At 49.6% G+C, this 141,763-nt stretch overlaps 2 protein-coding genes across 7 annotated transcripts; one reads left to right on the top strand and one right to left on the bottom strand.

The window, feature by feature from the left end:
- The first annotated feature begins 1,341 nt into the window (after positions 1-1,341).
- Slc6a12 (solute carrier family 6 member 12) lies at positions 1,342-19,398 on the top strand. 5 transcript variants are annotated; one of them, XM_050163990.1, is made up of 15 exons: positions 1,342-1,450; positions 1,870-2,099; positions 4,877-5,011; positions 6,309-6,449; positions 7,211-7,298; positions 8,446-8,578; positions 10,144-10,278; positions 11,767-11,870; positions 12,153-12,277; positions 13,769-13,881; positions 14,339-14,476; positions 15,151-15,253; positions 17,264-17,364; positions 17,739-17,909; positions 19,026-19,398. In XM_050163990.1, the coding sequence occupies exons 2-15, from the start codon at positions 1,886-1,888 to the stop codon at positions 19,167-19,169; spliced, it is 1,845 nt and encodes a 614-aa protein (XP_050019947.1). In that variant the 5' UTR covers positions 1,342-1,450; positions 1,870-1,885; the 3' UTR covers positions 19,170-19,398. The 5 variants fall into 5 exon arrangements, with proteins under 5 accessions (XP_050019947.1, XP_050019946.1, XP_050019945.1 ...); XM_050163989.1 differs by lacking the exon at positions 1,342-1,450 and adding an exon at positions 1,457-1,593; XM_050163988.1 differs by lacking the exon at positions 1,342-1,450 and adding an exon at positions 1,643-1,735.
- Positions 19,399-29,645: 10,247 nt separating this feature from the next.
- On the bottom strand, positions 29,646-129,648 carry Iqsec3 (IQ motif and Sec7 domain ArfGEF 3). Of its 2 annotated transcripts, XM_050164093.1 has the most exons (14): positions 129,049-129,648; positions 96,642-96,725; positions 80,817-81,078; positions 64,583-65,679; positions 62,755-62,916; positions 45,488-45,610; positions 44,958-45,124; positions 41,908-42,047; positions 40,694-40,819; positions 37,958-38,057; positions 37,690-37,851; positions 35,354-35,446; positions 33,597-33,646; positions 29,646-30,107 (listed from the first exon to the last, which is right to left on the bottom strand). In XM_050164093.1, the coding sequence occupies exons 1-14, from the start codon at positions 129,576-129,578 to the stop codon at positions 29,646-29,648; spliced, it is 3,558 nt and encodes a 1,185-aa protein (XP_050020050.1). In that variant the 5' UTR covers positions 129,579-129,648. The 2 variants fall into 2 exon arrangements, with proteins under 2 accessions (XP_050020050.1, XP_050020051.1); XM_050164094.1 differs by lacking the exons at positions 29,646-30,107; positions 80,817-81,078; positions 96,642-96,725; positions 129,049-129,648 and adding an exon at positions 33,436-33,510 and having other exon boundaries at positions 64,583-65,673.
- Positions 129,649-141,763: the final 12,115 nt, after the last annotated feature.

Below are 141,763 nucleotides of genomic sequence, written 5' to 3'. Positions count from 1 at the left end.
TTATCTTGGTCAATTGGGTCAGCCCTTGGGGATCCACCTAACTGAGCATGAGCTTCGTGTCAGGTGTCATTCTCCGCCTCAAGCCTCGCTTCCTCACCTGCAATGGGAGTCCAATAGTATTAGTAACTTAGAGCCCGTCAGGATGAGGTCTGATGGTGGATACTAAGAACGGTATGTCTTTAGACTCATCTTGACCCAAATGTTGACTGTCCTTGCTGTAATTAGCAAATCCGGGTGAACCTGGTTTCCTGTCTGGGGCTTCTGTGGAGGTGTTTCCAGCTCCTTTGTTAGCTCTTTGTCATTTATCATTTGGAAATGATTCAGGGGGCACTTGACAGGGTGTCACAGTTTCAGTTCTGTCTGGGTTCAGGCCTTACTGACTGCTCCCCTGGGACGGAACACCCATGGACTCTGGTTCTGCAGCCTGGAGCCCCTCCCTCCCTGCCTCCTCCTCCCTTGTGCCTGAGGCTGGTGCCTCCCCTTATCCTGTTCCTACATGGAGCTAGCTTGCAGTTAAGAAACTCTGAGTCTATCCCAATTCCAGAACCTCACCCTGCCTTGCTTTCTCATTCCTGGGATAGCCTGCACCCTCCAAATCACCTTCAAAATTTTCCACAACTCTAGGGCTTCTGCCCACGCCTTTCTAACGGACCTGGGCTTGGGCTGTTGCCTGGGTTAAAAGGACCAACAAATAAACAGAGTCTTCCTTCATAAAAAGACTCCCTTGTGCTTCCTCAGAGCCCTGGAGGAGTACAGAGTGCTCGGTAGACCTGGTCATTTGACTCTCCGAGTGGCCCTGGAGGGGAGGGCCAATAAACTGTGCCTTCCTGACAATCTAGGCTCCGCCTCTTTGGCATATCCCTGGGAGCAGGGCCAGTAGGGGCCTCAGCGTCATCAGCTGTATGGAAGGAGGGATGAGAAAACAACCATGGGTTCCAAATGCAATTTTACCTCCTGGCAATTGACAAACAGACAAGGGGGACAGAAAACAGACAGTGGCCTATGGAAGCTTGAGGAATGCTGGACTTTTCAGGGGGAAGGGAATGGCAACAGCCACAATGGGCAGCTCCTGCCAGACTGACTGTGCTCGTACGAGCCAGGCATTCAGTATCTTGCGGTCATCTTGAAATGACCACCATCCAAGCGACCCCTCCTGGCCCCAGAATCCCTAACCTTTCTCAGGACAGACATACAAAGAAACGGCTTTCCTTGAAGGCCTGCAGCTGGCCCTGATGCCAGCCCTATCCTCATCTGGCCTTGCCTAGAGGCCCCACCTCCTCCCTCCCTCCCAATCAGAACCCACAGCGAGCCAGCTCCCATGTTTACCAGGTCTCCATCGATCCTAACAGCTCAGGAAAGCCCCATGAGCCACCTCCATTGCACCTGCCCTTTAACCCCGACACCCTTTGAGCAGCCTTTGAGCCCTTCTGGTTTGGAGGACAGAGACAAGGTTGCTGTTATTCACAGTATACTGGCGATCTGGAGAGAGGGGCCAGCGGGGATGGTGGCAGGTTATAAAGCCCAAAAGGGATTTGAGCTATAAGGTTCTCAGGGATGGGGTTTTAATCACAGCTCTACCCTGGGTGGTGTCCGGTAAGTCTCTGACCCCTGAAAACCTGCTTCATCCATTGCTTTGCCGAAGACTTGGCAAGCTAGAATCTGTTTCCCAACCTCATAGCTCTGAGAGCAGAGTATCACTCTAGGTATAAATGCCATCAAGAGCTTGGGAAGAAAGGTAATATTCCAACGGAAAAGCTGGGCTGGAGAGATCAGGGTGAGGGGAGATGGGTGTGCAGTGTGTGTGTGTATACAGACCCTTTTCTCTCCTTCCCAGGTTACTGCCTCTCACAGTCCTGCCTTACCTTACAGGGACTCCCTATCCAGTATGGACAGGAAAGTTGCAGTCCATGAAGATGGGTATCCTGTGGTCTCTTGGGTCCCTGAGGAGGGAGAGATGATGGACCAGAACGGCGAGGACCAGGTGAAGGATCGAGGCCAATGGACCAACAAGATGGAGTTTGTGCTGTCAGTGGCTGGGGAGATCATTGGGCTAGGCAATGTCTGGAGGTTTCCCTATCTCTGCTACAAAAATGGAGGTGGTGAGTTTATGTTCAGGTGGTGTGGTGGGGAGCGTTGGGCCCGGTCAGCAGCGCCACTCCTTCTTTGGAAGCGTGGTCAATGGAAGGGGTCCTCCATGAATCTTGAAGGCTCCATCTCTAGCCTCAGTATCCCTCTTTCTGAACTGGGGGTGATATGTTATTCAGGACTCTGTGAGATTTAGGTGAGTCAACCAGCAGAACCATGGGGCCCGGGTTCTTAGTTTCGGCATTACCTCTGACAGATGAGAGTGGCTAACGGGATTCATTCATTCATTCAACTCCCGTGACTGCAGGCCTCTCATGAGCCAAGGCTCTGTTCTAGATGCAAGCCAGAACATGGTCTGTGTGCTACATTCTGGTGAAAGCTGCTGATGTCATTGTAACGAGCTGAGTGACAAGGAGGACGGTAGGGAGAAGACAGAGGGACCCTGGGCGACATCTGAGCAGACGTGAAGAAGGCGGAGGAGGGACCCTCTGTGACCAATGGGATTCATTCTTGGGTCTGGAAGGTAGTTCTTGCAGAAGTGGTGTATTCTTATTATAATATCAGAACTGTTCCAGGAAAAGGAAACGGACTAGAGATAATCACTGTTTAGAAAAGTGTTCTAAACCCCATTTATATTTTACCTGAAGAATATCTAGCAGGTGTGCCCAACACTTTGACACAGGTTAGGCATTGATGGAGGCACCCTCTTGTGGATCAGAAATGGTTTTAAAAAAGTTGCATCTGTACTAAGAGTACACAGTCTTTTCCTGTCATTCCCTTGATAGTACATCTTAAGGTGAGTGAGTTGGAAGTCGTGGATGGGTCCTGCATTTAGACCGTACTGTTTCATAGAAGAGTCTTGAGCATGGTGGGTCTGGCATCCAAATGTTTTTGGAAGCGTTCTTCCAAGGCTACCAGGGACTGACTACGACGGAGCAGACTGGCTCCCCACCTCACCTTTCTTCCTCTCATCTTTAATATGAGGGACCAAATGAGGCGCCTTGGCTTTCATCTTGGAGCCACTGGCTTTTGGGGGTTCTAGGAAAAATGATAAGGACCAGGAGTTAGTTCTTTCCTTATTCTAAACAAGCTGGGTATAGATTTATGTGGGAACATGATGTCACAGATTAACCCAAATGTCATTGTTTCGCTTTAGGCTAGGATTGTTCTTCTAACTCCCTGTGATAACAGGGCTCATGTCCCCCTGACCGCAGGCACTACTGGATGGAAATTCATCTTTTATTAAAATATGTAGAGAGATTCATTGATTATTGGTTAATAAACACAGTTCTGCAGAGAAAACGGCCTTTCAAAAGAGCAGAAAGATAATAATGTATTAGTATAAGCTCACATCTGGTTGTGAGAGAGGGGAGCCACTAAACTTAGCCACCCTTAAGAAATGCCCCATCCAGGAGAGAGCCCTCTGTAAGTCTTATTTCTGGCTCTGTGGTTCAGGGAAGAGTCAGTGGCCGGGCCATTGCCTAAGGTAGATCCGAGCAGAGGGAGAGAAAGTCTAAAATAACCTCCAACTGAATCCCTGTATTGGCTAAGGTCCCCGTGGACACTGTCAGGCTGCTTAGGTACACAGACGGGGGGGGGGGGACACACCAGGAGGCTGTGGCCAGGTGGTGTTCTCAGGCTAGGATTAGATCAGCCCATTGGAGGAGAAGACATTGGGGGTGCTGATGTGCCGGAAGCTCTGGAGAAAACCGTGAGCCGAGGGTTCCCCACAGTGTGGCCAGAGCCAGTTTCATACGGGCTCTCTCATCTGTAAAGGTGACAACAGTATCTCCCTGGTGGGAGGCTGGCTTGTGAGGGTTCTATGCTGCTGCAGTTTAGAAGAGGGTCCTTTACAGAAAGCACGAGTAAGGTGCTAATGCGCAGAGAAGCAAGAATCTTCATCCCAGGAGGGACCTCTGGGCTGAGATAATGCTTCAGCAGCAGCTCCACGGGTCCCTGTAGGGTTTGCTGCAGGGCAGGCAGACCAAACAGACCCTGGGATGGAGGAAAGTCCTCTGAAAACTGTTGGTGAGCAAAGAGAGCTTCCAAACAGGCTTTGTCTGTTTATTTCTGAAATGTAGCCATCTTGATAGTTTACTAAGCCTGTCAAATTAAACAGAACACATGCTTTTCTTTCAAAACTAATATGTGATTCGATTTGTAAAGCGCAGTAACTAGTTCATTTATTGGAGCATCCGTCTTAAGATTTACCTCTTTCTCGTTGACAGAAGTTTCTGTCCCACCAGGTCCCGCAGTTGTTCAGTCCCAGAGAAACACACAGAGGTCTACATTAACCATAAACTGGTTGGTCTAGTAGCGCAGGCTTCTTATTAACTCTTAAATCCTACATCTTATTCCATAATTCTTTTCTGTGTTAGCCAGGTGGCTTGGTACCTTTCTCAGCGAGGTGTTTCCATTTTGTTTCCTCCATGTCTGAGTGACAACTATAGACTGCACCTTTCCTCTTCCCAGAATTCTGTTCTGGCCACCCCTCCTATACTCCCTGCCTGGCTACTGGCCAATCAGTGTTTTATTAAATTAAATTATATTAAAACAATACAACTGATAAATCTTTTGAGGGTATAAGATCATTGTCCCACAGCACTTTGCCTGCCTTACCTGGGGCCCATGTCAGGATCATCTCTGGGCATCCCTGACAGCATGCAGCTAGGCAGGGGGAGACACCATGGGCCTTAGGTGTGAGGAAGGAGGCTGAGGGTAGAAATGCTGGAGGGGAGTCCGAGTTCCTGAGCAGCAAGTGGCTCAGACTCTGCCTTTGTTTCCCTTTCAGGGGCTTTCTTTGTCCCCTACTTCATCTTCTTCTTCAGCTGTGGAATCCCAGTGTTCTTCCTGGAGGTGGCTCTGGGCCAGTACAGCAGCCAGGGGAGCGTCACTGCTTGGAGGAAGATCTGCCCCCTCCTCCAAGGTGAGCGCCAACCTCCCCCCTTTTCAGTTTTTGGACCCACCATCCTCCCTGCCTCTACTGTTGTCGCTGCTCTTGCTTTCTTGTCCCCAGACCCACTCTCCACGCTATCCTCTCCTGTGCTGCGTGACTTAAGCTTCCTTGGGGCCCAAAGCTTAGATGACCAGGGAGAAGGATGTGTCAAGAGAAACAGTACAGACTTCTAGGTACCAAATGAGGTGTGGATATTGGAAGACGCAGTCAGGAACCTGAACCTTAACCTTCATCTGACCCAGAGAAAGTATGTCTCTGACTCTATGTCATGACCCTAACAGGCTTCAGAGGGCATAAGGACAGAAACCCTGCTGACGGCCACAGCCAACCTCTGTGCAGCCTGGCTGTGCCAGTGTTCACGTGAGCACTTGGTGTGCGTTCCATTACCCAGGCCGCTCATCCCTTCATTGACCTCATTCTCCAGATAAAGGAAGTGGCGCCATTAGCTGGGAGTTTGAACCAGGGCCTCCTGTGCTCTTTTCTTCACGCCTCGATTATGGGCAGCATGCTCGCTCTTCTCTGGAGATCTGTGGTGGCGGACACAGCAGCTGGGGGTGTTTCTCACCAGCCTCCTTTAGTGGCTTGGCCAGATCCCCGAGCTTCAATGGAGAGCCCTGAGCCCTTTTGCTTCTGAGACATCCCTTACACTTAAGATGCAGAGAGAGATCTTTCCTCATGCTAGTCCCCGAAGGACCAGGCTACCTGGGTTATTTGAACAGATGGAGTGTGTCTGATAAAAACTAGGTTCCCTGGCTCCTGAGAAGGCTGCTCGATCAAAGATGAGGCTGATTGCAAGCTGCACCTCCTGGGGCATAAGTTGGTCTCTTGCAGTATTTAGAAGACCCTTAATGGGTCTCCAGCCCAGTAAAGCATTGCAGCTAAGGGCGCAGTGAGAATTTCCACAGTGTGTTTCCACCGAGGAGACCAAGTTCCTCCAGGGTAGCTCTTCCCCCACTGGCTTCTGCTCCTCTTGCCAAGCTCGCCCTGCTTCTCCCTGCTTTGCCACTTTTCATTTTGAAGTAATACATGACAGTAATAGAAAAATAGAAAAGGCAGACAGAGAGAAATAGAGATGGAGGGGGAGGGAAAGGAATGGGGAGGAAGTGTTATCACTGAAATTGGAGGATATGTAAGATAACGAATTTAACCACTGTCCTTAAGATGCCGATATGTGAAGTTCGGTGTAGGAGCACATGTGACCGGCAGACCCCACGTGACTTGGTTTTTCTGTTTATGCTAATTTCTTTGACTCTCTTTGCTCCCGAAGGCATTGGCATGGCTTCTGTGGTCATTGAGTCTTACTTGAACATCTACTACATCATCATCCTTGCCTGGGCTCTCTTCTACCTGTTCAGCTCCTTCACCTGGGAGCTGCCCTGGACGACGTGCAGCAACTCTTGGAACACAGGTGTGTGTGTGTGTCTGCCCTGCCATGGGGCCTTGCCCATGAGGTTGGCCCATGGTGGCTTGTGACAGAGGGCATCATAAACCTTGCCCTACACTGAGCTGTGTGGGTTGTGCTGTCAGTTCTACTGGTTGGTCCTTCTGTGTAGCTGTAGACCTCTGACAGGATCCATGGGGCTGTCATGCAACCATGGCACGCCTCCATTTAGCGAAAGTTCTTGGGTACTCCTCATATCAAACACCCTGTCAAAGTTGAGTAAGGGGTGATAGGACCCCACATTGTCTGACCTGGCTATGATAGAGGTAGATTAATCCACAAAACAAGAATTCACCTTGATGGGTGAGAAAAGGGGTGTAGCAATTATAGAGAAACGAGAGAAGAAAGAGCCCACCTTGAGACCAGTACTGGAGAATTCCAGCCTAGGGACTAGGTTCTTCGTAGGGTGACAAGTCAGAGTGACAATGGGCAGGCCAAGGGCAGGTGGTTGACGGGAACTTCCCATGTGGGCTGTGCATGTCTGTGCTCTGTGTTGTTCTGGTGGATGCCAGGGCATTCATAGGAGTGGGCAGACTCACTGGGAGCAAAGGCAGCGGACACAGGCTCTACAGAAGAGGAGCTGGTACCACTGATATCCTGGCTCCCGAGGAACCTCTTGGGCCTAGAAATGGTGGGAAGCTCTGGTTGCAAGGTCAGGGGGTAAGTGCAAGGGCATCTGTACTCATCTGGTCCCTAACTGATGGTCATCCTAACCTTGTCCCCAACAGAGCACTGTGTGGACTTTCTGAACCACTCGGCAGCCACAGCAGCCAGCCACTCTGAGAACTTCACCTCACCTGTCATGGAATTCTGGGAGTAGGTCCTGGACCTGGCTGCGATATGCCAGGGGTCCTAAGCACAGGGAGCCTGGGTGTCTGGCCTGTGCAAACTTGAACATTGGTGGTGCATACTTAAGACTCTGTGCGGTCTTCCAGCGTCACCCACCCGTCACCCATCACCCATCCCAGACCTGTATCACTTAGAGATGAGAGAGCCTTCACATCCTGCCTTGATGGCCTATCTGCACCTTCATACTTACCATGAGGGTTTGAAAGCTGATGCCTGCTTTAGACTCTGTGCACGCTTTCTAGCATTACCCACCCTCTGCCCCTCGAGATCCATAGCGCTGAGGGATAAGGGAACCTTCACATTCAGTCTTGATTTTCTGCCTATACCTTCACACTTACCCCAAGCCCTCACATGTCTGTACAAACTTGAATTTTCTCGTTTGCCTCCGCTCATTCTCACGGCTGTCCTATGCCATCCCCGCACTCCAGCAGTACCCACACATCCCTGGACACCTGTCCACAGGGTGATGGACACCACCTTTATCATCTCCTGGCAGCCAGCTGTGTGTGTCTCTTCTGAGCTGGGCGCACTGGTATCCAGTGGACAGCTTGGCACTGACTGGTGTTTTCACCACAGACATGTGCTCCTCATTCTCCCTCCTGCAGGACGGTGGGCACCTCCATCTCTATAGGCAGTTTGCACGACCTGTTTCTCCACTGGTTCACCCTGCACGCACTCAGCACTCACCTGTCTACCCCTGTCCTCCCACCTGCCCTTTCTGGATTATCTGAACTTTCTCCCCTGTGTGCACACCCCCACCTTCATCTTTAGATGGCTGTGCACTTCCATCACCTCCCTCTGATCCTGCGGCATGGCCATGTCTGTTCTCCATCACCCACTCCCAATTTCAGCACCTTCACTCTCTCTATCTCGCTGTACAATGGAGAAGCCTGGATGAGTTAGAAAGACACAGATACCTGTGGGATTACAGTGATTTGGTCTTTTAACTAGACCACAGGTGGGGACATGGCATGGCCATGGAGAGGTTGGGGAGAGCAGGGGGATGGGAGCCCCAAGGAGTGTCATCCGTTGGGCCAACTCTGATTCAGGAGACTTGGTGACAGAGGCAGATTGTCCCCTTTGGTCTTTCAACTTATTTTTCCAAATCCCTTAGGAGACGGGTTCTGGGTATTACATCGGGCATCCATGACCTGGGGTCCCTGCGTTGGGAGTTGGCCTTGTGCCTCCTGCTTGCCTGGATCATCTGCTATTTCTGCATCTGGAAGGGGGTCAAGTCCACGGGCAAGGTAAGGTACCTTGGCTCCTTAGGAGTGCTTACAGTCACAGAGTCCTCAGGGACACTTGAGAAGGCCCCTCAGGAGAGCAGAACCAAAGAGCATTTGGAGAGAGATACATATAAGAACAGGTAAAGTTGCAGGAACAAGGGTTTAACTCAATACAAGGGGAGACATTTTCCCTGCAACAGGATTCTAAAGACCTGCTTATCTGAGCAATATTTAGAGCAGAATAAACCAGGAGAGTCCCATGCTTGGAGCTCATCAGTTTCCAAGCTGCCAGCAATTGCGAGGGTAGGGGGAGTTGCCCCCCATTCTTCTCCTTGTGTGTCCGTATATCTCTCCATTATGTGTGACAGGGCCACATATTCTTATGGCTTTCCTGTTGTATTTAAAGGATACACAAAGAACAGTTCCCATACCCATTAGCAAACAGAGTCATGTTGGGGGTCAGTGCCCATCAGTGAAGGGGCTTAAGTTAAGAATGGGCATTCAGTGGGCTTGTTCTGAAGCAAGATTTTAGACCTGGGCATCATTTCCAGTCCAGAGAACTTGGAGTGATGGCTCACGCTTTTCAAAATCAAGACTGGCAAATTCCGAATGTTCTGGTTGCCCTTGCGCCTGGACTGAGAAGCGCTGTAATGGAGGACAGGTTGATTTCAGCCTGGGGTTTGAGAGAGTGCAGTTGTGGTGGAGAGTGTCCCGTGGTGGTGGGAACTGGAGGCGGCTGGTTGTTACATGATGCTGACCAGGAAGCCAAGGGTTGGGATGGGAAGCAGAGCTGGGGTGTAACAATGCCCATCTCACAGTTAAGGCCCTTGTCCCACACACAGTCCTAGAACTTCCCAGTGTAGTACCGCTAGTTGGGAACCGAGTGTTCAAACGTGTGAGCCTCCCGGAGATATATTACCATTAATGGTGATAATGCTCCTTATTCCTTGGGCTGTGGTCAGAAAAGGCAATGACAGTGATGAAGATGATAACGGTGCTGGTGACAATGATGCCCAGACAGACACGAGATGGTCAGGGCAGCATGGAGTCCCTTTGGAGTCTCTAGGATGCTCAGGCCACTGCGCTGCCCCAGCCATGACCTGGAAAAGTACAGTATGAATTGGCCTCAGCTTGCCAGACAAGTGTGGTTACCTTCCTCCTGGAGGGGCACCCACATTCAAAGGTTTGGGGAGGGTACCCAGGATGGTGGATGGAGGGGGCCAGGTTCTGGACTTAAAGGTGTCTTTGAAAGGTTGCGGCCTGGGAGTGTCTTCCTCTCCCATCTTCCCTGCTTGCTCTCTCCCCTGTCCCCTCCCTGCTGGTGGTGTGTATCACGCTGCTGGGGAGTCAGAGCCACTGGAATGTGTAAGGGGAGGTGTGGAATGTAGCATGTGCTCGCCAGCGGCTGTGTGAAGTCTGAGGTCTGAGCTCCAGTGATGAATGTGTTGGCTATCTGCTCGGCCTGGGCACCGGTGGAGGTGGAGCAGGACGATCATGGTGACTCCCTGCCTCCCCTTTTGCCACCCCGCTCCTCCCCACCTTTGGGTATCCATGCCAGCAGTGATTTTAGTCTGCTTTCCCTTCAGGTTGTTTATTTCACAGCCACTTTTCCTTACCTGATGTTGATTATTCTTCTCATCCGGGGTGTCACCCTTCCTGGAGCCTACCAGGGCATTGTCTTCTACCTGAAGCCAGACTTGCTCCGCCTCAAGGACCCCCAGGTGCGAACCCCAAGGGGACTGTTACCTGAGATGTGTCCTCATCAGACTATACTGTGCTTCCAATGTCTTCTATTAATTTTCCTTTGGTTTAGAAGAAACAGTTGTATCCTGGAGAAGAACTAGATAGCGTAGAAAACTGTGAGAAACGAATGGAAGGCTCTAGAAATCCCATCACCACTATTAGTGTACTTCCTCTCACCTCCCTACCCCCATGGTGTGCACGTGTGAACGCAGTTGAGATAATTTCATTTAGAGAAATAGATCCTTTTGACTTAAATTATATTACGAGCCTTTTCCATGCCATTAAATTCACCTTTAAATGCATTCACCTTTAAATTCACCTCAGCATCTGTGTAATATCCCCTCCAAACATAATTTATTCAGCAAAAATATCCTGAGGGCCTCTTTTAATAGCTAAGTACCGTCTGTTGCTGAGGGTAGCCCAGTGGAGCAAATAGACCATCTCTCTGCCCTGCTGGACCCTGACCCCTGGCCTCAGACTCTGAGGTGACGCCTACTTTTAAATAGACACAGTCTATCAGTATCTGAGGGTGATTGTCCACAACACCAGAGCCACGGACTCTCAGATCTATCGTTAGAAATGGTGTGATATGTGTGTCTGGCCGAAGTTCACCCTACCACGCACGTTAAATTCTCTCTCGATTTCTCATAATATCAGCCTTTTAGAAATAGCCGTTCCATTGTGTCCACACAGGCAGCAGTGCTAAGAAAAAGCTGGTCCTTGTTAGGACACGTACAATTTGTTTTTCTGAATATTTTTCCATCTGAGGGCTGGTTACTCCCCACCCACTCCTGTGCCTGTCACCAGCCTAAAACTTAGGCTGCCTGGCCAGGGAGCTCCTGAATCTGCACTGGGCTTACAAGTGCTTTACCCTGTGCCTGACTTTTTAATCTGATTTTAGGGCTTGAACTCAGCACCTCCAGCCAGTACTACGACACCAGCCCCAGTTATAATTTATTTGACTCTTTGGTAGCGTTGTAGACCTAGTTGTATCACTTATCATGTTATGTTTATTTTATTGCTCACTGCGGGTGGGGCTGGGCATTTTCTCATGGACGTCTTGGCCTCCTCTAGGACTTGTCCGAGCACGTTCTTTGCTTCCGCCAAGAAGTCTTGGTGGATTTCTTTATATTTTGATGAGAAAGTGTGTGTGCCAGGTCACAGTTCAAAGGGTGCCGTGCAGTCAGACAGACTGAAGGAAGGCAGGGACTCCGCTGTGCCAGGTCCAGGTCCCTCTGGGTCTGTAGACGCTCCTAGGGAACAAGCAGCCCATGCGCCCTTGATGCTTTCTGAGTACTCAGAGCCAAACTGAAGATGGGTGCTGCCCGTGAGAAGGTGGCTGTGGGTTACGGGGGAGCAGGATGCAGGCACAATGCCGGGTGGGATGTGCTGTCATGGGGGCTGTGTCCTGCCGGCCACAGCTCTAAGTCCTCACTGCCTCTTCCACTTTCTTGGGCCTCACATAGGTATGGATGGATGCAGGCACCCAGATATTCTTCTCCTTTGCCATCTGCCAGGGGTGCCTAACAGCCCTGGGCAGCTACAACAAGTACCACAACAACTGCTACAGGTGAGAGCGGCCGGGATGGGCAGGCACGGGCAACTCTGCCTCTTGGGGAGCTGAGCAGTACCTGTGTGGACACCTTCCAATGCCCAGTTTCTTCCACACCTTTGCTGGTCCCCTCTTCCCCCGACATCTGGTGTGTTTGTCCTTGCTTCCCATTTTCCCTCTGGGTTTCTTCATCTCTCTTCCTTTCTTACCTTCTGCCTTTCCATCTCTCCTTCTTGGGTTGCCCTTTCTCTTCATTCTCTTTTCTTCCCCTTCTCTGTCTGACTTTCTTTGTCCCCACAGGGACTCCATAGCCCTCTGCTTCCTGAACAGTGCCACCAGCTTTGTGGCTGGGTTTGTCGTCTTCTCCGTCCTGGGCTTCATGTCTCAAGAGCAGGGAATACCCATTTCTGAAGTGGCTGAGTCAGGTAGGGGACACTCTCCATACCCACAGTTTTCTTGGGACTCTGGGAAGGAGAGTCAGTGAACACAGACCTGTATTACGGAGAGGGAGGAGTCCCAGAAACCAGGGCTAGGGGCCTTTTTAACTTCGGGTATGGGGGTTGTGTGACATAAATAGAGTGTCTAGATGTGTGGGATAGAAGAACGGAGGAGAGAGAGGGAGAAGGGGAGGGAGGGAGGGAGAGAGAATACAAGCATACATGAGGCTTTGCCCCAGGGAAAAACATAGAACGAACTTACTTTTTTTAAAAAAAGATTTATTTATTATGTATACATTTACGTATTTATTATATATATACAGTGTTTATGTATTTATTATGTATACAGTATTCTCAGTATTCTGTCTGCATGCAGGCCAGAAGAGGGCACCAGATCTCATCACAGATGGTTGTGAGCCACCATGTGGTTGCTGGGAATTGAACTCAGGACCTTTGGAAGAGCAGGCAGTGTTCTTAACCACTGAGCCATCTCTCCAGCCCCTAGAATGAGCTTACTTTCCTTAAACAGACATACCCACATGCCTGCACACAGAGCTCACAACTGCTCTAGATACCCAAAAGTGCTCATAGGGACACATAGGTGCTCACAAGCATGTACTAAAAATGTTCAAGACTCATACAGATGTTCACAGACACATACAGATCACAGCAGTACACACTCACTGACACACTCAGAGGCACACAGAGGTCGTGGACGTGCACACTCACAAATGCTCACAGACACACAGAGACACACGCAGATGACAGAAGCACACACTCACTGACACACTCAGAGGCACACAGAGGTCGTGGACGTGCACACTCACAAATGCTCACAGACACACAGAGACACACGCAGATGACAGAAGCACACACTCACTGACACACTCAGAGGCACACAGAGGTCGTGGATGTGCACACTCACAGATGCTCACAGAAGCACACAGGTCTATATAGGCATTCACAAAGAATTACATGTATAAATTCACATACACACGCGTGCAAACTCGGACATTCATAAATGAGCACAAAAGCACATAAAATCACCGAAGTCCGCACTCATGGATGCTCACAGATCCACATAGGTGCTCACAGAAAATCAAGGCATACACAGACAACTGATAGATGCACATAGATGCTTAGAGACGGGCATAGACTCTCACAGACCCTGTAAGGTTCATAGACACTTGTAGACGGACACTCATGGTGGCCCACAAACCTTCACAGAGGCCCACAAAGGCTCGCAGGTGATTCCCGTAGACACGAGTTTCCAGGCACTCATACATACAGAAATTTTCAGATACACCTAGATACTAACAGCACACAGACTCTCACAGACTCTCACTGACCCTCACAGGGATGGGAGACGTGTGCAGATGTTCCCAGGAACTCCTGGTGGCACACGCTGCTAAGGACAGGGCTCCTCTTTAGGTAGCAAGTGGATCTGAAGCCCAGCGAGCTGTGTTGTGTGCCTGGCAGGTCCTGGTCTGGCCTTCATTGCCTTCCCCAAAGCCGTGACGATGATGCCTTTGTCCCCACTGTGGTCCTGCCTCTTCTTCCTCATGCTCCTGTTTCTAGGGCTGGACAGCCAGGTATGGAACCCTTGTCTCGGGTCTCCATTTCAGCTTCTGCTATTCTTGGCAGTACTTTCCTTCATGTACTTCTCCCTGACCATGAATCAGAGGCCCCACTCTTTTCCTTGGGGTTCTGACGGGTAGTCCCAGGCCTCCAGAGTCCCTGCTGTGAAAGATCTTGCCACCTTGCTCTCAGGGTTGAGCCTGCCCCTGGACATGGGCACTCACCAAGTTGCTCTAGAGAAGCTCATTCCCAGCCACATGGTCCAGCCCCATCCGTCCTAGCCTTGAGGTGCAGAACCTCTCCCCAATTCCAACCTTCCCTATTGGGTCACTGATATGAAGTTGTAGCTGAGGGACTAACTGGTTTGCCCCTGCCCCTGCCCCCACACCAGTGTAGAAGCATGGTGGGGTCACGTGGGGGCAGTGCCATGGCTGCACCGCTGTCTCATTCTTCTACTCTCCTGGCCCACAGTTTGTCTGTATGGAGTGCCTGGTGACCTCCTCCATGGACATGTTTCCCCAGCAGCTCAGGAAGAGAGGGCGGCGCGAACTGCTGATCCTGGCTGTCGCAATCGTGTGCTACTTGATGGGGCTCCTTCTGGTCACTGAGGTGAGAGGGTAGCACGGGACTGCTGACTTTTCAGAATCATTCCTTCCCACTCCCTCTGTCCCCTCATGGTGAGGTTGAAGGTCCCACTCACTAGAATCTAAGTGCTGGTGATGGGCGCCACACCCCGAGTGCCCTAAGACAAAGGACACTGAACGGGGTCAGGTGACAGCAAAGTCTGCAGCTAGTTTGGTTTCCGTTAAATGTATGAATCTGGAGTGTTCCTTTTTATGTCCCACCTCCCTTTCCTCAGGTCGCTTGGCCTCCAGGCAGATTTCCCTCTGTGATCCCAATGAAGGCTGTTTCTGATCCTTGCACCTCTCCCCGTTCAGCCAATCAGGCTTTTTCTTGAGTTTGACAGATGCTCAGGCTAAGATCCTTCCCTAGGTTTTCAGTATGGAGAGGACTGCCACAACCCGAAAGGAACAGCCTGAGGGGTACCAGTTCCCCCAAGAGTGGGTGCTGGGCGGATAATACACCACAGGTCCTCCACCCCAGCACCTGTGGGTATCAGACATTATTGTCCCAAGGCAGATGGTAATTCCTGACCACAGAGTCAGGCAGAACAGACTCCCGCTAGCTGCCAAACGTTTCTTCTGAGCAGGACAGGCCAGCACACCTCACTGTGGGAGCAGGTGTTGGTCCTCCCTGGGCCTCAGCTCCCTCCTCCTCCGCAGGGTGGGATGTACATCTTCCAGCTCTTTGACTACTACGCCTCCAGCGGCATATGCCTGCTCTTCCTCTCCTTGTTTGAGGTGATCTGCATCGGCTGGGTATATGGTGAGTGGGGCAGGTGGCTATGCAGTAGGATCAAGGTGTTCTAGGGCTGATGAGGGTAGGCTCTGTCCAGAATGGGAGCCTGGTCTGGCTGCTCTGATTCCCTTTTCTAGGAATGTCACACACGACCTGAAGAGGCTGATGTCTCTCTTAGAGTCATGACAAGAACAAAAAAGATTTCCTTCATCTGCCCCAGTCAGAGGGGACATTTAAGGCCATTTGACTTGACACCTTCCCCCACACCCATTCCTTCATTCCCCTTCCAACAGCCAAGCCACTTCTGCAGGCTTTGTTAAACACTGAACACTGCGCGGAGAGACCCCCATCGTGGCTGTTACACATTGCCTTCCTACAGTGAGGTCACTGTCACACCTTGATTTCCATGGATGGCCTGGGCCCCACAGCACTGAGATCACTAAGTAGCAATCTCAGTGTCTCAATGTCTAAGTGACAGTTGGGGTTCTGGGCACTGCCCTGGGCAGGTCACAGGCCATTGCAAGGTTTGCAAATCGGCCTCGTGTGGTGGAAAGAAGGCTGGGGATACCTGCTATACTGCCTAAGCTTACACAGCTACCAAGTGGAGATACCATCTCCTCTCCAGGCCTGCAGGCTCTGCCACAGATCAGGGACACAGTGCAATGTCCAAAGGTTCATAGCAGAGAGAATAAGTAGCCACTTCATATTAGGGTCTTATTGTAGGAGGCTGCTTGTTTGTTCCTGGCTGCCCAGAACCAAAATAATTATACAGAAACCATATTATTTGCAATACTCTTTTGCCAATAGCTTAAGCGTATTTCTGGCTAACTCATATCTTAAATTAACCCATCTTCATTAATCTGTATACTGCCACAAGGCCGTGGCTTACTGGGCAAAGTTCTGGTGTCTGTCCCCAGCGGGGCTTCTCTTTAACCCTGCCTTCTATCTTTCAGCAGTCAGTTTAGTTTTCCCCCCTAGCTAAGTTCTGCCTTGCTATAGGCCAGAGCAGTTTCTTTATTCACTAACCAATAAGAGCAACACATAGACAGAAGGACCTCCCACACCAGGGTCTCCCCCCCCCTCCCAAGTCAGGGTTCTCTGTAGCTTTGGAACCTGTCCTGGAACTAGTTCTTGTAGACCAGGCTGGCCTCGAACTCACAGAGATCCGCCTACCTCTGCCTCCTGAGTGCTGGGATTAAAGGCATGTGCTACCACTGCCCGGTTTCATATTAGGGTCTTAGAGGAAGCCTGAATAAAAAGGTTACTCCGTCACCACCTGGCCTTCCCGTGGTGTCCTTTCCTGGCCTTGGAGCTGACTCCCACCTTCCCACACTGAGCATTAGATATCCGCCTATTTCTACTGCTACTCTCGTACTCAAAGGCTCTAACGAGCTCGGTCGAGGTGGCGGAGGAAGCTGATATATCACACTTTCTGGCAAGCTTTAGAAAAGCAACGCTGTGGTCCTTTAAAGGTTGGTGTTCATGTGTCAGTATCAGTGGGAAGGCAGGGAGCTGGGGTTAGAGGAGTCCCCCAGATGTGGCCACCAGTGAATGGTTCTTCACATCCAAGGAGACTGGTTCCACCTGAAATGAGGGCGGGTGTGCGAGTAGACATAAGCAAAGCCAGTCAGCGTCTTTAAGCACAAGTCAAGCTGGTAGTGGCAAGCGTGAGGAAAGCACAGGTCTGGAACCCAGCACACAGCTCTATTCCAGTACTCCTCTGGCTTTTCTCCCCTCTGCGGTGTGGGTCAGTGAGGATATTTGCTGGGATTGGCTCTTTAGGTTTGTATATTGCTGTGTGAGCAGGATAGACACTACTCATCCTTAGACAGGACAGCAGATTGTCCCAACAGCTTGTGAGTGGCAGCTTCTGCCACTGTCACTGCTCTGTGGCTGGGAGGCTGGGTCTGCCTCTCTACCCACTGTGCCACCATCTCTATCACAGGCAGGTTGGCGGAGGGGATGTGGGGAGTCCAAAGGCCAAGAAGTTGTCTTCACCTCTGGTTCTCACCCTTTCTACCAAATCTGCTGGCACAGGGGCAGACCGTTTCTATGACAACGTTGAGGACATGATTGGCTACCGGCCGTGGCCCTTGGTGAAGATCTCCTGGCTCTTTCTGACCCCCGGCCTTTGCCTGGTATGTACCTACCCATTGCCCCTTCTCCCTCTTGTCTGTGGAAGACTTGGGATCTGGGGGCTCTTTCCTGCCTGAGTAGGAGGGCTGGTCCCCTGCTCTCTGTTCTCTACAGGGCCCCTCATCCATCTGCCTTCATCTAGTTTTCCTTCTGCCTCAGCCCTCCCTCACAGCTCTACTTCTTCCCAATAGGCCTTCTCTGTCTGCCTTGAACTCCTTAGCCCCCGTACTCACCAACTGTGACTGATGGCCCAATGATGCTGTCCTACCTCAGATGCCCCTCAGTGTGGTTGGGTGGTCCTCTGTCCTCAGCTGTTGGTGTGGCCAGTGAGAGACTCTTAGTGGCCCCCGTCTCATCCTAGCCCTCTCCCTTTTAGGCCACTTTCATCTTCTCCTTGAGCAAGTACACACCTCTCAAATACAACAACGTCTACATGTACCCGTCTTGGGGCTACTTCATTGGATGGCTCTTGGCTTTCTCCTCCATGGCCTGTGTTCCACTCTTCATCATCATCACCCTCCTGCAGACCCAGGGCTCCTTCAAGAAGGTAGGTGGTTGTGGAGGTGACCCAGTGAAGGAGGCCCTTGAGGGAGGCTTAGGCCAGGAGCACACACCAGCTCCCTACGCAGGAAAGCCCAGGGGATATATGGAGACTTTAAAGGCCTTTGAAGAGCAGGACTCTGCAATCCTGGGTTCGCAGGTGTCAGACTGATCTCTAAGGCCAGCTAGTAAGGAACAAACAACTTAACGGTTAAGGGAAAACGAGGACCAAAAGCGCCAGATGTAGAAGTGTTAAAGGGCACACACACATCCTGGATCTAGGAAATCTGCCAAGCATACCTTGGCTCCTGGCCTCTTTGCTTATCGTAGCTCCCACTGGGGCACAGCCACCTCCTGTGCAGTTTGGGTTTATGCTTCCTTTGAAGAAACCATTGCTGATGACCCAAAAAGGCATTGATTATGTCTGTCAAAGTCAGACTGCCCAACAGTAATAGAGAGCTGATCTACAGTGGTTTACGTAAATGAGCTTCTTGAATTCTTGCATATCAAGAAGGTCAGAGATGGGGGCGGCTAGCATTTGATTTGGCTGCAGAGAGGCCTCTGGGTTCCAGCCTCTTCCTGTATCCTCATACCTGCAGCCTGAGTATATCTCTTCATTGACATGATTTCTGCTTCCTGGTCACAGTGAGGTTTTCAAGATTCTCAATCCCCATCATCACAACTGTATTTGTAGCCAAAAATGAGAACGAGGGGAGGGTTGACACACCAAAACCAGCAGATGACTGGGGACGTACTTCACGGGACATATACCAATAGTAATTAGGACAGTGATGACAATCGTGGCACTTATCACTTGCCCTGTGCCAGGAACTGTACCATAAGGTGTTGCTACCCCCATTTTATGGATGAGGAAAGTGAGGGGGCTAAAGGGATGGAAGAGTTTCGGCAGATTACCTGAGACTGCCTAGGTATTCTAGTCGGAACTGGAACCCAGGAGTTCACACTCTCAGTTACCGCTCATGTCCATTTTCATCTCAGAACCATCCTGCGTTTAGCCCGGAGTGCCTGGCTTTGTGCCTGGGGACACATCCACAAAGAGCATCCTCCCGCTCACCCCAGTGCTCGCTCATGCTCCTTCATGCCCCGCTTCTCTTCCCCACAGCGCATCCAAAGACTCATCACCCCGGACCCCAGTCTGCCGCAGCCAGGGCGGCGTCCACCTCAGGATGGCCCCTCTGCTCTCAACTGCTCGCCCTTGCCAGTCAAGCGAGAACTCATTGCCTGGGAGAAGGAGACACACTTGTAGGGCGCGCCAGAGGCCAGGTGACTGAAGAGCCAGGAACCTGGACAAGGCTACCTCCATTTACTGGGACCTTAGAGGTCTCTGGATCCCCTGCCGGGAGCCACTCTTCTGTTCAATTGGAACAGTTTGTCACTTCTCAGTCCTTCTTGTCTGGGCTCCAGGAAGCTGTGTTTGCCATGTGCTTTGAACTCAAAACCCTGACTTTTGGATTAAAAACTAAGAACCAAAGGAAGTGATGTTTTCAGGTTCACACAGTTCGCCAGAGCCCGAGACCCTCCACTGCCCTGGTGCCCAGAGCCCGAGACCCTCCACTGCCCTGGTGCCNACAAAAATGTGACTTCCTATTTCCTTCCCCTCCCCTCCTCTCTCTCTCTCTCTCTCTCTCTCTCTCTCTCTCTCTCTCTCTCTCCCTCCCTCCCTCCCTCCCTCCCTCCCTCTTTCCCCCTCCTCTGTTTTGTTTCAAGCTTAGCAAGGAGAAGGCTACCAAGCCAGATACCCTCTCCAGGTGTTTCCAAGGGATCACATCTCCCCAGAAAAGCCTTAAATGATGTAAGTGTGGAGGAGTCGGAACCCCAGGGATTAAATTTCTTCTGAAATGCACATGGTTTGGGAAGGGAGGGAAGGAAATGAGCTCTTGACCTTGGGGATGCAAAGCCTTCTGGGAAATATTTCTAGGTCTGAGATGGAGAGTATCAGATGCCACTGGCCATTCAGGGCTCTCGTCATATTGTAAGGTAGGAGATCACACCTGGCTGACAGGCATGGCTGGGGGGCTGGGGGGAGAAGAGAGACACCTGCCCCAGCCTGTCTTACATACACACACACACACACACACACACACACACACACACACAAACACATGCACGCACGCACACATGCACGCACACACGTGCACACATACACACGCACACGCATGTTTGCACGCGCGCATACATACACACACACACACACACACACACACACACACACACACACACCTCCTTTCCCCTACCCACGTTTCCTCTGGTCCTTTCCCATCCATTCCTTCCCACTTGTCAAATCATACAGTACATAGACTGTGGCTTCTGAGGCTTCCAGGAAGGCGGGCTGTGGATGAGTTCATGGTGGGCTCAGAAGAGCGGGAATAGGGCACCCAGGACATTGGGCCCAGGACCCCACCCCCAGGAAAGGCTGCATCGATAAACACAACTCAGAGACAATGCCCAGTGGTCAGAGTAACACTCCGTGGGCTGACCAGCATGGCTTCCATTCAGATAGCCTCCAAGCATCCCCACTTCACCCAGCTCTGTAAGCCTTCTCCTTTGGAGGAGGAACATTTGTGGATTCTGGGTACTTCAGCTGCCCTGGCTCCTGGCAACCCCTTCTGTCTCCTCCTAGGCTGCTATGCCTTGCTAATCCTCATAGGACCAGCTAGTGAGAAAATAGGAGCCCAAGAGAGGATTCTTAGAAACCCTGCCGCTACAGCTGGATGCTGGGATGCAGAGCCCAGTCTCCTGTTGTGAGGTCACTATGGAGCCTTTCCTGCCCCCTGGTGGCAGAGGAAAGCAGTACCTTTCTTTTTCAGTACAACCTAGAAATCAGCCTACCCAGCCTTAGAAATCAAGCAAGGTTTCTCATTGTCACTCTCATCTGTCACCTGGACCATGGGAGGTAAATTGTCTGTGTGGACACTCCCTCCTAAAACCTTGGAAGATGACTGGCTCATTCGAGTTCTTTCTGTCTGTGTCCTCGGCCTCCCCTTTGTCTTCACCGTCTTGGGCACCTCCAGGGCTCTCTGACCCTGGCTTGCTCCCTAGTCCTCACTCCCAGGAACTAGCTGTCTTTGTTTCTGCCGCTCTCTCTGCTGGCACCTGTCTAGCTCCCTGGTGACCAAATCCATGTGGCTTCCTTGTTGATTTAGCTGCTCAATGAAGTAACAAGGGCTGATTGGATCTGACAGGGATGAAAAGCTCGTTAACTACCCATGGAGAAAGGTCAGGAAGGACACGTGAGCTTGGGAAGCAGATACAATTGGCAGGAGCCCCACCTGGTAAGTCATGTCGGATTGAGGTGGGCTGATGCCCCTGGCCCAGCATCTCCCTTCCAGCTCTTGTGATAAGTGGGGTTGGCTCTCTCATCTGCATGGAGGTTAGCTAGGTAAGCACAGAATTGCCACAGACAGACAGGATGACAGAGCCCGAACCCTCCATGGCCAGGTCCATCTGTAGGATCAGTGTCCATTGCTGTGGCGAGAATCTGCCAGGACTGACACAGACATGGGACTGTCACAGGTTTGCTCTGTCCATCTCAGAAGCATGAGGACAGGAGCAGTATTAGAAGCCGAGGCCTGACCCCTGAGGCCAGACCCTGCAAACACGCCTGTCCACCAGGGCAAACCTGTTCTGACAGGATATCCATCGATGGGAGTAGACGAAGGGGCCCCGCTTTATCCCAGCTGTGTCCGGCCTCCACAGAAGAGGTGGCACTTGTTCTGCTGTGGAGAGAAGTTTCCCCGAGGACTCAAGAGATGCCAGGACAGGCTGGGTAGCCAGCCGATGGGAGATCTGAGTTCTCTGCCTTGTTGTAGCCTCAACGTGGCTCGTTCGGGTTCTCGTACAGAGAGTTGGGCTGTCTGGAACTAATCACCATGGTTTCCCAGCCGCTCCTGCTTATTCCTTTCCCTTGCTTCCCATCACTCGGGGACCAGAAGTGGTGCTAGGCAGAGTCCTCGCCTCCTTCCCAGCTTTGACAAAAATCTTATGCTTCAGCACTAAGCCAGCGTGTTGATGCAGCTGTTTGATGGATGGCATTTATTAAGTGATGAAGTTTCATTGGCTCCAAGTTTGTTTTATTTAAAATTAATGGTAAGAGCTGAGCTAGGTGTAGGGTACAACAATTATGTTGAGGCAGGAGGACCATGCGCTCAACACCCCAGTGGGGCACATGGTGAGAGCATGTCTCAAAAATCAAAACCTAAAACAAAACGGCAACAACGAAGAAGGATGTTGACTCTAACTTACCCCTTTCCCGCATCTCTTAGACTCTTGTTTTACTCTGTTGATGTGCTGAGGTACGCAAGCAGATTTTTCTTTTTTATTTATTTTACATCCCAACTGCAGTTTCCCTTCCCCCCTCTTCTCTTAGTCTCCCCCCACCACAGATAGATTTTTCTAATACTAAGCCACCTTCTTCTTCTTGGAACAAACCCAACTTGGTCATGACATGCTGTTTTTGGTCCCTCGATGCCACGTTCAGTCTGCTAATATTTTGGGTAAAACTTTTGTATGTAGCTCATAAGGTTGGATTGGCTTCTGCAGGCTCCTCTCCAAACTGTCCTCACAGAGGTGGGGAGAAGGGTTCTTTGTATTTAAGGTTGTGTTGAGCTTGTAAAGGAGGAAGCTGGGACTAGTTTTGTCTTTTCTAAAGGAGTTTATGTGATATCAACCTTCTCAGTTACTTGAGTGTACGTAGACGGTAGCCAATCACCTGACCCAGTGTCGTGTAGAGGTTTGGGGAGTGTGTGTACAGATTTAAAAAGAGATGATCTGTCACTGTCACATATCTCGAAATTACTTTTTCCTCCCTCTTTCCTTAGGTTTTATTAAGGAAAAGGCTCTCCTACTTTCCCTTCTGCACCCTGTAGTGGCATGCATCCAATAAGCTCGGAAGCCCCCAGATCAATGGTAGTCGGCACATACATGCTATGGTCTTTTCTGCATGCTGTGCCCAAGTCAATATTGTTGTCCCTGTGTCAATGGACGACAGCTTTGGCCAGCCTCATGTGGTGTTCTGTTTCAATTTTCTCAAAGCTGAGCTGCTGGAGAGGATGAACCCTTGTGCTTTGCCATCTCTGAACACCTTCAGAGTCAGCTTGGAGCCCAGCATGCATGGCTGCACTTTTCATAAGTTGGGGTCCAGAACTGATCATCTCCGGAGACGTTTGTTTTCTTTGTGGCCACCATCTTTCTGCCTTAGGTATAGAATGCCTCTCAACCAAGGTGGCTGGGGTGTGAGGAAAAAACCTGATTTTTGAAAAAAAAAATGTCTTTCTATGTAGGCTGAGCTGTCCTCAAACTCACAAATCTCATGTTTCAGCCTTCCAAGAGATGCTAGGATTGGGGGCATGCACTGCCACGCCTGGCTCTATGTGGTCTAACATTTTTGTGAGCCATCTCTCCAGCCTCGGCTTTACGGTTTCTTTGTAATGTTTGATTATAAGAAACCTTCAGGACTCTCTTGCTGGCTCAGTCATGATCTGCCTTAGAGGTCTGTCAGCGTTATTGATCGTTAAATGAGCTTTCGGTTCTGTTACTCTTTCTATTGTGTACATGTTTTCTATTTCATCTCTGCTTCTGTCTTTCTTACTTCTTTCCTTCTGTTTATTTTGGATGATTCTGTTGTTCTTTCTCTGACTCTTGAAGCTTGGTATCCCAGTGTCCATAAAAAATATAGCTAAGCTAGTTAGTTGGAGTAAGCAGCCCCAAGGGTCCTGTGCACTCCTGTGAAAGAGGACAAGGCTCTCCCGTGTCTTCTATGCCCCGAGGGCAAGTTCTGCACAGCCCAGATGTCGTGAAGAGAAAGGGGCCGAGGCTTTTAGGAAAGGGGAGCAAGGAGCTATGCCTAGGAGGTTTGAAACACAGGGTGAAGCCAGGTCTCCAGGCTTCTCTGCAGCTAGTCCCGGTTTTCCCAGAGTCTAGCTTTGGGTCTGAGGTCACTCAGTCCTGAGGTCATGGGAGCAGGAAGCCCTGGGTTGCTAGGGACTTGCTGTTTCTCTAGGGAGCAGAGCACACACACAGACCTGTTGGAGCGGGGGAGGGAAGAGTTTTCATCCTTCCTGCCCAACTCAGCCTGTATCCTATGGCCTAATCCAGGATGGAGTTTTCCTGCTGGGAACAGTTCTGAACCTGCCCCTCCTCCCATCCCAAATGATCTAACTTCCTTGCTTCCGGGGGCCTAGCTCTGGGCCTGGTTGCCTTCCTTGGAAGAACAGGGAGGCAGTAAAGGACATGGGCATGCTTTGACTTCTGGGCTCTGGGGGGGCCTCAGTCCTCCCAGAGGAGACACCTGTCCATCCTCCGAAGGGTCTGCTTGAAGGGATGTGGAGCGGACCTTCCTTCAGATCGTCACCTGTGTGTACCCTGGGATGGCTGCCCTCATAGTGTCCCCTCACAGCTCATCTGCAGCTGGAACCTCAACTGCGATGTGGACTGTGGGTCAGAGGGAGGAGCTGGCTGAAAGGACTGAATGGACGTGGTACTTGGCAGGCTGTCTCAGCTGGACGACTACCCAGGGAGAATGTCTGTGCTCATCTGAAGGCCAGAGCGCGGGGAAGACAGAGCAGAACCGCTTTCCTGGGAATCTCGGCATCGGGTGGGTGTGGGTGTCAGGCAAATGCATCCTGCTCTGGCTGGATCTCACCCCCAGTGTCCTCCTCCCAGGCCCGCAGAGGCAGCATGCTCATTCCCCAGCTTTGCCTCCCCGAGCTATCTCCTCCGCCCACCATCAGACCCTTCTTCTGTTGGCTTGGGTTTCTGGCAGTCATTTAACCTGGATATTCTAGAAGGCCATTTTTTTTTATGATTTTCTTAGTGTTTTTTTATTTGTTTGTTTGTTTCATATTTATACCTTTGTGGAATTTTTTTTTCAGTGTAGGTAAATTTATATATCAGGGAGCCATTGGCACTTTGTCTTGGCTTCTATCTGCCCTGTTGATGTGGCTTCAGACAGCTTCTCTGGCTTGACCAGGATGAACTGCGCTCTGTGGACATCCTCTGCTCAGATACTCACCTCACCCCGTCACCTCTTGCCTGTCACCACAGGGTGTGACACCCAGGAGATTTCCCTTGTGCGGCTTTGAGAGCAGAGTTTTGTGTGTAGTGATGAGCGCTCTTCCCACCCACTGCCTGTCAGCCATGTACGAGCTGATGGTTTAATTCACCGACTCTAGCACCAGCCTCTTATTTGGGCCCATTGCTCTCAGTCAGAAACTCAGAAATTCTGGGACCCCTGGAAGAGTCAGTCACCAATGTGTGACTCCTCCATCTGCGAAGTGCCATCACAGGCGCTGACCTATGACAGATGGACCCAGAGGCTCCATTTCTGGTGGTGAACTTTCTCCTGGACCACACTGCAGGGGCCAGAATGTTGGGAGAGCAGAGCTGCCTGCTGGCCTTCTTGCATCATTGGCCCTGGGGTCCTCTTGGCCTTAGACCCTCTCCCAGGCCTAGCCCCAGCTGAACCCTTTGTGGATGCTCTCAAGGGACCAGTCTTTAGCTTTCTGGGTCAGAGAATTCCCAGGATGGGACAAGTCCAAGCTGGTATCTGCTTCTTCTGGAATTTCCCACTTCCTGGGAAAGGGTGAACTTATGTTCCCAGAGGTTTTAATTGAGGACCATGAGGCCAGCCTGTGGAGCTGTTTAGATGTCTGGGTCTTCAGAATTCTGGTCACCTGGCAAGCTGGCATCCTCTTTGCAGGTACCAATCATTTTCCTCCTCAGAAGAGGTTCACTGATACCTGGCCGACGCTCTTTCCTTTGGCCCTGCCAGGAGAAAGCACCCCTAGTGATCTTATGCCTTGTCCACTGAGCTGAGCTGAGCTCGTTGGGTGTGAATATGTACTCAAGCCCTTCTTTCCTCAGCTCTCATTCCAGGCTCCTAGACACATCGTTTGTTTGTGTCCTTGGTACAGAATCTTGCTATATATTTTGGGCTTGCATGGAACCCATTATGTATCCCAGGTAGTTCTCAAACTCACGGTGACCCCCCCTGCCTCAGCCTCCCATGTGCCGGGGTTACAAGAGTGGGCTATCAAGTCGACACGTCTCTGTACCCATCTTCTAACCAATTGGCTGTTGTCTTGCTCTTTTCGCAGCCTTGGATTCCTTCTCTGCTCCCAGCAGGAGACCCAACACATGGGAGGGGTTTGGAAACACTCTCTTTCCACAATGGTGCCCCATAATTCCTTCACCCAAGTCTGTTATCCTGGCTTTGTTAAGCCATCCCCTGGACTGGGTGTCAGACTTAGGGTGTGAATGTTGGTGAAAATCAGACGTGGATGCCCAGGCCTTTGCTTTCCACTGAATGCACAAATGTACCAGTTGGGGTTGGAGGCAAGTTACTCTTGAAGAGCAATTTTCTGACCTTTTACGTCAGCTCTGCCCCGATACCCTCCATCCGATGTCTAGTCCTTACTATTCTAGCACCCAGACCTCAGTTTCTTAAGACAGAGCTTCCTTACGAAGTTATACCATAAGATACCATTTATCTTGGGGAAAAGAATGATTGTTGCAGCCAGAGAGAAGCTGGGTATCCCCAAGAGACGATGGTCAGTATATCTTCTTTCTGGACCCTAGCAAGGGAGACACTCTGATTTGAGGTGGCATGCATGCTGGTGTGTCATGTCGGCCCCCCACCCCATGAGAGCGAAAGAAACAACGGACCATGGGTTTGCTCATACCCCCCCCCCCACGAGAGCGAAAGAAACAACGGACCACGGGTTTGCTCAAGTGACACATTTCAATAGAATCTCTAAAACTCTATGAATTGAACAGATAAAATACCTCTGGGCTATTTTGTTACAAAATATTTGCCATTTGGATTAGTTGCTGAGTGCAGCCACCCTGCCTGTCCCCAGAGAGCTGTCACTCCTTCTGGTGGAGGGTGAGCAGGGGGGGAGAGGTACTGCAGGAAGATGGACAGCTGATGCAGAGAGAGAGACAGATGAGTGACATCAGGGACCTCTCTTGGGTAACGGAGACACCCTGGCAGGCTCTGGACAGGCGGGTGGGGGTGTCAAAGATCCAGGGCTGATACATATTTGTGGGAGCAAGACATCTTCGCAAACAAAAAGACAGACAGCCTGGTTTCCAGGAGAGGCTGTCAAGACAGGACCTACATCTGGAGGTGGGCTTGCCTACAAGTAGGTAGGAAGGCTGGTTCCACCTCCCACTTGATTTTGGAGTTGGGGCCAAGTAGATAAATTGGGAGAGGGGCCCAGGCTCCCCACAGTAAGGCCTAGAGAGTTGATGGAGGGGGGCATCTTGGGGTGACGGGATCTGGGAGATCAGCCAGTATTTTACTGTTCTTTTAACTTTGAGACAGCTGGGGTCTCAAGAGCCTCTTTCTGGGTCTCAGGCCATGACCTGGTCACTGCCATGGGCGGGGGCAGGAGGTTTCTCCCAGGTTCTCTGGTGACCGAGGTACAGATAAATTCTACCATTAGTAGGCTGGCTAAGCAGGGGAGAGACGCAAAATTTGTGGCGGCTCTAACTTCGCCTGACTGGTAAGGTGGGCCAGCCCCCTTTCTCGGCCCCCCCAGGCCCTGGGCTAGTGGGGCTCAAAGCCCTGCCAGGAGCTCAGGACCGGTCCATGTTGTGAGCCCCTGTTGTGGCTTTCTGGGCTGGACTTTGCTTCTGCCAGCAGCGTCTAGGTCAGCTAAGGGAAAACTCTCCCAGGGGAAAAGACCCGAGGTGCCTGGGAGTCAGGGTCCTCAGAGCTCGCACAGGTGGGCCGGCCCCCAAACCTCTACTGGAGCTCATCAGGAAAGTCAGACTTCGGCAGAGGCGGAGGGACAGGGGACGCTGTTAGCTGGAAGTCTGATGTGAGCAGCGGGCAGCGTTTGACAATGTGAACAGGGCTAATGTCCCTCTTCATCAGCCCTCGACACCATGACCCTGCTCCAGAAACACACTTAGACACATTCATAACTCACACTCCTTCATACCTCACATCCTCCCTACGAGTCATAAATTTCCTTCTATTTTGGGCCCTCTCATTCATCCAGTCCCATCGAAAGCTCTGCTTTCCCCAGGCCCTAACCCTTTCTGCCCCAGTGCAGACGGTGAGGCATCTAAGTAATGCACTCATCTGTCAGTTCTTCCACTCTGACAGAGTCTGATTGTTTTCTGAAATAGGGGTGCTCCCAAGGCAGCCAACTCAGAAAGACTGGAAGCCCTTGGGGGAGATAGCATATTGGCCAAAAGCTGCAGAAAAGGCCAGAAACTCCAATGGTGACCATCATAATGACCTCTGGGTGAAAACACGCACACACATGCGTGCACATGAAATGAGGTCATTTGGTCTTTTATAAGAGCCTGGATGCCTCTTCTCTGGTCCAGAGTACTGAATCTTGGAGGGTACAGCAGGGACCAGGAGAAGCTAATTCAATTCCAGCCATAACAGCATCCACTGTGCCTCTCACCTCTCGGGAAACTTTAAAAACAGGCCATGACTAGGAGGCATCTCGAGGAAGGTCAGAAATAGCTGCTGGCATAGGACATGGGAGGCTGGCCTGCCTTGTGACAGCCTATGACACACTCCTGTCGTCTACGGGGCCGCCTCATCTGGCCCTGATAGGCCTGGAAAGTTGATGAGCCCCGCTTGGCTCTGCCCTGCAGTCTGGAAGGTCCAGGAATTCTTCGCCATCCCTGCTGGAAGCCAGCCTGCATTTTCCAGGGAGGGACTGTTTGAAGGCTGGGCCGGCAGGGGTGACCCAGTGACCCTAGAACCTCACGGCTTCACCTTGTCTGCGTACACAGAGGCTGCAGAGTCAGACATGAGGAAGCCCCGACTCCAGGCCAAGTCATTCCTCTGCCGGACTGCCCAGCACCCCATCTCCCTGCTCTGGCTTCACAGGGAAGCAATCAACCGGGTGGGTTCTCACATGTGTTTATGGGTAACTGCCTGTGCACACTCGGTATTGACTGAGTGTTGTTTGAGGCCAGAGAACCAAGAAATGTTCTCGAAAGTGCACTTCGCAGACTTGATCTCACGGTTTTAGGGCCCTGTTGAAATGACCCAGACAGAACTGAAAAATCTGCCCCCTTCTCTTTCTCAGATCTTTCCTGGGTCCAGGAAGCTCAGAATTCTCTGGTGGTGGCAGGAGAGCTGACATGGTGAAGGGAGGCAAGGTCCCCGGGAGCTAAGAACCAGTCTCCTAACTACAGGCTTGAGCGACAGGAACCCCAGATAAAGCCCCACTCCTCTGCTACGCTTACGTCCCTCCAGGGAGCCAGGGCTACGGCTCTACGGCTTGGCTATAGATACACCTTATGCTGGGATAGTCTGCCTCTGTCCTGGGCTGTGCTGCTGGCCAGTCCAGCCTTTTGCTCTTGTCCATTGGCCCAAGGCATGAATACTAAGAGATCAAGAGTGCAAGCCCATCAGCCCACGGCCCCTCAGCTTCAGTTTTTCAATCTATAGTCTGGTTAGGGGAGCATGGTGAACACAGAGAAGGCATGGCCCATCTGGCTATGTGGGACCCCTGGAAGAATAAGAAGGTGTTTCCATATTTGTGGTGAGGTACTCAAATAAGTTAGTGAAGGATGGCTGGGTTAAGCAAACCATCTCGCCAGGGCATTCTCTTTCCACAACAGTGATCAGCGGCCAGGAAGGCATTATGCCAAGATGTGAGGAGTGGCAAGGGGCAGCCCGGGCTCCTGAAGGACAGCCCATTGGAATAGTGGGGTGCCCATTGGAATAGTGGGGTGCTAAGGGTAAAGCCTACACCAGGCTTCTGGAACCACTGGAACAGCGGCGCCGGAGCAGCAAAGAGCCTGGTGGGCAGAACTGATGAGGGTGGTTGTACGGGGGTGGGGGCGGGGGCAGCGGGGGCTGGTGGATGACCTTAACTGGGGAGCCTGGACCACGCAAGGGTGTGGAGCCACAGGACTCTGAGGAGGATGAGGCATAGCAGGACAGAGCCTGGCTCAGCAGGGGCTCCATGCGGGCCAAGCAGGGTTTGTCCAGGACAATGACCTTGACAATCTGCTGACACTGCACCAGGGTGCCTGGGGGTGTGGGTGGCGGCGGTGGCAGCTGTGGGGGCTGCTCCCTCAGGGGGCTAGGCTGTGGGTCTGGCAGCAACGGCGGTGGTGATGTTGGTGGTGGCGGTGGTGGCTCTCCCCTCTCGACCCCCAACCTGGGGCTGTGCTGGGACGTTTGAAGCCTGTTGTGAATTGACACCTAGTTTAGAAACAGCCAGAGAAGCATGAAATGTTACCACTAATTCCCAGCTGCTGGGGCAGGCCACCCAAGCCTCCCTGAGCCTCCCTTCAGACCTCTCCTGCCTACCATCTGTAGGATGCTCTCGGCCCTGGTATAGACCCCACGCTGGTCTCTCCGCCCACAGCAAAACTTGTTCTAAACCTACACTTCTGGGGTTGTATGGGGACTGCCTGTGACAGCCATGGGTCTCCAGACCCCAGGCTCGTCATCTGTGAGATGGTTCTGCAGGGAAAACACCTCCCTATGTACCCTCTACCCACTCATCTTCCAAGTGGCCCAGGTGTGATGAAGCAGAAAGCCTCATCATTTAAATTGCCATCAAGGTGCCTGAGCCCAGGATGCCAGGGGACCCTGAAGGGGTCCTGTGAACCTGACCTGTCCTCCTATTCTCCCTAAGGCCATGATCCCTGCATTTGAGAGCTGCTGAGACAGTCAAGGGCAGAGTTAAGTCCCCATTGCCTTCCTGTCCCACTTGGCCTTGGTTAGATCTGCATGTTACAGGGCAGAGAGATGACAGAGAGCCTCCATCTTGGTTCCGTGCATGGATCAGGAGCAGATGGCCTAGACAGACTCATGAATGTAATGTTAGAGTCAGACCGGAATGGCTGCTCAGGCTAAGTACCTGCAGCTGCTGCCTTTCACTTCCACGAACACTGAGAGGTGCCCACTGAGGGCATTGCCTCTGAGTCCTCAGCTAACAGACTTCCGGGTGTCGGGCTTTCTCGCCCAGAGAAGTACGTTAACGTCTAAGTGGGTATCGGTGGTCACACATCCTTAACTCCTGCCTGTGACTCTGAGAGCCTGGTGCCAGGCCCATGCTCCTTTAGATGGCTCTAAGAAGAGGCCCCCACTTCTGCCATGTGCGCCCTGATTCCTCTCTTCATTCTTATTCATGGTCTGTCACTGGCACTGGGCCTCTCCTTAGAGACCTGCCATGTTCTTGTCCATCTATCTCTGCCCCATGGTGTCCATAATTCTTCTAATAAACTCCTGACCCCGCAACAGTCTGTCCCTTAAACCTGCGCCTGAGATCTTTCACTCATGAGAGGCCTCCAGGGATAGGCCTAGGGGTAGAAACTCATCTAGCCCCCTCTTTCTAGCAGAAGAGGCCAAGGAAGTGGACACACGGGAAGGGGAAATATTTACTTCTTCACCCTCTTCTACCCCAGTCTCATCCCCCTAGCTGGTAGACATGACACCACCATCCTCTTTGTGGGCCTTCCAGGGGTGGCTGGGACCCTTCTCTCTGTAGATGCTTCCCACTGGGCCTGTCTGTTCCCAGGTACCACCTAGGGCCAGCTTCTCAGGGCACAGATGCTGAGGCCACAGGAGGCGGACCTTCTTCCAGGCCTGGGTCAAAACAGCTCACACCTGTCAGAGCCCCAGGGCAGCATTTTCCAGACCTGTTTATTGCCTAAAAATGTAATTTCAGGGGTCTCCTTCCTAGGCTTGTGCGGCCCCCATCAGATGTTGCCCCCCAAGGTCCTCAAGTTCTATCTAGCATCATCATCTGCCTGCCACAAGGCTTTTTTCCCTCTGCCCTCACTCTCCACCTGGGCAGCATTGCCCAGGCCTGAAATCACCCTAGATGGGTGTCCAGAGTTCTTTTCTGTCAAGACATAGTCTACAGAGGGCATGGCAGTGCCTCTGTCCTCTCAGGGGATGTCATAGGCAGAAGGGCCCATGTCACTGCTGCTAATGCAAGGCACAGGCTAACCTCATTTCTACTTGTATTCTGAATAATTCTCCAGAGATGGCCTGAGACAGCCTGATCAAGCTCACCCTCTCTGCCTCCTAATCCCCACTCACAGGCACCCTGTGTCTGGTGCACCAAAGCTGGGCCACCCAATTCAGGGCCAGTGAGCCTTTCTTGTCCTTCCTCCCCAGTTGCTCTGACGTACAGTCCTCAGTCTCAGCCTGCAAAGTCTATTCTTCCCTCCTTGTACATGCCAGCCCCCACCCCCAGACAGAGAGAGAGAGAGAGAGAGAGAGAGAGAGAGAGAGAGAGAGAGAATGAACATGGGTAGCAGTCAGAATAGCTCAGAGAAGATGGAGGAGTGCCTGCCATAGGGGCTTGGCTAAGCAATGCTGGAGGAAAGGGAGCTAGGGCCAAGCCAAGAGGCTATAGGATGACCAGATCTCCTCTGCTAAGGGAAGCAGAGGCTGGCAGAATCCCTGGAGCTAGCTGGAGGGGGCGGGGCAGCCTTGCAGATAGCCATGTGACTCCTTTGGGCAGGTAGGAGGGAAGAGGGGCATCATATGGCTGGTCCTCCCTGGGCAGCCCTGGGAGGATGCACTGGAAGGTTGCTGGTTAGGGTTATCTGCAAGGCTGAGAATGGGCAGCTGCGGGAAGATGCGGGCGCAGGGCAGGGGATGGAATACCCACCCTGGGGGCTGGTCAGCTGCTGGGGCGGGAAGCTCCTCCGGGTAAAGGTGCCTCCTCCAGAAACACGAGGGGGTGGGGGTGCAGGGACAGAGAGAAACTGAACTCCCAGGTATCCTGTGGTTCCCCAGGGCTTGGCAGGCAGCTGGGTGGGTTTCTCCCTCACACCTAGGGGAGCCCTCCTGCTAGTGGGTGTGGGAAAGGACTGTCTATGAGCTGGTGGCCCTCAGGATCCTGCAGCCATGGAGAGGGTCTAAATGGGAGGCAGTGGATGTTACCCCTAGGGGCTGCTTTGGGTCTGGCAGGAGCGAGCTATTATTTCTAGGTTCCTTTCCCTTGCGGTTAGGAGATGGCAGCCTCTCCTCCGGTGAGGAGGGTCGGTCTTCAGCTCTATCAGCTCACCCCCCTCTCCAGGAAAAACTGAGGCGTCTCAGCCCTGCGCTGCCTTCCTTTCTCCCGTGTTCACCCAACACCAGGGTCAGCTTTCCTGAGACTAGTGCTCCAGGGGAAAGTTCCTTCTCACTGTCTCAACCCTGTTCCTCCCGTTTTCCCAGGAGGTATCCAAATGTCCCTAGGAGTGATCACGGAGGACTTGACTTTAGGGAGGGCTTTGGGAAGGAGCACAGGCTCCCTGTTAAGGGAATGGAAGAACTTGGAAATGGACCATTGAGCCTCTGGTACAGCATGTACTGGGGGAGGGAGTGGGTGGGCAGTGAGCAGTGTGTTGGGGGAAGTGGTGTGCAGAGAGCATGGAAGGGAGGGCCACACAGTATTGTGGGTTCATCTCCCCGGGTTGATCTGGGAGCTTGGCCCTGGAGGACAGTGGGCTGGGCTGGCTGACTGGGGAGCGGTTTGGCAGTGCTTGCGGCTTAACTAGGCGCTGGAAGAGTGGCGTTACCCATGCTAGCAGTAACTTTTAATTGTATCTCTTGAAATTGGTAAAATGGTGAGTCGGGCTGGGGAGGCATTGATTAATACCTGAGAAGAGAAACAACAGAGACGGTGAGAAGAGGGACAAGGGGTCACAGGATCACTCACCTGGATGCCACCAGGCCTCCACTTACCTCCCCCGAGCTCTCCGCCGCTTTCTCTCCTGCCATGGCTTCCCTTTTGGCTTTGAATGCAAACAGCACAGAGCTCATTCTCCACCAGTCCTGCCTGGAGCCCTTGGCCCTCCTCCTCCCCATCGGCATCTCTACTCCTAGCGGTGTGGGTCGCAAGGTTGTATGTGCCCCCCACACTCTACTGGGGTGCTACCTGGTATAGGAGGCTGGATAGCGCTGGGCCACTGAGAAGCTGTCATTTGTGGGAGTATGCTGCACCTCTCTGGACCTCCACAGACTAGGAGGTCCCTGGAATTCTTTCTGACGTTTGCACTCTGGAGTCATTTTCTCCTAGTCGAACCCTTGCTAAGACAGTCTAGGGAAAGCTGACTTTTGAGTGGGCCCTGATTCGTGGGCACCATGTAAATCTGCCCCCTTCCACCGTAGCTCCCTTGAAGGAGGGGCTGTCATTGGCTATGGTCACTGTACCAGGGGAATTGTTGCGTTTTGAGGATCTTAAAGGCCCACAGCAACCGGCCACAGTGCTTGCCATCCGCGGAGCTGCTGGCTGCTGGTAATTAAGATTACAGTTTCTCGCCACCTGGTGTGCATCAAGGACCCCATGGCCCCCCAGGAGTGACTCGATGACTCTTCCTGGCTAGGGTCTTCTGAAGTCTGGCCTCTGAGTTTCTCACTCCCCATCCCCAGGGCAGCAGTTTCGAGCCCTCTGCTTCCCCGGGTGCAAAGGCGACTGCAGAGTGAAGGGCGCCGTAGGCAAAACCCTGGAGATGCCCGTCCAGATCTGACAGGGGCTCGCAGCTCCCACAAGAGAAGCTGGGAGGGTGGACAACCTCAACTGAGAACTGAGAGGAAAATCCAGGCGGCCCTGAAAACGTGCAGTGACCCACATCCTGAGCCCTCATAAAGTGAATGGGACGGGTGGGGGCAGCTGGTTTAGGCGGAAGGGGAGTTATGGGAGAGGGGCTTTCCACAACACAGAGCTCAAAACCTTGCTGGGAACGGGAATGGCACGTCTTGGCTGTGCCGTTAGTCTCTGGGCTGCTGTCTGTCCCTCACCTGCCATTAGGACTAGCTGTAGAGGTGGGTGTCGTGGCAGGGGCTGGCCTTGGGGCTGTAGGAATCCACTGTCTTCCTAGCTCAAGCAGCTGTCCTATGCCTGTGGATGCTCAGTGCCCATGTTCTAAGCTCTGACTGTGGGGTGGGGTGTGAGACTGAGTGGATAAGCGGATGCCTGAGCCATGGATGGGGTTTCTGGGTATCTCCTGTCTTTCTCTGAATTTCTCCTTAGGAGAGGGCTTTGGGGGAAGACCAAGCCCACATTCCATACTCCCTGCCAGTGGGTGAAACTGAGGTAGCTGACAGAAAGGATAGAATCAGGCTTTCAGGGCTGAGCAGAGGGAAAACTATGTCCTAAGTTCATTCTGACTCTACTAGGCTGGTGGAGAAATTTAATCTGAAGACACCACTTAAGAAACAGAGCTTGAGGCTCATCTGGATTGAAGCGAGGACATCAGGGCTCGTGGCCTGACCCCAGGAGCAAGTGGGGACATTTCACATTTGCAAACTGGATATATTTCTCTGTCACCTCTTCTCCACCCTGAGCTAAGGACTAAAGGTTAAAGACACGAGCCTGGGACGCCCCCATGGAAAGAAATAGCTACAGAAACAGTATGCGCCCCTCCCCAAAGCCTCCAGAGCCAAGTACAGGACGGTGGTTGCCTCTAAGTGGGCCAGGTAAGGGCAGAGCCCAGTCTCACCTGTGGGTGATCCTTGCTTCGACTGTGGGTCCCCCTGGGCGCCAGCCGACCTTCCAGAGAGAGCCTTTGTTCCCTGCTGCTTCTCGAGTTCCCCTGAGGAAGGGAGAATCCATGAACAGAGGCATCCCCTCACAACCACCCCCAGCCCCAGGGAGCAAGAGGATCTGGGGACAGCGGGAGGAGGTAGGAGAACCTGTTCCTGCCCACTCCGACAGGGACTTCAGGGTGGGCTTGAGCACTGAGAACCAGTTCAATCTCGGGGCGCTCTGAGGGGTGATGGCAAAATTTGCTTGACTGCCAGAGACTGGTGTGGGACAGGGAGGCAGATGGCTGGGGCTGACACCCTGGACTAACAGTTCTTAGGCACGTTACCTAGCCTACTCTGCCTTGCTTGAGATAGCTGGGCCCACTGCCCAACGTCATTAGGAAGATTACCTGAGGTAAAACACACAGAACAAGGACTGACTTGGGCAAGCGTGCCAAGTATTAGCATTAGGACAGTGTGCCAGAAAATGCAGCCTGCAGTCCCTAGGCATAGTTGGCGACATCCGGTCCATCCACGTGCACCTAGCAGGACTGCCCCCTTCCGCACCCCAGCCGCGGAGCTTCCTGAAGGGTGTTCAGTGCTCCCCCAAGGGGCAGATTCCACAGCCTGTGTAGCTGGGACACATGTCCCAGCTGATCCTTTGCTGGAGCCTTTCTGCATTACCAGCTACCCGGTTTATCCTCCCCGTGGCTCTAGGGACCCAATGGTTGCCATCCGTGTAGATTTGACAGGTATTATTAAAGCGTTCTCTCAGCTTCTTGGTTCCATGGGACATGACTCAAGTTTCCTTTATTAAAACTATCCACTTGGGCTCCATTTGCTGTTTCTCTGGCTGTCTAGAATTTAGGGATAGGGAGCAGGAAGTGTCCAGAGCAGCATTTTGTCCTTGTTGCCCACACTGGTGAGCCATCATTTGAGGGCATTCGTACTGAGTTAGTTACTTGCTGGCCCGAGAGGGTCCTCCTGGTTTTGGAGGAATTAGAGCCGTAATTACTTACACATGTGCCTGGAGCGCCTGGGCGTGATGCTCATGGTCACTCCCTGTGAGAACTCAGACTCCCTTCTAAAGCCCTGCTGGCCTCAGTTTTCTCGCTTGTAAGAGGAATGAGCATATATGGGAAGCGGGCATTAAGTGATGGGTCCTGTCACCTGCCCTGTGCCAGCTGTGTAGCAGGTATTTAAATGGTGACTACTTGTGGCTTCTGTTTGCTTCCTTACTCATTTCCTCTTCCGCCTGCCTCAACGGCCAGCCGGCTTCCGCCACCCCTGCTACCCCGCGAACCAGTCCTCCGTCCACCCTTCCTTCCCGCTTGGCTTCCCCTGCCTCCTGCCCCCCCCCCCGCCCCCGGTTGTCTGCCGAAGCGATTTTCTCTCCCACTTGACATAATGGATTCTGACCAGATCTGTGCCTCTGCTACTTTGAGAAAGGACTTCTGGGATGCCCTTGGGCTAGAAGGACAGTACTTCTCTCAGTACAGCTGAGTCCAGGTGCCCAGTGGCTCTCTAAGCAGCTTGGGGCCATTTGTGACATTCTGATCAGAAGAAAAGTAAATCCTTTTCAAGACACACTCTGAGAATGTTCCAGAAGAAATAGCCCCACTGGGCCCTCTACACAACTAGTCTGACCCTGAAAACCCCTGAGTCCAAATAAACCAATGCTGTACAAAACCAGCATGTCCTCAGTGACTACCACCCCCTTGCCAAGTAGCATCCTGTGCTCTGGGCTTCATTTTAGCTCGATTTTGGGGTTATTTTCTTAAGAGATTATACACAGAACCTCTTCTTCCAGTCCTCATAGCAGAAAGACTATGAGGCTAAGCCTAGGACTCATTTGCATAAGCCATCCCTGTCTGTGTTAGCACTGGTGACTTTCTCAAAGGGGACAAAACTGCCACCTTGCAGGCTACAGCAGAGATAAGCAGAATGTCGCCGTGCCGTCCTGCCTCTCGGTCTCATGGATCTGCTCGGCCTGGAGCAGCTCCCCTCGGCTGTTCTGGACAACGCAGCAGTGTTCTAGGTGAGAAAGGGCCTTGTGCACCCCACAAGGCTGGCAGATGTGCGCATACGTGTGTGAACCCTGGGAGGTAGGGCTCAGTGTAATTGTGAAGCAAACCCACATTGGGATGGGATGTTGCAGCAATGTTAGGAGTCCAAGGGGGTGGGAGTGGAGCTCAGGCCAGGGCAGAGCAGGTGTGGCAGTTCCCAGGAGGCAGAGGTAGGTGCGTGTGCTGGCTTCCTCTGCCTTTTCGGACTCCCTCTGTCTGTCTTAGAAACTGGGACTTGTTCTTACACTCTATCCGGATCTGCTCCAGCTCCGTCACCTCCGCAATAGACTCCTTCAGGTCTTCCACAAACTTCTGCATCTCGTCAGAGCCCAGGGCGCAAAAATGCAGCACCTGTTTCTTCTCAGAGCCCGCGAGTGGAGTTGCCAGTGTGATGCCGTGGGAATAATCTGGAATCCAGACACACCCCAGTGGTGAGCACACCACAGCAAGGAAGCTAGTGCAGGAAGCCTAGGGTTTGGGTGAAGCTCCCACCCTCCCAGCCCTGGGACTCACATTCGTTCTCAAAGAGCTGAAACCGCATGCCTAAGAGGCCGACTGCCTTGCAGAAGGTATACGTGAAGGAGCTCTTCTTCTTTGGGCACAGCTTGAGAATCTGCGCAGGGGAGGGACAGAAACAGGTGAGAGGGGCCGCGGCAAACAGGTGTGCACAGGGGCAGGCACTGATGCCCACAGACATTGTGAACACTGTCAAGACACAGAGGTGTACACCTATGCACATCAGATGCAGTCACGCCACACACACTGGCACAATACACATGCGCCATCCTGCTTAAAACCCACCAGGACCCACTACTTCTGCATTCGAAGCCCTGGCCTGTAAGCCCTCCCAGATCCAGCCTCTGCCCCATGTTGGCTTTGTGTCGGCATCACACTGTCCTCCTTTCTGTAGGCTGAAGCAGCCGAGCTCAGTCCTATGGCAGCCACTCCTTTCCCACAACTCCCACCCCGCCCCCCAGCTTTCTGCATGGCCAGATTACTCTCATTATTTAAGTTAACACAAAATGCTCCTTAGAGAAAACTTCCTTTCAAAACCACATTTAAACCCACAAACTAAAAAGCAAGCCCCCAAGTTTCCCCTGCCACCCAGTCACTCTGTCCCACTACCACTTTATATATAGATTTCAAAGCACTCCTCCTCCCATTGGCTATGGTCTCGTTCATTTCCTTCCTTCTTTCCTTCCTTCCTTCCTTCCTTCCTTCCTTCCTTCCTTCCTTCCTTCCTTCCTTCCTCCCTTCCTTCCTTTGATTTTTGTTTCTGCCTAATATGAAAGATTCATTCACCAGTTGCTCAAATATGTAAACTTATAAATATAAATATATATTTAGTAGCTCTTATGAGCAGGGTACGGAGGAGACAGAAGAACAGATGTGACAGAAAGCCCTGCCCTCGAGGGGTTTGTGTGATGGTAGAGGAAGACAGTTAAGGAAAAAAACCTCTCTACCCACCCAACAAAGGCAAAGCAAGGGACAAATGAGGCAATTTCAGAAACTTGAGAGTGTTTTTTAAGGAAGTCAAATAGGATTAGAAGTAGAAAGTGCTTGGGCAGACTGCCTTGCTTGGACAAGAGACCTCCAGGGAGACCACATTCAATTAGCGACCCACCTGAAGAGAGCCAAGTAACCACACCCAGAGGAGCTTTGGATGGGGAGGGGCGGCCAGAAAGGAGGCCTGGGCAGTGGGAGGCAGCTCCTGGCTCCAGAGTGTTAGAGCAGCTCAGGGTGCCCAGCCAATGAGCTTAGAGATCTTTGGGGTTGGGGGATGAAGGACTGAGCTGGAGCCGGGTAGATGGGAGGCCCTGATTTGCCCAGAAGGGTACCATGGTTCTGTGGAAGTGACAGGGGACATGAGGAACCTAGAGGAATATTTTAACATCTTGTAATATACAGACACATTTGTATTGCAAAAATGTATATTTACCACTGGCTGTCCACACATATACTATGAGTTAAGCTCCTCCTCCTAAACCCCATGCTCCTGCAGGAATCCAAGGTTAATGCAGACAGTCACCAACTAGACTCAGTGTTCCAACAAGTGTCTGAGCCTAAATTTCTACTGAAGAAGTGAAGAGGGCAAGGGGGAAGCCAGATCACAAATTCCCCCAGTGATTGCCTGATGGGGGGGAGGAGGGCTCATAGCCTTCATTGCCCCTGCCTGCTCCCTAAGTAACCTGCTGGAAGGAGATGAGACAGGCTTTTTAAAATGCTAATCCAGGCCGGGCGATGGTGGCACACACCTTTAATCCCAGCACTCGGGAGGCAGAGGCAGGCGGATCTCTGTGAGTTCGAGACCAGCCTGGTCTACAGAGCTAGTTCCAGGACAGGCTCCAAAGCTACAGAGAAACCCTGTCTTGAAAAACCAAAAAAAAAAAAAAAAAAAAAGCTAATCCACTGCCCTCTCAGATTATCCACTCTCTGAAGAAAGCAGTTTTAAGAGTTTTAAGATTCAGCTTCGGTCTCTTCTCATTGGCTCTGCCAGTGAGTGACAGGCACCAAGGCTCCGTCCAGTATTCTGGTTACAGAAAGAGGACCTGAGAGACTCACCGGACCAGAATGGCAGGGTGGAGAGAGAGAGCTAGAGGTGCTTCTGTGGGACCCTGTAGAGGTTTCTAGAGAGTACACATCTGTGGGAGGCGCTCACTCACCCCTGCCTGCCTCTCAGCACTTGGGACAACTCCAGGCATAGTGGGATGTAGTAAAGATTTATTGTGGGACACTTGTTTTCAGAGAGAAATACACCATCCATACACATGCTGTTCAGCCTCTCCCTGGGACCGGGGACAGCGGGCCTCTGCTGACCTTCCAGGCAGAACAGTGATGTCAAGGCCGAGTGCCTTGCCCAGGTTTTCTGTATCATGGAGAGGACAGTTGTCTGGACTCCAGCTCATTTCCACTTTGACCTGTCTCTGCTTCAGATCACGGCTTACCAAGTAGGAGCTGCCATATCCTCCACGGTCATAGTCTCAGTCCACCCTGCCCAGTGCCTCCATGTGTAGCCTCGCCCTGCCCAGCCCCAATAGGCAGGGCTAGCCCCAGCCCCAGCTCTCCCCTGCCCAGTCCCAAAAGGCAGGGCTAGCCCCAGCCCCAGCTCTCCCCTGCCCAGTCCCAAAAGTCAGGGCTAGCCCCAGCCTCAGCTCTCCCCTGCCCAGCCCCAGCTCTCCCCTGCCCAGCCCCAGCTCTCCCCTGCCCAGCCCCAGTTCTCCCCTGCGCAGCCCTGGCCGCACTGCTCACCACCAGGAGATCATTGAAGAGGAACACTTCTCTCTGGTGTGCGGCCTGCTTCTGGAGCTTGTTCACGTCAGTCACCTCGAAGAGCCGGCTACAGCAGACCAGGCGGCGGTGTGGCATGGACAGCACCTGAAACCCAGACAGGGCTCTATAGTGAAGCCTCAGAGACCCCAGGGCTCTCCTCCTAGCCCATGACACCCATTTTCCAGAAGAGGAGATAGAGGTTTAGGGAGTGGGCATGGGCTCTACTCCTATGCAGAGACCAATGCTTGACCCTCAACCTCTCATGGTGAGGAGGAGGGCAATGCTTGACCCTCAGCCTCTCATGGTGGGGGTGGGGGCGTGTCTCTGTTCCCATCATCACACCTCTAGGGCAGCAGATCCAGAGATTCATTGTGCTTGTGTAATGAGATCATGGGAGGAGGAACAGAAACTGAGATAAGTCTTCAGACTTTTCATGACCTAACATCAGCCTTTCCCCACAGTGACCATGTGCGTGCGAAATCCATGCCCTTTTTTTTTTTTTACTACACACTCAAACACAAGCGTGCAAGAAAAAGGGGATTATAGGGACCCCAGGATGTACCCTAATAACTCAAATATCAGCTGGCTTGCAGAGTGGACAAGCACTGAGTCCTGAGTCACAGAGGCTCTGACGTGAGGGTCCTCCCTGCACAGAGAGCTCAAAGGCCCCCTGCAGTGGAAGGACTATGCACCTGTCCCACCTTACCCACACCCGGTGTAAGGTGCCAGTAGCCTGGTGTGCCAGCTTTAAAACTCACTGCACATTAGAACACGCTGCCTGGACCCCGGTTGCCACCACCCACAGTCTAGACAGTTCATTTTTCTGCCTTCTACCCATTGGGCCCTTTCAGGAACACCTGCCATCCACCGCTCCCTGTGAGAAGCATCCTAAACGTCCTCAGCTGGCCATCCACATGCTGCTACCTTAGATCATTGGCCACTTCCTTTCGACAACGGCAGCTGGCGGCAAGAGGGATGAGGACATTATGAAAAGAAAGAAAGAGGAGCTAGTGCCTGGCGCACAGCACAAACTCAGTCCTTGACTCACAGGGAAGTGTCTTTGAAAAAGGTAAGGGAGAGACTGGGGAGATGTCGGGAAGAAAGGATAGGAAACAGGAGATGGCTGGCTGGGTGGCCCGCCATGGGGAGGAAGTCAAGAGCTGCAGGGAGTGCTGATCAGCACGGGCACTTACGGTCTTCATGCCCACGATGGACTTCTCCACCTTGGTGACGTACGTGACGTGGTCCTCATTGGACTTGAGCTCCTTCTGCTGGATTCTTTCATAGATGCCTACCACCAGCTCTCTGGGGATGTCAGCGCCATCATCCACACCTGCCAACGTGGAGGACAAGATTTCCCTCCACACCAGAGCACCAGGAAGTGGCCTTGGTTGTGTTTTGCTTTTGATCTAAGCTTTTGGCAGTTGGCTCCCTATCCCCACTAAAGGAAAGATAGACTTTTCAGCAATGTCTGCTAACGTCCTCTGTTCCCACCTCCTCGGCCGCTTTCCTGTGGTTCCCAGGCTCCGCCAAAGCATCGTTGCTTCTGCACTTCTATTGTCTTCTGTGCATTTGCCTTGACCTCACTCCGTGTCTCCCCATGAGCATGAAGATCATCTGTCTTGTCCTCTCTGGGTCTTCCCTTCCCCTTTAACAGGGGAGGGGACAGGGTACCAAGAATGGATATCATGGAGCAGTGGAATGAGTTATAGGTGTCTTCCCTCACTGGAGCAGAAGAGCTGAGCAGGAAGCTAAGAGGAGGCTCATGCCTTGAGGTAGCACAGGCAGTGAACCCCGCCTGTCTGCTCCCGTGTTATATACTGGCAATGTTTGGAGAGCAAAATAGTTATCAGATGGAAACAAAAAGCAGAGGGATTGTGGGAACATGAGTGAGGAAGAAGACTTGAGAGGTAATGGCTGCATAGAAAATTCCAGTAAATGCAAGTGGAATAGGACACTCGAGTTAAGAGTTCAAGAGAAAAGATAAGTGACCAGAACCACACTCTGAAGTCCTTCTCTATCCATAACTTTGCTTCAACCAACTGTCAATCAAAAGTATTCCAAGAACTGCATTTGTCCCAAAAAGGTACAGATGTTTTTTTTTTTCTTGTCTTTATCCCCTAAATAATACGATATAACAATGTTTACATAGCATTTAAATTGTATTGGGCCTTATAATTAATTCATCTAGAGATGACTCAGAGTATAAAGGAAGGTGAAATACATATGCCACCGTACACACACACACACACACACACATACACACACACACACAGAGAGAGAGAGAGAGAGAGAGAGAGAACTTGAACACCCAACAGGGTCCTGGAAACAATTCCTTAGGGACATGGAAGGATACTATGTATCAGAAAACATCACACAGCTGGACATGTGTTTTTAGACTGAAAAGATTGGCCCGAATAGATAGTGGATGAAGAGAAACACATCAGTGTGAAAATTCTCTACACAAAGGCAACCAGAAGAACCCATAGACTTTCAGACACCAAGGAAAAACAACCTTCCCAAGGCCAGGAACCAGATGGCAGAGCTGCACTTCACTAAGGCAGAGCAGGGCATGCCCACACCTAAGTACATCTTTCCAGGCTGGAATCCTATTCCAGTTAGCTCCCAGTCACATGTGAGGGCAGAAGGCGGCAGATTCAGAATGCAGGCTGCTGCTTTGTCTCCAATGTGCCCTTTCTTTGCAAACCAACTACAAATGAGGAAGCCGTGATGTCCAGGAACCCGACCGTGGCTCAGGAGATGTCATGATTGACAGCGACGAGGAGATAAAGCACCTAGGGACCATCCAGATCTGAAATATTGACGCTCAGGATGGGGCCAGGTATTTTAGTGGTATAAACAGAAGAAGCCAAATCTAAAACAAATCTAAAACCGACTCCAAGGAAGGTGGAAAAACTGTAGCTTTGGGCTGTGTTCACTTGGCTTTCTGATCCCTCTCTGGTTTTCGTGGTGGTGTTAGAAGAAAGTGGAAAAAACTCTATATAATAGGAGATTTAAACATTGCTTAAAAAAAACATTAAGTACCCCCTCCCCGCAATACCACAGTATTTGTACTGTGTGACTCCATTTTTATATCTTAGGAGGCAACAAGCCCTGGAAGACAAGATGATGCCAAGGTGTCTCAGGTGAGATGGGATGAGAGAGAAGGTTCTGGGTGATGGAAATGTCCAGTTTGTAGACTCAGGTGTGAGCACACGGGTGTCCGTAAATATAAACTCTTGTCGTATTTATTCATCTTAAACAGTCTGTGTTCATAACAGGGATAGAAAGAAAGAAGCAGCATGTCATTTATTGATATGGAAGGAACAGTAGACACACAGCCAACAGGTTGGGGATGTAGCTCAGTGGCAGGCGGCTTGCCTACCATTCAGAAGTCCCTGGCTTCTCTCTCAGCACCACAAGATGAATCAATAAACAACGGAAACCTACTCAACTCAAAGTGTGGCTTGAGGGAACAGCAGTGGTAGCAGGGGCAGCAGGGTCTATTCTCTTTTTTTTTCTGTAATGAACCTTGTAGAATTATTTTACTTTATTAAGTATACACATGCACATTATTTTTTGTTTTAATTTTTGGAGACAGCATCATTCGAAAGCCCAGGCTGACCTTGAACTCACTCTGTAGCCAGGTGACCTTGAGCCAGCTGCAATCCTCCTGCTTTATCCTCCCAAATGCTGAGATTACAGGTGTGGCAGTATCGCCTCTGGCACTTTGATTTTTCAATGCCCAAAGCTACCCATGTTACTACATATATTATATGCTGGTAGCTTTGATCTGGTCCTGGTGGGAGGTGCATGGTATCAATCAGAAAGGTTTCCCTGGCAGGTGCTACCAAGTGACCTGCAAGGCTGAATTCAAGGAACTCAGAGCTGGAAAGCCTTATTCCAAGTCTTTTTCCTCATAAGTCATGAGAGCAGAAGGGTTGGTCCTACCCAGATAGCAGTCTAAGTGCCAATGGCCTGGCGGTCACCCAGTGGGAATGGTCCACAGCACGCAGAAGGCAGAAGGCATTGCTGCAGGGCCCTGCTACTTTGAGTAGGGCTGTGGTACCTGGAGACTCCATATGCTGGAAAGTACGAAACTTCCCCAGCCTGCTAGGGGTGACTAGGTCCTCAGGAACAAATAACATCTACCGTTAGGGCTCGTAGTCACAGAGTTAACATGAACAGGACCAGGCAGCATTGTGCAGCATCCTTACCCCACCTCCCCAGTCCAGCTTCTTACCTCGAAGGTTTCGGATAAAGTCTTCTAGCATCATCTTCCGGTCAGGCTTGATGTTGGGGCTGTACATGTCGGTGTTGAGAAGGATGATGGCAAAGGCCAGGATGAAGATGGTGTCTGGGTTGTGGAACTGCTGCACCACCTCGGGGTTACACATGCAGTATCGCTGGCTGTGGGGGTGTGGGGCAGGACCGTGAGCTCCCCAGTCCCAGCCCTTGAAGGGTCTGGGGACCAGGGAAATCACTGGTTGTTCATCCTCCAGTACCCACCTCCCACATGTACTTAGTAAAATGGGCTGGCTCTGGTGAGTGACAAGCACCACTGGGAGGGTCACATGTGGCTGCCAGATCAGAGAACTCAGTAAAGGATCCTTTTTCTGTTTCTTCCAGCCCCACCTCCCCACCTACACCAAAAGGGCTTCACCCAGCTCAGCATCTCTTATCCCAGAATCATGGCAGCTTTTCTTCACCACTTGTTTCCCAGAAATCAGGGGATTTGGAGGATCAGGGAGAGGAGCTGGGAAGGCATCTCACCTGAAAGCCTCTATGAGCCGCTCTACCTTCTGGGCCTCCCCTTGCACGCGGATGTGAGCTTGAAACTTCCTCAGAGCCTCGTCCAGCTCCATGTTGGAAAAGTCCATTTCATCTACCACGCAGCTGAGGGCAAGCAGGAAGGGGTTGTGGGTAAAGTCAGCCCCCTTCAACTCCTCTAGAGCTGAGGGGTAAGGCGAAGTCACCCTGGAGAGGTGGTGGTGGGGGGCAACTTGACTTGCTTTTAGCCAGGAAGGATGGAGGAAGTCTTACAGCTCTTTCTCCCTGCTCTGGGGTCTCTGAATAACCTAGGAGGACAGCTTTCTCCTGCCACCTCTCACCTCGTGCAGCAGTCCTGGAAGGCAAGTTATTGCCTATTGTCTCTGTCCCACAGTCAAATACCTGAGGCCTAGGGTGATGGCTGTTGTGGAATATTTGTTTAACTATGCAAAGATGTGTTGTACTTGTTTAATTATGTAAAGATGCGTTGCTGTTTTACCTTGCCTCTCTGAGTCACCTGATTGGTCTAATAAAAAGCTGAATGGCCAATAACAAGGGAAGAGGTATAGGTGGAACTTCCCTGCAGGGAGAATAAGTAGGAAGAGGAATTTAGACTTAGGGAGAAAGAAAAGAAGAGGGAAGGGGAGGAGGAGGAGGAGGAGGAGGAGGAGGAGGAGGAGGAGGAGGAGGAGGAGGAGGAGGAGGAGGAGAAGGAGAAGGAGAAGGAGAAGGAGAAGAAGAAGAAGAAGAAGAAGAAGAAGAAGAAGAAGAAGAAGAAGAAGAAGAAGACAAGGAGAGAGGGAGAAAGGGAAAGAGGGAAAGAGGAAGATGTTAGGGAGATGCTAGGGGCCATCCAGAAAGACAGACACAGAGGAAGCAGAAAACCAGGACATACAAAGTGAAAGGTAAAAAGCCCCAAGGCAAAAAATAGATGAATAGAAACAGGTTAAATTAAGTTATAAGAGCTAGTGGGACAAGCATAAGCTAAGCCAAACTTTCATAATTAACAACAAGCCTTGGTGTCTTTATTTGGGAGGTCTTTGGCGACCTAAAGATAATGCCAACTACAATGAGCTGGTGCCCAGCAACACCAAGGGTAGTGGAAGGCTGAGCTCAGGTCTTTCTGCTCTGGACCCAAGTTCTCACTGAACCCCACAGGATCTGAGGGTCAAACAACATAAATGGGATGAGTCAGGCATGGTAGGTCCTAGCTACTTAGAAGATGGAAGCAGAAGGATGCTTTTCAAAAAAATTGGGGTGGAGGTAGATGTTATATAGCCTATATCCTATCAAGACTGATTAGGGGTTCCTTTCTCTCCACTGGAATCTCCAAGTGGGTGAGTCTTTCCTGAACCCCCTTTTCTCAAGCTGCTTGGAAAGGATGAAGCCTGTACAGTTTCTCTCTGTGGACCAACCCCTTCACTTTCTTTTTGGGTGCTCTATTCCCAGGGTCTCGTGTGGGGTGGCAGGAATCTGGGCGTGGTCATGATGCTGATCTGCTACTTCCAACATTAGGCCTTCTTTCCATAGGAAGAAAACTTATCATAATGTGGCTGGCACACGCCCACAGGCTCTGGAGCTGATGCCTGTCATCTCTGTCACATGCCCCCACCCTCGTTACCTCCCTATTGGCTCCTTCACAGCCTACCCTCTGCTGTCTCCTCAGCTCTCCTGGCAGGACATTGTCACAGCACACTGTGGGCATGAATCACTTTGCCCTTCAAGGGTGCTTTCCTATAGCTCAACCCCAGCACTCCCAGCAGGGTTATCAGACATCCACAGAGAGGCCAGGTGTCTCTGAGCAGGACCCACCTCTCCCATGATCTCAGAAAACCAAGAGGCACCCCCAACGTCTGCTGTCATTTGTCAGATGAAAGCAAAGAGAGGTGCCATGAAGCAGCGATCTGGGCATGGAGGGATGTGGATTCTGCTACCCCTTTGAGGGGGGAGTAGGAAGAGAGGTCAGCCCCCCCCCCCAAGAGCGCTAAGGAGGAAGAGTTGACGGGAAGCAGGATCCTTCCTCTTCCTTCACCCTGCCCTGGGTAAAGCCAGAGCCACCCTCAGCTGAGTTCACCGGGCTCCCTCAGGCTTGTCTCAAGTTTGTCAGGGTAGGATCGTGGATGGGACAGGAAAAGCATGGAGGCAAGAGGCTTGCCGCGCCTGAAAACCAGTCTGGGATGGAGAAGGATGCATGGGTACCAGATCCTCCAAGTCCACCCAGGTAGAGAGCACTCGGATCGCTGAATGGCTTCTGTTGCTTCTGCTTTGCCCTTTGTGAGGGAGTACCATGGGGACAGCATCTATGGTGCTCAGGGCTTAACTTAGGCAGGAACCAGGCATCAAGCCACGGAGTGCTGCTCTCCTGGAGAAGGAGACAGCCTGTACAGTAGGGGGCGCAAAGACAGAAACAGAGCCTATGCAATATGGGCGCAGAAGCCAAGCCAGAGCCAGAGATGGGAGGAGATAGCGCGTGTGTGGTCTGAGTCCTACAACCAGAGCCACAAGGAAGAAGAGGGGTGGGGAAGAGCACAGCAGATAGAGACGAAGAAGGAAAGAGATGACTGAAGAAGAGAGGAGAGAAAAGGAAAACAGACAAGAGAAGAAAGGGGTAGACAGAGGAGGGCAGAGAGAGAGACAGAAAAAGTCGGGGTTGGGGGGAGGGAGAGACTGATGTGTGGGAGAAAGACTCCATGTATTCAGTAACCGCCTGAGCACATGGGAGCAGACGGTGAATGAATACAATGTATCATCTCACCCCAGAGTGGAACCCTCATAAAACCACGGGAGAGGGCTGTGGGCTCAGCTGGGCCAACACTGACTAAAAGTCCTGGCTTCTCCGAGGCCCAGGCCTGACTCATTAGTCTATTTCTGCTTCTTCCTCCTTCTGTTGTGGGCTCCTGAACACTCCCTTCCCTGGTTTTGTGTCTCCGCGTCCCTCTGCCTCCGGAGCTCTGGGCCAGGTCTCTCTCCTAGACAGTGGAAGTAGGTGCTGGAAGCAAGGCTCTGTGGGGGAGGCAGGAAAGGAAGTGGCGGCTGGGGGGAAGGGCTCTGCCCAGTCAAGCACAATGGCCTAGTTTTCAATCCTCTACTCAGGTGACACACAGCCTGCCAGCTCACCGGTTCACTGGCTCGGGGACTGTGGCTAAGAGCTCCAGTAATGAGCCAAGAGTCTGAGACCTGGAGCAGTCCAGAAGAAGCAGTCGGGTGAAACGTGGTTCCAAACCCAAGACAGGAGTGGGAGGATGGCCACGGAGCCAGAGGGCCTCTCGTTCAGCATCTTCTAGCCTGTTCTGAGAGCCCTGAGCTGGGATGGAGAAGGTGTTAGCTAAATGCAGCTCTCTGGACCCCGTCCAGATCCAGTGAGTTAGAACATTTGGAAGCTGGCCTAGGAGCCTGCATTCTTTATCAACTCTCTGAGTGGTGTTTAAGATGTGGAAACCAGGGGCGGCGGAGCTGAAGCAAAGGGTAGGGGGAAGCTCAGCCCATTCATGGGAAGCTTTTGCAGTGGGAGTCTAGCCAGCACCAAACCCCAGGGGCTTTCCAGGGAGCGCTGCCTTTGTCCTCCCAGGCTTTCAGGGTACTCTGTATGGGGTAGTAAGGGGCAGAGAGGGGCTGGAACTATGGATAGACATAGCATCTCCCACTCCTCACCCCCCCCCCGGGATGCACCTCGGGGCATCAGAGGTTAATTTTTTTATTTTTATTTTATTTTTTATGTGCATGAGTATTTTGCCTGCATGTAAGGGCAATATATTTATGCAATTCCCTCAGAAGTCAGAAGAGGGCATCAGATCCCCCTGGAGCTGGAGTTACTGGCTGTTGTCAGCTGTCACGTGGGTGCTGGAACTAAATCTAGGTCTTCTGCAAGAACAGTCAGTGCTCTTAACTACAGTGTCAGTGTTTGATAGCAGGTGCAGTTCCAGGACATTGACATCCAGGAGAGAAATTTTAACATTTTCTGGCTATAAAGCCTTAGCTGGAAGGTAAAAGAAAGAGCTGAGACATGGGGAAGCCCTCACTCTCCCATAATAGAGAGTCACTTCTCATATAGCTGTGGGCAAGCCAAGGCCAACTCCTAGGACCTGCCCCACCCTCCTCTCAAGCCTGATACTCCCTAAGCTGGGCACAGAAGCAGGGTGAGCTCACAGCCCACTTGTGATATGTCCCCAACAGTGTCAGATAAGGATGTAGCTCTCTGGCTGGTTTGGAATCCATCTCCCTGTGACCGAGCCATTATTTGCTTTTCTGGTGAGGTCTATGTCCTCCCGGGGATCTGAACAGGGGGCAGACTGTGCTGTCTCCCTGCTTTGTGCTCCGGTAGACAGTCATTTCAGGATTGTCACCTGTGACCCTAACGACATGGGTTCTTCAGTATAGATTTCCGCTGGCATCTCTGCACCCTTAACCTTCCTCGTTTTCTTTCTCCATACTTCTATTCTGTAGCATCTGTATCCTACTTGGTCACCCGGAATCCCTAAAGGGAGCAGACTGTTGACTAGTTTACCAAATCTTCCTGCTGCTGGGACCCAGAGCAGGTACCCTCCCCTCTCAGCACTGTGCCCCGACAATCTTTTTGGGTCTTCTCATCTCCCAGTTTTACACACAGCATCTCTTGGGGCCCCCTGGCTGCTTGCCTTGTGCTGCCACAACTAGGAGAGCAGATTTTCCCAGTTCTGGGGATCCTCTTTCTTCTGGGGATCCCCTGTGTGCGTATACAGCCCCAGGACTCCCAGCATCAGGCAGGAGGCTCCCTCTGGACCCTGCGTACTGCGGATTACTTTAGGGCTTGTTACATGTCCAGTGTGAGACATTTCCCACAATCCCATGTGCCTGAGTACCTGGATCCCACCTGGGGGCGCTGTTTTAGAGCAGGCTTCTGGTTCCCTTGCTACTTCCCGACCTCCCAAGAAGTGAGGAGCTGTTATCTCACACTCCTGCTGCGCAGATGGACCTGCCCCCAGTCCCTGTGCTTTCCCAGCTTTGATGGGCTGCACCCCAGAAACCAGAAACTAAAGTAAACTTCTGTCCCTTAAGTTACTTCTGTCAAGTGAGGATAAGAGCAACTCATCATGTCTCACTTAGTATGTAACAAGCCTATGGTCTGGATTTTAGGAGCTATTAACTGCTATCTGCTACGTTTGTAACGTGTTCCTAGAAGAGACTGGCCCTGAGTGGGATTGCGCAGACCTCACTCCCGGAACACCTCCCAGACAGGCCTGGCCGCCTTCCCCACCTCCCATGTCCCCTGTTTCTCAGTGATTAGTGCTAAAGTAGTTCTCCCTGACGGATTTTACCTCCTCCAGATCCACAGTGGGGGTCTGGGAAGTCTTGGAGGAGATTTGGACACATTTTTATACAGGCAGTAACCATGGCTATGCAAGGAGCCTCTTGATTGTCAAAGGTGTCAGGGAAGATGGCTGATTTTTTTCTGGGTCAGAGTCCACCTGGTGTATACCCCACAGGAGGGTTTACATCCCCAGCTTCTTCTTTTCCCCATTATAGGCCTTCTCAGAGCTCCAGCAGTGACTGGCTGGTTGGTTTGCTTTCAACACATGTGCTAAATGGCTCCTGAGTTCAATGCTGGGCAAGGACCTGTTGCAAGTGGCTAGCAACACAAACAGCCTCTGTTTTGAAATGAGATGCTGGCTAGTTTTATGTCAACTTGATATAAGATGAGGGACAGTCATTTGGAAGGAGGGAACCTCAACTGAGAAAATGCCCCCACCAGATTAGCCTGTGGGCAAGTCTGGAATGCATATTTTTTGATTGATGCTTAATTTTGGAAAGACAAGCTCACCATGGGAGGTGTCATCTTTGGACTGGTGGCTATAAGGTAGCAGACTGAGCAAGCTACAAGGAGCAAAGTCAATAAGCATCACTCCTCCCTGGCCTCTGCATCAGCTCTTGCCTCCAGGCTCCTGCCCTGTTTGAGTTCCTGCCCTGGTTTTTCTCAGTGATGGACCGTAATGAGGAACTGGAAGCAGAAATAAACCCTTTCCTTCACACCGTTTCTTTTTTGGCTATGTTTTTTTATCACAGCAATAGAAATCCTAACAGCGACAGGGAGCCGTGCTCTGAAAGCAGAGTGAGACCTTTTCTTTATAGTGGGATGTTGTGGCAAACACTTATAATCCCAGGACTTGGGAGGCTGGGGCAGGAGGATCACATGGTCAGGGCAGCTTGGACCTTCCAGCCTCTGAAATTCTTTATATTCATTACAGGTTCTATGTGGAGAAAGCATACTCCACACAAAGGCAAAGAAGATGCATTTTATATTGCTGTGCCCATAAAGAACTCTTAGGGGACTTGCAATTTCAGCTGAGAGCTGAAAAATGAATTGCATCGTTGAGAAGTAGGTAGGCTAAGGAGGCTGATGTATATACCAAGGTCCGGGGATGGACAAGAATTCCAAGGATCTGGACAAGGTTGGTGAGTCTGCAATACAGACAGGAAGAGAGCCTGGAGAAAACAGAGGCCTGGGGCAGATAGGACCTTGACCTGCCAGAGATCAGAGATTTGCCAGTCTTGAGGATTCTAGAGTTTATCCTGAACTCAGCAAGAAACAACAGCAAGGTAGACGCAGTGGAGTGAGATGATCCAGTTTCCTTGAAGATTATTATGGTTTCTGGGGAGAAGAAATGAAAGGGAGGGAGCCCAGTCAAGATGCTATTGCAGGGGTCCAAGCCCGATGTGTTGGGGCTGCATCAGGGTCGAAGCAGAGGAGGGTGAATGCAGGGTGCAGGGTCTGGGATACAGTTCAGAGGAATCTGGAACAGAAGGACGGAGGGAGAATGGGAACTGTGGAGAGGAGTGGTCTATGATGAGTCCCATAGCTCATTGTGAACCTGGGCCAGTCCTTAAGTGAGCATGAGGCTAGATGAGGCCTCAGCTTGGCCCGCTAAGTGTGAAAGGTTGTGTCGAGTTGCTATTTCTCCTTTACTAACTTATACCTGCCCCCTAGAACCAGGAGCAGAACCCACAGCCTTACACACACTGGGTAACAACTCTAGCCCACAGACCCATAAACCATTATTAAGACCCAGTGTGCGTCTCTTTTAGTTTACAAATGAAAGCCTTGTCTTGATGCCTCCCTGCTCTTCGGTCTCTCCCTTTGTCTCTGCTTTTGTTTGGAGCCAAACTCCAAGAAGACGTCCCTGTTGTTGCCATCTTGCTTCCTCACGTCTCTCAGGCTCCAGTCCAGCGTATGTTCTCCGAACTCTCTCGTCAAGGCCACCACTGGTCACCGTGTCACCAAGTTCAATGGACTCTAGTTGTCATCCCAACAGGGATGGGGAGCACTGCTTCTCTCTGGGGTGACCCCCTTCTCTTTCTAGGTGCTCTTCTTCTACTTGACCTCTGACGTAGAGATGGCTCCCAGGCCTTCCTCCCTGGCTTAAAACCCTTCCTTAGGTGGCCTCACTGATTCCAGTGGCTCTAATTGCTACTGTAGCTGAGCGTTTGCCAAGGTTGTCTCTCTCCCCGAGTCCCCTTATTGTTGGGTCTCTGTGGCTTATTGCCAATGTTTATAAAAAGCCAATGATAGCTTTTTACAGTGGAGTGAGCAAGAGCATCTCCATTGCTTCCATGTTCCATGGGAGCAATGAGTGGCACACTTTTTTTTTTTTTTAATATAGTTGAGTCATTTGAGGTCTGAACATCCTTACTGGGTGACATTCATGAGAATGTAGGATGTGTTCACTTCTCTTGCATAGATACCGGGTTATGAGTCTTTTGTTTTACCTGACATTTAACAATTTGACTTGCTTAAGTGAATATTTGACAATGTCTAGTTCGATCAGTTCTGCGGATGAGACATCCTTAGGTGTAGCATATGTCTCCGTTTTAAACTGAAAATATATATATACATGTATCAGGAATTACCTACTCCAGTGCAATGAGCTCAGGACACAGCACAGTTAGTTATGTGCAAGGATGAGTGTCCTTAATCCTCACCCCCTCAGGAGGTCACTCACGGTGGGTGACACAGCTCTATGCTCCCCTCCCACACTTGCCACAGGCTCGGGGATCCACCTACTTACTTCCCTCCCTGATGCAGCCAGGATTTGGCTATAGGCTTGGTCCTTTCATATCCTCTGCCTTCAAATCATCTTTAAGAACCATCCTTCCAGGATGCTTGCCTGGTCTTCACTGGCTCTTCTGCTTGCTTTTCTTCGGAGCCTTTCACATCCCCATGTGAAGATCAAGTTCCCAGCAAAGCTAGCAGGCCCTTAGCACCCTCTGCTCCCCTGTTTCTTCTGGGCTTCCCTCCTGAAGTCTTCCCTTCATGCCATCTAATCCCAACTTTAAACATCTGCTGGTCTCCCCAGCTTCCATGGTTTTCTGGTTTCTGGGCCTGGCTTCTGTCTACTTTAAAAATTCTTTGCATGGTCAGAACGTGTTGTTTTTCCGGTCTGCTTTGGGATAGGTAAGCTGGTCTCACCTTTGCTTCCCTAGGGTGTGCATGAACCAAGTAACTGTTTCAGGAAGAGTGAAAGAATGAGAGATTGCTTGAATGAACCAGGACTCTGCTCTTGAAGGTCAGCTGGAAAAGAAGCTCAAGAGCCCTTGGACATTCTACCCAGGGACCTAGGATCACTTAGTTTCCTTTGCCAAGATGATCTGGAACTGACCCCAGACCTCTGCCAGGGAGATGTTTTGGAGGACCGCAGACACTGGGCTCGAAGCAGCATGGGTCACACAAACTTCTTGCTTCCCCCAGCCACAGAAGGAAGGGAGTGCATGATGAGAGCCAGGGTGTGCGGACATGTGTGGCTTTCAGGAGAGTCTGTCTGAACCTGCCTAATGAATCAGCCAGTGAATCAGGGGTGAGGGTGGGAAGAGAGGGTTTGCTTAGGCCATCTCCTTTCCTACAGGTCTCGAGGGGGTAGGGTGGGGTGGGCGTGAACCTCAGGAGGACCACATCTGTGTGAACAGGTACGCTCTTGCATCAGCCTGCTTCTTCACACTGATCTGCTCACCCAATCAATTTGTGTTGTGGGAAATGAAGCATCCTATACAACTCTGATCAAAATGAATTGCGTCATCTCGGGATCTTTTTTTTTTCTTCTTCTTCTTTTTTCTTTTTAAAGGAGAGCAAGACAGTGTCTGGCAGACAAAGAAACTGGTTGGGAGCTGAAAATAGGTAATAGCAACAGCAGGGATTTTTTAATTGGCCAGAAGAGATGGTAAAGATTGTCAGAGCAGCCCAGCTGCGGCCTGGGAAGAAGCAAGTAGCTGCGCTTCAGGGGACAGGGCCACGGGATGCAGGAACCCTGCTTTTATTCTGCAGCACTTGGCTTGCACAATTTAATTAAAAATATTCTCATCCGCTGCAGGGTTATTTTTTTTTCTACTCAGAACTCATAATTTGCTCTATAAAGGTTAAGGCCTTTTAGGAAAGTAAATGGGGTCAAGGAAACAGAGCGAGAGGATGCTGACTCAGTGGGACCTTCTGGTGTCCCTGAGATGGCACTGGGACACAAAGGTCTTCTCTGAGGCCACTCCAAAGGGATGCCTGCCAGACGCAGCCCGAGGACTCAGGAATCAAGTACTCAGTTGTAACTACCCAGACCAATGAGAAATCATCGCGGATGCCAGGACAGATTTCTCTCTTCCTGGACTTGATGGCCTCTTGGTGAGCAGGGGTTACAAAACCCAAAAAACATCTCAGAATCCACTGGTGCTCTTACTGACCCTGGATTACTGGGACCCACCCCTGAGGTTTCATTCAGTGGTCCTGGAGCAGTGACAGAGTCAGCATCAACCAGAGTGCTTCTGGGTGATGCTGATGTTGCCAGTCAGGGCACCACACTTTGAGAGGCAAGACTGTGTGCTGTAACAATGTCGGGCATGGGAAGGGAGCCTTGTTTCTGCTATGCAGCAGTCTGGCTCAAGTCACTAGGCCCCTGTATGCCTCTCTTCCCTCCTCTACAGAACAAACATATGTCTGTCATGTCTTCTGGGTAGAGCTGGTATGAGTCTTAAGAAGACGATGTAGGCAAAGGTCCTGGTGTAGCAGGACTTAGTAAGTAGTAGCTTTCAGTGTTTCTGGAGATCAAGCCCATGTTGACATGCCAGGAAAATGAGTGGATTCCAAGTCCCTCTTAGCGGAGGTGTTGAGAATACCGCTTCCTACAGCAGCAGCTGACTGCCCGAATGTCAGCTATCTGCAAGTGCTTTAACACGCACACCAAACAGAAACTGGATCTAGTGCAGACCTCTTGAGACTTTGGAATTGTATTTTCTGCCCTGCTCTTTCCCAGATGAGAGGATCAGAGCCCAGGAAATCAAGTGAGTAGAGGGGATGGAGTTGTACCTGATTCTGCTCAACTTCCCTGCCACCTGCCAGTGGACAAGCCATTTCTTGTCTCTGGATCCCTGTTCTACCTAGGCAAGGTGAGGACTGTGTTATAGCTGACTGCCCACAGGGCTTTCCAGGGCTGCAATTCAGAAGCAGAAACGGACGAGAACCCTGAATGCAGCAGACCACACTTCTTGCAGGGTTGGGCATAGACATTGGTGTGTTGTGGGATTATAGGCTCATTCTACCCCGCTGCAGGTCTCAACCATCTATGAGCTTTGTGGCTGAGGGGAAGTTCCCTAACCTCTCTGTTCCTTGGTTCCTGCATTATTAGAAATAAATACTCCCACAGCTGTTGCTGAGATGGAACAAGGCTTTGCATGGGAGATTCCTGGAGTCACGTCCACCCGCAGGCACACCCTGAATGCCAGAAAAAGTGGGTGATCTTTATCAGGCTTCATAGCCACTATTCTAGGGCTCCTCGGGCCATGATGATCCCTTGGAAGTCCCTCCTAGAAGTCTCCTGGTAGATAGGCTGGTTGGAGTTATGTAGGGCATGAGAATGACCCCTCCAATTTAGGGCCCTGAGAGATCGGGAGGGGGCGGGAGTTAGAAATATCCATTTGTGTAAATTCCCAATGTGTATAGCAGAGGGAGCCTCAAGCCCGAGATCTTCACCCTGTCTTTGGGGACCCCAAAGTCTCTAGTTCAGGGAGTAAGGGACTCCTCAGCTTTCATGACCATTTACTCTTTGAGAGCATTTGTATCCACATCAGGGATAGGGTGGGATGCCTAGAGAGGTGAAAGGTCAAATCTGAAAAGATACCACTGCTTTGTTTTTTTATCTCACGGTGCCAGGACTTGAAACTGGGACTTTATACACGTTAAGTGCCTTATCATTAGGTTATGTATTATCCCCAGACAACATCCCTTTGCGCCTCTGGTTGCTAGCAGAGGACTTTTCAAAGCTGTGGAAATAGCACTGAGTCTTCCTACATGGTTCTTTCTCTCCCTTCCTCTAGACCCTGGAAGGGTCTCCCAGGGCCCCAGCCTCACCTTCCTCTCCTCAAGGGAATTCCTCAGGCATGACGTCTGCTCTGAAATTACACACAGTGCAGCGGGCAAGATGTTCTCAAAAGATTTTTTGCTAGCCAGAAAGGAAGGCCACAGCCTTCCAAACTGTCACGTATGACAGACAATCTGTCTTCATTTCATAATATCCCGGGAAGAACAAGTCTGTTACACTCTGGCCAACACATGCTGGTGGGAATGGAGTCATGAAAACCTGACTCCAACATCAAATGCTAATTAACGTGTCCTGGAACTTCACAAAGGAACGAGAAAACTAGGAGAAGGAAGGAACATGCTGGAAAGTTCCTGCTGGCAGCTTACTCCTAAAGCTGCCCTTCAGATTGAAATGATAGACATGGGTGTCCTCCCTGTGCCTTTGATTCACGTAGGAAAGAATCATCCACGCTAGAAGAGAGACCGCTCACAGCCAGTGCAGAACGTTCTCTCATCCGCCGGCCTTCAAACCCGCTGGAGCGAACACTTTAGGAAGGAAATAGAGCAGAGCTGAATTCCCGGCCATGTGAAAACCGTGGGTGGGTGTGGGCAGGGGAGGCGTGCAGCTAGCCCTAAAAGATCTACACCCTGCCTGGCTCCTCTGTATACCTGAGCTTGCAAGGTGTCTCTTCTCTACATTCAGAAAGGATGTCTTCAGGATACAGGGTATTTCCCCCTAGAAGGAGCCACTCCCTCCCTGGCAAATCCTAGCAAGCAGACACCAAATCTGGTGAGCAGACATCAAACCAGAACAGGAACAGTCAAGCTTTCCTGCAGTGAAAAAGCAACAGAGAGGTTCTGTTGCCTCTCGGTTTTAGGTAGGAGACATAAAAATGGAAAGAGCCACCATTTACAGAAACTTCCTGAGTCTCAGGCAGTTCAACTTGTCAACTTTTGTTTCAAAAAGGTTATTTGTGTGTGTGTGTGGGGGGGGGGGGTGTCACAAGCCTTTAATCCCAGCATTCAGAAGGCAGAAGCAGGTGGATCTCTGTGAGTTCAAGGCCAGCCTGGTCTACAGAGTGAATTCCAGGACAATCAGGGTTACACAGGGAAACCCTGTTTCAAAAAATGTAATTCAGTAGATATTATGACTTTTACATAACAAGATGGACATCAGAAACAAATAGCAACATCCTAAAGTGGACTTGGCCCTTTGATACTTTTAATTTTTATTTGATTATAAGCCTAGTAGAAGTTATTCTATATATTGTTACTTTTTATAAAAGGTTACTTTTCTTGCACTGTTACCAAATACCTGATAACAATCAGTTTAAGGTAGGAAGAATTTAATTTGGCTTGCAGTTGGAGGGAACATAGTCCACTATGATAAGGAGTGGTAGTGGGCAGGCTGGTGGTAATGGGAGCACCAGGCATCTTATCCACACCTTACTGGATCAGGAAACAGAGATCTTGGGCTAGAATAAAGACCCGGTTATAACCAACTAGTTCTGCCCTTACGGCTCTGTGTCTTCCAGCTAGGCTCCATGCCCAAAAGATTTTACAAAATAGCACCATGAGATAGGAATCATGTGCTTAAACATGTAAGCCTGCAGAAGACATTTCACATCTAGACCATCACGCCTCACCTCTAGCCTCCATTAGGTGCCCCCCCCTTTTTTTTAAAATATTTATTTATTATGCCTGCAGGCCAGAAGAGGGCGCCAGACCTCATTACAGATGGTTGTGAGCCACCATGTGGTTGCTGGGAATTGAACTCAGGACTTTTGGAAGAGCAGCCAGTGCTCTTAACCACTGAGCCATCTCTGCAGCCCCTAGGTGCCCTTTTGAAATGCCAAATGTATTCAGTATAACCCTTACAGTCACCATAGTCTCACAGTTCCAACGAAATCCCAAATTCCACAATCTCTTCTGAGATTCAAGACAGTCTCTTATTTGTGGACCCCTGTAAAACCCAAAGACAAGCTTTATATTTCTGACATTAAATGGTACTGAGTAAACATGCCAGTTTCAAAAGGGAGCATAGGAGTACGACAAGGAAGGACTGGGGCAAAGCAAGACTGAAGCGCAACAAGGTAAATCCAAACCCTTGTACCTTCCCGCCTCACATCCAGGGCTCATGGTGACATCACGACAGTGTCTGTTGTGTTTGCAGTGACATCATAAGAATGTCATACTCTAATGCTATATGGCCTTGAATCAGAATCCATTATTTCTGAATCTAGTCTCACTCAAAACTTTAGAATCTGTGTAGAATGTTTTGACAGAATGTAACAAGAATGGCTTCTAGTCTGTTCCTAACAGAGTCCGTGGTCACTTCTACAGTCCTGGGGTCTGGACCTTTGTTGTCTGCAGGCTTACATGTTTTGTTTTTCCAAACTCTTGCCGTAACAGTTCACATGGCTCTCCTTATAGCCTTCTAAGACTTCTCTAGCCTACACTCCAAACTCATCCATAGTCTTTCTTTAACTAGGTCTTAAGGCCCAAGGTCTGTCTTATCAGAGCAATGGCCCCACTTCTCAATATTAATTTTCTGTATTAGCTATCTTCCTCATTGCTATAATCAAACACCCAATGGGAAACAACCTAAATGAGAATGGATTTGTTCTAGCTCATGGTTTGAGGGGATGCAGTTCAGCATGGCTGGGGAAGCTTGGTCAGGAAGATTGAAGGTGGTGGGAGTGCTGGGGAATCTGCTCACATTTCAGCAGATCAGAAGGCAGAGACTGGATCAGAACTAAGTGGGTTTTATAATCATCTACCCTACCCACTCTGGCCTTGTATCTGTCAACCGGACAGATAACAGAAGGTTCTACAGCCTTCTAAACCACCACCAGCTGGAGATCAGGCAGATGAGCATATGACACTTGACATCCAAACCACAACACATTCCTTTCTGCAATGTGTCTTCCGTGAAAATGAGACCAGTTCACAGAGACAGCTGTCAGCCACCAGGAACTCCAAGTGCCACACTTTGGAATCAGGACACTTGACAGTACAATCAGACCTGGGTAAGCATTAGAGGCAGCTTCTGCTCTGGTTCCCCAGCCTTTTGCTCTTTCCTCATAGGTCTGAATGTTGTCTCTAAAATAATTTCCCTCTGAGAGTCATTCCACCCCCGTCTTCCCTACTGCGGCTGCTTCTCGGGAACTCTCTGGCTTGGCTTGTCTCAGTCTCTGAGGGCATGGAGGGGGATTTATGTCCTTTTGTTTGGCAGACAGCTATAAACATGGATATGACTTGCTGAATGCACACAGGTGGGGGTAGGGGAGCCATAGAGTACCCCAATAGAGCCTTCCCAGCCCGCGTAAAGCAGCACTGGACAGCTGTTACTGCCTGTGCTCTGTCCAGTGGAAGTAAGGAGGAGGTGGCACTTTATTTAATGTTCCTGGGTGGGTGGCTGGGGTGGCAGGGAGAGAGAGACCAATGCTCCCAGAGTCCTGGCTCTCTTCTCCATGTGCTCCTGGCTTTTTTTGCAGGAAGGAACAACTCTGTCTCAGGCACAAACTAGGGGTTTATGAACTTGGTTCATAGGATTCTGTTCTGTGGGGCTGAGTCAGTCCAGGGGGGCTGAGTGTGTCTGAGTTCAGATCCTGAGGTTCTGGGCTGCAGAATAAAGTGTGGGACATAAGATATCTGTGGGGGTAGCATCACGCCTGTGCTCCATACTCCACTCTTCCCCCGACACCCAGGATGCCAGCGGGAAAGCCTCCGTCTTCCTATCACCTTTTTACATTCTTCTCTCATCCCTCCCCACCAACGTCCAGGTGTGTAAGTTCCCTGACAAATACAGAATCCCAGTCCAGGTCCACTCTTGACACAGAAGACTCACTCAGTGTTTGTTGAATGAATAACCGTGGTCATTTCATTCCTCCCTGAAGCCCCAGCACTGCCCTCAAGCCCAAAGGCAACTCTGAGACTCTCTGGCAGGATGACAAAGCATGCCCTCCCCCTTAAGGCAGATGATTCTCTGTCCTAAACCAGTCGCCAACCAGTAAGTGCACCAAGGAATGGGAAAGATGACAGAGGTCACAGAACTCAGAGGTGCTTGTGAGATCATGCAGCCCAGATCTCTCATCTTACAGATGAGAAAATAAGACTTAAACCCTCAACTTTCCCATACTACCAGCACCCAGGAGAAGAGCCAGTTAATTCTTAAAATCTACCCATCAGCCACCTCTCACCAGAAATGCTAGCTGATGTGGGTCCAGCTCAAGCCTGGGTTCTTCAGTTGCCAGATTAATCCCTGGCCCGGTCTTCCGCAGCACAGGCTGCAGCAGCAGGCCCAGGTCTGAAACTCTTATCTCCCAGTGACTCATCCACCCCTACCACACCAGGTCACCTGGGAAGAGTGACAGTCAGTGTGACCTGGATTGTTCAGCACAAAACCCGCGTCCTGGATGCTCCAGATCAAATGTGGGCTTGGTACTAGAATGCTGGCCCAGTCGCATGGGGATGGGGGTGGCAGAAGAAGACAGACAAAGCCCATAAGGGAAACAGGGTCACTTTTGTCTCCCCAGCGGAGAGAGACAAATCACCTGGGAGTGAGAGCCAGCTGGACAGAAGGAAGTTAGTGGAAAGGAATGAGAAAGTTAGTGGAAGGAGAGGAAAAGACAGAAGGCCAAAGATGGGACATGGCAGAACACGTGGTCTTTCCCCTCCCCCTCAGTTGCATGGCATGTTCTGGGTACCTGTATCATTTCCTGGGCATCATTTCAGGACACACCACCTAACAGGGCTGCCAGGACAGGGAAAGGGGAGCTGAAGGGAGGAGAAGGAAAGAGAGCGAATGGGAATTGCGGGAGCCGATTAGCTCTCACTATTCTTTTAGGTGTGCAAGCTCAGGCCTCAGCCCCACAGTCTCCAGAGAGGCAAGGGTAGGGCATTAGTTCTGCATAGCCAATGCTGCTCAGGGATGCCCGAGAGCCTTCGGACAGGGCTCAGTTCTTGCTGCCCTATCTGTGTTGAGATGACACTCCCCCATCCCCCATCAGTGACTTCAGAGTGTGCAAGGCTATAAGTTCTCCCAGACCACGAGGTGTGCCAGGATGCCCAGTCTCATTCTCAGGGAGCAACTGGTCCATCTGCCATAGCAAACCCTACCCTATCACAGGATGTGACACAGAGCTGTGCTATGTCAACTTTGCAAGAGTGCCAGGACTGCTCCGTGACCAGAGGTCAGCTCTTCAATTATCCATCCAGCACTGGTCACAAACAGTCACAGTGACCCTCCACTCCTCGGCCCCTTGTCCCTCTCTCTGTAGCTCTTTCCGGAGCAGGAACAAGGATGACAGGCTTTCCCAGGGGCCTAGAGTAGAATTTATGGACCCTCTTTACCTTTCCCAGGGGAGAGGAGGCCCCAAGTTTCTGTGGTTCTTAGCCAGAGAAGTGCCACCCCTGTCCTCTGGAGATGCAGTTTCTGAGTAGTGCAAAGCCCAGCATAGTTAAGGCGGTCCCTGGAGCCCTCACCCTAGCCGTTTACTGCAGTTATGGTATATTCGTTGGTATATGGTAATTTCGTTGGTTAATTCATGTTTATGGACTCAGTATTTCCGTGTTTAATAACACTCATTTCAGCCTTGTTTTCTCCATGTTTTGCCTCTACTAATATGAAAATGAGCCCTGGCACGGGAATGTTCTGGGCTTCTGGGACAGGTGCTGAGAGAAGGTCGGCTAAGGGGCCATTCCCCCAGAAGTGGGCCTGAGCAGCACAATTCATTAATTATTATTTATATCCCCTCCCCACTGTTTCTCATGCCCAAGGGTGTCCCTGGAGTGTCCAAAGGCTCCAGGCGCATCCTACCACCAAATGAAGGACTGGATCTATAGCCACTCGGTTGACTATAGGAAGCTGGAGCAAGGATTCCCACCTCGGAAGAAACCATGAGACTCCTTGGGTCCAGGGGTATGAAAGGAGGGAGAGTGGGGGTGTGTCGTGGGCACTCACTCCAGCACGTCGCGGTTGAACTGTCTCTTGCTATTGCCCAGGAACTCTCCTATCATCTGGCGGCTCAGGCCTTTCCGCTGGAGGAGGAAGTGGGCCACGCCGATGGGGGTGTCAGGGATGAAGCCACGTGAGATCAGGAACTGGATGCCCTTGTCCGGGTTTCTGTAGAGAAGTTGGAGTGGGGAGGAGAGAGGAAGCCAAGGCTTTTTAAGGCTGCTGTCCTGACTCCTTTCACCCTGGGGAATCTACTTCCCAGGGATCACTAGGGCTCCCCATGGGAGCAACAGTCACCTCAACATCACACGGGGGTGGGATGGGGAACGGGGACAGGAATAGGGCTTGAAGGGAGAAGAGGTCTGACTCAACAAGAATCCATAGCAAGTAGCGAGGCTCCCTTCTCTGTCCCTTCCCTAAGGCTCTGGACAGTCCCTAGAGCCCCTAGGGGGTGCAGGAGGTGCTTCCTCCAGTCTGCACCTCAGCTGCTCCTGGAGCTGGATCTCACTGGATCTGAGGAGATAAATGAGCCCTAGAAACCTTTTCTCAAATGCTTGACATTTTCAGGACATCAAGCCTGTGGCTGCTTTCCTAGCAATTCATTTGTATTGTGTTTTGCAAAGGTACCAGCCCATATACAGGAGGAGGGGATGGAACTGGCTCTTCACTAAGGATGGACTGGGAATCACTGTCTTGAAGGATGAGAGTTTCTGATTTCATGTGCATCAGGTGACAGCCTGACCTACAAAAGAATGGACGACTCTGGCTACGCCCAGGTTTACCTCTAGCTAGAGGTTGAGCAGTGTGCAACCTCCCTCCCTCTTGTGAGCCTGGTTGCTAGTCTGTAAAACCGGAGGATGTTCTCTGTCTCTAGATGCTGCTGGGAGGATTGCAGGTGAGCTAGGAATGGCTGGACATGAGCATCTTGAGGCCAGGGGCCGTTTTACTCATCTATCCAGTACAGGCCTGGCATGCAATCAATGATAGTTGTATGACTAAATGAGGGCAGGAAATGATTCCTGCCCCGGGGCAGAGCTAGGAGGGAATGGATGAGGAGGGTAAGTAGTGTCGCGTGGACTTTCTGTCTCACAGGGAGGGAGAGAGGGGTCTGTTTCCTCTGTGTCACCTGCAGCGTGTGTTCTTGTTGCATGGAGTCCTGTTTGGGTCTCTGAGTTACGGTAGTCATTAATTTCCCTCTTTCCATTCCTCAATCTCTTTCCTATCTCACTTGGTTCTCGTCCTTCCTGTCTTTCTTTCCTCTTAGCTACTCCTCTATCTCATTAAAAATATTTAAAAATAAAATTTTAGTGTGGGAGAGGGAATGCCTTCACAGGGGGTCAGAGGACGGCTCCCGGGAGACACCTTTCTCCTTCCACCTTTGTGGTTGTTCTGGGAGGCAGAGCTCAGGTTGCCAGGCTTGCACAGCAACCACCTTTACCTGAGCCTTCTCAGCAGGGACTCTACCTCATTTTCACACTGTCTCCCCCTCTCCGCCACTTCCTCATTTTGGGACCCCAGTGTAATAACACTGTTTTCCTAACTTCATTTTCATCTTCAACGATTCCTGCGTGTGCTCAACCTGTATTTTCCCATTTTCCAAACCATCTCTTCATCTTAAAAAACAATTGTGAAAAACCTATGCTTGATGTGTTTGTCCTCGGGAAAAATATAGTATGTACTTCGTAAACATTCCCTGGGAGCTCTGGCGAGGGGTTTCAGCCCAGGCACAAACTGCTCTGAAGGACCCAGAGAAGATGCTGTCAGGTCTTGGTACCCTGCAAGTTTCCCCTCGGTCCCTCCCTCCGGTCCTTCTGGGGACCCCAAGGTCACTCACATGTTGAAGAGGTTGAGGCCAATGCGGTAAAGTCGTTTGCGCAGGGTGTCGGTGGAGAGAGTGGGGGACCTGCAGCTGGCTGGGTTCTCGCAGTGGTAGCGCGGCAAGCTTAGGATCACCGCCTGCAGGGCCTCCTTCGAGGCAGCAGCAGAAACCTCTGAGCCAGATTTGGCGGATTTGGTGGATGCGCTGCTACTGCTCAGCTGCTCAGAGTTTTCGCCCGCATCGGCCCCTTTCCCTGACTGCCCGGCCTCTTCCTCTTCCCCCGCTGCTTCCTCGGCCACAGCCTCCTCAACCACGGCCTCCGCAACCACCTGTTCATGTGCGCCCTGGGCTGGGCTCTCCACCACTTCTGAGTTCTCACCCGGGGGTTCCTCCTGTTCCGAGGCTGGGGCTTCCGAGACCTCCTGAGCCGCGGCATCCCCCTGCTCAGTTTGATTGGTCGCTGGCTCAGCTGTGGCCTGGGTGGTCTGTGCGCCCAGACAGTTGGCCACAGACAGGGCAGTGGAGGAGGAAACAGAGATGTTCTGGTTAGCGATCTGCACCGTGACATCCCGGAAAGCCATCATGAGGGTACCGCTGTGACCCTGCGGCAGGCCGCTGGCCTCATCTCCAGACCCTGGGCTACTCTCGGGCTCCCGTGCCTCGGCTTCCAGGCTTGGCTGTCCCGCACTCGGGTTCAGGGCCTGGTGGAGCTGGTACGCGCCACTCTCTTGCAATGAGCACATGGTCTTGAGACTCCAGGTGCTGAGGGCGTCGTCGATAGACTTGGCCAAGGACTGCACCTGTTCGGTGAAGGAGTCCTCCAGCTCGGTGAGCGACCCTGCGAAGGTGGGTGGCAGGGAGGGCGAGCGCCCCAGCGGCAGCCCCAGTAGTCCACAGCCCTCCAGGAGCGCCTTCTCCGCCACCAGGCTCTCTGCTGTGGGCGCCCGCACTTTGCGCAGCGAGATCCGCCGGGGCAGGCGGCTTTCCAGGAGCGAGTTACGGATCTTCTCAAAGTTCTTGCTGAGCTGGTACTGGCGGAAAGCGGTTTGGATGGTGCACGCGGCGCGGCGGGATACCAAGTGGCCCCCGTATTTGTGTTCTAGCATTTCAATCTGAGCAGAGACAGAGAGAAAGGCTCAGTCAGGGAAGGTGGAAGTAGTATGGATTAGATCAGTACAGCCCACCACAGTCCCCGGTGCACAAGGTGGCTTTACTGGGAGAAGACTCCAGACCAGGCAAGCCTGATATGCCAAGTCCTTAGCAAGACTCCTAGAGGCAAGATGGAGGAATACACTCGGGTTTGGGGAGGTTCCTTGTGGCAGTGGACAGAGGTGCTGGGATGGAAGTCCCGTTTATCTAATCTCCTAATTATTAAAGAACATTTACATCAGAGATGCATGTAGAAGTATTTCCCGAATTGCAATTGAAATTACGTAAAATGCACTAGCTAGCATGATATTAATATTAAGAAAACATTAATAAAGACCGTTGGAGCTTGGTGATGGTTGTATGGGAGTTTATTATATTGTTGTTTTCTGCCTTAATGCATAATTAAAAATAATTAAAAATGAAAAATTAAACAATGATGTTAAGATCAGTCAATCAAACAAAAAACAAAACTCTGGGCGCTCACTTCAGTGCATTGGGGTGCTTCTGTTTTCCCGGGAGTACCAAAAGCATGGCATCTGGGTTTGATCGTCTTTGCGAGGCCAGTCCCCGGTCCACATTTGGGCACGTGGGAAGTGGTCAATAAATGTGAATGTTATGAGGACAATGGCCCAAGAGCAAGCTCCCCTCCAGGGAGCATGTTTCAAATCACAGTTGTATTGATAGGAGCTGTGTAGCAAGGGCCTCACCTGAGCATCGCTCACCGGAGCATCGCTCCTGGCATTCCCGTGTTCAGGGTTTTGCCTCCCTTCCTTCAGTTCTGCCCTCCATCTCTGCCCCCCGACCCCCAGCCCCACTTAGGTTGCTATGTTCTTGCTTTCTCTACTTTATCAAAACTTCTCAAGAAAGGACTAGGGGGGACATTCCGCCCCACCCCACCCCCGGAAATGACTGACCATTGAACCATGCTCCTTGAAGAGCTTTGACTTTAGCCAAAGGGCCAGGCTGAAACTAAGAAGATAGGCTTGATTAGTATCATAGGCTCCTCGGTAAGCTCCTTGAATCTGTAGGAGTGAAAATGTGTACCCTGTCTCTGAAATTATGCCCTTCACTTATCCTTACCCTCGGCTTGCACACTCTCCTTCTGGAGCTAAAAGTCTGGATGAATGGACAGAGAGTAGGAGAGTCTCTAGGGCACTGACATTCCCACGTTCTCTGGGGATCTGGATGGGGGTGAGGCTGGGGGGAGCACAGGGGGGAGCACAGGTGGATTTGCCGTCTATGAAGCGGATGGAAAGGCAAGTCTCTCCCTCAATGCAGCACTGTAACTGGCTTCCTGATCTACTCAGCCCACCAAAGTCTGTGTGTGAGAGGGTGCAGGCTCTAAGCATTAGGAGGAAGCACTACAGTGACATCGGATCCCTGGGTTACAGGGGAGTCTTCAAGGCCATTTTAAAAAGCATATCAGAATGGACTTGGGGATGTAGCTCAGTGTCAGAGGCCTTGTCTAATTTGTGTAAGGCCATGGGTGTCACCCCAACACAGTTTTAGAAAGACTCATACCAAGTATCTTGTCTCTCAAATTACCAAACACTCAGAATAGCACATGCTTATTTTCTCGGGTTCTTCACATCTGGACACAGTTCAACTGGGTTCTCTGGGAAGGGACCTGCCCACCTGGGGCAAGGCTGCATCCCTGTTCTAGGCTTCAGTAGGCATGCTAGAGTTCAGCCCTGAGAACCCACAAAGCCATGATCTTCTTTTCTGCCTAGTATGATTGATGCGTGCAAGAGCCGGAACAGATCCCCGGGGCAGAGAGCGAGGTTTCTTAGAGGTACCCGTGGAGCTACATAGAGAAACCAAGTAGCTACCTTCCAACTGTGTGGTAGGTGGAATTCCAAGATGTTCCCAATGAGTCTTCATCCTGTGGTATATAATTCCCCCCCTTTGAATTTGAGGTGGTCTTATTAATATGATAGACATTATCCCTGCGAGCTTCCAGTATATTAGAAACCTATTTCCAACCAAGTGACTGTCAGTTAACAAAAGGGAAATCATCCTTGTGGAACACTTAACTATGTAAAGATGCGTTATATTTGCTTATGATGTGGAATATGACTTTAACTGTGTAAGGATGTGTTACATTTGTGTTTGCTGCATATCTTTAATCATGTAAAGATGGGCTGTATTTGTTTCACTTTGCCAGCCTAAGGTACCTGAGAGGTTTAATAAAATGCTGACTGGCCAGTAGCTAGGCAGGAGAGGGATAGGCAGGGCTGATGGGAAGAAAGAATAAATAGAAGAGAAGAAAGAAGAGGGTGAAAAGAATGAGAAAGAAAGGAAGGAGAAGAGAATGGGGGAGAAAGAGAAGGACACCTCCAGGATCAGAAACCAGGCAGCTGCCAGCCAGCCAGACACTGGAGGAGGCAGGAAAATAAGATGTACAGAAAGAAAGGCAAAAGATAGACAAAGAGAAACAGGTTAATTTAAGTTAAAAGAAATAGCCAGAGGGGGCAAGAGAGATAGCTCAGAGGTTAAGAGCACTGATTGTTCTTCTAGAGGTCCTGAGTTCAATTCCCAGCAACCACATGGTGGCTCACAACCATCTGTAATGAAATATGGTGCCCTCTCTGGCCTGCAGGTATACATGCAGACAGAACACTGTATACAAAATAAATAAATAAATCCGAAAAACAAAAGAGCTACCCAGAAATGAGCTTAAGCTAGGCTGAGCATTCATAACTAATAAGAAGTCTTTGTGTCATGATCTGGAAGCTGGTTGGTGTCCCAAAAGAAAAAGCCTGGTACAGTCCTGGTGGGTCTGATGCAATTGGGTAAACCTTTTAAAATAAGGCACAACTTAGGGTATATGATTTCCTGTGTGCCCCAAAGGAAGAAATTGTCATGTTGTAGAGAATTAGATGAACAGTACCCCTTTATCCCCGTTTTTAAAATCCTTTCTCAATGACCATGACAAACTCACTGAAGGTCCAGACTTTGTATCTCTTTCCCACTGGTCCATTTCTACTTCCTGGAGAAACCAAGACCCAAGAGTGTCTTGGCAAGTGATAGGATTCCATAAACAACTGAAAGAAGATACCTAAAAAGAAACCCTTTACCTAAGATAGTTCCAAGACGGTAAAGAATCTATCTGCTTGGTATAGCATTGCACTGGGTAGATTTTCTTTTCTTTTTTTCAACTTGACACAATCTAGGGTCATCCAGGAAGAGAAAACCTTTACTGAGAAAATGTCTCCATCAGATTAGCCTGTAGGCAAGTCTTTGTGTGTGTGTGTGTGTGTGTGTGTGTACCATTGAGTTTTATTGGGGTTACTGACAAGGACAGAAATAACTTAAAGACAGGTGTATCATCAAAGCCCACCCCAGCATGGACGACAGCTCACAGAGCTGGAAACTTAAGTACTCTGCACAGCCTGCTGGCAGCACAACAAACTGGAGAGCATCCTCTCCAGCTGCCCCTGGTCTAAACCTCTTCCTGGTAGCCTGGTTGGTTTCTGCTTGGTACAGGCTAGCTGGTCTGGTCTCAAAAGTCTCCCTGGCAGCTTGTCTTGTCTGAGTGACTCCCAGCATTCTTGTGAGAGTGCACGGGAGCTAGAGGCGTAGTGAATCTGCTCAGTTTCAGGGACTTCCTGAAACTATCTTGAGTTGTTTACCTTCTGTTTTAGGGAACTTTCCTAAAGGATAGAATGTTTTAATCTTGGAGGAACCTTATACAGCAGGGTAGCAGTAAGTAGTGATTTGTGGTTTGAGACGGAATAATACCTTTGTATCCCTTTTGTATCCTGTGAAGGAAATGTGGCAGACAATTGAGGACATGTTGAACTTTTTAAAGATTGTTAAATTTCTGCCCTGTAGGTAAGTCTTTAGGGAATATTCTTGAATAATGATTAATTTGGGAGGGTCCAGTTTAGTGTGATTGTGCCACATCCCTTGGTAGATATCCCTGAACTTGCAAGAAAACAGGCTGAGCAAGCCATGAAGGAAAGCCAGTGAGCAGCATTCTTCCATGGTCTCTGCTTTGGTTCCTGCCTCTAGGCTCCTGCCTTGGCTTCTCGCAGTGATGGACCGAGATCTCTAAGTCAAATAAACCCCTTTTCCCAAGCTGCCTTTGGTCATGATGCTTATCACAGCAATAGAAAGCAAGGAGATAATTATCATCACCCTCTGAGGCAGAAGACTGGCCAAGATGACTCCAGGAGGGTACACCTTCAAGCTCAATGTCTATACTGTTTGAAGAAACCAAATTTAGATTCTTGTTCCTGTCCTACCAAGTCCTTCCTACACATTAAAGTTTAAGTACGGTTCAAATCTGAAGTGTCTCCTAGGGGCTCATACTTTGAATGCTTGTCCCCCAGCTTGTAGCACTGTGGTTTTCTTTGGGCGGGGGGTGGAGAGTATAGAGCCTTTTAAGGAGGTGAGCCTCTATCTGGTAGAAATAGTAAGTAAAGACAGGTTATAGCCAGCCCTTCCTCCTGTCATGCTCTGTTTTCTGATGATGTGAGCAGCCCCTACCTCTATGATGCTACGAAGCTTCGTCTGCAATTATGGACCAAAACCCTCACAAACTGTGAGCCAAACTATATCTTTTTAAATTGTTTCTCTTAGGTATTGCAGTTACAGCAACACAAAACCAACTGGTACAGAAAACGGGTGCCACAGAAGAGCCTGTTACTGTAATTAAATCTGGTCATGAGGTTCTTAGGCCTTTGGAACTGGCTTGTCGGAAGCATTTGGAAGATTTGGAGAAAGGAGTTTAAGAATCCCTAGAATGCTGTTTGCAGAGATTAATCGGTTGATGCTTGCAGGGCTGGAATGCTGATGATATTGTAGATAGTAAAAAGACTGTGCTCATAAGATTTCAGACGGGAACAAGGACTCTATCGGGAATTGGGCAACTGCCTTTTGGATACAGTGGGGAAACATTTTGTTTGCATCCTGCCTGTACCCTGAAATTTTAAGTGAGCCTGAATTAAAAAGTTTAATGGGAATTTCAAGACAGCATAGGATTCAAGTTGGATAGGGTTATTGTTGAGCACTTTTAGTCAGGCATATAGTCACAATTTGGAGCAAAAAGCAGTGCAGAAATATACAAAAAACCTTGTCCAGAATAGCAGCTGTGCTGGATGGCTTTATATCAATGCCACAAACTAAAGTCATCTGTAAGGAGGGAACCTCGATTAGGAAAATGTCTCCATAAGATCGGGCTATAAACAAGCCTGTAAAGCATATTTTTTTAATTTAGTGATTGATGGGGGAGGGACCAAACCATTGTGGGTGCTGCCATTGCAGTCCTGAATTCTATAAAAAAGGAGCTTGAGTAAGCCATGAGGAGCAAGCCAGTAAGTTGCACCCCTCTGCAGCCTCTGCATCAGCTCCTATTTTAGGGTTCCTGCCCTGTGTGAGTTCCTGCATGGATGTGGGATTCCCCTCTGTATGCTGTGAATATGTTTCATTACTATTGGTTAATAAGGAAGCTGCGTTGGGCCTATTGCTGTGCAGAATAGGGCAAGGTGGGAATCCAAGCAGATAGAAGAGGAAAGGAGGCAGAGTCAGAGAGTTGGAGCCTACCAGAACCTTGCAGAACCTTGCAGTAAGCCACAACCTCGTGGTGATGCACAGATTAATAGAAATGGGTTGATTTAAGATGTAAGAGTTAGCTAGAAATATGCACAAGCTAATAAGCAAAGAAGTGTTGTAATTAGTATAGTTTCTGTGTGATTATTTTGAGTCTGGGCTGCGGGGAAATGAATGAGCAGTCTCCTTCATGGCCCTTCCTGCTTTCCATGATGAACTGTTTGTAAATGGGACTGTGAGAGAAATAGACCCTTTCCTCCCCAAGTTCTTTTCATCATGGTGTTTTATCACAGCAATAGTGACCCCAACTAAGATACGTTTAAAGTGGCAAGACCACCTGCTGGAGGCTTCAGGGTGTAAATGTTGCTTTCATTAGTTGAATAAAGAGACTGCCTTGGCCTTTTGATAGGGCAGAAACTTAGGTAGGTGGGAAAGACAGAACTGGATGCTGGGAAGAAGAGCAGAGTCAGGCAGACGCCATGAAGCTCCTGCCCGAGACGGACATATGTTAGAATCTTTCCCGGTAAGCCATGACCTCGTGGTGCTACACAGATTATTAGAATGGGTTAGATCAAGATGTGAGAGTTAGCCAATAAGAGGCTAGAGCTAATAGGCCAGACAGTGTTTTAATTAATACAATTTCTGTGTGATTATTTTCGGGGCTTAGCTGGCCGGGCAGTGGGATGCAGCCCACTCCTTCTACTACAACTTACCTTTGAAGAGAGTGTCACGGGGGCCCTCAACTTGTAAAGGACCTGCCTAGAGAGCTATTCTCCCAGGTTTAACCATACAAACTCTTGGAGGCTGTTGTAGTCGTGGTCTAAAATGGCCTGGCTACTGTTGACGCTCTTGGCACAACTTGGCATCGTTTACCTAACTGACATTATTTTGTAGGCATCAAGACTACAAGAGTACCTGAAGTCATGGAGGCTTGGACTAGACTTTTAAGGAAGGGCTGGAAGGTCAGTGGGGTCATATCCCTACCTTTGGGAGCCCCCGACCAGGGAGACGTGTGAAACTTTGCAGGTGAAAACCCGAGATACAGTAAGACCTCAGAATCCTAGAGATGCCAGCAGCATGGAGTATCTGTTTGCCTAGGAAGGTGATAGGCACTGGTAGAATCAGTCCAAGGAAGAGGCCACATGGATTTTAAGTATCCAGGCTGCCCAGGGGTGGTGGAACTCAAATGATGCCGCCATCTCCAGCAAGCTAGAAAACTTGATATATTCCCTAATGAGTTTTAGTCTTGCTGTATTCTGCCTCTTGTTTCTGTAGTCTCATCTCAAACACCCCCCCCTCTTGTTTGGAATAAGAATATTTATTTTGTGTCATTACAGATCAGGAGTATATAACTCATGTTTTAAACAAGAGGTTCATAATTTAGAGATTGCTTTTGAGTCTTAATGTGACCCTGCAGTGTAGAGCTCCCCCAACTTTTGGGGGGATATATTCATTGCTCATAGTGTTCTGTTTAATAAATACAGTTATTTTTAAATATATCATGTACTTTTACAGTATTTGCTTCCCCTTCCTTACTCTCTTTTGCTCCTGCTCTTCCAGGACTTGGGCTTGTGAATGGTGTTGGAATTGTTAAGTCTTGGATAAGCTTATACGCAAATGCATTTTGTATTATGAGATGCAATAGATAGAGCATTTTGACTTGAATGTAAGGTGGCCCCCACAGGCTCATATTTTAAATGTTCCTTCTTGAGCCAGTGTTATCATTTTGGGACATTACAGATCTTTTTGGAGGTGGAGTAGGGGTGGACCTTTGAAGGTTACACCCAGCATCTGGTTCTCTTCATAATCTGATCTGCAATGTTGTTAAGAGTCCTACCATGTGACCCTACCCTTGTGGAGTAAGTTGCTTACTCCATGCCTTTGTTGCTGTGATGGAACTGAAACTATGACCCCCCCCCCCGCCCCCGGCCTCCTTCTTCCCTTGAGTTGTCTCTGAGAGCCCGGTGGTCACAGTCACACAAAGACATAATGGAAAGAGAGCAAATCCAAGCACTGTGAAGGCAGAGGCTTCACTTGCCATTTTCACTGCCTGGTCCCCACTCCTTGGACAGTCTCCAATACACAGTCAGCATCCTATGTAGTGAGTAAATGAGAGAACAGGTTGCTTTTGTGAGTCTTAAAGTCCCCGTCTGAGGCAGAGCAAATGATCCCACAGCATCTATCTCCTGTGGACATTCCCTCATCTTTCTGTTTCTTACCTGCATTTCCAACCTCCATTCATCTATCTGCTGCCTGTCTCCTGCCTTCAGACCCTCCCCCAGTTCTCTGTTAGACTCTTCTACCCACAAGGCACCAGCTGGCCTTCTATTTCCCGGTGAGCCTCTTGGAGGAGTAGTGTATTCTCAGCCCCTTTCCAAACAGTCAGACTCTGATCTACCCTCTTGCTCTGCCCCTGTGTTCTTTGGTTTCTATGCACCCTACAACTTTGGAGGTCCTCCAAAGTGATCCCCAAGAAGGCCAGCTATGTGGCTTCATCAGCACCGGACCTTTTACACCTCTTCTCCCCTCCTTTCTGAAGCTCTTGGTGCTCCTCCTTGAGACTCCTTGACACTCAGAACTCTTGTCCCCAGTCAATCAATCCCAGACTCTAGCTACAGAGTCCCTAAGCATGCCAATCACAAATTATGTGCATAGCATTTTCAAATCTCTAAGTACATTTCAGTGTTTTTCCCCTAGCAATTTCAGAGCCTTCTCCATGGTTTCCATGTTGGGAATCTAAGAGAGCAGCTTTATGTTGGCTGATAATTAGCAGCTAACGAAGAGGAGAAGCATCCCAGGGAAAGCCTTTGTCAGGACTCTAAATAGAATCCCGGCCACTATCAGAATGCCACTCTAATAATGTGATGAACAAACATCACACAGGGAAACAGCTCCTTGTAGGACTTCTGTGCTGGTGGACCTTGGGCATGTCTGGGCCACTGCTCAGCCTCTCTTCTCAAGGTACACATATTCCCCTCTCTTCAAGACCTGTCTTAAATGTGCCTCTTCCAGAAAACCGTCTTCCCCTGCCTGCTCTCCAATTACAGAACGCTGCTCAAACTGGCCTTTGACACTCGGTTTTTCCATAAATTTGGGGGGATATTTAGACTACCCACCCTCTCTTTGTTTACTCTTCGCACCCCAGGTTCTATGTGGCCATCATTTATTTGAGACATTTGCTATGCTTCAGCTACCCCGAATACTCGAGCAGTGCCTAGCTGCTCATGGAAAGCACAGAAATTCAGTTGTTACTTCATTACCCTCTGCTCCATTCATTTTGCCCAGCCATCCCCTACTGGCTCCAGCTGTTTCCAGTACGGCCTTCCATCCTTTAAAGCCGCCCATAATGCTTGGACCTCTGCATTGTTCTGAGCTCTCAGCACTCCCATGCTGCCCCTCAAAGACATCCCTTCTGCCTGGGGCTGGACCAGTAAATGCCCGTGGTCATGAGCTAAAGTGAACTCTTTCCTATGCTTGGGGGAAATAAAAACCCAGACTTTCTCCCTGATCTAGGCTGAGAGCCAAATTCTCCATCTTTCTTTTCCCTTCATATTGCCAGGCAAATTCTCCTAGGACTGAGGAGTTCTGCAGTGTTCCAGGTCAGGCCCGCCCAGTCACCCCAACCCTATTCTTAACAGGGTCAGGTAGAGAGCTGAGAAGTGAGGGGACAGACAGGCTGGAGCGCTGGGGCTGGAGTGGGCTGGAGTGCTGGGGGATTGGGGGGGTCAAGGAGCAAGTCTGTTCACTTCTCCCTATGATTCATGGGGGTTTAACTGTGGACTGACCGCTCCCAAGAGAAAGATCTCTTAGCTTCTGTCAGGAGTGAGGGGTTCTCACTGTCATTGGAACATGCTCCCTCTTTTCAGAAACCAGGCCAACCAAGCTTGATGAAGGTCCTGAGAGAGGGCAGCAAGTGAGGGTGGAGAAAGAGGTGTTGGGTGGGGGAGGAGTCTGGACTGGGTGAGGGCTTCTTAATCACCATAGAATCTTCGTCCTGTCCCGTGATGGATGGAGATAGAGACAGAGACCCACATCAGAGCACTGGACTGAGCTCCCAAGGTCCAGTTGAAGAGCAGAAGGAGGGAGAAGATGAGCAAGGAAGTCAGGACAAGGAGGGGTTGGTCCACCTACTGAGACAGTGTGCCTGATCTAATGGGAGCTCACCAAATCCAGCTGGACTGGGACTGAAGGAGCATGTGATCGAACCGGTCTCTCTGAATGTGGCTGACAATGGGGGCTGACTGAGAAGTCATTGGCAAAGGCACTGGGACCTGTTTCTACTGCATGTACTGGCTTTTTGGGACCCTAGTCTATTTGGATGCACACCTTCCTAGGCCTGGATAGGGGGGGCTTGGACTTCCCACAGGGTAGGGTACCCTGCCTTCTCTTAAGGCTGGAAGGGGAGGGAGGAGGGTGAGTGGGAGAGTGAGAAGGGAATGGGAGGAGGGAAGGAAGTGGAAATTTTTGAATAGAAAAATAAAAAAAAAATAAAATAAGAAAAGTGAAAAAAACTGAAGGAGGGTTTCTTCTGGTTTGATGTTTCTCAGCTGAGAGCATTAAAGCCAGTCATGTTATGCGTCTCTGGAACTTGGCAAAGCAAAGTCAGACATCAGCCCGAGAGCAAGAGACCCCATGTGCAGGGCTGCTCTATGACAGGTCAGGCTGTGTGCATTGACTGGTGGAATCTATACAGTGTACTGTGATGGGCAGAGATGGGAAGGTGCCTTGGTCTTCCCATCCGAGATATGGTACAGTGACAATGTGCCAGTCTGGGAAGCAGTGCATGGCAAAGGCTTTGCACTCTGCCTGACAGAGAGCCAGTGCTTAGATAGCCCTGGGTGGCACCTACATGCGCACCACAGAAAGACTCATTCTGTGACTGAAATGGTTGTGTGCTTTGTATCAGTGTCACCAGGACCAGCAGTGAGCAGAGGGCAGCAGTGTGACACCCTTCTCTGAGAATGAAGCCGAGTTGGACACCTCCTGCGTAGCCACGTCTTCGCTCCCATCCTGACAGCCTGGTCCTCTGGTTCCTTCTTACTCAGGGTAGAATCTCACCTCTGGAGCGAGAAGGAGCCTAGAGACACTTCAATACAGTACCCGAGTTCACTAGTGAGGAAACCGAGGCTCAGGGAAACCTCGTCAACCACTTCTTGGCCAGGTGCCCTGGGGTGAGGCTGAACTTTGTAGATTGGGGTCTAGAAGATACGCTAAGAAAGGGGACAGACTGTAACATCCGTGGAACATGGATTGGGGACAATCCCTGGATGCTTCTGACCATACCTCTATGGCCCTGAGGTTTGGCCAGATCAGGGAGCTCTACAATTTGGACAGCCAGACACGATGGCCTATTCTGCAGCCGAAACAGAGAGCAGCGTGCAAACTTCTTAGAGAGCTGGAGGATTTGGGAATCACACTGGAACCTCTATAGTATAAAGGGCATGGAGTCTGTACCCCTGCCACAGTGGCTTTACTAGAGTAGTGGTTTTCCTCATCCCTATGGATCATACATGCTTACACTTTCTGTCTCTCTAAACTGCAGCCCTAAGGATCATTACAAGAAGTGAGCAGACCAGGGAAGAAGGGGTATAGGGTAGTAGTGTCAGAGGGCCCCTTCCTGAGGTAGGGTCTTGGGGAAGGGGTCAGTGAGGTGCAGGGAAGCTTGGGGAAGATCTCTTTCATCCACTCATTCCCTGGCTGAGCTTTCCCTAGAATCCAGGGACTGTGCTGAGCGCAGGAGAACAGAGATGGCCAAGGGCAGAGCGGCAGCTAGTGTACCACTCTGGGACCACTAGCTCTCCATGTGGACTGTACTACGACGTACAATCCTTGCCCCCACCCGCACCCCGTGAGTGTTCAAAGCATAATCCGCTCAGCTCTGTCAGAGCCAGAGAACAACACAGTCCTTGTCTGTAGGAGTGGACAGCTACGGGACAGCAGCGTTCCTCATGGTGCTCTTGCACAAGGGCTCACCCAGCCTGGGGCTTCTGGATGAGACAAGTGTACGCTGAGACCACCCGAGGAGCACAGTGGAGCCCGCTTGGGTTCGGCGCTTCCAGTGGAGGAAGCATTGTGGATGGGGGGCCAGAGGCAAAGGCTGGCCAGGGGACTCAGGGGCTGTGAATAAGAGCAGCAGGGACCCTGGTGTGGGCTCGGGTCTGCGGCAGGCGAGCCAGGGAAGCTTTTGTACTGCACATAAAGGTGGCCATCAAGGGTTTCGAGCGGAGAGCTGCAGTGATTAGAAGTGCACTTTGCGGAGATGACTCAGCCAAGCTGTGGCAGTCAGGTGGGAGAGGCAGAGCTGACGCTGGAGCTGGCAGGAGGTGACCTGGGGGGGCGCAGGCGAGAGGGAGGCTGGCCTGGCTTCCAGTGCAGCGGTGGACAGGGTGGGGTTTGTGGGGACATTAGGGACAGGCTCAGTAAGGGTTGAGGATGGAGATGATAGGAGGTAACAAGGAGCCAGAAAAATGCTTCTGGGTCTGGGTTGGCTGACCGGGAAACCTCGGAGGTGGAGGAGAGGGGAGGCCATGGTTACCCACAACCTGAAGCCTGAAAACTGACAGATTCCATATGATTGTGGGTAACCACAGGGTCAGAATACCAAACCCTCTCTCTATAAGAGTTCTAGTTAGGACCTGGCTTAGGCTTCATGCTCATTCCTGTTCCTCTTCATCACGAAGTCTTCCTCCCACCTTTTCATTCTCTGAACATCTTTTAAATCGTTGTTCTTTTGAGCAACATCACTTGAATTTTCCTGATATCTGATATTTCCATACATTTAAATTAACTTTTCTTTTCCAAGACAGGGTTTCTCTGTGTAACCCTGGCTGTCCTGGAACTCCCTCTGTAGACCAGGCTGGCCTTGAACTCAGAAATCCACCTGCCTCTACTTCTCATCTGCTGGGATCAAAGGAGTGCACCTCCATTGCATGGCTTAAATTAACTTTTAAGTTGGCCCAAAAGTAATGAGCATTTTCATACTTCTTTTTCTTCTGTAGTAAACAGGACTTTTTACTAATTTTAAGACACCCCTTCCCATCGTTTAATTTCACCTCACTGTGGTGCTGGGGACTGAACCTAGAACCCTACAAGCTACATGAAGTTCTACCACAGAACACAGTCTTACTACCAGGTGCTGTGTTGGGTACGGGGTGGGGGGGGATGATGAGAGGCCAAAGAAGCTTCCAGAGAGGTGGAAAGTAAGAGGCCAAGGGAGGAGAGCTAGGAGGAGGGAGAACTGTGGAGACAGAAGCAAAGGGGAGTATGCAAAGCCCCAGAGATACATGTGGGGTTGTTGAGGCCCAGAGAAGTCAAACAGCTTGCCCAAAGTCACACAGCTCTTTAGTAGAGAAAAGAAAAGTTCAGTTTGCTGTAAACATGGGCCATGTTTCAGTAATCTTGCTCTGGCCTCAGTCTGCCTTAGCCCCCTGCTTCTCCAGCCTACTCTACCTATGGTTAGTCTAGAAAGATACAAAATCCAGGGGAGGGCACTCTCTCTAAGGCTGAGTGGCCTGAAATGCATGCCTAACTGTTAGAATTTGATGGAACACTACTAACAGGTCACCAGTCCCATCCGAGTCTGTCACAGCCCCCGTTTCTCATCAAGTCACCTAGCACTCAACTAACTTCCGCTCAAGCCAGGTTCCCCTGGATTGATGGGATATGACCCAATCCCTCTTCTGGCGGGGGGCGGGGGGGGACAAGAGACTTGACCTTTCTCCTTGGTGCTCTGCTGCTTGTTGCTTCACATATCATAGTTACTAAAAAATAATACACACTCTATACTACATCCAAGACACTTGGCTGGATGCTGGGGAAGGTACAAAGATGGTTCCTGCCTCAGAGGAGTGGAGAGACCCATGGAGTTTGGGGGGTGTTAGCAGATGGCCCTTCCCCCAGACCACACTGTCTTGATCCCCCTAGAGCTTCATCCAGTAATAAAGAGACCAGGATGGCATGGGCCAGGCATCTACACTCTTCTATAAGTCTAATCCTTAAGCTGAAATGTTCTCTATCAGTGTCTATATTTTTCTGGAATGATAGAAAATGCGGGTCATCAGTTTTCTGCACCTCATCCCTTCCGTATCTCAAACTCACATTCTAATCTATGGTTTCTTTACACGACCACAACCTGCTCTCTTTTCCTTCTTCAGGGACCTCTGGAGTTCTCATTTGCCATCCAGAATGCAGAAGATCCAAAGATCCTGAGGAGTGTGCGGTTCAGGACTGCCGGCTGGCCACCGCATTGTCCTGTGGTTTATGGGATCTGCTCGGAAGGGTCCCCGAAGGCTGGGTGCAGCTCCCTCACTAACAGCAGAAGTCTGTGAGATCACACTCAACCAGAGCCCCAAGCTCCTGCTCCAGGGCCATGTTCTCATCCAACACACAAAATATGGGCACTTTGGGCATCGTAATCTGGGAGCAGGATTTTAGAATCCTTCCTATTTTCTCTGACTTATTTTCATTTGAAGCATCTTTCTGTCCATTTTTAAAAAACAAATCTTGGCTTCAGTTGTTAAGGTTCTTGGCGACTGTGCTTCAGCCTTATCTCACGAGAAAGCTTGGTACCTGGAGCGTTCATGTTTTTATCCAGTGCCTTCTCAAAACAAGGAACTGGGCAGGACCAAGGACAGCACTGTCCCTGGCCATAGACCAGACAGAAAATGCTGGTGGTGTGGGGTTCTGCTTGCAAATTCCACTCGTGAAAACCCCACCTGTCTGTGCTGTCATCTAATCCACACAATCCTGTCTTGTCACATAGCTCTCACGAAGGATTTTGTCAAAAGCTTTACTAAAAGTCAGGCACATCACCCACCGCTGGTCCCAAACCAGGACGATAGCTTGGCATCAGCGTCCTTCAAAAGGAATGAAGTCAGGTTGGCTTTCCTCCATCCTACTGGCTTCCTGAGATTTGCCTTGTCCGCAGGCCAAGACTGGGTCTTTAGGGCCTACACATGATAGAGCTAGCAGGGCTACTGGCAGGAACTGAAGGTCTAGTTCCCAGTTTTGCTGGTGAGGAAAGCAAGGCTCAAAGTGTTTTGTGGGCATTCCTGAAGGAACAGTGAGGACTGGAATCCATATCTACCTCTCTGAGTTCAAATCTCTTTCTTGATAGATTCTAACAATTACACCTCCCTCTAAGCAGGTGTCCCTTTCTCAGTAGGGAGGCTCTGATGCCTTCAACTGTATCAGCCTTGGAAATCGTGCCCACATATACACTTGTGTGTGTCTTAGAATTAGGCTACTCTTGGGAGGCAGGGGAGTAAGGCTATTTCTTCTGGGTAAAGTGGAAGTTTACACCTGTAAAGGGCAGAGCCCCTGGATATACTAGCTATATGGTGCAGGGCATGAATCACTCCAGGTAAAGGCCTGATGGTGGTTAAACATGGCCTCCCGAGGAACTGGGGTCTAGGAAAGGACAGGTAGGTAGTTTAGCCGAGGAGAAACATTGACAAGAAGTGTGCCTGTGGGTCCCTGGCACCCTGGACAGCCCCCAAAGGCAGGGCCCTTCACCACCCTCCCCGCCCCCCTAGGAGGCCCTGGGTACCTGTTTATTCTTTAGGTCAAGGGAGAGTTCGTACTCGGAGGCAGCAGGGGTGTGGGAGCAGAGCGCCGTCGCCAGGGCAGGCTGCTGCTGGCCAGGGGAGGCCGCGCGGAGGGGGCCAGCCCGTGGGGAGCCCCCCGCCCCCGGTCGCTCCTCCTCCTGCTGTAGCTCCTGGGCTTGAGCCTTCGGGGCATGGGCACTGGGTCTGCCGGCTGCCACCGCGGAGTCCTCCATGCCCCCACCGGCCTGGGCACAGGAGCCATCACTGTGAACAGAAGGCAACGGTGCTCGGTTGGGGGAAGGGGGGAGGGTGCATGTTGCCTGACCTGCCTGTTTCTAGTCCTTTCCAATGAGAGGGACTAATGGATATCTCTTGCTGCCCCCCTTGGAAAGGGCTCTTATGGCTGGAAAAAGCCCACGGCAGGGGTAAACCTGAGTTTGGAGGGCACCCAGGTAGAGGGAGTACCTGGAGCTAGGACTCAGAACAGGAGCAGAATGGTGAAGAGTGACTGGGCTCACATCTGGGATCTGTCCTCTTAGCAGCTGGGCTACCCTAGCAGGTTACTTACTGACCCTAGTCTGGAAACGGGCATCTTAACTATCCAGGCCTGGCGGGAAGTGGAAAGGTGTAGTTACTGCCCACCTTAAAACCGTCCGGCTGTGGACACTGCTACACACGGTATTAACCACTGCAGTGGCCACTGGTGTGGCTCGAGTCATTGGTTGGGGGGCTTAGTGGGACTTGCTACATCTTTAGACTTCCTCGGTGAGTCCAGGAGAGGGAATGGCTATCGGCTCTTTCAGACCTTCATTTTGGGACTGGGCCTGTAGAGAGGAGGGAGCATGCACTGCTGGGTTTAGGGGGCCTCTGTTCTTTGCTGGCTCCCCTTTCCTCCCTTGGAGCCCTCAGCAGGTCGAGCCATTACTGCCTTCCTGTTGCCTACCCTAAGAACACGGGGGATTAGTAACCTGCGCTGCTTCTTTCTCTACTACCCTCCAAGCTCTGCCCTACTTCACGGCCCAGGGCTAAGCCCTTCCTCTAAGCTCCTCTGGATGGCTGTAGTTTCCCATTCTGTCTCAGAACACCGAGAACCATCCTCAGAGGGTCCTTGTGTACTGCACTGTAGAGAACAGCGGGTGTAACTAACAGCTGGGCGCCAGCTTCAGGCCCCACCACTGTGTGGCGCTGGTCACGTTGCTTTGCCTCTGAGCCTTGGGGTCCTCATTTACATAACCAGGGTCAATACCAACCTCAGTGAGCTACAGTGAGGAACACGAGAATCTAAATATAAGGTGTTTAGCACAGGATACACACTGAATAAAAACTCTTCTCTCTACACTGTCCCTTCTTAGAGGCCAAGGCATGAATTCTATTTGATTCTTTTTTCCCCACTGAGAGCTATGCAGATGACAAATGTACTATAAGTGTTACAGGTGTATAATATGAAGAGAACCAAGAGCCTGGGGAATGGCTTGTGCAGCAGACGGTATCAGAGGGTTAGGATTAGAAGAGGCCTGAGGGCCATACAGCGAAGCCCTCCCAACTTTACAGGCCAGTGAGGTAGGTGCTCCTGGCACTGGAGAGCTAGGAAGCCTCAGGATTTAATTCTTCCAAGACTAACCCTTTCCAAAGGTACCTCAAACAGTGTCAGAAGGCCCCTTCTGTGTTTTCCCTGACCTTAAGGAGCAGAGATACTCCTTAGAGCACCCCAAACCCCAGAGGTGGAATGGAGAACCCTCTTGGCCGTGTCTCTATCAGTTGTCCCAGCCTTCCCTGCTCCCCACAGATAAAGAAGAGCTCATGGGTGTGTCTCAGCTGCATGGAGCCTCCCTCGACAACACAGCACTCTGCTCTACCGCTGCCCTTGTCGCCACCAGACAAACTCCATGGATGGAGTACTCTAACTCTAGACATCTTGCATGTTTTCTCACTACAGTCAGCAGAAAGTCCTTTTGACCACCTGACCTCATCTCCTCTTGCCTTGGCATATATATCCCCCCCAAATGTATGGAAATGGCCCTTTCCCCATGTATGGAGGGCACCTTCCCTGCAGGGCTGGGCAGGAACACTCCCTCACCATCTTCTCTTCAGCTTGTCATTGTTTCGGTCTTGGCCCTGACATCCAAGACTCTAGGGAACTGAGGACCGCTCAGGGCTACAGAACCATTGTCTTTCTTTGGCTGTTGACATGCGCCTGACAGGAGGCTTCACGGAGTTGTTAACCTCTAACAGCCGTGCTCTGCCAATGGCAGTGTAGGTTGGTGGGTAGGTCCTGGCTTTGCCTTCTTTCCCGTGGGCTCACCCATGAGCAACATGATGCAAAGTGGCCACGAGCCCCCCCGAACTGCTCTCACCAGCACGGCCAAGATCAGAGAGTGGAGGGAGACAATCACGGCTTCACTGCCAGGAAGTATGAATCATAATTCGGCTCTGTTTCTTACTATATGACCTTGGTCCATTTAGCCACCTTGTTTGTAGTTCTATCCATTCACCTACAGAATGTAGAAGTACCTTGCAAGGTTGCCACAAGGAACAGAGAAAGCATATATTTCCTGCCTGGCATACACCGGGACCGTAATAGAGGGAATGGTTTGTTTCTGAGCCAAAACCGCACAACATGAGATATTCTGAACTAGAAGGTATTTTCCCCCATTTGGTCCTTTGTCGACCTTCACAAAACTGAGCAGCAAGGTTCTCCATGTAACATATGGCCTCTGTCAGCCCTCCAGGTGGACTGGCTTCCTTGAGGCTCATCTGACCCCTGTTCTGTGCATGGAGAAAGAGGCCCTGGTTTTGAGCATTGTCATCTATGGGATTATTGGCTTCCTGTGCTCACTGCCTCCAAGCAGGCTACTTGGATGTACCCATCACAATGTGAGCTTCCCTGGATAGGCATTGTCCAGAGTCCATTGTGTAAATTTGTGATTTGGACCCTTGGGTAGGGAACAGAAGTATCGTACATGCTCAGAGCCTTTATTTTGCGTCTAAGCATCAACAGAATGGGCTCTGACCCTGTTTAGACTAATTTTCTTTAAATGCTGGAATTTCTTCCTAGAATCATCCTGTTACATTATTGCAGATGGAGGACTGCCTATGCAACCAAGAGAATATGATCTTTGGTGCACAGCCCTTGTACTTGCACCCAGAGTAATGCTTCTTCCAGGACACAGGCTGTTTCTGCAGCTCAGGTCAGGTTCTAGGCAGCCTAGCCTTAACCAGGGTTTTAGAAATGAGTCATTCACTCATTCTGCAAACAAAATAGCTTCATTCTAGTCTTGCCCCTGAGTGTCTAGGAGGTGTCTAGGTGACCTCAGCTCCCTTGGGCCCAGAAACAATGCACTTGTCTGGGAAAATGTTAGAATGTAAGTGAAACTGTTCTCTAGGTTCTTCCTTGGCCATGGACACCCAGTTGAAAAGGCAAAAGAGTAGAATGTGGGTGGCAGCAAAGGAAACTCTGGGAAAGCTTTGATAATGCCCATGTGACATTTGGCCCTATGTATACAAGGGTCCAGGGCACCAATAATGACCAGCCCATACTTAATAGTGCATCATTTATAGATGCTCAGAGGAACATCACACATGATCAACAGAAGATGATCCACGTCTTGGAACTAGCCATCACACGTGAAGAAGGTCACTCAGGTGGGACACTGGCCTGTGGTTTGAGGGTCACTAGATACCTGCTGTGCATGCCTGATTCCGGCACATACCAGCATATGTAAGTCTTTCTGGCGTTTTTGTGACTTCTCCACCTGTCTGCCGTGTCTATTATTACAGCCCTTCCTGAAACGCAGTGTTTTACTGTCAGTCCTCTGCTCAGAAACTCCTCAGTGATTTCTGGGCTGGAGGAAGAAGTCCATTTACAAACACTCCCAATGGACAACCTTGCCACTCCATCCACGCTGCCACCAAGTCTGCTGAGCCCTCTCAGAGCAGCGTGCACCTCACAGGATCCTTCTCTTTCTGCACATCCCTTCCACCCACACCTTCCTCTTTCCTGTGAACTCCTTCGGTCCTCATTTAGTGACTGTGGGAAGAGCTGATCCTCCTTCTACATCCTGCATCTCACCTTCAGACAAGCAGGTTTTGACAATCGATTCTCTTTCAGCAATGACATTCGAGTTATTCACCAATGTGTCTCTATTCTCCCCTAGACTTCTGAGCACCACCCCCTGCTTAAATCAGGTACTTATTACACTGGGTTGGCTCCTAAGATGTGTGTAATAAATGTTAATGGGTAGATGAATGGACAGGTGGGTAGATATATATATTGCTTAATATTTACTATTTATCCAAGGGTGCAGATGCTAGAAATGCTTTAGTGTGTGCCACTCCAACTGTCCCCAAGGAAGTATTCTTGCCTGTCGGCTGAGAGTGCTGTGGCAGAGTCTCTTTGGTTATGAATGCTATCATCCCGACCATGAACTATCTGAGCAATAGAGAGCTATCTGTCCCCGAGTCACATCCTCCCCAGGAATGCCCACATGACCAACTAAAATGGGGCTCTGGAAGACCACTGGGACAGTTTTAGGACCTTTTAACCACCCCCATTTATTGTTTATGACAGAATTGGCCGAGACTGGTCATCTTTGTGCACTTGGCCTCTACTGTGTCCCTTATTGCTCCTCCATGGAGATCACCCAACTGCATGCAAGTCAGCAGCTGGCCTCTGGAGGTCAGAGGTCAGAGTGTGCTCACCTAACTCACAGTGGAGGCCCAGCTTGCTGCTGCTCCTCTTTTCTCAATGGATGATCGTTGTCTTCTGTTCTCAGACCTACAGATCATTTCCCAGATCCAAGAGCCTTTGCTAAAATCCCTGGGTTCTCTGTTACCTAGGAAAATGCCTACACTCTCACATCTGCCAGGTTTCTCCATCACATCAGTGCTGTAGTGAATTCATGCACGTGCCTAGGTAGAACACTGATTCAGAGCAATGGTCCTGGAGAAATGTCTGTGCCAAGGACTGCAGGTAGAAGTATCACACAGCTTTGCGGAGACTTGTCGCTGTCTCTGGTGCTGATGAAATGCTTTTGCAAAGGTCAGAGAGCTTGAGAGGGGTAAGAACCCTGCTGTGTACCTAAGGCTTCTGCACCTTGTTCCCTCATCTGAAAAGTGGGGCTGTGGTTCTTTTCCTTTCCAGAGAGCTGAAGATGGTTACCCCATAGGTAAACCTTCTATAGGGAGCAGGCGAGAAAAGAGAGAGTATGGCAGACTATGTCCACATAGCTCTGAGCTGACTCAGGAAGCTAGTGTCCCCTCTAGGCTCCTTAGTGGGCCCTGGCAGGTCATACTTTGCAGTGTCAGGAGCTGGAGGGGACAGAAACAGCTGAAATACAGGATAGGGAATGGGAGCTTTGATTGCAGAGGGGACCACCTCTCCCCAGGCAGAGGCTAGCTTGCACACAGTTGCAATAAAGTAATGAGCAAGCATGCAGACCTCAAGGGGTCGGAGGCAGCAGATGCTGGCCTCTGGAAAGACAAGATGCAAGATCTTTTCCTACCACTGCAGCATCTGTAACAGTAATTACAGAGACCTGGCTGGAAGGGTTTGGAAGGCTGGAGGACTCCTCCCTCAGACTGTGGCTCCTCCTGAGGACCTGGCCACCCACACTAGGTTACTCCCGACCCTGCCACTCATTCTCAAAGCTCTTCTGGGACAAAGAAACAAAGCATTCTCTAGACAAAAGCTAACAACGTGCCTTACATCCCCTCAAGATTTTTTATCCTTTACTAAAACACTTTTTTTTTCTCCTTTCTTCGAATCAATAGAATTGCTTTAGATGGTCAGAATGAGTATAGGAAGCCAAGTATTTTCTCTTGCCCCAGATGGGATCAGGGAAGGGCTGAGATTAAAGGGAAGTCCAGAGTTAGTGACAGACAAGAACCAAGTCGGGGGATAGCCTGTCAAAGTAACCCCTAAGGTAAATCAGGGAATAGACTGGGAAATCCTACTCAGGGTGGGCAGAACAAAGCCGGGGCTGATCTCATTCCTCCTTCTGAGTTCTCTGGTGTGGGGATACTACTCTACCTTAGTGAACTGTGTTTCCTTACCATGCAGCAGTGTTTTAGATAAGATGCCTCAGTATCTGGAAGGAGGGAGAGGCTGGCTTCCTGGTTCTGATGCCACGTGCACCACCAGAGGCCACACCCTTCCATCCCTGCTTATGCTCCTACCCTCAGCCCACCCCAGATCCCTGTGCAGAAGCCTCCTCTGTCTTCCCTAGAGCATTTAATACAAGCCAAGCCCACTTGGCTCATCCCCTAGCTCCTTGACCACCATGACCCAAGCTGGAAGCTAAGTCTGTGGTAGAAACCATGGGGAGGGCTTCTCTGTTTCAGGGACTGATGGTGGTAGCCTTTCTTCACCCTAGGGTCCCCAGAGAGAAGTTATTTTTTTTTCTCCATGTTGGCCTCATGGAAGCTTTGACCTTATAGATGCCCTACAAGTGGTTGGGGGAGTTTGCTTTGTCTCTGGGGATTTTCTGTCCAAGGGATAATAACTTCTTGTCTGGGCTCTAGCCTTCGCCCTACCCAGGCCTATCATGCCCAGGTCATTTATCAAGATGGCCACAGCTGGCTAGTCTTGGTGGTAGGCTGGAAGTTCCTGCTTTATCTGTGCAGTGACTGCCATGTCCTATGACACTCCAGGTAGCTTGTCTGGATGCCTCCTTTGGACATTTTCTCTCCTTGATCCCAAGCTGACCTTGTTTCTTACATTCATTGACACTGAAGTCTTCATGCATGTCATAAGCATGTCATAATCATGATGGGTTGTCTGAGACCCTCCTCTGCCCTTTGTCACCACACAGCACAACTTCACATGGTCCTATTTCTCAGTGCCTGCTGGACAGCTCAGATGCACTCCGCACCCCTGGCCTTGTCTTGCCTCCTCTGTCAGTTAGTTCTCTTATCCCAGGAGGAGGAATCTCCTACCTTCCAACACCCTTGTCTCCCTGAGCTTTACGACAAGCCTCCAGAGCCTTCCCGGAACATTTAGCCCAATGTTGTGTCTCAGCTGGTTCATGCGGCACTTAAGATTTCCAGCTGTGTACACACTGTGTGACAATCCCAGCATTTGATGCCGAGGACTTAATGGCCTCACCCACTAGAACCCTTCACAGAGCTTGTCAGGGTGACTACCCACACCTTGTGCACATGACTCACTCATGGGACAGGGCAAGGGGTTGTATCCTCTAACCTGTAGAGCCCCTTCATGGTGCTCTCTTCCTGTTCCAACCCGGGTCATCCACTTCACCCCTACTTCAATGTCCCTGAGCTATTTCCGAGGAAGGAAGCTGCTCTCAGCCTCAGTATGACCACCAGTCCCTAACAGGTCTCTTCCATGGAAAATGTGACCCAGGGACCTGTTGAAAACTGTAGCCTGGTACCTGCTTTGGTTTGAATTGCCAATGCCACCCCCAGACTCAGAGTTTGAGTGCTTAGCCCTCTGCCGGGGGTACTGTGGAGCTGTGACAGCCAGCGAATCTCGGTTGTCGATGTGGTGAGGTCTTGACTCAGATGGAGATGGACTTCTCTGCAGGCCCACGGGGGATTGTTTGATTAGAGCAATTGAGGGGAGAGTTCTCTCACCATTCTCTGGGCTGGGATCTTAGACTATGAGAAGGAGAAGGGGAGCTGGGCACACTTCATGTTTCTCTGGGTGCGATGAGGCCTGCTGCCTCAGCCTCCTGCTGCTGGGATTTCCCCACCACATGGACCCGAACCTCAAATTAGGAGCCAAATTTATTCTTTACATTGCATCTGTCAGGGTATTTTGACACAACGGCGGTCAAAGTAACCGAGACAGGAGACTCGAAGAGCCAGGGCCCAGCCTGCAGAGGGGAGACACTAGGAGCAGGCCTTTGGAGGATACACTCAGCCTCTTTTGCAGCTCCCCATCTCACCATAATTTTAACAACCCCCACAAAAGCTTCCAGTGCCATGAAATGTGTTGCTCCGCCATACTGTTCCCTCCATGATGAACTGAAAACCCTTGGAAACCACGAGCCAAAACAAATCTTTCCTCCCTGAAGTGTTTCTATCAGATGCTGTGGTTAAGACACCAAACTAATTACTGCTGGACTCTGCAGAGTTGGATGTTCAGGATCACCAGCAGGGTAGGACCTGGGTTCTAACACCGCCGTAACTATGGAGCAAGACTCTTCACTGTGTTCCTGGACTTCCGTTTAGTTTTCCTCCTGCGAGGCTTTTTGTCCCAGCCTGGTCTTTCTTGCTCCAGTGGGAAACACAAGCTACGATATCAGACAGGCTCCACTATTTCCCTCAGTCCCAGTGGGAAGGGATGCCAGGCGCTGTGGCATCTGAGACGATGGGCATTGTCCCAAACCTCTCCACTACATATTGACTTTGGGAGGAAGCCTTGGAGACCCCAGCTGGCTCAGCAGCTGTGGGGGCAGGACTGAACCATAAACCCTTGAGATCCAATTGATTTCTCATTTCCGAGGAGCAGACAGGCGAGCTCTGGGCTGGCAAGGAGACTTTTCTGATACAATGCCTAGCTCTCTAAATCATCCCAGCTTCCATGGTGACATCTCAGGCATGGTTTAACCTCTCCGTGTCCTGCCTGATGTTGAGAAAAATCCCCCAATCTGTTGCTCTAATTCCCTGGCGTTCATTTGGGACACCCCCTTTTATGATCTCTGCAGCATTTTGATCCCCTTATTTAGAGCCTGTCTTGAATGTTGGACTCTTTTCAGCCAGTACCCCATTAGTCATAGGTGAGAAATTTGGATGAGGTTTTCTGCCTGTGAGCCCATCACCTCCTAAGCCTACAAGAGGACCTCTCTCTGAGGGGTCCAGCACAGAGAATGTTATGCTTGGTACCTGAGATGTATCCCCCAAGCCATGTGTCCGCTGCTAATTTGTGGCTCTCTAGGACATAGAGAGCCACAGCAGCTAGCATTCATTGAGTTCTTAGGACATGTCTGGCATCTTTCCAACTCATCATCATATTTAATGCCCCCCCAAACACTCCAAAGATGAGAGCTCCCACTATCCCTGCCTCATACCAGTGAGGGTAAGAAACATCAAGTCACTTAACCAAGGCTAGAGTTTGTAAGCACCAGGCCTTGATTTGGACTTGTGTTTGAGTTGTCCTAGTCAGCACTGTCACCTGCTCCTCACCACAATGTCATGGAGTCTCCCAGCATCTGTCTCCTATAGCTCAGCACTTCACTACTTCCTGCCTTTGGGAGGCACCAAAACCCTCTGGGGATCATCTTTTACCCTGGAGAGAAGGGGGGACTCATTTTCAGTGGTTGGTGAACAGGATCCTGCTAAGTAAGATGACTTTGTAAATTAGCCAACTCATGCCAATATGATTCATGAATCTCTTATGAATACATTTGGTAAGATAGTTCCCCGAGGGACCCGAGGAGCTCTGACTGACTCTCTACACCTTCCAAGCTTTGATATGGACATAGAGCGTGATGGGAACATAGAGCTTCCCAGTCTGTGTGGGTGCTGGTACCTGTGGTCCAACCAAAGCAATATTTAAACACAAACAAGAAGAAACAGGGCTCATGGCTGCCACTGCCTGCTGCTGTCTTCGAACAACTCTGGTCTTCACCTCTGAAGCTTCTATGCTCCTGGCCTTCTTCTCTGAGGGGGACACAGAATTCTTTCCCACAGTCAGTAGGGAGGGTACTTAGGCTGCCACTTAAGTACTGAGAAGCATGTGGCTGAAGATGTATCCCGGGCACTTCTTGAGGGTGAAAGGTGAGGGGCAGCCTCCTCAGCCCTCTTCCAATCACGTGTGTCCTTGGATCAGGAGTGAAAGAGTGTCCTCGGACACTCCTCGGACAAAGGCTGGGGTTTGACAGCGCATCCTACATGTCATACTGGAGAAACTGAAGCACGGAGAAGGGATGTCAAAAGTTCTGGGTTTCTGGGGACCTCAATTGTACATCAGCTGGAACCTTCCTAGCTGGAAGGTACATGACAGGTCACAACTCCAGTAGAGTCCCCGAGCCCTCCTGTCCCTTTCCATCAGTGCGTGGATTCTCTTCACACCTTTGTCTCCCCTCCCTACATGTTGGCCTTCTTGGTCTCTTCAGCAAGAGTTGCCATTTTTAGTTTTCATTGGACATGATCTTCCTATGTATCCCAGGTTGGTCTTGAGCTATTGACGTCCTTGCCACAGCCTCTGGTATACTGGAATTACAGGCATGCACCACCTATGCACATCTACTATGTCCCTTTAAGTCACCTCAAAAGAAATCTCCAGAAGCCTCCTGTCGTAAAGCATTTTAAGCCTCTAATTTCAAGCCTTCAGAATGCCTGAGACAATTAATCAGTCTTGCTATAGATTATTCCTTCTTTTTATTTTCCTTCCCCCCATTCTTGGTTTGATTAAAAAAAAACAACAATTGAGTTGGGCAATGGTGGCGCACACCTTTAATCCCAGCACTCTGAAGGCAGAGGCAGGTGGATCTCTGTGAGTTCAAGGCCAGCCTGGTCTACTAGACCTAGTTCTAGGAGAGGCTCCAAAGCCACAGAGAAACCCTGTCTCAAAAAAAAATCATTTAAAAAAATTTTTGCTTTTATTTTTTCCATCCAGCATTAGGTGCCATTGTAGAAATTATAAATTATCTTTATGGGCGGGTGAAAGGTTAACTGATAAATGAATCAGTAAGAGAGTCTTTCAGAAGGGAAGCAAAACAGATCTCAAGAAATTGTGGGTTAGAAAATCTTCAAGCCCCCAAGGAAAGGCTGCTCCCAGGACCTTGAAAAGAGCACCCTGAGGACCCACACAAGTCAGTTTTAGTAAATGAAATTTAAACAGCTTCACCAGAAGGCCAGGAAGACTGTGTTGAGCACTGTGGAAACAGCAAGGCACCCCTGGGGCATTCATTCTGTTCTGGAAGATCACGAATGGGCTTTTGATGGGACCAGAAGGGAGGCCACACAGGTCCTTGGGCAGAACTTCTTCACCTTCAAGACCTGATGCTTCTGACCCTTTCACACGGCTCCTAGGCCCAGGTGAATGCTATCTCTGGGGTACTTAGAAGCCCCAGTGAGAAGGACTAGACCTCCCTGGTCAACTCCTTGCTCTGTCCCACACTTCCGTAGTGGGAGGTTTCAGTCCCTACCTGAGGCCCAGTGGGTCAGTTGTGCCATGTCAGGATAGGACACTGAAGGATTTTCACAGGTTCGGGGCTCCCAAAGTGTTCTTCCACGTAGCCACAGGACCCCTGAAGGAGATAAGCAATTTTCTTGGCCTCCTCTGCCATGCACTGCCATCTTGGTGTGAGAACACCGAGGCCCTAGTGCCAGCACCCAGCAGGCTGGGGGAGCTGCAGCATGCACCTCGAAGGATATCGTGGGAAGATGCCCCGGCAGTGTGACCTGGATGGTACTTCGGCTTGTCTAAATCTGTGAGTGGGGTGGGTTTCAGGAAGCCTCTGACAGGGCCCCAGTGACTAAAGGAACAGGCACGTGAGAACTGTAATTGCCTAGTAAACACAAGCTGGTCCATTGATCTGTTTCAGGCCCATTACGGCCAGCTGGGGGAAGGATGGAGGTGATGGATTAGGGGTTTCCCCAGGCAGGATCTCCCTGGCAGCTTTTCCAGAAAGATGCTGCCTGAAGGGTATCAAACCAGTTCAGCATCCTACAGATCTCCAGGACCTGCTGGAGGCATCACTGGTCAGCTGGTTCCCAGGTAAGGCATGTGAGTCACGACTCAAGTCATGTGTGGTGGGATGGGCAGCCTGGCTAGGACTGGAGGCCCTGGATATGCTAGCGGTGCAGACCAGGGGAGAATTCAGGCTGAAAGATTCTTTCTTCTTTTTTTAATGGTGGGAAAATGCACAACCCAAGGCATAGAGAAACAAAACCGTGGCAGGTTGTCCACTCATTATCAGTAGTTAATGCTGTGTGACTGTACAGCAGTTTCATTTTTCTCTCTCTATTTCTGAATCCACTAGACCTCTAAAAGGAGATATATGTTCTTTAAGATCAAATGAAATGGCTAAAAGGACTTTCTTGAGCTCTAGGAGAAAAAATCCCATGTCAGCATCCAGGGAGAAAGTTAGGACTTGGAGTTGCTAGTCCAAGGTAGCAGTTAGTTAGGAGTTAGGACCAGATTTTGCTAGTCATGATCTTTTTGCCAAGATACCTAGAGTCCTAGTCTGCACTTGGACCTCACATCTGTCTCACAGATACATGGGTATGCAGGGATGATTGCCTGGAATAAGGGGGGCGGCGATGGGGAAGGAGCAGGAACCAAGCGAGGACTCTCTCTTCAGGATGTTGGGGCTCCAGGCTCTCCCGCTGTGGGTCCCTCTTCCTTCTGCTGGGTTCCCTCTGCCATCTGCCTCTCCAGCAACCCACCTTCGGCTGCTCTAATAGAAGCCGATAGTCCCCATCTAGTCCCATTACCACCCACACAGAGAAGTGGGCTGCAATTCCAAGAGCTGTTGGGAGGCTGCTGGCCAGCTCTTGGGTCATCCATTGTTCTGAATGTCACTGGGCCTGTGGCTGCAATTACAAGCTTATTCAGCTCCCAGAGCACAACCCTGTCATCACAGTAGTGAGGAGGAGGAGGTAGGGAGGGGCCAGGACCAGGTTTGTGTCCATGCCCTCCCCCCACCAGCCAGGGGTGGGGGGGGAGAGGGAGAGCCTTGCACATAGCTGCTGTTTCCTGCCTGGCCACAGCAATGCTAAGTCAGGGCTCCTCTAGGTCTCCAAGCACCCACTTGACGGTTTACTTCCCTGGCTGGCAGGCACAGGTTGTATGCCTGAACAGTGTGGGAGTCAATCTCATTGGTGCCCACTATAATCCTGCCTCTTCTTCTCGTTCTGCACCCTCTGCCAGTCCACGAGTGCTCCTGTGCATCTGACTCCTCGGTGCCTGTCCCTGGCCTCCCCTCCACAGACAAGCTCACAGACGTACTCAGTTTCGGTTGTACCTCTCCAACAAGCAGCACTGGCAGGCTCCAGGCTCGAGGGTTGTCCCTGACACAGCTACCAGCTGCTTCTCTGGAGTCCCGGGGAAGCTTCTTCTTCCTTCCTTCCCTATGACTGGGATCCTCTGCTTCTTTGGGAGCCAGTGGGGATCCCTCCAGACCCCTGTGGCTTTCTGTCTAGTGTTGGCCTCAGGCTCACACAACTGGGCAGATAGGTAAACTGCTCTTGCATCTCCTAGGACAAGAGCCCAGGGACTAAGAAACAGATCGGTCCCCGACTCACCCCTGCAGTATGGAGTGGGGTATGGGGGGGGTGAGGGGGGAGAATGAGTTGCTACCAACTTGTGTTGACCTTGACCTCAGCTGGAAAGCAGAGGAAGAAGAGGAGGAGCTTCCAGAATCGACTAGAAGATCTTGTTTACTGGTTTTGGGTCCTCTGTTACACCAAGTCTTCTGTAGAGACCAGCTGGTTTATCTCCACAGGTCCTCTGGAGACGACAGAGCTGGTAGGAAACCAGTCTGGCTATGGATTTTAGGGGTTGGCCTGATCCCCCTGTGCTAGACTCTCTGCCTGGCCTTTGACTTTCACTCAGCCTTCTCTGGAAGTTCAGTATGTTGTCTGTGAGGTGTGTTGCCTGGTCCTGGAAAAGGGATAAAGGCTATGCGGGGATCAGTGACAGGGTCAGGAACAGATGCTGGGAGTCTAACAGAGAAAACTTGTGGTAGTTTGGAGTGTCCCCAGAAACCAGCAACAGACAGACAAGTTGACACATTAATCGTTGAGTAGTCCTCCCAAAGGATCCAAGAAGCTGTTATCTTATCAGATCGATAGATAAAGCAGACTATAGGAAACTATAAACCAGACAGACAGGGGTAGAGCTGAAATCAGGAGATAGTCCACTGACCTGGGATGACTGCTGGTCCGCGCAGAAAGGGCAGGACCTGAGAGTGCTCCTGGGACATTCCTGAGAGCTTCCCACCTTCTTCCTCTGGGATATCCAGTCTCTAAGTCTATTGTCTGAGCTTCCAGAAAAGACCCAGCAAACTTTCTGGGAAATAAGAGATGGGTTTTCCTAGTATCTACTCCAAGCCTTGAAAACAACCTTCAGTTTTTGCAGGGGTACTGAACCCCTTCCTGCTGCTGCTGCTGGACATGGTGCCCCAGGGGAGCCATGTAGCAGAACACGGAAGAGCATGAGGGTGGAAGGGAGGCAGGGAAGAGTCTGCCACACCTGGGCCTCAATGTCCCTTTTCAACCTCACCAAGGAAGCCCTGTCCTTAGACGGTACCAGCACAGTGTTCACGGAAAACCCAGATGACTGCCGGGGTGGGAGGCACCCTCCTCCTCTGCTGACCCAACAGGGACAGTCCACAGGAAGAAGTCAGAGCCCTCTGTCTTGTGCCACCCGTGTGCCCCCCGAACTCTGCTCTGTTTTCTCTTTGGTGTTATCCCTAATGCTCTGCTGGATGGGGCAAAGGGTTCTCAAGGATCCAAATGAGCCTTGTGGGTCTTATACCCCTGGACTTGGCCCCAAATGTGGCAGAGACCTTGCAAACCCAGGTATACTTGGCCCTACCCCTTATCTCCCCTACTCCAGCCTGGCTAGCTTCAGGGAACCCCTCCTCTAAGCCTTGGATTTAAGGACCCTGACTAAGTAGCCCTCTGTTGGTCCCACCTCCCCTCGTCTCTGCCTTTTTCCCAGTGGCCTCCTCTTGAGTAGCAATGCCTTTCCGTGTGTGTGTGTGTGTGTGTGTGTGCATGAGCACGTGCACATGTGCATGTGTGTACCTTTTTATATTCCTCATTGTTTCCCAACGAAAGAAAGGGGACACAATCATAGAATCATCCAATCTCAAATGTGAAAATGGTAAGTATTGGGAGTTTAAGACCCCAAGTTCAAGCCCAGGTGTGGGTCTTTGTTCTGTGACTGTCCGTGACTCATCTGACCTCACTGTCCACTCACTGGCAACAGGGAGGGTCACCTGCCAGCTCTGCCTCACTGAGCGACTCGGAGTTCAGTGATGTTACATGTAAGTGCTCCTTTCTAGGCAGACCCACCATTACTAAACGGATGAGGAGCCCGCGGGCCGGGGTGTCAAAGAGCTCAGGTAATTCCTACGTCTGGAGACTGGAGATGGGGCCAGAACACAAGTGTTGTGAAGGGAAGAGAAATGCAAGGAGAGAGATCGGCAGAGACGGAGAGAAGAGCAGAGCTGGGAGGAGGCGAGAGTGATGGGTGAGGAGAAAGGCCACTAAAAAAGCACAAGGCGGGAGGGAGCGAGAAAACAGAGGGGCCGGTGTGGTGAAAGCACAGCGACCACAAGGACCATGAGGCCATGGAAGGCATGAGGGACTGTGATTGGCTTAGACAGAATGAGGACAGCACAGGGCAGTGACACCAAGCCCCACTGTGTCACCACTGCTCTTGTTCTCTGGGTTGTCAGCCAGCTCAGTGAGGGCTGAGAAATCCTTAAAATTAAAGCCAGTCTCCTTGGCCCCTTTTTGGAAGGAGAAAGATTGGGAAAAAAAAAAACCCGAATCTGCCACAGGAAGGCCAGGCAGTGTGCACCCGTTGAGCATCCGCTGAGCCCAGCCCCCCTATCGCAAGGAATACACATAAATGTAGAGTCAAATTCATCTCTCTTCTTTGCCAAATCCATAATTTACACAAGATGCTCAGAACATGGCTGGGATTAGAGCAATGGGGTATGATGACCTTGAAAAGCAGGAATCACTCACGTAGGGCCAGAGGAAGGGAAGAGGGATGGGAGGATGGGGAGGCAGAGAAAAGCAAACAGACCACACAAGACTAGCAAGAGGCCAAAGCAGCTAGTGTTCGATGCTGGGCTCAGAGAGGAAGGAGATTGGCAGGGGAGGGAGGAAGGTCCAGTTCGCACCTTTGGGAAGCCAGGTCGGAGCAGGCAGGCTTTTGCTCGGTGTCAGCAGCAGGACAGCAGAATTGGTGCAGCACGGTCTCATTCCTGCGGGCAGAGAGGGGAGGAGGTCAGAAGGTAAGGCAGGCTGAGCCAACTCTGAGGACCCCTCAGCATCTTACCCCAAACCTGGCTGCCCTCTCCCTGCCTGCAACCCCCAGTGCCACGCCCAGGTGGCCACACACTGCTCTGGAGGAGTGTGCTGAACACATTTTTGTCCATCCAGGCTTTCTTGATTGTTCGTGGGACAATTGAAACGCCGGCCCAGAGCACAGCCTGCCGGGTTTCCTGCTCTTGTGCTGCAGTGAGCGTCCCTGCAGGAAGCTCCTACCTGCGAGTCTCCGTTCATAGAAATGCCTTTTATCCAAGTTCGTTCTTCATGACCCCGCTCCTTAGAAGTTCTGTGAGGCAGAACAAGGTCTAGACACCTGTGACTTGAGGACTCAGCCTCCATACAAAGCCCACCATGCACAAAGCCTCCTGGCATTCAGGCAGCCATTCCCATCAACTCCTGGAGGTTCAGGGATGTAATCAAGACGGAGAAGAGGAAGTGAAAGTGTGGCTTCTAGCTGGAACTCTGGATGGCCATTGAGACAACTTTCACGTTACTGACGGGGTTGAACTGGAGAAGCAGCTCTCAGCCCTAGCTGCCTGTTAGAGTCACCAGATTTTAAAATATACCAGTGCCTAGACCCTGCGCCCCAGGGACTCTGAGTCACGTGGTCTGGCAGAAGTTCAAACACCAGGGCTCATTCTAAACTCCAGGCTGCCAAGGTCCCTTCCCTGCTACCACACTGTGATTCTGATACCCGATGTGCGCCAAGCTCTAGCTAAGACTACATTGTAGGGTGAAGTTACCCAGCCCTGTTGTCAACATTCCCTTCTTACGTCAGAGAATACCAGGCTTAGAAGGATCCTGGGTCACCTGAAAGAGGCTTTTGGACTTCCTTTACGCCCAGAGTACCTTGTCCAAACCAGAGCTTCCCTTAAAGCACATTTTGTAGAATAACAAAGGGGGAACAGTGATGTCACTGGGGAGGCGAAATTCTGTCCCACTTCGCAGACCTCCCAGGCACCTCTTAAGAGTCACTGAGTCAGCCGGGCAGTGGTGGCACGCTCCTTTAATTTCAGCACTTGGGAGGCAGAGGCAGGAGGATCTCTGTGAGTTCTAGGCCAGCCTGGTCTACAAGAGCTAGTTCCAGAACAGGCTCTAAAGTTACAGAGAACCTGTCTCAGGGGTTGCGGGGGGGGGGGTTCCTGAATCCTGAGACCAGAGATTTATATAGCATACAAAGTTCAGCTATATCCATAAAAGAAAGTAATGCTGGGGCCTATGTTAAGTAGATAGTTACAGAGAGGGTATATGTTTAGGTAAGAAAAGAATGAGAAGGAAACAAAATTATATAACTTATAAGCTGGGAAATGTTTTTGAACAAAACAGAGTATAGGGATGCCATTAAGAAAAAGATATCCTGGCACTGTGGTGATGTGGGAGTGTCATATATCAATCTGTTGATTTCATTGGTTAAGTTATAATAAACCAGCTGCTTGGCCTCATGGCTTGGAACATAGATGGGAGGAGTAAACAGAATAGAATTCTGGGCGGAAGAGGAAGTGGGGTCAGACTCTGCTCTGCTCCCGGAGAGACCCGTCAGCTCTGCTGGAGCAGAGACGCCATGCTCAGCTCTCCCGGGTAGACGCGATAGCTCTGCTCTCTGAGGCACACGTGATGAAGATGGATGTAGGCTAGAATCTTCCCGGTAAGCGCACCTTGGGGTGCTTACACACATTATTAGAAATGGGCTAGTCCAGGTGCGAGAATTAGCCTGTAAGGGCTAGAGTTCATGGGCCAAGCAGTTCTTTAAATGAATACAGTTTGTGTGTTGTTATTTCGGGCATGAGCTAGCCAAGCGGCCGGGGTGTTGGGGACGCAGCCCCGCCGCTCCTATTTCAACACTGTGGTTTATAGGAGGCTGAGGCAGAAGGATGTGTTTGAGGTCAACCTGGGCTACATAACATGTTCCAAGCTGGCTGGTGCTATGTGGTGAGACCCTATAGCTATAAAACAATGCTACTATAAGTCAAAGGCAATAGACTGGGGAGGAGTATTTTACCACATATAGCAGAAGGCATGAAAGTTTGAGTCTAATGTTCCCCATGGGCTCCTGTGTTTGAACACTTGGTCAAACTGGTTATGCTCTTTGGGAAGGGGCGGTTGTTGAACCTGTAGGATAGGAGATATGGCTGATAGAGCTGGGTACCTAGGAGCTCTCTCTGGTCCCGTCTCTTTTTCCTGAGCTTCAAGCATATATATAAAGCCACACTGCAAACTTACACTACCACAAACCAGTGGTTCCCACCACCATGGTCTAAGCTGCTCCAGCCACCATGTCTTCCCTGCCATGTTGGACTGTGAACTTTAAAACTGTGAGCCACGATAAACCTCTTGCACCTCAAGTTGCTTTTCTCAGCTATTCTGTCAATTGGTATTCTTCTTACACTGAGCTTCAATATACCCTCATTGAAAAGACAACCCCAAGAGAGAAAAATGTGGAAATAATCATGGATAGAAGAGAAAATCTAAAGAGCCAATAGATATATAAAGAGATGTTCCGCATAACTTCTAGCCAGGAAAATGCAAATTAAGGTAGCACGGAGGTACCATAGCTCATCCATCAGATGAGCAAACACTAAGAAGATGCCTAAATGCTGGTGTTATTGAGGCTGTGGAAGATGAGGGTGGGTGGCTCTCAGTTCTGCCTGAGTAGGTATAAATTCTTATAGCTGCTTTGGTGAATAAAAAGGATATACCTTTCTATCCAGAAATACAACTTCTGGGATTTTATACTTGCAGCGATGCATTTATTCTGAATGTTTAAGGGAGTACTGCTTTTTGGGGAAGAAAGAAAAGCTAGAAACAACAGCAGTCCCCAGGCAGCAAGGGATGGATAAGACGGTGAGACCTTCATCCATACCTTGTAATTACCCGCCTGTCCAAAAGAATCAGCACTTATCTCTTGGTAGATGGAGGTTCACACTCATGGCTAAATGAGAACATCTGGCACAGGGGAAAGTATAGAGCACAATCCCGACTTAGTAAGGAGCAGCGACCTCCTCTCTGAGCTCGGCAGTTTTTTGTCAACTTTATACAGCCAGGGTCATCTGGGAAGAGGAAGCGTCAATTGAGAACGTCCTTCATTTGATTGGCCTTTAGGGAGTCTGTGGGGGCATTTTCCTGATTAATCATGGATGAGGGAGGACCCAGGTTACTGTGGCAGTGCCGCTCCTGGGCAGGTGGTCCTGGGTTGTGTAAAGGAGCAAATTGAGCAAGCTATAAGAAGCAAGCTAGGGCACAGTGTTCCCTGGTTCCTCTGTGGTCTCTGCATCAGGCCCTGCCTCCGGGTTCCTTTCTGAGCTCCTGTTCTGACTTCCCTCGGTGATGGACTGTGATGTGGAAGTGTAAGCCAGACAAGCCCTTTCTTTCTCAAGTTGCTTTTGCTCGTGGTGTTTATCACAGCACTAGAATTTAAACCAGGACATCCCCCAAATGTGAATTCGAATTCGACATGTGTGTATTTCCTGGTTTAAGAGTGCAAATTAAGCTGTTAACTTTGATTACTGCAGTAGATGAAGCTGGGGGAAAAAAGAGGTCAGAAGTAGAAGGGGAAAAGCAATGCTTGGTGTAGCAGTAACCAAGAAAGTCAAATATAAATTTGTGCTTAGGCTATCTATTACTGTAAATTCATTATAGCAAATACATGCTTGGATGGGAATAGAGAATATTAGAAACCAACACAAATACTGATGCCATTTCAGGAATCACATATAGTTTTTACATTGAATTGTCTAATTTAAAAGATTGTCAATTCTTAGTTATAACTTATGACTAAAGATTAAGAATTCAACAAATATGACCTTGTAAAAGGTTGAGGTTTGAGGGCATAGTCAACAAGAGAATAAAGGCTAAGCGTATACCAGACCATGGATTCAGTATCTAATATGGACAAAAAATGAATAAAAGGTCAACAAAGAAAATAACGAGGGCTGGGATGGTAGCTCAGCAGTGAGGTGCTCCCCACCCAAACACGAGGACTTGTGTTCAGTTGCCTTCCCAGCATTCCTAATAGTTGTAACTTTCAACTGGGCAGTAATAGCACACACCTTTAATCCCAGCACTTGCAAGGCAGAGGCAGGTGGATGTCTTTGAGTTTGAGGCCAGCGGCTGGATCTATAGAGCGAGTTCCTGGAGATCAAGGACCATTGAATGGAGAAATCTTGTCTTGAAAAACCAAACCAAACCAAACCAAAAACAAAACAAAACAAAAAACTGTGAGTCCAGCAGTGGGGGCACAAAAATAGGAGTATCACTGGCAACTCACTGGCCATCCAGTCAAGGTTCCATCAGAGGACCTGATTCAGAAAAATGGATAGAGATATGTAGTATTAACCTTTCTCTCTCTCCTTTCTTTTTCCTTTTTTTTTTTTAAAGTTTAGTGGCTTTATTCATAACTCAAAAGTTTGAAACAATTCAGTTGCAAATGACTTTTATTTACTTTTTATTTTATTTATTTATTTATTAAAGATTTCTGCCTCCTCCCCGCCACCGCCTCCCATTTCCATCCCCCTCCCCCAATCAAGTCCCCCTCCCTCATCAGCCCGAGGGTTTCTCTGTAGTTTTGGAGCCTGTCCTGGAACTAGCTCTTATAGACCAAGCTGGCCTTGAACTCAAAGAGATCAGTCTGCCTCTGCCTCCCCAAGTGCTGGGAATAAAGGTGTGCACCACCACTGCCTGCCCAATCTCTGACTTCTACATGCACATGATGTACACACACGTATGAACACATACCCACCTACAGAGAGAGAGGAGTAGAGGAGGAAGAATAATAATGAGGAAAAATACATGTCTGACTCTAACCTCTCATATTTGCGGATGAGAACTGAGGCCCAGAATGGAGAGATGGTGTGTGTACCACTGTCTTAGGAACAGTCTTCCAGCTTCCTCTACTCCCTCCTCCCCAACATATAAAAGTAGCAAATGCTTTTCATTTGATCAGATATAACTCGCCAAAAGAAAATCTCCCCAAAATTAGGTTTGGGGTAGGCTTTCGTTGCTGTCTTTTCAGGAGAATAAAGGTATCCAGCTAAGGAATCTGAAGACCACTGGACAAATGAGTCAGCTGAAGAAATCATTCAGAAAAACATGTTCCCCACAAAATAGTAAATTGTCCTATTGGTATATCACATTTCCAACAGGATAAAGGTTCATAAACCTTCCCAAATGTTCGATTCTGCGGTTCTCTACAGATGTATAATGCAAATAGTCTTTGTAGAGTCCCAGTCCAGTTAAAGATTAAACTGGCTTTGGAGTTGGAGTATGGCTCTTTCCTTCTCTAAACCCAAGCATGCTTATTAAAGTGAAATCTAAAATCGTTCTCATGTCAGAAGAGCCACCTGATATGGGACAGAAAAAAACCCAAATATTTAAGAACTATTTTATTGTTACTAATCTCATAATCCCTTGATTTTTTTAATCCCTTGATTTTATATTGACCCTTTAACAGTTTTTAAGGTAGAACATTTATAATATATATTTATATATGAATATATAATAAACTTTTTATATTAATGGTCATATAGAGTACTAAATAATTCCAGAAAAAGGTTTCATCTACCTTGCTGTAAATGATTTCGGGTTAGAGTCTCTCTCAGTTTTCTGCAGTGAACTATGAGCACGCCTAACAGTGATCTTTGAAGTCTCCATAAGTAGGATGGGGCCCACAATGATGATTCATCCAGGACTATGATAACACTACTAAGTTGAAAAACACCATCTAAAGATAAGAACAATTTCAAAATGACTAGCTGAGATGATCCAGCCTAACAGACTACTCTAGCCACAATTTGAGACAAACCCTGCACTTTCCCATTATACAGACTGGACAAAAATTGGTACAGCTACCTCTCTGAGGATTTGATAATTAACCCAGGTTTTTCCTTTCAAGATCACTTAAAGATAAGATTGCCCCCAGACAGCAGGAAGTAAATTTAAGAATACAATGCCCACATTCCCAAGAGGTGGGGTGGGTGGTTTTTGGTCATTCAATGGATTATGGATATTTGTCATTGTTTGGGGGATTGTTTACAAGATGTTATTGGTAATGGTCAGAAAAAAAAAGGCTAAACAAAGAAAACTAGATTCAAGGTTCTTATTTTGAAAAGAGAAAAGAGGGATATAGGTAGGATAAGATAAAAAGGCAGATTATTGAATCTACTTTTAAAAAAGAAACTACTAGTTTTTAATGTTTTACATTGGATTGGATTTTTGTATACTGTATACAAATTTTGTATATTGATACAAATTTGAGATTAATTTTGTTAGAACATACTGTACATGCATTTCTACTATACAACTCATTTAACAATGTAATGCAAATTTCTAGCCCTTGAAAGTTATTATTGCCAACTGTTTAGAATAATAAGGAGATGCAGGTTAGTTAATTAGTCACCTATTACAATCAAACTTGTAGCCATATTAGGTATGTTTTCAAAGTCAAATAGAGATATATTTTAAATAGGTCATCTTCAAACACATCAGAGACCTACAGAATATGGGATTTAAGATGTTTTAATAACATTGGTTCTTTTTTCTTTTTTTTTTTATGACAATGAGACATGTCTGCTCCTGGTAGCACCAATCTACTTCAGAGAAGATAATGGGCATCAAGAAAACTCCACATGGAGTTTACTTTCTTTGTGGCAGAAATAAGACACTGGGCAAGAAAATGCCCTTGCCTCAACTACTGATATTATGTTGTACTAATTGGGCAAGCAGGACACAAAAGAGAGTGATTGCCAAACATTGTCAAGACAAAGTGGGAACAGTCCTTCAGAATATCTGGCTTCACAGAAAAATCTTTAAAATATTCCTGGCCTTTAGCCCAATGATGGAAGCCCCAACATTGCAGAGGAAATTTGGGTGACTGTCCAGGCAGCCAGCTGTTTTGGTCATTTCTCACTTCCTCCTTACTCAATTAATATTATTTCCCTCTGGGTCTCTGAAGGAGTTGAAGACTAGATGGCTATAGTTATAATTTTCCTTGTTTATGAGACTCAGAAAAGAAATTCACTAAAGAAATGTAAACTATATAAGGTTGAGAGGTATCAAAATATAGCTTGGGATGGTAATTGAAGTTGCTATAGAAAGTAAAAATTAGGTACAAATCTTTGAACTCACCAAGATAAGATAAGATAATGGAATATTTTCTCCGAATTTGTCAAATGCAAATGGACTAGACATTGTTGTACTAATAGATATACTTATTGCTTATATATTGTATACAGTTATTGTACTTATTGTATATAGTTTTTCTTATATTAGTTATAACCTTTTTATTTTAGACAAAAAGGTGAAATATAGTTATGTTTTGTTTATGTTTTAATAAATAAAGCTTGCCTAAATATCAGAGGGTAAAGCTAAGCCTCTAGAAGCCAGGTGATGGTGTCACATACCTTTAATCCCAGGATTTGGGAGACAGAGGCAAATGCATCTCTGTGAGTTCAAGGCCACCCTCGGTTACATGAGATCAGTGCAGAAACAGATTCATGTGGTGGTGGCTCACACCTTTAATCCCAGTACTAGGGAGTCACATGCCTGTAATCCCAGCACTAAAGGGGACTACAAAATGAGAGGAGACAGAGGCTCAGCGCTCACTCTGCAGTTTCCCAGCCTTGTGGCTTGATGGTTTTGCTTTCCTGATGCTCAGCTTGAACCCCAATATCTGTCTCTGGGTTTTGATTATCAGTGCTACACCTATGACTATAGCAGGCTCAGAGTTCCTGGCAAAACCATCAAGCACATAGCCAGACAAGCAGCCTGTTGCCCAGCCAGGCGATGATATTTCAGGAATGAGAACCCAGCAAGCCACGGTTACCAGCTGACACAGAGTGCCTGAGGTACTGACTCTGTTTCTGAGGCAGGATGAGAGCTGCTCCACTGCCTAGTCATGGAAGACAGGCCCTGAGGGTCACCCAGATCCTCAGTTTTCTAGCTGCACTGACATATGCCACTGGTGATCCACACTCGATGTCTGCGAGTCCTTCTGCTCTCCTGGCTGGCTGTCCGTCTTTCTGAGCTTTCTCCTATGACGTTCGTCAGTGACTGAGGCTTCCAGTCCTTCTCTCACTGCCCCTCCATCCACTTCCTGCCCTGAGGTCTCCCCAGCTGCACCCAAAGCTCCCTTCTTGGTCTTCCCTTGAGGTTTTAGTTCACACTGAGTCGCAGGTTCTGATCCACTCCCCTGCCCAAGGTCATGCTCCTTGTCCCCTGAGCTGGGCAGGTCTTGGTTTCCATTAACAAAAACTCATCCTCACTAAGCTGGAAAGGGATCTGTGATGGGAAAGGCTCTTCCGGTGGCCTTCCTTCTCTGGAACTCAGAGCCCAAGTGTGGTCATGAGGAATACAGCAGACAATTGAAGTTCTAAATTAAGGATACTCTACTAATGCTCCCCCAAACTTCGGAGACCATAAAAACCACGGGCAATGGAATCTGACCCAGCCGGAGGCCACTGAGGAGACACAGTAATGACCTGTGATGTGTTAGGAGCCCAGGTTCTAGACCACAAAAGGAAAAACCAGGGAGGTGCAGACAAAGAGTAAGGTTTGGGTGATCGCGACAGATGGTAGCTGACAGATAAGTAGGTGACAGATGATAGACAAATCCTAATCAAATGGGAAGGAAATAGTAATTGTGCGTTGTCACTTGATATTGTTTATTGTGTGCGCTCATGAACACTTGACAAGACTATTATTCGTTTTTACAAAATCCAGCACAACTTCGTCACTCAGTAGAAGAGGAAAGTGAGGTGCCTTGTGTTGGTGACCTGACAGTGGTGTATCAAGTTCACGCACGGTTGCCTCCTTGAGGCAGCTCTTCTTGGGGTGCATTGTCAGCCTTGGGTACAGAAGAGGAAGGAGGCAAGTGACTTGTCCACACTCATTACAGTGTGAACGCAAAACACCTCCACCCAGGGCCATGTGTTTCATCACGGTTGCCAGCTGGGGGCCATTGTTTTGGATGTCTGAAGACCATTTAGACATGAAGTCCAGCAGGTGCAGGGAAGTCGCTTCAGGCAGGTCTATGGAGATTCTGCTCGGTTCTGGTCCTAACCAGAGCCCTTTGCTTCCTGGTCTGGCTGCCATGCAAGGAACTCTACCACACCCTCCCATATCCTATATCGGAATGATGGACTGCCCCCCCCCTGAAACCCTGGGTCAGAATAAGCATTCTCTTTCCTAAGCAGTTTCCATCAGTATTTGGTCAGCACAGCAGGACAAGAAGTCACTCCCATCGCAAGCTGACTGCAGCTAAGGTACAATGGTAACGGATCGAGCTGGTTCAGGGACTGTGGCCCTGGCCGTCTTTTATAAGTCCTTTGGAAAACTGAGAGCAGTGGTTGGCACAAGGCTGGCTCCAAGTACATTGACAAGGGCTGAAACTCCAGTCTGGTTGAAGCTGGGAAGGAAGCCGTGATGAGCATGTAAGTGGGCAACCAGCGCCTCCTGCATCTCTTCCGCTCAGGTCTGACTGTTACCCCGACATTGTCCTAGGGCCTGTGCCTAGTTCCCTAATCTTTAGGACACGGGTTCTTCCTCTCTCCCTCCCTCCATCTCTTCCCACCCTTCCTGAGAACTGTGCCCACCGGGAGGAACTGTGTTCTAGAGGCTGTGAAAAAGCCCTAGAGACAGGAGGAAGGACCGTGGGTTTCTAGGGAGGCGCCGGCGTCAAGGCTGTTCTAAGACAGACTGTCACAGCCTGTCTGTGTGAAAGGTCAGGGTCTCTGGGTGTAGTCCGTCTGTCCACAGAGCCCAGATGAATCCTTTCTTCCAGGCGTGCAATCTTGTCACCGTCCTATCCCAGGCTGGCTTGTGGAACAGCTTCACGGCACTATGAGTTCCCACACAGGGATCCCAATCTCCATGTCCTTCCCATGAGTCACTCACTTATCTTTCAAGGTCTCCATGTTCTCAACAGTTTCACAGGCCAGCAGCGACATCTGAGCATTTGAGGGCTCTTAAGGGAAACAAGTGCAACAGCACATAGGCTCCCGGTGACAGGGAAGGCCGTGTAAGTGGGTCCTTCACTCCTGACCACAGTGTCTAGTGTTGACATGGCTGGACAGTTCCTGGGTCTCTCACATTTCCAGTGGGAAGGCAAAATGGTCGTCTGGCATTTGGTAAACATACTCCTGGCAAATGGCCCTGCAATTGTATTTACCTGAGATCAAAACACACAGGGACACAAAACTATTCATAGCAGCAAATATTCATCGTGGGGGGGGGGGGATAAAAGGAGCCGTTTAAATGCTCATGTATCTGCTAAAGGGACGAGCAAACAGTAACATATCTATACCGTCGGATACACACTCTGGAAAGAGGAACCAACCCACCTGCCCCAACGTGCATGGGTTTCCCATGTGTGCCAGTAAATTAAAGCCATCTAGAAAAGGCAGACGGGGACAGGACAGCCACATGGGAGAGAAAGGACAGCCACAGAAGGAAGCGCGGGTCATCTGGGGCTATGGAAATGCTCTACGTCTTGCTAATGACAGTCGTTCCACAACTTCAGGCACCTGTCGGGGCACATGCCCTTAGACTGAGCGGATCCATTGTATATAATCACACCCCGGTAAGACTGATTTGAAAAGAGAAAGAAGACCAAATCTGTGCTCCTCTCTTCTCCCTTCTTCCTTTCCCCAGAGGCTTTTAAGCCGTTTCATCTTTAAATCCCCTCCACCCAGCACCCCGGGTCACTTGAGCATTAACCTCCTTCCCAGCTGCAGGATGAGATACGGTATTTTCCCGCTTCCTCCTGCTGGATTGCATTTGCGGAGACCAGATGGCTCATCACTGAGCCAGAGGAGTGCAGGGGCCCCAGAAATGGGACACTGTGGAAACTAGGGTGGGATGGTTGAATGGGAGACACATGGGAGAGTCCCTGGGACGAATGGCGGAAATGACCTGAACTGCAGATGCACATCTGTAGACACACATCTGTATACACTGCAGCCCACTCTGGGATGGTCTGGTCATTGTGAGGCTCCTGCCCCTTAATTGTTTGCTTCACCGAGTTGTGGGGATTTGGTTGGATTCTGCATGGGAACTCACCATGAGAGAAACGTAAGCCTGTGTCGGGGCAGACATTTTTTAGCGACTACAGCTAAGAGTATCAGTCTCTGCCCCGGGAACTCGGCAGCCACAGCTCGCTGTGGACCTCTGCTCGGCTGTACAGTCTGACACCGCACAGTCCCACAGAAGGCTATGAAGGAGCTCAGCATGGCAAGTGATGACAGCTGTTCCCGGGGCTGGCACTCATGGCACAGAAAGCAATGTTTGGCTCTTCTCAGGGAATGGCGCCCACCCAGCCAGGTTCAGGACTCTCCCTGAGCCTGCCAGGGGCTGACATCTGTACCTGGAGCCCCTACTTCTCTCTCACTCCTTTGGGGCAGCCTTTCCTTGTCTCCCTATCCTTGCCACCTGGGGACAGATGAGTGACAAGAGTCCTGGGTAGGAAGCATTGGCTTGTCCCCCTCATCCAGACCTTCCTTGAAAACGCATGGCAACTCATCAGATGTCCGCATGACGATGAGGTGGGTCCTGTGGTAACACAGCGTTTCTCTCTTGAACTCTAAAGACTGGTGGGTCTCCACCAGCCGCTCCAGGGACTTCAAAGTTGAGCGGGGAAAGAAGATCATAAACCTTCTACTTCACAAAAGTATGTCATGGCCTTTTTATGCATTACAGCGCCTTATTACGTTAAGTTTTGAGGAAAAATTTTTTCCCGTGGGGTAAAAATAAAAACAAAAACAACTTGGGAGGCTTACACCTATAATCTGAACACAACAGCGGTTCTCTACCTTCCTAATGCTTCAACACTTTAGTACAGTTCCTCATGTTGTGGGGACCCCCAACCACAAAATTATCTCATTACTACTCTATAACTACAATTTTGCTACTGTTATGAATCTTAATGTAAATTCCTGATACACAGGATATCTGTTATTCAACCCCCAAAGGGGTAGAGACCCACAGGTTGAGAAACATTGCTTTAGTCGATGAGGTAAGAGGATTGCCGTGGGTTCATGGCTAGCCTGGACTAAATGGTGAGTTCCTGGCCAGATGAACTACAGAGCAATTCTCTGTCTCAAAAGCCAAGCATGATCCCTCAAATACAACACCTAAACTTGCAAAAACATTCAATCCAAAGTCTTTGATTGTTGCTGCTGAACCTAGACTCATTTCATTCAGCCCTGCCATCATCAGCCCCGGCTTCCTCACAGCCAATGGGGAGCCTTGCCGACATCAATCCTTCCTAATGCTGCTGTACAAACTTGACCACTGCTTCCTCCTGGATGAAGGGATTCGTAACTAATTTCCTTGGTCTCTTTTGTGTCGCTGCCATGAAATCCCCGACATTGTATGTACCAAAAAGGAAAGGTTTGCTAGGCTCAGGGTTTTGGAGTTCAGAAAGTCCAAGCAGTAAGGCTCTGGGAAAGTCTTCATAGACGCACCCAGACAAGGCAGTTGGCACAAGGTGGCAAGTGTGTCTGTATAGCAGAGCTCACAGGGCATGAGGACCCGAGAGCTGAGAGAGGACAAGCTAAGTTATGACGGGCCACCCTCGTGGGACCCAGTCAGTTCTTGTGACGACTAATCTATTGCTCCGAGAGCAGCATTAATCCCTTAAGTCTCAGGACCCAATCACTTTCCATTCAGCTCCGCCTATTAAAGGTCACACCACCTTCACGTTTTCTGTATTGAAATATGTCGGAAACCAAGCTGTAACAAGAATTTGGGCAGGGACAAGCTACATCCAATATGTAGCAAAAAAACGAACTTCTTTAAAGAGTGGGAGGAGGAGAAAATGAGTTAAAACACAAAGCATTTGAATGTTAGCTTAATCAATGGGGGCTGCTAGCAATATGTCTGACTTAGGCCATCCTTTTCCTTCTCCATGTGACTTTGAGGAGCCGGCATAATGTCCCCTCTATTCCCTGTCATGCCTGCATCTCGTGCTGGCCTTCAAGGTCAGTAGTGTCCTAGGCTGTTTTGTTTTGGCACATGAACTTGCTTATGCCTCCCATCATAAACCCGTGATTTCCCTACTAATAAAATCCTTTCTTCCTCAGCCAGCTCCCAGAAGTGTTCATGCTAAGAAAGCCTCCTTGCGCTTTGCTCTCTTGCCTACATGCTGGACTCTGGGTCTCCCTCAGACCCGCAGCACTACCTCCCCAGGGAGATTCCGGAGTATCTTATTGCTCAAATGAGAGAACTTTCCAGTTCCCAGTGGACTCAGCTCTGGCAGGACTCGGGGGTCAAAGACTCCCAGGGGCATCCTCCATTTATGCTCCATTCTTTGCTAGAGAAGTGAACTATTTTGCTTGCTGCTCTTTTAGGAAAAAAAATGGTAATAAGAGATTACCGGCACCCTGCTTGGAGGAAGTCCAAGCAGCTGTTACACCGAGAGGCCCATGAAGAAAGGACCCACCAAGCAGCCTCATCTGCCAGCCATTTTATGACCATCCTAAAGACGAGGCGTGAGGCCCCAGGAAGGCCTCTCCAATGCCGGCTATGTGGAGCAGAAAAGACCTGTCTCCACTGAGCCCTGGGCACATTGCAGATTTCTTAGTGAAGTAGATTCTTCATTGCATGCTGAGTTTGGGGGCTGGGTTGTAAGACACTGGTCTCACAGCGTGAGCGTGGCTGTGTGCCTCCAGTCCCTCCAGCTCCTCCATGTGATGCTGTGAGGGAACCCCTCATTCACAGGGAAAACGATTTCACAGGGGCCTCAGCTCAAATCAGAGCAGAAGGCAGAGTTCCCAGAACAGCAGTCTGACGGAGATTTGGGGAGACCTGTCTTCAGATCCTGTCTTTTTCCTGCGACTGGCAAGCAGATTCTCAGACCTCTTTCAGTCTGTGTTGCTCAGCTGTATAAGAGATCCAGAAGCACGTACCTGTGAGCTCTCAGCAGCTCTCCTGATTACTAACAGGCGGCAACACCCAGCTTTTCCTGGCGCATTTGCTGGGGTTTATATGCATCTCACAGCTCCCTGCACTAGAATGAGCTTTCTGGAACCACTCCTGTGGCCAATTCATTTCTACATCCAGTACAGGACATGGCCTGGCACAGGACAGAACAGCCGCTACTTGTCACCGAATCCATAAATAAATTCTGGTTCCCAAGGGGCTGGAAAGCATGGGGGAATCAAGCGTGTACACACACAAAACACACATACATGCAAATGAAGGCACCGGTGCATGCCATAGACATATGGGTCTATTCATCACTGCCACCGCAGGTGCAAGGTATACAATCCCTTTCCATCTATCATCTCAGAATAACCCTCACTTCATATCCATCTGGGAGGCTTTGGGGAGATTCATTCAGAACAGAAAGCCAGTTTGCAAACTGATTGGGCCAGAAGGCTTCAACTCCTCTTTCTTCTCCACTCCAGCTACTGAAAGGCCAGAGTTCATGCTGCCTTCTCTCCTTCCGCTTTGCAAACCCAGGCAGTTAGTCGTCCAGCTCAAAGTCTGGTTTAACCTGAGTCACAGCAGATCAGACAAAGGGCTAGGTGGCCTCCCAGTGCTACGCTGGCAGCACCATGCAAATTACAGAGCTGGAGCCTTCACTGAGTCTCACCAGCTTCCCTCAGAAAATAGCTTCTTCATTCCCTGGCAGACTGGGAGCCTGGCTGCTGAGCAAAGACGACTCAATGGAGGCTACTGAGCAAAGACGACTCAATGGATCGAGACCATGAAGCCTATGTCAGCTCCACAGGCTGCCTCTCCCAGGGTCCTATGGCTCAAACCAGAGCAGCACCAACCACAGACTCATCCTTCTTCCCTTGTGGCCGGGCAGTGTCTCCAGGAACAGTCAGAGCAAGTCCGGTCAACGATGAGGACTACATTTGTACAGTGTGCCTGTCTCGCAGTCATTTCTGAACGTCCCAAGAGCTCCGTGGCTAATATATACTTAACAGTACAGCCTAGTTAATATATTATGCTAATAACTATAATTATGCATTGGTTTCATGCAGATGATGGAAAACTGAAGTTAATGGAGGTCTGATGACCTCCCGAGGCCCCGCAGCTAAGACTTCAGCTGGGCCTCTCGCGTGACTTCACGCTGCCTCCGTTGTCCCTTTTACTCCACTGCTCTACTCCAGGCATGCGTAGAGTCGGGGTGAGTGGCATCTAGGCTGTTGATCATGCCTTCTGTAGTGAAAGCTTTAGAACCAGACAAAAGCCCTGGGCCTCACCCAGCCAACCACCTATCTCGTAGCTTTAACTGACCTCTAAGCACTAACTCTGCGCATGGCACGCACCCACCTTGTAGGCTCACGGAACACCTACTTTCTTCTGATGAATCAGCCCACATGTAACATTCAACACACTTTTGCACACCCACTTGAGTAAACAAATACCCACACATGCAAGCACACACACAGCCCTTGGTGCCCAGCACATCTGTGGTCACTCTCCTTAAACACATTCCTAACTTCATGCTCACATTCAGGGCGCTCATAAAAATGCAGGGTTCTTATCTAAACTTCTAGCTCCCCAAACCTATGCATGCACAGGAAGCATATCCACGCACACACTCATTCTTGGACATGCAGACACACATGTACACATTTTTACACACATGTGCACCGTAGGTGCACACATACCATGAACAGGTAACCCTGCATGCTTATACTCTGAGGTCCAACCAAGGACCTTCTGTCAGCTACATGAGCCCTCCCGACCAGACAGACCACGGACACAGTCAAGGTCCTGTGGTGACATGTAAACCAGCATCCCGCGGCTACATCTGGATGGCATTTCCCAGTCCTGTAGCCTGGTCCTGCCTGGCATGACAGAGATGAGCAGGTCAATGGCCAAGTTCACAGCTACGACAGCATCAACAACTGTCATATGGGCAAGGCGCCATTAGTTTTTTTTGTCCCTGACACTGGTTTATGTACCAGATTAGGCTTTGCCTGGGGAAGAGAGACTCTTGCCTAGGACAGGGGTGGCTGCATCAGGACTTAACAGGCTACAGCTTGTGTGAGGAGCCAGAGGATGGCTCTTTTTTTCCTCTATGGCCTTGGGTAGGTCACCCTAATCTGTCAATCAAACCCTACCTCTGTGGAATAGGGATAATGGTGCATCCCCACCAGGGCTATGTGGATAAACGCAGCAATAAATGCCCATAAATGGCATGCACCACAGACATTAAGTATACCGGATGGAATATGGAAGAGCAGTGAGTGGTCTCTCTAGTTGGCTCTTAGCTCTTAGGTTGTTTAATGTGCTAGTGGTTGACATCATCCTCCTGCTCAGGATCCCTTGACTTCCCATGAGTCTTAGCCCCACCAGCTTCTCTGGAAAGCCCTTTCTGTCTGCAGCTTCGCCCACCATCCTTGCTATCACCTATCTAGGTCTCCCTACCCTCCTTCCCTTCTTGTTCTCTTAGAACACATGATTTTCTTATGGCTCCAGGGTCTTTGCATCGACTTCTCTCCCTATAGAAAGGTGCTTGTGCAAATTCAAGCCCAGGCGTCCCAACGCTGGCAACCAAGCTCGGCCCCTGTTATCTACTGGTTTTAATTTTTCTCTGCTCAAATGTCATCTCCCCAGGGAGGTCTTGCCTGTCGCAACTCTCCTCCAAGTTACTCCTTTCCTTTCCGTTTGTAGGAGCTTAGATGGCACAGTCACGAGTTTCCCCATTGTATTGTGTATCTCCTCCCCATGAGCAGATGCATACAAACACAATGGCAGGGCTTTTGATTTGCCGGTGAGGCCCCAGGACCAGTGATGGCAGCAAAACCTGGCAGGCAGGAGGCACTCAACAGATATGGTCCACGTTAGCAGAGACCTGACTCCTCCCCGAGGAACATCAATACAATTGTCCATCCCCAGCAGAAACACCCACCATTCCCTCTCTCCACTCCCCTCGCCTATGCAGCAGTGCCCTGGGTTTCTAGTCTTGTTCTGTGCAGCGCGAGCATGCCGTGCTGGAGGGTGAGCTGGCAAAGGATTGCACTGGGCTGATCTAGCCTAACGGTTTGTAAGCAGAGAGGGGCATCAGGATCTGAGGGCTTATTCTGGAGCCCTGATGACCGCCCCACTTCCACCACCACTCCCTTGGGACCATGTCCAGGACAGACACCCGGGCAGTTGCATTTGCCAAAATCTTCTCTGAAAAACGTGGATGCCTGTGACTGCAGTCATCCAGAGGAGGCAAGGGAGAAGAGGCTGCGAACAGCACGGAGCTGCTGCTGCTGTTGCTGCTGCTGCCTGGGTTTCGATCTGAAGAGCAACCCCATGTGGCTTGGGTTGTGGAATGGAGCCTACTCATTATGTTTTACTAGGACATATTGAGAGAAAGTCTGTGGGGCATTCACACAGTGCCCACCCCGCGGTAAGAGCACGGTAAGTGCGTGCTCGCATTTCCTGTGCACTTACAGTGATTAAACAATTATTTTCCTCCGGGAATCTTTGCTGATTGCCTTGTGGTGCTTTGGTTAGGAGTTTTCCTGCAGTGGGTGGCCAGTACGTGATGCTGGCTGGCATGCTGCTGAATGGAGCCTGCTTTCCTCCATTGAAAAGAACAGCCCCCCCGAATCACCCCAATTTTCACCACTCTTCACGGCAAAATTCATCAAAGAGATTTCTTCATTTGCTTTATGCAATCCTCTACATTCTATCTTCTTTTATACTTCTCACTGGGGAAACTTCAAACACCGCTGGCTAATCTATATCCCTATATTATTTTTGTGGAATATTTTTTAAACAAACCCCAGAAATAATATCACTTTATTCAGCATGTATTTCTAACAGGTAAGAACTTTTAAAAGATATAATAACAGTATCATTATCACACCTACGTAAATTAACGGTAATTCTCTAATCTCTGCTAAAACCTTGTCTGCATGTAAATTTCCCTGGTTGCCTTAAAAATGTCCTTTTCCAGTTGCTTCGTTTAAACCAGGGAATCAGGTCCACACGTTGGGTTCAACCTTTTCTCTGAAGCCCCTTCCTGTCCTCCCTCAAGCCTACCCTAATTCAGCTTTCCACCACTCTCCCCTTTTCAAGGTCACCATTGATTAAATATTGCTGAAGGCATTGGGCATGGGCATGCTGGGCACTGTCCTGCTGGGCACGGGCATGGGCATGCCCACAGTGACAGCCTCTGCTGCAATTCCTGGGGTTTGCCAAGCACTTCTCACTTACCTTTGGCCACCGCATCTCAGTTCCTACCTACACTTCCCAGCACAGGTGTGTCAGGGCTCTACCTCCTCCCCGTCTCATCACTTATCGGTGTTGTTCCGTCTCAGAGACTGAAAAGCTGTCTGAAGTTTCTGTTTCTAGCCCACACAGAGGCCCACTCAACATCTCCCTGCAAGTGTCTGCTGGACCACTCGACCTAGACCTGTCTGAATCTCAACACCTGTCCTTCTGATGACTTTGGCTCAGCTCTTGAGCTTCCCTCTCATCCCCAACCTCCCCCCCCCTCTCATGTTGTAAGGTTGAGTTTAAGAAGGGCACCGCTGGGGTTGCACTGCCATTTGGGGCAACAGGGTAAGAGAGTTATTAACGCCAGAGACAGCGCTGCGGGGCTCTGAAGATGGTATCAGTTCCTCCAGATGGAGTGAGGATTGCTTTCCTAAGGTTTCTGAGGAAAGGGAAGGATCCAATGCCACACAGGCAGTAAGCGACTCAAGTGACTACAGCAAGGTTGCCTGTGATTCCCCTCCCTCCCCAGGCCACCCATTGTGACCTCAGAGTCCCAGCAGGTGTGCCTGGAGAGGGGCTGCAGGGGGCTTGGCCAGATCTGCAGACAATGGCTCCTGTTGACTGCCGCTCTGTCCCCTCAGTCTTAGCTACTGCTCTCCTTGGATTTTTGCCACACTCCTGCCTAAACTCCCAGCTTCTGTCTTCCCCTCGTCCTCAATGTTTTCTCGGCTCAGCATTCAAAGTTCCTATGAAGGGTTCTCCACTCAAAATCATCCTATGGATGCATTTTTCTTAATACTTCACAACAGGCCTTAATTCTCTGGACAAGAAACACAAGTCTTGATGGCAGGAGAGCTCTGAATTATGTGGACCACACTGGGCATTGCTGGATGCTCCACAGGGCCCTGGCTCACTCAAGGTTGGCAGAGACGTATCTTCCAGCAAGTCTGCCAGCCCTTTGAGTTCTGGAATGTCCCTAGCATTTCCAGACTGCCTGGCAGACTGGAATCCCAGTTGAGACGCTCTTCCCAGATCCACTACACCCCTACATCCTCCAGACCTCCCTCCCTACACTCCACTGTCATGGTGGGTTTTGACAACACAGTCTAGGTTCACCGGGGAAGGGAGTTTCAGTAATGGATTGTCTAGGTCAGATTGGCCTCAGTGGTGGTTTGAAAGAAAATGGCCCCCAACGGAGTGGCACTATTAAGAGTACCACTATGTGGCCTCGTTGGAGGAAGTGTGTCACTGCGGGGGTAGACTCTGAGGTCTCTTTTGCTCAAGCTTCCCTCAGTGTGACTGTCAATTGACTTCCTGTTGCCTCTGAGTCAAGATGTTAAGACTCTCGGCTCCAGTAGTATATCTGCCTGCGTGCCGCCATGTTCCCCGCCATGACGATAATTCACAGAACAGCTGAAACTGTAAATGAGCTTCCTCAGTGAAATGCTTTTCTTTATAAGAGTTGCTGTGTTCACCGTGTCTCTTCACAGCAATGAAAACCTGACAGAGACAACTGGTAAGGGATCGCCATGACTTCCCACCTCAGGTAAATGCGGGAAGAACCACTGTTGGGTGGCACCATTCCCTAGGTGGAGGATTTTGAACTCTGTGAGACTGGGCAAAGGGAGCTAAACACAAGTATATGTGTGTTGACGATTCACTTCTCTCTGCTTCTTGACTGTGGGTGGAATGTCAAGGGTGGCTGCTTGCTGTCTGGCCTTCCCATAATGGTGAACTGTAACCTGAACCGTGGCCAAAATAAACTCTGTCTCTGCTAAGCTGCTTTGGCCATGGTGTTCTTATCACAGCATCAGAGACTAAGACACCAATCAAGCTCTGTGATTGTTTACGGCTTTGCTCCTTGTGTGCCTGAGTCTTGTCTAGCAGAAACCACCACACTGTCTTAGTCTGGGCTGTACCACAGGGAGCACAGAAGCTACATCCTTTTCTCCAGGTGTTTGTTCAGAGCCTCCCTTGCCATGGGGGCTTCCCAGTATCTGTTCCTACCCCACATTTCTTACCACCCAGGCCTTCTTCTCTGCTTGCCTTTGCTCGAGAGTTGCTAACCTATTCAGCTACACTGAGCTTTTATCATTTTATTTGGGGGACAAGAAAGCTTCCTGAAAGAGTCTGGGAATTTCCTGTATCCCCATGCCTGGAGTAGTACTGGAACTTTATGGACACTTAGGAAGGGATGAATACAGACACTGTGGAAATGTCTTTATAGAAAGGGAAGCTACTTTCTGTGAGACCTCTGTTTGCATTCTTAGCTCAGTTCAGGAAGACCTCCTGAAGGAGGAGGTGCTTTAGGAGTGGGCTTCTGCCTGCTTGGGAAGTTAGAACCTCCCATAACTTCCCCAACCTTGACGGCAAAGAGAGCCCCAGAGAACAAAAGCATGCTAAGCCAGAGTTTTCTTCCCCCCTGAGAAACATTCTCCTTGGATCTTCAACCGCAATTTACCAATGTTCCTAGCATGGGAGGGCATTTCAAATGGAGCCGCTCAGTAACGTCTGCCTTGTCTCCTAAGCCTCTCGCTAACAAGAAAGCACACCCCAGAGGCAGGCTGCCCAGAACCTGCAGTCCAAAACGACCAGTGGGCACCGAGGAACCTAGATTCATGGCCATGCAATGCTCACAGCACCTACTGAAGGCTACCAAATATGGGGGGAAAATTCTAAGCACAGAAAAGCAGCTATTTACTCTAATCTGTGTAAAAAGAATGATGTGCCTGTGAGTGCTTGGCTTTACCCACAAAATCAGTTGAAAGGTAAGAAAATTGCTCGCACTGGCTGCTGGAGGGTGGAGGTAAGGTGAGAGGGGGTAAGTGGTTGTGTTATAAAGTGGTGAGGGAGGGGGGATACTCCATCAAATACTGTGTATACATCTTTACTTTTTTCCTCTATCAATGTGGTATGTATTTGAAAAGAACAAACTGAAAACAATTAAAGGACATAATGAGATTTGATGAAACAGATCAACAGGGCTGTGTGAAGTCCAAGCATTGGTGGTGATGGTGATGGGGCAAAAGCTTCTTGCACAAGTAGAGGTGGCTGGAAGCTAGAGAGTGCACACACTGGTGCTTCCGAGGAGTCGGATGGCTCCTGTTTGCAGCAAAGGGCTGGGAAAGTCAGTGGGTGCCCAGGCATGCGGCCCAAGTTTAGTATTCCCAGACCATGTGACATTGGGACGGAGGCTGAGGAGGCAGCTCGAGCCTAAGCTGTGTGCGCGTGTACCCCGGCTTCCAGGCTTGCTCAGTGCTTTGTAGTGGAGCGTGACGTGACTGAAGTCAGTCATCTCAAAGTCATGTGTAGCCGCAAGTTCGAGGATGGGCTCAGTCGGAAAGAGGGGAGCCACGGTTTGGAACCAGGGGTGAGCGAGGTGGGCTGGAAGGCACAGTGAGGATGAAATACGTTGGCCTCAAATATTTGAGGGAGTCCTGCTCTGAGCCTGTTCTAGATTATTCCGGGATGGAAACAAGCACTTCCTAAGTTCTTCCTACTAGAAGGGTCCCCGACTACCAGGAAGTGCCCTGCCGCATTGGGAGTCCTCACTCCCTGGCTGGCCTGCCACTGTATCACCACTCCTCTCCCAAAGGGAAATACCAAGGCTGCGCCCAGTTAGTCACCTGGTCAAGATTCAGACTCCACCCTGCATCCTGGTCACCTAACAGCTTAGGCCCAGCCAGGATGTTCTTTGGAATTCTGGTACTGCAGATCTACCAAAGCCAAATACAGGAAGACAATTGGGACTCTTTTGTAGGTGTGTTGAGTTGGGTATAAGAATAAGAAGCCTGTGTGTGTGTGTGTGTGTGTGTGTGTGTGTGTGTGTCTGTGCCGAACAGAAATCAACTTTGGTGACACCATCCTCATCCAAGACCCTGACAACTCCACCTTCATTTCCCTTTCTCCAAAGAGAATCCCCAGGCAGACCTGGGCCAGGCCTCAGGAGGCCAGGCAAGGGTGCCCTCAGCACCAGGTGCCCAGTCCTGTCGCCACACTCATTACAAATCCAGAGGAGGTACAGGCCACCGTGCAGTGGTGAACAGGATAGACTGTGAAGGGGTGTAGAGTGAGTGTGGGGCGGGGTGGGGTGCAAAGGTGGGTGTAGGGCAGGATGGGGTGTAGAGTGAGTGTGGGGCGGGGTGGGGTGCAAAGGTGGGTGTAGGGCAGGATGGGGTGTAGAGTGAGTGTGGGGCGGGGTGGGGTGCAAAGGTGGGTGTAGGGCAGGATGGGGTGTAGAGTGAGTGTGGGAAGGGGTGGGGTGTGGAGGTGGGTCGGGGAGGGAGAGAAGGCTGGCTGGCAGGTGGGAGCAGCAAGAAAGTATGGAGCAACACCCCGGGCAGTTGAGGCTTTATGAGCTGGGGGATGGGGCAGGGGCGGGGCACGGGGAGGGGAGGACAAGACTTCTCCCACACGTGTGACTCAGCAGCGGGCGCGCGCGAGCGGCAGAGGCGCGCGGCTTTCCCGAGCCTGGGGTGCCCGCCCCCGTGAGGAAGCGTGACGCCTCTGGCGCTTAGAGGGGGCGCGTGGGCTGGGAGATCCGTGCTGATCGTCAGCAATTCGCCAGCCGCCCACACTCCGTCCTCCGCTCTCGCCCCCAACTGGGAGTCCCTGGAGTCAATGGAGAAGGAAGGACTTTCCCCAGGCTGGCGATGGGAGCCTTCCCTAGTCTGGGGAGGGAGGCCGCTTGCCTATAGAGCCCCCTCCTGCTGCTCCTTAGATTTAAGCCTTGATGGCCACAGGGGACCCAGTGGAAATTTCCAGGGTAATTAGTTCTAAAAGGCTCTTCAGGGATTTCCCCTTCATCCGGCCCTCTGCTCTCTGAGGCTCAACTGCCTCAGTCCCCCTACTCCCAGAGTTTCCTTCTCAGGGTCTTGAGATGTCTTCCCAACAATCCACAGAGTAAGGGCCCTTTTCTTTCACTGTTCTTGGTAAGCTGAGGGTACAGGCCAAGGGCAGACATGATTGGCCCAGTGGAATAAGAGGAAAGTCAAGGTCCAGGAGGGGTTGCTGCTAGGTTGTAATTGGCTCTGTGAGGGACAACTGGCATCAGCATAGTCTTGGCTCTAGGGCCAGAATCCGGTTGCTTAAAAGGATAATGCCTGTCCCAGCCTCCCCAAGTCCTGGGGGTCAGAGAGAAGGTGAGGATGTAGTTGTGTGTGTGTGTGTGTGTGTGTGTGTGTGTGTGTGTTACTGAGTAGCATGGAATAGTCAGGGCTGCAGGGCAGGGCCTCTTGTGTGCAGAGGCTCTCTGCAAGGGAAATCCTGATGCTAGACCCAACCCAGCAATTCCCAACTGCTTAGCAGTTTTTGTTTCTGCTGTTTTTTAAATAATCATTGTGTTACGTTTTAGGACTGATTGAAAATTGTGGTGGATGGGAACCATTCATCGAGGAAGAAAGTGCAGAGCTCCCCGCCTGTGCCAGGGACGGGACTACATTCCCGGCTGCTGGAAGCAGGAGGCTGGTTTGACCTGGCAAATCCAAGCAGAGGCAGCTGGTGCCAGGCCCTGGACACTGGACAGCGAGCCGCAAGAGTCTGCAGAGAAAACCACTGCAGATTCTCTCCGCTGCACTTCGCTGTGCTGGAGCATGGAAGCTCAGAATCTCCAGAGAACTCCTGGGGCGCAGCTCAGCTGCAGCACTACCCAGTTTCTAGGGGGCCTTCCTCCCAGGGGTTCACTTTTCGGGGGGCCTAGGAGTCCCGCCTTTCCCAGATAGAATACTGGAGACAGCGGGATGGGTATGGAGGTCTAACGGCAGGATTACAGGAATTCTTTTCAGCCAGCTAAGAGAGGTGAAGGTTGCCATGAAGAGAAGGAAAAAACCAAAAACAAAACTGGCATTCCAATAGTATGGCTTGACCAAACAGGCCTCACTGGGGGTAGGGGTGAGGAGGGGGAGGTGGTACTCACTTAGTGTCACAAACACACCCACACCCTCCATCGGGATCTTAACATCACCCAGGAAATACTGCAAGAAATGCTTGGCAGGACTAGAAGGGGATAGCCTGGGGGCTGGCTCCTATTGTTCCCTGGGCAGAATGGTGAGCCCCCTCCCATGTCCTAACTCTGTTCTCCCTCTACTTTCCTCCCTCTTGCTGGGGCTCAGGATGGAACCTAGAGCTGGCTTCCTGTGTGCCTTCTACCCTGCTCAGCATTGCCAGCCTTGTTCTTCTCCCAGAGATAAGGCTATGGTTCAGGACCACATCCTGTAGTCACGTTTCTGCTGCTCTTTCAACTCGCCAGGGGTACGTGTGTGGCTAAGACATTCATCAGAACATTTTCTCATTCTTTGTGGTTAGTGCATTTCCTAGGCTAGGACTAGTCAGAGGCTGGGAATGGAGGGAGAGGTGAACTCTCCTTGTTCATAGATAGGAACAGCAGGTTCCATTTTTCCGCTGTCTGTCCACTGTTCTCCTCACTTTGATACCAGCCCGAAATGCTGAGTTCCCAGGTCTTCTCTGCACATGCTCAGATGAGGGAAGGTAAGCTCGGTACTGGGGCTAATGGTAAACTACAAGGAGAGGGAGTTGTCTTCTGGTCAGCTCTTCCGCAGCCTTGACACCGTCCCCTTCTCTCTACCCACTCCAGAATCCAAAAGCCCTCTAGACTGTATGGACACTGGCCTTATCTGTCTGTCTGTCTGTTTGTTTACTTATCACCCAGCATTCCTTCATCAGGTACTAAGCTTTTGCCGTCATCTCCTGCATCTTTGAGGTCATGGACCATCAAACCCTGCGGCTGGCAGTCCGTGCTTCCTCCTTTATAGCAATGCCTGATGTAGCCATGGGGTATTTTGCCACCCCAAACATTATCTCAAGATCTTTGAAAAGAGCAAGAGATTTCCTAGCACCCGGATGCTTCTTCAGTCCTTCCTTTGCTTTTTCAGCAAAGATGAAGCTCACAAGGGAGCTCTTCTCTATAACCCAAATAACAATGGCTTTTCTATGTTTCCGTACAACTCCCCCGGTGGGTGAGCTCTATGCTCTCTTCCCCCCACGGGGTTTCAATTAAAAAAATTAGTGGAAATAAGGATACAGTAAGAGTCTCAACAATCTCCTCCTGGGTCCTTCATGTCCCTGAGCCTCCTGCCCCAGTATTCAGTCAACCAGTGCTGTGGGGTAGCCTCCTCTTCTGGCAAGCACTAACTGGAATTGTCCACAAACATGTATCTATGTGGAAGTGGGGAAAGATTGATAAAGCTGTGTGGATGGCTTTGATCCTGTCCTGGAAATGGTGTTTTTGCCAAAAGAGATAACCTTGAAGTACTCAGAACAATCTCTGTGGAATTGTGGCATAGGGAAGGTAGCCTGGAGGCTGACAGTGGATCTCCCATCCCCCAGCCCTCTGAACCTGGGTAGGTAGCGCAGGTTTGCTCTTGAGCAGATGGAACCATCCTGAAGGGTCTTCTGATCCATCACCATGGAGTCAGAGAAACAGGATGAGGAGTTAGAAGAACAGGAGCGCTAAGCCTAGTCTTAAAATAACTCATTTGGAAGCCCAGTCACTCCCCCCAAACCCTGCCAGACCGGACCATGTGGCCTTAAAGCATCCTTCTGGAGCTGACATTTGCTTGAGTTCCCAGAGGGGTTCATGAAATCCTTTAGTCCCTGGACAAGATGGAAAAGATGACAGCACAGAGCACAGGGACTTCCTCTGGGAAGGGACTTAGGAAGGATGCCTGCAGTCCATAGCAGCCCGCCATGGGAAGGCCAGGTACCACTCAGTACAGCATTGCTTTTGGTTACATAACCCTCCTGATCCTAGCAAGGAACATCAGCAAGAGAGCCTGCTCCCAGAACCCCAACACACAGACACACACAACATACACCTTTGCCAGTGGTGGTTTTGTAGCCACTATCACCTGGGAGAATCTGAGAAACTCTCTTCCTTTTCATGTGTTTTCTTTTTTACAAAAGTGTCTCATTTAAGAATAATATCAGAAAGAAGACTCATATCCGTTACGACCTGCCTGAGATAATAGCGTCCCCTCAGTCCCCTCCCACTATTTAGTGTCACACGGGCCTCTTCTCCTTTTGGTCTCTCCCTGCATTGTTTCCACCTCTGCGGGCGCTGCCTAGTGAAGTTCCCCCCGCTCACCCCCAGCAGGAGCAGTCTGCAGAAGGGACGGACTCACTGGTCTGCTTTATAGGAACGTGGAAAGTGTTTACCAGTTGTACTTTGTAATCCTCACCGGCTACTGCTGTCCCTGGCAGGTCACTGTGTCTTTTCCTTGAGGACACCGTGACTTCCCATTATAGGAAAAATGTCACAGAGTTCCTTCTCACCATAGGGCATGGTGATAACTCACATGTCCCTGAGATCCTTAAGAGAAGGACAGATGATCTTAAAGTACTGCAAGAGAGCATGCAGTTGGAGACGCATTTTCTCGCTGTGACGCTGTCACCGCTCATAGAGATCGCAGGCCACGGTGGCTTTGCCCTGCCTGGCTGCCTGACAAGGTCAAGCCGACAGTCCCAGCTCACAGTCCCAGCTCGGGACTAGCTTGGATGCATGATGTCTGGTAGTAGAGGAGGGAAAGAGCAAGGGACACGTGTCCAAAGGTGACTTAACAGACCAGACCTGTGTGGATTCCATCTACTGCTGCTATCTGAGAGTAGACGATCCGCTTATCTTCCCTCGGTCTTGGTTTCTTTATATGCTGAAATACTGTGTTGTATTAAGTGTTCAATAAGATCCCAATGTCGTGCTGAATAAGGGACAGTGCAGTCTTAAACTTCACAGCGACTCCACCCTTTCCTGCATGCAAAACTGCACTGAAAGCAGGGACCAGCTGAGGTCAGCTGGTCAGTGCTAAGACAGGGCCCCCACCCAGGTGGGCCTATGAGATCCCAGGTTCTCGGACTCCTAGACCTTAAATGGGCTGTGCTGTGGTGGTTTCCCGGAGCTCTTTGTGGCTGAGAACTCCAGCTTGTCCTCTCGCTTCACTCATATCTCTGAGGGTCTGCAGAACCTGAAGTGAAGCCAGCTGTCCGCCCCCAACCCTCTGCACAGCTTCTGTAGGGAACTGTACTCCGTGCTTTTCCAGAGAAGCAGAAAGTGACTGCAGTGTCCTGACTTGGAAGCCTGCCAGAGTGTCCCCAGGATCTCTTAGCAAGCTGCTGCCATCCAATGTCCTGGACCATGGAGTTGTTGTCCAGACTGCTGTGGGGAAAAAAAATGTTCTGCCTTCCCAATAAGGGAAGTAAGTGTAAAAAAGCTCTATATGGGATTTAAATTTAAGAATTGGATCTCCATTTAGAACTTGGCCCCAGCTATGGGTCCTTGCTTACTCTTCTTTTCCAAGCCACACCCCTTACCTTTCCTCCCCACCCAATCTGTCTCCATTTCCTCCCCAGGAAGAGACCTTTGGGATGCAGGCAGCACAGATATTTGCTGAGTGAGCATTACCAACTGCTGTACTTCTTGCTCAGGCTGGAAATGAGAGGAACCTGTGCCAGGATGCTTCTGTGGGGCTGTGTGATGTTACCTGTGTTACGGGAAGGGCGGGGAGTGAGGAGAGGGAGATGCACACATGGGGGCATGAAGGGTGTGTCTGTGTCGACAGAGACTAAGGAATGGGGGGTGGGGAGGCGTGTCTCCTGATGCATGGGGGCATGGGGGCGTGTCACCTGATGAATGTCACCAGAGGCTAAGGAATGGCTTGAGTGTCTACAGCTGTTTTGTTTTTGTTTTTCTTCCCTGGCAGGAAGAGGATAAGTTTGGGCTTTTGCAAAGGTCTGGGCAGCAAATCTTTATAAAGATCTCCTGTGTGCCAGATTCTGGGAATGAGCAAAAGGATTCACTCCCTCCTTGAGTGACCCTTCCTCTGACCCCACTTTCTGACTAATTTGTGGATGTGTCTAGACAGATGAGTGAGCTTGGACAACCAGGCATTCTAGATACAAGACATGTTGAGACTGTCCATACCCACGGGCATGGCTCAGGCAGATACGTCCAGTCAGAGGTGGGAATGTCTGCATGCGACACAGATGTCTCCAGGACTGAATCTGCTAGACAATTTTCTTTCTGGCTGTCCTTGGCTCTTGCTGTTTTCTGACATGAATTCTTACCTCTAGCCAAAAAACTCTTCCCCCTGATTCCAAATCTCTGTGTGCCCATTTCTTTTACCTTAATGTTTGAAGAAAGGATGGCTCTAGGCAGCTGCAGTATGCTCACACCTGCTTAAATGTTTCTAGATGTTTTTGTTATATGTCATGTAAGGACCACTTCCTTCCTTCCTGTCCCTCCACAGCACAGAATTCAGGCTTTTCAACAGACCAAACATCTGATGCACTTAGCTCACTGATGGCTAGCTTCATGTTGGCTAGCTTCCAGGGTGAGCTAGCCAGACACTGCCAACTTCAGGCAGACCACCCTCACTCAGCAGTAGAGATCTCTGCTTCAGTCAGCATCCTAGACAACTGTGATTGAAAGACATTTAAGTCATTTAGCCATCCCCACATCTAAGGTCTGGAGATGACTCAAGACTTTCATGTAGTGCTAGCGAATGAAGCTCAGCGCTAGAACATACACTTAGTGTGCTAGGATGTACAAAGCCATGGGTTCAATCTCCATTGTTAGAAGGAAATGGGGAACAGAGAAGAAAGAAGGAAAGTAATGAAGAAGGGCAAGGCTGCTCCAGGAAGGTGAGGGAGGAAGAGACAAAGCCATAATAAATACTAAGGTTCCTGTACTTTTATCCTGAATTGGGAATCTTGGAGTGAAAGCTGAATTTGAAACACAATACCCAAATCTTATCTTGAAGTCAGTAATCGCCTGCCTCTGGGGCTGGAGATGCAGGCAAGCTCAAAGATTCCCAACTAAACAGGTGGTGAGTAGGTGGGCAAGTGAGCTGTAACAAAAGCTGCAGCCATGAAGTCATCTTAGGGTCCTGTACGTCCTTGCAAGGGGTCTTTTCCAGGTCAGGTTAAGGCCTGGCTCCAGCCAGGAAAAAGATAATAATCAATTCCGTAGCTACTGGGAGCCTTGATTGAAAAAACAAAGAGGAAGGATCTGTGTTTGCTGCTTTCATTAAGCGGCATAAACAGTAGGGGCTCCTGCTTAGCAGGAGCGGGAAGCGGGCAGAGAAAGGATGTTAACCCCCAGGGTTTCTGTTACATGGCTGTGCTCACCGCCTCCGCCTCCGCACTGCTGCTTTCTTAGCCCGGATCCCAAGGCTGGCCCCTTTGTGTGTCCCCCAGCTGAAGGAGGGAGAGAGAGGCCAGGCTGCACACTCATCTTCATCAGATGGCCACTAAATGATCCATCATTTCCTAGGTCCTGAGCTCCTTATTCTCCCTGGGTTGGGCGAGGAGAGGAGTTGAGGGACTATATGGCTGGTGTGGTGTGCATGTGCGTGTATGCACGCACATGTGCATGTTGTAGATGGTACCTAACAATGCCTGGCCCTTTGAACCATTTGTCCATCTGTAGCCACCTACCTAGAGCCACGTTCTTCTGTAATGAGGACAGAGAGGAAAAGGCAAAGCTTTGCAGAAAAATTATGATCTGAAGCCCTCCCTTGCATCCCTTCCTCCTCTGCATGGTAGAGAACTGGCTTAGCAGAAGCATGGGGGGAAAGACCAAGTACGTCCCCACCTTTTACATGGATCTCTCTCTCTCTCTCTCTCTCTCTCTCTCTCTCTCTCTCTCTCTCTCTCTCTCTCTCTCTCTCTCTCTCTCTCTCTCTCTCTCTCTCTCTCTCTCTCTCTGCCTGCTGGTTCCATCTAGTCCTGCCCTGTGGAATACAGGATGCACATTCAGAATAGGTCCACTGGTAGAGGGTAGAGTGGGCTAAACACCCAGGGATCAACAGTGACTCTACTCCCGAGTTCTACGGGGAAATGTTGGTTAAGTCAGGCTAAAACACGGGAGAAGAAATGGGATCCCAGGGGCCTCAGGCTCTCCAAGGTATGAGTTATTTTGCAAAGAAGATAAGAAAGTTGAGAGCTAAGTATGTTCTCACTCGAAGTTTCTGGGTATCTAGGCCTGGGGAGAAGGGGAAAGGCTGGAGTCACTGGAGAAAGTGAGAAGCACATGGTACGATGAGCCCCTCAGTGCCTGGCACAGCTTCCCAGGTAAAAGGTGCCCAGAAGCTTCTACTCCCCTCCATCATGCTGGTTGGTTTTTATTTTTGCCCCATGGGAAGCAGAAGCAGGGCAGGGAAGATGAAGAGAGAAAGACGTCACATGGTATTGGCATGTGAGGCTGAAGAGGAATCCAGGTGATCCCTCAACCTCTGGATGCCTAGCAGGAACATCTGCATGGAAGGCATGAGCTCTCCAGGACCCCTTGGGGGCTACAGAGAAGTCTTTATCCCAGAACATGATCTGCCACCAATCCTTCGTGATCACAGCTTCCCAGCGAGATGCAAAGAGAGTGAGAATGTAGCAGGAGAGAAGCAAGACACCAGATGTCATGAGGAGAGAATTCAGGTGGAGAATCCTAATGCCAGGCTGCTATGGCTGCCCCCAAGGAAAGTGAGGTGGAATTGTTCCCTCTATTGGGAGAAAGGGCTGTAGAATATCTTGGGAGAGAATTGTCCTTAGCTGAGATGTGGGTGTTGAAAAAAAAAAACTGCCTTGCTTGCTTTTCATGCCAGAAAAGAAAGACAGTCATAAAACTGAATGACAAATAGGCCACGGAGAATTTTCTCGGGGTTTGCATCAGATGTGTTGGGTCTGTCAAGCGGGGTTATCCTAGCTCTCCACCCCTGGGATCCTGTACTCTGGTCAAACCTACCCTGTAATTGAGCATGCCTGACCCGCCTTCTTCACAGCGATGGGCGAGACAGTGAGGTAAGGGGCAGGGAAGAGGTGAGCTCTTAAGAAATGCGGCCAATCTTCACGAGCGTCTTCCAGACATAAATCCCATGTGAGCCGAGTAGAGGTGAGGTGCTCAGCTCTCCTCACTCTGCCCCTCCCTCTCCTGTAGCATCACATCATCAGGGCCAGTGTTGACCAGGTACTGATTGCCACAGGGCTGTTCTTTCCTCCCCGTCTAATCAGAGAAGTAACACTGACAGGATTGTCAAGCTTCCCTAATACAGAGGATAAAACATTCCAGCCCCCTTCATCTCTTCCTCCCACGTTCTTATTCCAGGGACTTCATGAGTGAAGAAAAATCTCCAGGCCTTAGACTGCCTGGGGACAATTAACATTTGCCCTGGAATCCAAGATGAGGTTTCCAAATAACCAAAGAGAAACAGGTCTTGCCATAAGTAGCCACAACAGAAATTTACAGAGGGATTGAATTCATGGAACTGTTGCCCAGCTGTCTCCATTCTCACTGTTCCCTTCCCATGACTGCCAATCATCCTGCACCCCTGTGTGCTCTTGAGTCAGGGACGAGCTCCAGCCAGGTAAGTCCTGAAGCTGTAACAGAGGCACCCACAAGTCTGGAAGGTTGTTTCTGGGTTCCCCTTTGGCACTGCAAGGACACAGAATGAAGATGCTCACTTGGGTCAGAAGGGAGAAAGCTTGGACTCCTGGCTTTGACTCCCACTGCATCAGATAAAGAACCACCTCTTTCGCCTGAGCAGCGCTGTCTCCCACCCATCATTTCCCTGTATCTGGCTCCCTTTCCCCGTTCCCTGCTGTCCTTCAGCCTTATCCTCATTGCTCCAATCCTCGTTGCTGGACCCCAGCCCCTTTGAAGCTCTTAACAAACCTCCAGATCAAACCTGCCTTCTTGGCACCTCACTCTTTATTTAAACAGTTGTACTATGCAAACTCCCTTCTGAATTTTTCCTAGCTTAAATCCTCCAATAGTCCCTTGGCTTAATTTTTACCCCCATCTTCCTCAATTTTATCCCGTTAATACCTAGAAGTTACCAATATCCCCAATCAGTTTAAGCCCACGTCTCTCATTCTTTGCCCCAAAGATGGTCTAGATACTTCCTTTTGCTCCAACCACCACAAACCCTCAAACACGGATCTCAAACCCTTCCTTGCGGGGATCTCCTTGACACGTTCCTACGCAAGGCATCTTCACTGCTTTACTTGACATTACCCCAGTCCTTCACTCTTACATGCTGGTTTCCCCTCTTCACACCCACTTGCTTCTCCCACCTCCTCTTCCCCACTTACTCGGGTCTCCTGCTCAGGACGCCCTTGCCGAGGGCGGCGGGGGATGTGTGCTGAAGTAGGGCTCCGGCGGCAGCGCAACAACTCGGGGGACGCTCCTTCTCCTTGTCAGCTGCGGCCCCGGGTGCCACCGGGTGCTGGTGGGGCGACTGGGGAGCCTGAGCCCTGCCGCCGGGCTGGGGCTGCGCCAGGAGTTGTCCGTGGTGCTGAACCGGCGGCTCCGGCGTGGCGAGTGTGAGCTGTCCGTGGTCCTGGAGAGGCTCCTGGGCCGCAGTGGCGCCCGGAGTGGTGGTTGTAGGAGCAGGCAGTGGGGCGGACGGCGGGGGGACGAGCCCGGGCGGAGGTTGGGCTTGCAGCAGCTGCTGATGTTCCCACAGGCTGCGGTTCTCCGCGCTCAGCTCGTCTAGACGCCGCTCCAGCTCATCGATGCGCTGGCGCTGGGTGTGGATGAGACTTTGCTGGTTCTGCACGATGGCCGTGAGCTCCTTGAGGTAGAGCACGGCGCGCACCGGGTTCTCCAGCAGGCTCTCCATGCCGCCCGCCGCCGCCTGCGCCCTGCCTGCGCCTGCCTCGGCGGGCGGCGAGGTGCGTGAGCGCGCAGGAGCCCAGCAATCCGGGCGGTCGGCGGCCTCCTTCCCTCTCTCTCGCTTTCTCTCTCTCCCTCTCCCTCCCCTTCCCACCGCCGCCTGCGCGTCACCGCCACACAGGCATTCGCACACGCACTGAGGGGCGGACCCGGCGCCAGGACCCACCTCCCACCTCTGGGCTTCGTGAGGAACTCTGCTTTCCGCGGGGCGGGGAGCAGAAGAGGGAGGCGAGCGAGGAGCAGCGGGGAAGAGGCTGGGCCTGGAGGGATACTCCATGAGAACCCAGGAAGGAGAACAGTCCTACCGGTGAGGAAGGAACAGCCAACCCAAGCAGCAGTGCTGGGAAAGTGCGATGGGACCAAGAAAAAGAAAAAAAAGGAAACTGCAAGAGAAATAGGAAGAATAAAGGGAGGCGGGTACAGAGGAAGATAGAAATCTAGGCACCCGGCTCTAAAAGGTCACAATCTTTTTTTCCTAAGACCTTCTGAGGAGGGGGCACACCTGCCTCTTTGCTGCTCAACAATTTGCTTTTAGGGGTGCCCTGGAACAGAGGCTATGAACAGTCAAGAGACTCTAGAAAACACGTGTGTGTGTCTGTGTGTGTCTCTGTGTGTGTTGTTTAGTTCTGCCAGGGGTAAATTAAGGCAGGAAGGCTGCTCATGAAGGATTTTCTCTGGAAATGACATCTCATGGCTCTTTGTACTAGAACAGAAACGGAAAAGAGCAGGGCCTCGGAGGCCACTGTTTCCAGCACCTTTTGAAGCAACCATTCAGTTAGACACCTAGGATATACTCGCAATTCGTAAACGCTGGACGAGGAGACAGTATAATGATAATGCTAGACCAGGGTAGGTTTGCTGGCTTCTTGCAGTTAACGAACAGTGGACCAAAGAGGCGATAGTTAATTCTGAAACGTGGCAATAAGACAGAGTTGTGACCAGAGCATTGTCAGAGTCACCCAGTCTGAGCTTGGAAGAGTTAACATTTGAGGAGTGACGGGTTTTTCTGGAAGCTCGGAGACATGAATCAACATGAAATGATCTGTTCACAGTCTTTGCATATAAACACCCACTGAATACAGTATCATATTAGGTCAGCCAGGAAGAAAATTAAGGCAGAAAGGCGGCTGCTAGTGCTGGATTTTCTGTAGAAATGAGGTCTCAGGGCACTTGGAGTCATAATTCATATGCAACAATCTGTACTCATTCTGGCTTAAACAGTTCAGTGGATTTTGACACTGTACACCAACCATTCATCATTACAAGCAAAACTGCTATGTGTAATAAGTGCCCCTTCACTCTGTTCAACATCTTGTCCCCTGCCCCAACTAAGCAAACATCTGCTTCCTCTAACACATTAGTCTTACCTGGAATTTAATATTATTGAAATTGGATAATGTATACTTGCTGTGTGTGATGTGTTTGAGGTCCATCCATTCTGTAACAAGTACCATTAATTTATTGTTATTTCTGAGTGATTAACAGCAGATACAGCACAATCATTTCTCTCGTCTACCTGCTGATACTGTTGATGGACATTTTGGTGGTTCAGCACTTTTATTTTATGAAATAAAAGTTTGTTGATCGTACTTCAAAGGGAAAAGGGCTGGGTAGTATTAGGAACACCTCTACCAACAGATGCTTGCCTCGATGGTATAGAATCAGTTGCTATCAATATTAAAGGGCAGGTGGACACATGCTTTTGAATGTTTTGCAAAGAGTACAAATCTGGAATTGAAATTCTTGGATTGTTAATGCAGATTTAGCTTTGGAAGAAACTTCCTGATAATATTTTCACGGTGGCTGTCTTTGTTCTCAGTACCAGGGAAGAGCTCTCTGCTATTTCTCTTTGCTGGAGTTTCTTTGACCCAGGTTGACTTTTATTTTCTTTCAGCGCTAACAAACACGATGCCAGGGTCCTTGGCTTGCATTTTCTGATGACCATTTTTATTCCTATTATGACTCAAGAGACAGAGAAAAATAGAAACAATGTGACTGACAGGGAAGCGGAATTCAAAGGCAGAGTGTTGAACAGCTGCACTACATATGTTTAAGGACTTAAAGAAATATGTAAACACAATGAAGCAAGAAATGTGATTTAAAAAAAAATAACTAAATGGGAATTCTAGGCAGTTTTCACCTCTCGGAATGTAATATCCAAAATGAAATTTGTCCTGGCTAGGATTCCCAGCAGATCTAGACTACAGCAGGTCCAAGCATCAGTGAGATCAAACATAAACTATCTAAATTGCCTAATGTTCCTCGATAGGTCACTGAGTCCCTGGTGTCATTTTTTTTTCAGTTTTTTAATTTTCTATGTTACAGTTTGAAGAGTCAACTGTATAAATCCCGTCTATTTCTTTTCTAAAAGCAACTTTCCAAATTTTCTCTTGGTTGTCTATGCTTGTTTTCTCCCACACTTTTCATGTCTCTGCACACATGAGGCAATTTTTTTTACATTTTGATTGTGATTTTGCTAAGTCCACATTTTGTTGTCTTTCTTTTAAGAACACTGGCCATTGTTCTAGCATATAGATAAGTCCACTGGGGGTCGGCTTGGTTTTGAGCTTTGGTAGGATGATGGCCACTCTATGGCTGAGGGCTGATCACTGTGCCATCTCCTCCAGCCTGTATGAGCCCCAAGTGTTCAGTCCGCAGTCCACCAGTGCTTGGTGGGATCCCGCTGTGGTCAGTCTCATGGAGTTCCACTCTGTGCATTTCAGCTTAGTAACCATGAGGCAGAATGGAAAATGGAACACTATGGGGATATAAGCAGTGAAAGGGGCCCCTCCCCTAGGAACTATGTTGAAGACTTTTGGAAACTGAGAATCAAGGATTCCAACACAATGAGCAACATTTCGTAAAGGCCCTTCTCTCTTTTCAGATAAAGATCTGAAAATTTATAGACATCTTTTCAGAAGTCCCCTTTATAGTTAAAGGGTACCTTCTAATCCCGTTGTGCAACCCCAGTGACTTCCGATTCACCCTTATCAGATTACAACCCCACCTAAGATACTTCTGAAGCTACCCTATAATTTCACTTATCAAAAAGAGTAGCCCACGAAACTGCCTAGGCTCCCACAAAACCAATAGGTCCAGTAGAATCAAAAACCCATTGCCATTGTTCTTGAGGTCTCAGCAGTCCTCCTTGTCCTCTATGTTCAGCGAGACCGGTTTTGACCCGGATGGAGGTGGGTGGTCCTTGGTGGTAATTGAGATTTCCTCTTGATGTATTTTTCTTGTGATTAATATGAAATGGCCTTCTTTGTCTCCTTTGATTGATTTTAGTTTGAAGTCTATTTTGTTAGATACTAGTAGACCTATGCCAGCTTGTTTCTCAGGTCTATTTGATTGTAAAATTTTTTCCCAACCCTTTCCTCTGAGGTGATATCTTTGAGGTTGAAGTGTGTTTATTGAATGAAGCAGAAGGATAGATCCAATTTTTTGGCCTATGTCTTTTTATAGGTGAGTTGAGTACACTTATGTTAAGGGATATTAATGTCCAGTGATTGCTAATTCCTGTTATTTTAACTTTTATCATTGATGATGTTATTGTGTGCATTTCCTACTTCTTTATGATTTGCTGCTGTGAGATCATTTATTGTCTGTGTTTTTGTGGGTGAAGCTAACTTCCTTGGGTTGGAGCTTTTCTTCTAGTACTTTTTGTAGGACTGGATTTGTGGCTAGGTATTGTTTAAATCTGGTTCTGTCGTGGACTATCTTGTTTTGTCCTTCTGTGGTGATTGAACGTTTTCCTAGGTATGGTAGTCTAGGCTTGTATCTGTGGTCTCTTAATATTTGCATAACACTCAACCAGGACCTTCTGGTTGTTCCCACTGAGAACGCTGATGTAATTCGGATAGGTCTGCCTTGTAGTTCTTGATTGTTCTTCTGTATTTTCTCTTTCCAGAATTCCCTTGGTTTGTATTTTCTTTATTACCTGAGCCAGCAACCTCCTCTGGAACAAGCCTGAGCCAGTGACCCCCACGGAAGCAGGTCCAAGCAAATGACCTCCATCCGAGTATGCTGGAACCACCTCCAGGATTGCAGAGCAACCTCCGGGAGTGCTGAGTGACCTCTGGGGTGACTAGAACCATGCCCCAGACTTTACCACGAGGAGCAAACATCTGAACCTTGGATCCACTGGCACCTGGAAGAGTGGTCACTAGAGACACATCCCCAGATACACCAATCATAGGAAAAGATGGGTAGACAAGGTATGAACACATTTAATACCACAAAGAGCAACATGAAACCAACAAAAAGTAGTGACTAAAACAGCAAGACTTAAACACCCCAGTACAGATGAAGCAGAAGAAAATGACCTAAAAATACCTTTAGGAGAATGTTTCAGGTCTTTAAAGAGGAAATGAAAAATTCTCTCAAAGAAATGGAGGAAAAGACATACAAAAAAAATTGGAAGAAACCAACAAATTCTTTAAAGAAAACCAAGAAAAGCAATCAAACAGATGGAACAAACAATTCAAGACTTGAAAACCGAGATAGAGACAATAAAGTAAACACAAACCAAGGAAATTCTGGAAATGGAAAGCATGGGAAAATGATCACGAACCACAAATGTAAGCATAAATAGCAAAATATAAGAGATGGAAAAGAAAATCTCAAGTCTTGAAGATACAATAGAGGAAATAGACTTATCAGTCAACAAAAATGTTAAATCTAACAAAAGTTTAACACAAAAAATGGTCCAGTAAATTTGGGACAATATGAAAAGAAAAAAAACTAAGAATAACTGGGATAGAAGGAGAAGTCCAACTCAAAAAAGCACAGAAAAATATATTAAACAAAGTCATAGAAGAAAACTCTCCCAACCTAATAAAGATATGCTTACAGAACACCAAATAAACTGGATCAAAAAAGTCCCCTTGCCACATAATAATCAGAACACTAAACACACAGAATAAAGAAATAATATTAAGAGCTGTAAAGGAAAAAGGTCAAGTAGTATATAAAGGCAGACCTATCAGAATTACACTGATTTCTCAATGGAAACAATGAAAACCAGAAGATCATGGTCAAACGTTATGCAGACATTAAGAGTGAACCACATCTTCTGTCTTCCTGATATTTCTACTCTGTCTAACATGCTCTTCCTCATCTCAAACCCCTACATGTTTCAATCCTGTACGATCAAGGCTCTGCACTGTGCCATGAGTAGCTTCGGATTTCTCTTCTTCCAGGTGATTTCCGTATCAGCTTGCTCTTGCTCTCCCTGGCAGTCACTACTCTCTCTGTTACTGTTAACTGTGGAGTTTTCTTCTCCCATAAGATTATAAACTCTTTATGATTATCTCATGAAACTGGGTACCCATTCATTAATCCATCCTGCCCCAAGTCTAAGGTTTGGGTACAATAGATGTTCAAACAATATGTTCAATAAATGCCAGTGGCCATGTCAGAGGAGCAGCAGGTGGCAATTGACTTCAGGAGTTCAGCTCACCAGAATGCAAAGCACTGATGGGTGACTCTCAGCTAGGCAAGGTCCCGAAGACTTTGGCTCCAGAATGTCTCTTACTACTCCTGTGTCTTTGCTGCCATTTTTCTCTGGAATCTGGCATGGTGTGAATGAGTATGGAGGGATTCTCATTGCCTTTAATGTAGTGTGATTATCTCATGGAAATATCCCATTCTATTGAGCATTTTACCTGCGGATTATTATGAAGATGATTTCCCTTTAAGCTGTACTGTTTCAATTTTACACAATAGTACTGCTAGTTTAAATAGAATTTTGATGATTAAGGGCTTTTAACAAATTAGTAAAGGATTGTGATAGAGGTTAGTTTGGTGGGAAAATTAACATAGGTAGGATATGGTGTTGCTCCTGCCCTTGATGAAGCAGGGGCTACAGAGGATAGAGATTAGGACCGAAGAAGTGGCATGTAGTTATGACTCATGAGTTTCTCTTGAGGATCCATATAGACTATGGTTTAGTTTTTGATTAAGAAAAACAATTGAGTCCTAGGAGTTAGCCCAAGTTCTTTCTGATATTAGGAAATGTGTTCATGGGTTTGGGTGTGCATCAGAGCTAACACAAAGCTTTAAACAATTGACTCCATGTAACTGGAAAACAAGCAGAAGGCTGGACCCTCTATAAATAAAATTACAAGGTAGTAAGTAGTTGAGAGAAAGAAATGAAGGGCAACAATTGCGTTTGGTGGCAGGGGAGAATGCAGCCATATAAAATACCATGCCAAGCTACGAGTTGGATGTCTCACTTGCTGAAAAAGCATTATAAGAACAGAAAGTGTATTTAAATGCTAGATCAATTTGCTTATCATGCACGAGGCCCTGGACTTGATCTCCAGGATGGCAGAATGAATAAATAATAAAGAATGAAAAGTAAAATTATATTTTTGACAAGTTATATGTGCAAATATTTACTATACATCACATGTGTATATAGTTATCACATACATTCACAGAAATATATACTTTATATTTTTCCTTGTATATATAATTAGCAATACAATGTTTTAAAATCAAGAGCTGTCATAGGCCTTAGGGGAGAACTCACCATTATTGCTCTCCTAACTGTACATAGTATTTATCAGCTTCTAATGACTTACTGTTATACACATAGATTACTGCTTCTCTCCAGTCCTTATCAGAGAAGCTTCTATTTGCAGTAGATGGCGATTAACTCGGAGACTCCACAACTGGTCAATACACAAAATCTCTAATGTTCTGTATCCTTACCGTGGAATCCATAAATGGGCTATCTATATTACACTTCCCCCTCAAGGCTCAGGGATTATGGCAGAATGGGAAGCAGCAATAGAGGAAGGCTATATATAACCACATAGCAACAGTATCTTGTGGACCCAATGGGACATTTGTGTTGAAATAAGGAGCGGCGGGGCTGCGTCCCCAGCACCCCAGCCACCTGCTAGCTTATGCCTGAAATAACAACACACAAACTGTATTCATTTAAAGACTGCTTGGCCCATTTCTATCTAGCCTCTTCTAGGCTAATTCTCACATATTAATTTAGCCCATTTCTAATAATGTGTGTAAGCACCCCAAGGTGCGCTTACCGGTAAGATTCTAGCCTACGTCCATCCTGGGTCAGAGCTTCATCGCGTATGCCCAGGAGAGCGAAGCAGAGCCTCTGCTCCAGAGAGCAGAGCTGTCGAGACTGAGCTCACTCCCTCTTCCTCCCAGCATCCTATTCTGTTTACTCCTCCCACCTATGTTTTAACCTATCAGGGCCAAGGAGTTTCTTTATTGCTTAACCAATGAAATCAACAGATTGATATATGACACTCCCACATCACATTTGGACATATGAACTCACAGGAGTTGTGACTGCATACACATGACCCGTGAAAGCTCTACCCTCACCAAATCCCAGCACAGAGAGATGGGCATGAAGTCTCTACCCTAGCTAAGGAATTGTTCAGAGAGGGAGAGACAATTGTCTCTGAGAATGTAACTCCTGGTAAGTTGCTGACCGTGGAAGTTCAAGTGGAAGGCCACACATCCAAGAATGTTTGGGCAGTGCAAACTGAATCTGATGGCATTAAAAGGGATGGAGGAGGTACACAGAGTTGGATGAGTAGGGGAGGGGAGCGGACCTGGAAGGAGCTGGGGTAGGGCTGAATATGATGCAAGCAGATTGAATGAGATTCTAAAAGAATTAATAAAAAATTGAGACTGTAGAACAGGTCATTTCAAGGCTCCCTCTTAGCTGTGATACACACATGTCATGATGGTTATGTTCCTTGTCAATTTGATCGTGTCTAGAATCAGCTGAGAGACATGCATGTGTGACTGACAATAAGATGCTTCGAATGTTGCCTGAGAGGGATTTTCTAGGTTAGCTCAGTGAAGGCAGAAAGACCAGTCATGAATATGAGTAACTCCACTCCACAGACTGGGATCCTGGGCTGAACGAAAGGAGACAGCCAACCAAGAACTGCCATTCATTGCTTCCTGCTTCCTGGATGTGGAACAATAGCCTCAAGGATCTGCCATCATGGCTTTGCTTCCTGCTTCCTGGATGTGGAACAATAGCCTCAAGGATCTGCCATCATGACTTCCTGCTATGATGAACTCTATCCTTGAACAGAGACAAAGTAAATCCTTCTTACGTTGCTTTTGCCAGAGCACTTTATCCAAACAACCTGAAAAGTAACAAATCTGCATATTAAAAGTAATAATTACGCAGTAATTTGGTAGTGCAACAGGGATATTGGGTATAACTTGGATGCCCAAAGACCTCATGCTCTTGGATCATTCTGTACCCACTATTCCTAACTGTACCCACTATCCGCCCCTTCCTGTCTCTGTGGCCAGCCCACCCATAGGACACCATCTAAGAATAAATTCTCTCACTGCAGCACAGAAGGCCCCAGGGTTCTCACCTGGATCTGTTTAGCTGTAGGCAAGAAGGCATAGCTGTGGAGGTGACAGTGGCCACATCTACTCCAGCTCAGATCTGATGGATTCTAGTCAGCTAGAATGGGTGATCAGGAGTCATTTCTTCTAGAGCCCTGTGTCTCTGGGAAAGCATTAGCTAATTCCTCTCCCCCAAACCACAACCAAATCTTCTGGATCATACCAATTCCTATGGTTTCTGCTGGCTGAGCTGAAATAAATGAGACTACCAGCTTTGGGGAAACGAAACAGGCAGCCTTCCCCGGGACTGTCTGGCTCTGCTGTTGTGTGCATTTGTTTCCCTGGCCATTGGTTCTAGTCAGCATTTTTATTTCATCCTGTGCTGTTCAAAGCTTGGTCCCTAGCCTACGGCAGCAGTAGTACTGGAAGTGGGATGTGGGGAGAGGAAGTTAGGTGGCTTGGGGGCTTGCCTATGAGAGAGATGTTAGAACGCTGACCCTGCATCTTCCTCTCTTATATATTGGTGCGTGGCTTTTTTGACCATGTGTCCCCACCATGATGTGGCAGGCATGGCCAGAGACAGCACCGGCAATCATGTATAGGAAATGGATCTGATATAAGACAGAGTAAAAGTGTGGCTCACGCTTGTCAATAATTCCATCCCTCAGGAGGATGAGGTCAGATGTCCAAAGGCATAAACAAACAGACAAATAAACAAACAGATGGACAAACAATGAAACTTCCCTTCTTTCTGACCTGGTCACCGCTGGCATTTATTAGAGCAATAGGAATCTAACCCGGAATCCTGCAGGTGAATAACAGTTCCTCTAAAATTGTGTGGGCGCTCAGCCAGGCTGTGAGTGTGAAGCTCTTGGAAGAACATCTAACGTGTGTACCAGGCAGAAAGCAGTTTTCCTGCCGAGAGGGCAATGCTGTCCTGATGCAGAGTGCTTTCCCCAGATAGGCGCCTCTTTCTTCTTCACCCAAGGTCCATGGAAAATGATCATTTCTGTAAGCCCATCTTACAGGAAAGGGAACAGAGGTAGAGGAACACAGTGACTCACCTGAAGCCAGAGAATGGCATAGACCTTCTTCTTTCCTTGCCCTGCCCTCCTTCCCCTGGAGGGGGCTTCTCTCAGGCACAGCCTAGGGAGTGAGGTTTCCTCTGCATCTCAAGCAGTCCGTGCTAGTTGGAGGATGCATCTCACAGCATGGGCCTTGGAAGGACTCTCCAGACTATACTGTGTCAGTACGTCTCACTGGGAAGCCCTGCTCATCCCTAATTGCCCGACTGATGGACCAAGGCAGGCTGGCCTGGTTCAGGTCCATTTTGAAGCAATCAGGCTCTCTGGCCTGAGTAAAACCCCCTCCATGTGAGTTGTCCCCTTTCTTGTTTTTTTTTTTTTTTTTTTTTTCTGGATTTGGGGGTAAAATAATGTGAAATGAAACAGGTCCTGTGAAACGCAGTTGGGTTATAATTCTCACCCTCTGCCTTCCCAGCAATGCAACTTCTCTCAAGATCCCGACCTGGACAACAGTGTCACAGGGTTTCTGGGAGCATAGAACAGATGTGCAGTGGGCTTAGGTTTTCAGGCATAGGAAGATTTACTGTGATAGGAAGGAAGGCCGAGTCTTCCCTGTGGTTGTAGAATACGGGGTTCACCTATGCTAGCCTCTGAACACATCTGGGAATGTGTTGTGAGCCCCTTGACTCTCATCTGTGTCTGTTCTACATGATCAGGAACATGGAAAAAAATGCTTTGGGACACACACCCAGATCTAAACAGATCGTTCAGACTGTTAAAGGTAGGAACATCCATTGCCCACTGTACCCCACCTTCTGTCCTGGCAGGTAGCCTGGATTAATTTTGCAGAAGGCTGGAAGCCTCCGAGAAGGGTACACTGAATAGTGCCTTCCTACACCAAGAACATTAGCAGCACAGAGGGGACTCACAGGTGAGCTCCAGGCTGACTTCTGTGTCCTATAACCAAGTGGGTAGGATCTTCAGCAGTAGGGTCTTAGTTCATGATTGACAATCAAGGGCAATGGCAATAGTGTTTATTGATTTGGGAACTACTCAAGTTTACAGCTCAAAAAGGAGTTTGTCCCAGACCTGGCACTGAGGTTAAAAAACATCTACAATTCCTGGGAGCAGCAGCATCCAGCCATGCAAAGTTCCAGGAAATCACCTCCTCTTGTGCACCTGCCCGGTGCAGGCAACTACTCGGTTCCCCTAGTTAGCAGACACTGCCCACGACCTCAGGACGAACAAATTACCTTACACCTGATTATCAAAACTCCAGGTGACAAAAAATAGTGAACAGACTTTGTGTATGCACGTGTGTGAGCAAGTACACACGTGTGTGTGCCTGTGTGTGCGCACGTGCGTGTGTGAGCAGGTGCACAAATGTGTGTGCGTGCATGTGTGTGCATGCATGTGTGTGTGCGAGCATGTGTGTGTATACACACACTGAGCTGTGATCACTCTCCCATTTCCGTTCTCTCCTGGGCCTAGTTCAGTCCTCTGAGATCTCATCAAACCACCTCTAGCTCTGCCTTCTGAGAAGAAAAGAGGTATGAAGTAGGAAGGGCGAAGAAAGAAGCCCAATTCCAGCTACCTGAGCTTCTCATGTCGTGTCTGTCTGCGCACAGAATCTGTGGGCTGCTGTGTTTGACAAGGTCTTCTAAAACACTCTCTAGTTCTGAGTGCTGCCCACACTTCCTTGCCTTTACCCTAAGGGCGACCTGGGAAGTGGGAGGCAGCCCCAGCACCCCACCCCAGGGACTTCTCCGCTTTCGATAGTAACAGCTGGTGGTTATCAGCCTTCTTTCACGTCATTGCTAGACAAACTCACATGGAACTCGGGTGGGAGGCGAGTAAAATGGGAGCTGTGTAGCTAAGCAAGGGTACAGCCTGCAAGGGTTCACATCTCTCCTATGCCATTTACCAGGTGCATGACCCAAAATAAACCACTTAACCTGTTTCCTCATTGGAGAATAGGCAGTTAAAAGGCACCCTGTAAGAGCATTGTAACTGCTGGCGTGTTGATATTCACAAAGAGTGAAGGTTACCCCAGTAGCAACGAGTGTTTTGTATGTGCGCCCTATATAGCTATCTGCCACTAAATTCTTTCTTCTGGTGGCTGAAAGTTGGAGAGATTCTTCCCTGCTGCAACTACTTCAGTTCCTGAGATTCTGGTGGTTTTGAGGAATCTTATTTTGGGACACTTACCTCGTTCATTTTTTCATTTGACAAAGCAGAATACGAGGCCCAGAGACTAGACATTACTTGACTAAAGTCACATGCAGGCATGGTGTTGTACAGCCTACCTTGAGAGGAGAGGCCTTTTAACCCATGGCCGTTGTTACTCATGGAAGTCTTTCTGCACCTGCTGAGCTGTGGGCTGGGCAGCAAGGTCAGGTACAAGGAATTGGAGCATGCCCAGTGGCCTGCAGAACTAATCTAGGCTGAGCGGCAGCAATCCATCTCCATCAGGATGGATCCCAAAGCTCACATGCTGATGAGGTAGGACACCAGCTCTCTTCAGGAGAAGGGTGAAAGCGGACCAAAATAATGAGCTTAGATGCTTGATTAACACTTAGGTCCTGATGTGAAGGGGAGGAAAGGGGATAACGGGAAGGGAGGTGTAAATGGGGAAAGTGATGGGAGAGCAGGGCAGACAAGGGAGGAGGTGGGTAAGCAACACTAAGGATGTTTGAGAAAGCTGTATGGAAACCTGCTATTTTGTAAGCTTTGTCTATCATCTATCTGT

This window comes from Alexandromys fortis, unplaced genomic scaffold (genome assembly GCF_014885135.2).
Source record: "Alexandromys fortis isolate MF-2015 unplaced genomic scaffold, M_Fortis_MF-2015_v1.1 scaffold_150, whole genome shotgun sequence".
NCBI lineage: Eukaryota > Metazoa > Chordata > Mammalia > Rodentia > Cricetidae > Alexandromys > Alexandromys fortis.
This window is presented reverse-complemented; position numbering and strand designations above follow the sequence as displayed.

What these genes read in the sequence shown, in the direction of transcription:
- Slc6a12 (XM_050163988.1), top strand. Translation starts at nt 1,710, where the DNA reads ATGCCATCAAGAGCTTGGGAAGAAAG. An exon ending in TTCTGAAGTGGCTGAGTCAG is followed by an intron (nt 12,278 to 13,768) that starts GTAGGGGACACT and finishes TGTGCCTGGCAG; the next exon opens with GTCCTGGTCTGGCCTTCATT. An exon ending in TGACCCCCGGCCTTTGCCTG is followed by an intron (nt 17,365 to 17,738) that starts GTATGTACCTAC and finishes TCTCCCTTTTAG; the next exon opens with GCCACTTTCATCTTCTCCTT.
- Iqsec3 (XM_050164093.1), bottom strand. Translation starts at nt 129,578, where the DNA reads ATGGAGAGCCTGCTGGAGAACCCGGTGCGCGCCGTGCTCTACCTCAAG. An exon ending in TTCAACCGCGACGTGCTGGA is followed by an intron (nt 45,611 to 62,754) that starts GTGAGTGCCCAC and finishes GCTTGCCCTCAG; the next exon opens with CTGCGTGGTAGATGAAATGG. An exon ending in GAAGCAAGGATCACCCACAG is followed by an intron (nt 33,647 to 35,353) that starts GTGAGACTGGGC and finishes TTGCATTCAAAG; the next exon opens with CCAAAAGGGAAGCCATGGCA.